Source organism: Jaculus jaculus, chromosome 23 (genome assembly GCF_020740685.1).
Source record: "Jaculus jaculus isolate mJacJac1 chromosome 23, mJacJac1.mat.Y.cur, whole genome shotgun sequence".
NCBI lineage: Eukaryota > Metazoa > Chordata > Mammalia > Rodentia > Dipodidae > Jaculus > Jaculus jaculus.
The window spans coordinates 6231373-6370682 of record NC_059124.1 but is presented as its reverse complement, the minus strand read 5'-3'; the positions used below and the strand labels follow the sequence as shown (position 1 = coordinate 6370682).

At 50.8% G+C, this 139310-nt stretch overlaps 1 protein-coding gene across 3 annotated transcripts; it reads right to left on the bottom strand.

The window, feature by feature from the left end:
* Positions 1-24922: 24922 nt before the first annotated feature.
* On the bottom strand, positions 24923-134278 carry Prmt8 (protein arginine methyltransferase 8). Of its 3 annotated transcripts, none has more exons than XM_045139699.1 (10): positions 134197-134278; positions 88960-89145; positions 78201-78356; positions 73259-73322; positions 56006-56148; positions 55384-55471; positions 44355-44470; positions 36206-36356; positions 26592-26713; positions 24923-25857 (listed from the first exon to the last, which is right to left on the bottom strand). In XM_045139699.1, exons 2-10 carry the CDS (start codon positions 89011-89013, stop codon positions 25774-25776), a joined length of 978 nt encoding a protein of 325 aa, XP_044995634.1. In that variant the 5' UTR covers positions 89014-89145; positions 134197-134278; the 3' UTR covers positions 24923-25773. The 3 variants fall into 3 exon arrangements, with proteins under 3 accessions (XP_044995634.1, XP_044995632.1, XP_044995633.1); XM_045139697.1 differs by lacking the exon at positions 134197-134278 and adding an exon at positions 132959-133065; XM_045139698.1 differs by lacking the exons at positions 24923-25857; positions 26592-26713; positions 134197-134278 and adding exons at positions 35732-35936; positions 132959-133065.
* Positions 134279-139310: the final 5032 nt, after the last annotated feature.

Below are 139310 nucleotides of genomic sequence, written 5' to 3'. Positions count from 1 at the left end.
CAGGACCTGCCATACCTGTGAATTCTGTCTGTCCGTGCTCCAGCAGTGTGGCTCTCTACGGATGAGCTAAGGTGCACTGCACCCAATTGGTGGCTGCTTTACCCAGAGGGGCAGAGCTGAATGTTGAGGTCCATAATGGGTCCTTTCTCCTCTCATAGTTCTTCATGAATTTGAGAGCAGTGTTCAGACATATTCACAATTGTGATCCCTTGTGGGCGGCTCAATACTTTATCACTATAAGGTGGTTTCCTTTGTCTTTAGCAATAGTTTTTGTCTCGAAGCCTGGTCTGTCTGACAGGCTTGTCGCCATTCAATGTTGCTGTTTGTAGCTCTCCTTATACTTCCAACGTACGTGTGTGTGCCTCTGACTCTCAAGTAAGTCTCTTGTCTGCACACACAGTTGATTTATTTCTTTTAAATCTAGCCTTGGGCTGGAGAGGTGGCTTAGTGATTAAGACACTTGCTTGGAATGCCTAAGGACCCAGATTCGATTCCCCAGTACCCACATTAGCCAGATGCACAAGGGGGCGCACGAGTCTGGAGTTCGTTTGCAGTGGCTCGAGGCCCTGGCATGCCCACTCTCTCTCTTTCTCTAAAAATAAATAAAACTAACAAAATACCATAAAATCTAGTCTTCCAGTAATCTCTGTTTTTCTTGTTGTTGTTTTTGTTTGTTTGTTTGTTTGTTTTTGTTTTGTTTCTTGAGGCAGGGTCTCACTCTAGCCCAGTCTGACCTGGAATTCACTCTGTAGTCTCAGGGTGGCCTCAAACTCATAGCAATCCTCCTACCTCTGCCTCCCGAGTGCTGGGATTAAAGGCGTGCGCAGCCATGCCCAGCGTCTCTGTTTTTTAACTGGAAAGTTTAATTTGTTTGTGTTTAACATAACTGATAAAAGAAGACATATCTCCTTTTCTGCTGTTTTTTTTTTTTAAATTATATTTTCTATTTGTAAAATCCATTTTCTTGGTAGCTACCCTGGGCCATTACGATTAGTATCTCAATTTAGAACAATCTATTGGACCTAAGAACAACTTACTTTTGATGATCTGTAAACCGTTGCTTCTGCGATGCTCCATTTGTCCCTTCTTTCTGTTGTCATAGATTGTCACAAATCACATTGGGATACATTTATTGGGAGGGCGTATGCACACGTGTGCAGGTCCATGTGTATAGACGCACTCCGTGTGTCCTTCCTCAGGTGCCGTTCACGAGTTCTTACGTTCACCAAGCAGGCTGGACTGACCAGCCAGCAAGGCACAGAGATCCATCTGTCTCCGCTTTCCCCAAACACGGGGGTTACAGACGTGCACCCTACACCCAGCTTGTTGACTTCTGCGTGCGCTCAGGCTTCCAGGACGAGCGCTTTACTCGGCTAGCTCCCTAGCCACTCCTGCAGCACTTGCTTTCTTGTTGCTGGGACAAAACACATGATCTGCAGCTTATGGGCTGATGTCCAGCTTACGGTTCCAAGAGGGAGTTTCACCATAGTGGGGAGAGTGTGGCAGGAACAGACAGCCAGGCATGTCGTGTCACATCTTCACCTCAGCAGGGAGGAGGTGGAAACTCCTAGTTGAGAATGACAGGCTCCAACACCCCAAGGACCACCCACAGGGACAGTCGGCCTCCAGCCAGGCTCACCACCTAAAGGCTCCTCCCAGACACTGGGGGTTAGGTATCCAAATCCATGAGTCTGTGGGAGACATCCTACATTTAAAGCACAACAGCTTTATACATTTTCAACCCATAACGCAGGTTTATAATTACTGCAGTATGAATTCATCCTTCAAATAATTTATCCTTTAAAATAAGTCGTAAGGGGCTGGGCATGGTGGTGCGTGCCTTTCATCCCAGCACTCAGGAGGCACAGATAGGAGGATTGCCATGAGTTCAAGGCCACCCTGAGACTGCATAGTGAATTCTAGGTCAGCTTGGGCTAGAGCGAGACCCTACCTTGAAACCCACCCCCCCAAAAAAAAATAAGTCATAAGCATAAAAGACATTTATAGCATCTTTCCTATTTAACTATATCATTACTTTTACAAGTGCTGTTTATTTCTTAATGTCGATTTATGTTATTTTCTTGTGCCTTCTCATGTTAGCCTGAAAAACTCCTTTATCTTTCTTATAAGGGCAGATCTAGTAGAAAGAAAATTCCTTTGTTTCTACTTATTTGGAAATGTCTTAATTTATCCTTATTTTTGAAGGGTAGTTTTGCTAAATGTGTAACTTTTAGTTTACTTTCTTTTTTATGTTTTTAAATTTATTTTATTTATTTGCAAGAGAGGGGAGGGGGGGGAGGGAAAGAGAGAGAGACAGGAAGAGGCAGAAAGAGAAACAGAGAGAGAGAGAAAATGGGCATCCCAGAGCCTTCAGCCACTGCAAAAGAATCTGACACATACACCACCTTGTACATCTGGCGTTCCTGAGTACTGGGGAATCAAACCTGGATTGTCTGGCTTCTCAGGCAAATGCCTTAATCACTAAACCATCTCTTCAGTTCTTAGTTCACTTTCTTTTATCCAGCATTTTGACTACATGGCTTCTGAAGTAAACGTAGCCAGTTGTCTTATTGAGGATCTCTCTCTCTCTCTCTCTCTCTCTGCTTCTCTCTCAAGTAAATAAATAAAAATAAAGATAGTAATAAATTCCTTAAGCTATTAAAAATAGCTTGAAGATCCCAATCTGCCTGTGCACAGATCAGGCTGTGCTTGCTGGCTGCTCTGCCTTCCTCACATACACACAGTTGCCTGGGAATCCGGTTTATTTCTCAGCCCTACCTCTGAGCTCCTCCCCAGAGGCTGGACTCTCCTTGGAACTGAAGAAAGAAAGAGGGCATTTTATATTTTTTAATTTAAATAAGTAATTTATGTTTTGGTTTTTCCAGGTAGGCTCTCGCTTCAGCCCAGGCTGACCTGGAATTCACTGTGTAGTCTCAGGCTGGCCTCAAACTCATGGTGGTCCTCCTGCCTCTGCCTCCCCAGTGCTGGGATTAAAGGCGTGTGCCATGATGCCTGGCCAAGAGGACCTTTAGATCTGAGAAGTCCTGTCTTCCACTTGTACACTGCAAGCCCTCCTCGAGGTGAACCCCCCCACCTAGGAGACGGTCAACCTCAGGCAGGGTTCCCAGCACTCCCCCAAACCCAGACACCGGAAGGGATAGGTGTGGAAAGACTGCAAATCAGAGCTCAAGCTTCAAAATGCAAAGGCAATATTTTAATGGAACGGGGATGTGTCTCAGCAGTTAAAGTGTTTGCTGCCGAAGCACAAGGGTCTGAACTTGGATCTCCAGCATACATGTAAATGCGATGCATGGTGCTTCCTACACGTGAGCCCAGAGCTGGGGGACTCGAGACGGGATCCCCGGAGGTGACTGGCCAGCTGGTCTAGCTGAGTGAACCAGTTCCAGGTTCCGTGAGAGAGCCTGTCTCAAAAATAAAGGCGCAGAGCCATCGAGGAGACACCCAGCGGTGACCTCTGCCCTCCACACACACATACACGCATGAGCACACACGTGCACACCAACACACATGGGTATATCCACACACACCACACGCACACACAAATGAAGGTGACAACAACAACAATAATAATAATCAGTAATGGATGATGACGCAAGTGAATTGTAAGGTTAACCTACGACCTAAGTGGCTATTTCTGCTAGTTAGATTCAAAGCTTCATCCTATTTTGTTTTAGATTGGAAACGTCACTGTGTGAAGGTATTTCACATTGGTCATACTCTCACTGGGCCACACTTCTATTTCTTCCACTCTGACCCTTCTCGGTGGTGTTATTGGCATTTGCTGTGGGGTCATGAATGCGCCTGTCAGTCTCTGTGCGGGGGACAATGTCTCAGAGTACACCTTCTCACGTTCTTTCTACACCACCACCCCAGGACAATGTTCTCTGAGCCTTGGGAGGGGGCCGTGTTACAAGCTTCCTCTAGTGTTGAGCTCTCAGCAGCCTCTGATTTTAATGAGTTTCGGTTCTCCTCAGTGTTTTCCACTGTCTCTCTCAGGAGGAGGTTGTCAGGCTAGCAGTGACAGCAGCACTCATATTTAATCCCCCACTCCCTCTGTAATGTCTCCTGAGCCCCGGCACATGCGACAGAGATGGCTCGTATTTTCTTGTCATACCGACAGCTCTTGAGTCACCCCAGTATTTGGTGCCATCTGCAAAAAGCAGACCCTCACCAAGAGGGAGAGCAGCATGGATCAAAGGGGATAAGCACAGACGTGTAGGAAACTTTTTGACAGGCATCACTTCTCCTTTTAGCCCAACAGCGGAAGCTTCCCTCTAGGGTCTATGACCTCCCAAGCCATCGGCTTCTGATTTGGTTCTCCGTATCAGGCATAAATTTCCTCACACTATGTCGGGCGTGGTGGCGCTCATGCCTTTAATCCCAGCACTCGGGAGGCAGAGGTAGGAGGATTGCCGTGAGTTCGAGGCCACCCTGAGACTCCATAGTGAATTCCAGGTCAGCCTGGGCCAGAGTGAGACCCTACCTCGAGAAACCAAAAAAACAATTTCCAACTTCCGGTTAAGATGGCGGCGTAGGTACCACGCCAAAGCAGCCTAGGGGGGAAAAAGACTAAAAAAACTCAGCAAAATACACACTTTTACTAAAAAGTGAGGTGTATAGGAAATTGAAGTGGCAGCAGAGAAGTAGAAGAGTTCCAGAGCATCCAGAGCCCGCACAGGTGGGAAAAGCGGCTCCGGCAGCTCGGCCAACCGCCGCGGCCGTGGCGCAGCAGAAAGCCGCCAGACTCGGCTCGAGCCACAGGAAAAGCCAGGTGCGGGATCTTCCCCTCACACCACGCTCTCCGCAACTCGGGAAACGTGAGGGGAGAGCGGCAGCGAGCAGCGGAGGAGCAGACCGCGAGGTAGAAGAACACGTGGAGCAGCGAGAGAACCAGAGCAGCCGCGGCTCCCTCCCCTCCCCCACCGCCTGAGCCCAGCTCCGGCGAACAGAGCAGCGGCCCGGGACCCGGCCACGCCAACTTGGGCTGACAGCGGGACCCAAGCAGGAGCAGAGTTCGGCAGCAACTTCAGCGGCTCCAGCACCGGTACCAGCGGCCCCAGCAGCAGCAGACCCAGGAGCGGCAGCAGCGGCAGACTCGGCAGCAGCAGCTTCAGGGCAAGCAGCGGCAGTGGACACAGCAGCAGCAGCTTCAGCAGCAGTGGTGGCTCCAGCAGTGGCAGCTACAGCAGCAGCAGAGGCAGCAGCAGTGGCTCAGTTTGCCCCGCAGGAAAAGCAAGTGCTCAGCTCCAGAAATCAGAACAGCAGCCCGACGACCCAGGCAGCACCTTGACTGAGACCAAAATCATCCAAGGTAACTGGGATTGCACCAGGGAAGGGTCTCACTTGGTCGCAAGCTGACTTGCATCCTTCAACAGACCAGAAATCTTAACCTCTTTGTTGATAGAGGATCTGGTCGTTATAATAACTACTCTTGCATACATACTCGGGGCTGTTTTTGATTGAATGTGTACAGTGTTTAGTTAAATTTTAGAATCTACCAATATTTTATTCCACTCAGCCTGCTTGAATACTCCTATAGCAGGGAAACTCAACCCCTAAGAACATCTTTGTAGATACTCTGAGAGTCTTAAGAGCCACACCTAACACCTTAAGGTCCTACCCTGAAAATATATTACATCAAATCAATTGATACAGCTAAGAATACACAGCTAGCTAGAAAATCCAAGCATTAACTTAATCCAAGATGCAAAAATATATACATTATAACACAAGAAACACTAAAAAGCAAGACGATATAAATCTACCTAAAAGTATTAATACATCAGAAATGTCCTCCAGTGAGAAAGAGTTAGAGGAAATGCCTGAGAAAGAGTTCAAAAGAATAATTATAAATATGTTCAAAGAGGTCAAAGAACACATGAAAACAATCAAAGAAGAAATCAAAGAGGAAATCAAAGAGGAAATCAAAGGAATCAAAGAAGAGGCAGGACACCAATTTAATGAACTAAAGAAGGCAATACAAGACATAAATAGGGAAATAGAAATAATAAAGAAAAACCAGTCAGAATTACTAGCAATGAAGAACACAGTTAATGAAATACAAAACTCTGTAGAAAATCTCACCAGTAGGATGGATGAGGGAGAGGACAGAATATCTAAGCTAGAAGACCAGGTGGCAGACCTAATGCAGTCCAACAAAGAGAAAGACAAACTTATAGAAAAGTATGAGTGGGAATTTCAAGATATTCGGGACACTATGAAAAGACCCAATATAAGAATTCAGGGCACAGTAGAAGGAGAAGAACTCCACTCCAGAGGCATAGTAGGCGTCTTCAACAAAATCATAGAGGAAAATTTCCCCCAAATTGGGAAAGAGGTGCCAATGCAGATACAGGAAGCCTTTAGAACCCCAGCCAAAAAAACAATTTCCTCCCACTGAGCAGGTCCCGTGTCTGGTCAGATAGCAGTTGATTTCCCCCGTAACCTGTGTGCCACAGTTATACTGACACATCATTGCAGTCAGGGCCACGTCGCTGGTAGAAATCACCCAACCAAGAGTGGACTCTCTTGGGTATATGCCCAGGAGCAGTTTAGATGGGTGAAATGGTAGATCTATTTTTAGATTCATGAGGAACCTCCACTATGATTTTCATAGTGTCTGTACAAGTTTGCCCTCCTACCAACACCCTCTCCAGCGTTTGTAGTCATTTGATTTTTTTTTTATGTTTAATTTAATTTATTTATTGAGAGAGAGAGGGGGGATGGGTGTACCAAGGCCAACAGCCACTGCAAACAAACTCCAAATGTGTGTACCACCTTGTGCATCTGGCTTACATGGGTACTGGGGAATCGAACCTGGGTCCTTAGGCTTCACAGGCAAGCACCTTATCCTCTAAGCCATCTGCCTAGCCCATTTGATTGTTTAATAATCGCCATTCGGACCAGAGTGAGATGGAATCTCAAAGTAGTTTTAATTTGTATTTCCCTGGTGGCTAGGGATATTGGACATCTTTTTAGTTGTTTATGGGTTACTTGTATCTATTATTTTGAGAATTCTCTGTTCAGTTCCTTGTCCCATTTTTTTTAAGTGGGTTGACTGATTTTGGGGTTTTTTTTTTTTTTGTTGTTGTTGTTTTTTTGAGGTAGGATCTCGCTCTAGCCCAGGCTGACCTGGAATTCACTATGCAGTCTCAGGGTGGCCTCAAACTCACAACAATCCTCCTACCTCTGCCTCCCAAGTGCTGGGGTTAAAGGTGTGTGCCATCATGCCTGGTTTGACTGATTTTTTTCCTTGCTTATTTTTTTGAGTCCTTTGTATATTCTGAATATTAAACCTCTTTCAGCTATACAACCGGTGCAGGTTTAGCTCCATTCTATAAGTCCTCTATTGACTCTGTTGATGGTTGGCTTAGCTATACGGTAGCTTTTTAGTTTCCTGAGATCCCAATGGTCTAGTGTTTGTCTAATTCCCTGAGTTACTAGAATCCTATTCAGAAAGTCTTTCCCTATACCTATATCTTGGAGTGTTCTCCCTGCTTCTTCTTCTAATTGTTTTAGAGTTTCAGGTCATATATATATACATACATACATACATACATACATACATACATATATATATAAATTTCTTCTTGTTGTTTATTTTTTGAGGCAGGGTTTCACTCTAGTCCAAGCTGACATGGAATTCACTCTGTATTCTCAGGGTGGCCTCCAACTCATGATGATCCTCCTCCCTCTGCCTCCCCACTGCTGGAATTAAAGGCATGCACCACCACACCCAGCTCCAGGTCTTATCTTGAGGTCCTTGATCCATTTGGAATGAATTTTTGTGCAGGGTGATAAAGAGGGCCTAGGGTCAGTTTTCCACATGTAGTTACCCACTTTGTTTGGCACCAGTTGTTAAAAATGCTGACTCCCCCCCCCCCAGTGTGTGTTTTTGGTTTCTTTTGTGCTTATTAGAACTTACACCTGGATCATCTCCTCGACTCCACTGATCCATGTGTCTGTTCTTATGCTGGTACCATGCTGTTTTATCACTATGGCAAAGCCCCATTTTATCATTTTGGTCTAGTTTTGGCCCTGGAAGTCTTTCATCTAGGAGTCAGAAAGAGGCCGCACCAACTCCAGGCACTCTGTTGATGAATCCCATCCTCCTCACAGAGGGGAGGCTAGCAAGATACCAGTGCTGTGTGCATCTCTAATCCCCCCCCTTCCTACCATTGCTGGTGTTTCTATTAGTAGACATATTAATTACGAGCAGTAGAAATACCAAATACCTTTTACACAATTCAGTGGGGCCAATTTAATCAAAGTGCCCTACTTAGAAGAACATTGCTGGGGAAGATGGAAGTTGGAAACCCACAGGGAGCTTGGCAGAGGACCTGGAATCGATGAGAAGTCTGAGGAGGGCAGGCGATGCGGGGCCATTTCTCATCATCGTGGCTGAGCCACGTCCAAGAACTGCCCCTTGCTCTGGGCTGGGACGTCCCTAGGCTTTGGTTCAGATTCAGAAAATGTACGTGCAGGCAGTTGTCACGGCACCAGGTGACTCCTGTCCCCACAAATGAGGACTCGGAGGACTAGTGAGGCCTGCCCCATCATAATGAATCATTACAAGGCCCCTCTGACCTATAACAGTAAGTGCCACCCCTAAAAACACTGCTCTTTTCAGCAAACATGCCCGAAGGACACAGACAGAAGTAATGGGATTATTGTGATTTTTTTTTGTTTGTTTGTTTGTTTTGTTTTTCAAGGTAGGGTCTCACTCTAGCTCAGGCTGACCTGGAGTTCACTATGTAGCCTCAGGGTGGCCTCGGACTCACAGTGGTCCTCCTACCTCTGCCTCCCAAGTGCTGGGATTAAAGGCGTGCACCATCATGCCCGGCTAATTTTTTAAATATACTTTATTTTTATTTGTTAATTTGAGACAGGGAAAGAGAAAGAGAAAATGGGCATGCCAGGGCCTCTAGCCACCGCAAATCAACCCCAGATACATGTACCACCTTGTTCATCTGGCTTACATGGGCACTGGAGAATCGAACCTGGGTCCTTAGGCTTCACAGGCAAGTTGCCTTAACTGCTAGACCATCTCTCCAGCTACGTTGTTTTTTTTTTTTTTTTTTTTTTTTTTTTTAACATGAAAACAAGCATTGAGACACGTGGATGTGGAACTCAGAATGAATTTGGGGAAAATAACTATGGAAGTGGGGTTCGCACTGTGTCAAGATATACGTGGCCTCACATACACGGGCTCGCTCAGCCCCTCTGGGATGATTCCAGTTAAATGGCTGACCACTGTGCAGAATGGTTATTTATACACACTGCCCACCGGGGTTCCTGTGGACACCCCGTGGAATGAAAGACACGGTCCTGAGCTGCTGAGAACAGCAGCATTCATCTCTGTATCTTCACGTTTGGTCCATAGGAGGCTAGAAAACCATCTCTTCAGAACAAGCCCCGTGCTAGGGTTCCGCTGCACTGGAGGCTGTGGTCCCGGAGGCCACACAACTGCGCGCTGAGCTGGAGGCGGCTTCGTGGTCTTTGCCTATGTCCTTCAGATAAGGCGCCGGCTCTTAAGCTAGCATGCTGGGGAGCGTTCCAGCTGCTACGATTCAGTGGCTTTTAAATTTTTTTTTTCATTTTTATTTATTTGAGAGCGACAGGCAGAGAGAGAGAGAGAGAGAGAGAGAGAAAATGGGCATGCCAGGGCCTCCAGCCACTGCAAATGAACCCCAGACGCGTGCACCCCCTTGTGCATCTGGCTAACGTGGGTCCTGGGGAACCGAGCCTCGAACCGGGGTCCTTAGGCTTCACAGGCAAGCACTTAACCGCTCAGCCATCTCTCCAGCCCTCAATGGCTTTTTAGACAGTGTGGTGCCCATCAGAGGGCTCTATTGTGTCTCTCTGCAGCCTCCCCGACTGCTGCTGCTGGTGACGGCTCATTACCCCAGACAGCCCACTGCTCAGCGCACGCGGGCTCAGTGCCTCTTGCGTAAGCGAAGGCTCATTGCCTGTTCACCGGTCCTGGTCCTCCGCACCCCGCTGTGCCTCCCCTGCAAACGTTCTCTAGCTCCCAGAGACCTGCCCAGAGCACGGACCTGCACACAAGTTCCATGGCCCCGAGAAACGCTCGGATGCTGTTCAGATGCTCTGAGCCCACGTACACGTCTGTGGCAGGGCTGGCCGCCTCGCAGGACAGCTGGGAAGGTCAAACGGGGCGAAAAAGCTTCAGTCAACAGAGAGGCTTCAAGCAGCCCTAGTTGTGACATCATCATCTGCCTCCCATGCAAGAGACCAAACGAAGCAGAGAGGGAGAGATAAAAGAAGCCGCTCACTTCTGGGTAACAGGGGAAAAGCTTGGGGGTCACAGGTCAAAGCATCTCTCATTACTCCTTGAAAGAATGAGTGGCGGGAGTGTTCCTCCTACCTACAGCCTTGCGTCCAAGCACACTGCTTTTTCTTTCTGCTGTTCTTTGAAGCTGCAAGGGGCCCCACATCACAGATCACAGGGTCTCCCCAGCAAGCCCCTGCTCTCCCTTGGATTCCGTGGGGTACAGAATAAACAATAGTGGAGGGTGACGGGGGTGATGAATTTGCTGGCCAGTGAAGCCTTCATTCAAATCATGCATTCCTAAACGATCCACTTTTCCCTATGTGCTTTATAAACCACTTTCACATTGGGATGATGAGAAAGTTCTAGCAATGAATGATGATCATGGGTATGTGACATTGTGAATATATTTTCCCCTTCCTTTGGCCTCCTTCAACTGAATCCCTTTTTCTTTCCAACTAATCTGTCTTTTTTTTAATGTATTTTTTTTTGCTCCCCTCCCCAATCATCCATTACAAAACTGTTGATAGGTGCTATGTTGCAAATATACTAGGTGCCATTGAATAGTACAGTTTAAATTATTTAAGTGGTAAATGTTATGTTTGGCATTTTAAAAATCACAATTTAAAGAAAAAGAAAAACATTTCTGCAAATGCATGTCTATGAATAACGGAAAGGTTCTCTCCCATCCAGAGCAAGTGAGAGCCGGGTGTGCTTCTGTGGGTCTTGGGTCACATAAAGAGATGAGGGAGCACAGAGGGAAACATGCTGAGCACAGGTCCTTGGAGCTCCAAGGTACTTCAAGGGGAGAAATCTCTAGAAACCCATAAGTAACATTCCATACACATACCATGACAATGCTCAGTCTGCCGTGCCTCTGGGCCTACCCGAACAGCTGGACCTCCTGCCCATCCCTTCACCCTGCAAAGGGAGAGACTCAGATCGCCTGGCACCCATGCCACCCACGTAAGGCTTCTTGGTATGCATTTGCCTCTACCATCTGTAGACAAACACCCTTGTTCCTGGGACCTCAGTGCTCTGTATGCCAACAGGAAATCTGAAAAGGCCTTCAAATAGAAAGCATGTGGTCGAGTGACAAGATCAACAAACAAGATGAGTTTGTCGCTCTCGAAGTTGCATTGCACCTGGCACTCACGGCCGTGGGCGCCCAGCCTGTTTGGCTTGGCTCACGGTCACTAACGGTAAGGAAACGATAGAGTGGATGAGGAAGCCTGCTGCTCTGTTCCCGGAAAACAGTGACTTTATCACTCGGCTGCCAACGAGCAGGATCAGATCCAGAGACAACTGAGCAATGCTTCCGTGGAAAGTCAACCGCCGGGTGCACTGTCCCGCAGTGGGGCCAGGGCTGGTGCTCTGGTCCTGGGAAAGACGGAGCTCAAAGCCCATTCTGAGGCCTGGGGAGGGAAGACGACGTTCACTCCCCTGACTCCCCTCCCTAGGTCCTCTGTCCCCTCCCTCTCTCTGTGTCCCATCTTGGAGAGGGGAGCTCCTGCCCTGAGAGTTGTCCAGAGGGTTCCCTGCTCCCTAGCTTCCCTGGCATGGGTAGAGGTGAGGGGTCCTGTCCAGGACCCTGACAGCTTTTCTACTGGGGTAAGTAAAACTACCAGCTTCAGGGCTGGGGAGATGGCTTAATGGTTAAGGGACTTGCCTGTGAGGCTTAAGGACCCAGGATCGATTCTCCAGGACCCATGTGAGCCAGATGCACAAGGTGGCACATGTGTCTGGAGTTCGTTTGCAGTGGCTGGAGGCCCTGGCATGCCCATTTCCTCTCTCTCCCTCTCTCTTTCCCTCTCTTCCTCTCACTTTCTCTCTGTCTCAAAAATAAATAAATAAATAAATATAAATAAATACAATTACCAGTTTCACACTACAGGTCTATTTAAGTCAGCCTTTTACATCTGATGGATTTAAGAATGTTCCAAAAGCCAGCAACTTCCATCCTAGAAACACAAGGGAGAAGATGCCCCCTCCCCTCCCTTGTCCCCACCCAAAGCAGTTTCCATTCATGACATTTCCCCTCCTTTCTCCATTCTATGTCCCCTCCTTTCTCTCTGACACAGGAAGTCAGCAGCCTGAGCCTGGCTGGTCTCTGCAGTTTTCTGGGAGCCCAGAAAGTCCCAGCGTGCCTCACAATCACTCTGCATGGGGTCCACACACAGCTTTAGACTGACCTTGCCTCACGGGCTCCCTCAGCGCTGACCCGGACTGGAGGAGGGACCTGCCCATGTGCAAGGTCAGCGAGAAGCTGCCAGCTGTAGCCACTGCCCTTGACTTACGGAGTCTCCATTTGGCGCTCTTGAGAAGGGGATGCACCACCTCCAGAGACACCGCCATGGAGATGCTTTTGTCCCACAGTGCCTTGTCATGCACCTTCCAAATCAGGGAAGTCCCCAGTCTGCCCCCTTATTGCAAAGGACTGTATTCACTGAGAACGCTTCTGAGGCCTTGGCCCACTTCCATTGCCCTAACCCAGTTTTTCTCCCGCAATGTTCTAGACAGGAACATTCCCTCCAGTTTGTTTTTTTTAAGCATATACTTTTCCAAAAAATATTTAAATCATTTTTATTTATTTGAGAGCAAGGGAGAGAGAGAGAGAGAGAATGAATGGGCACTCCAGGGCCTCCAGCCACTGCAAACGAACTCCAGACGCGTGCGCCCCCTTGTGCATGTGGCTAACGTGGGTCCTGGGGAATCGAGCCTCGAACCGGGGTCCTTAGGCTTCACAGGCAAGCGCTTAACCGCTAAGTCATCTCTCCAGCCCTCCCTCCAGTTTTTTAAAGTATTTTTTATTTGTATTTGTTTAGGAGAGAGAGAGAAAGAGGGAGAGAGAGAATGGGCACCCCAGGGCCACCAGCCACTGCAAACAAACTCCAGATGCATGCACCACCTTGTGAATCTGGCTTATGTGAGTCCTGGGGGAATGGAACCTGGGTCCTTGGGCTTTGCACCCAAGCACCTTAACTGCTAATCCATCTCTCCAGCTTCCTCCAGTTTTGAGGATCACATGTGAGAGCTGATGGATGGCTCCTCAACATGTCCTCTGTCTGTGACAGCCACCACTTACCCAGATAATGCTCTGTCTTTGAGGTCCGGGACCTTAGCCTCACATGAACGTATCACTATTGCCCCCGACCCCTCAGCCTGCACTGTGACCCCTGCTGGCCCAGCCAAGGCCATGACCCTTAGCTTTGCTTCTCTGCATTGGGTACATCTGCAAAACTTTACTTTTACAGGTTGACTTTTTTTTGGTCACCTTTAATTGTTTTAATTATTTTGTTATTTTTTGAGATGATACCAGTCCTTGCCACCACCACCTCCCGCCAATAAACCCAATAAACTGTATATATATATATATATATATATATATATATATATATATATATATATGTTTTCCAAGGTAGGGTTTCACTCTAGCTCAGGCTGACCTGGAATCCACTATGTCATCTCAGGGTGGCCTTGGACTCTCAGCTGATCCTCCTACCTCTGCCTCCCTATTGCTAGGATTAAAGGCATGCGCCACTATGGCCCAGCTACTAGAATTTGAATTAAAAGTTGAAGTTGGAAGAAACCTGATATCTCATCCCAGCCTCTCAGAGGCTGAGACAAGAGGATCCAATGTTCACTGCCAGAGGGCTAGACTCTGTCTCAAAAACAAATAAAATGGCTAGAATTGAGTGTGGCGGCACTGGCCTCTAATTCCAGTGACTAAAGGAGGCTGAGCCAGAAAGATGGAACGTTTGAGGGCTGGCAAGGTCACAGAGTGAGTTCAAGGCTAGCCCAACAGCATAGTCTCAAAATGAAACCAATAAAGAGGCTTGGCAGTGTAGCTCAGTGGTAGAACACTTGCCTAACAGGCCCGAGACCCTGGGTCCAATCACCAATATGGCCTAAACATAAATAAATATAAGATTAAAGAGCTTTGGTTTTTATCAGTTCTTTTAAAAAATGTATTTGTGTATTTCCTTGAAAGAGAGAAAGAGCAACAATGGATGTGCAGGGCCTCCAGCCACTGCAAAGGAGCTGCAGACACATGCGCCACCTTGTGCACCTGGCTTTACATGGGTTATGGGGAATCGAACTCTGGTTCTTAGGCTTTGCAGGTAAGTGCCTTAATTGCTGAGCCATCTCTTCAGCCTTTTTTTTTTTTTTTGGTTTTTCTAGGTAGGGTCTCACTCTAGCCCAGGCTGACCTGGAATTCACTATGGAGTCTCAGGGTGGCCTCGAACTCACAGTGATCCTCCTATCTCTGCCTCCCAAGGGCTGGGATTAAAGGCGTGCGCCACCACGCCCGGCTCTTCAGCCTTTTTCTAATTGTTCAATCTTACTGTTAGTAGTAACAATAGAAGAATAGAGTTTTAAAAAAAAAGAGCGAGAGCGAGCAAGCGAGAGAGAGAGAGGGAGAAAGAGGGAGAGAGAGGGAGAGAAACATCTCCAAAGTCTGTATGCATTTCCTTACTTTGGATCTACTCTTTGGTGGCACTGTATTGACTCAGGCCATCTTGGTCTAATTTTAAGTTTATTTTTATTTACTTATTTTTATTTTTGAGAGAGAGACAGAGAGAGGGTGAAAGAGGCAGAGAAAGAGAGAATGGGCACACCAGGGCCCTTCAGCCACCGTGAACGGAACTCCAGACGCACGCATGCGCCCCCGCTGCTTACATGTGTGGCACTACACGCCCGCGTCCCCTTTGCGCCTGTCTGGCTCTACGCGGGACCGGGAGATTCGAACAAGGGTCCTTAGCCTTTGCAGGCGAGCGCCTTGACCGCTAAGCCATCTCTCCAGCCCTTCTTGGTCTGTTTTTTGTTTGTTTGTTTGTTTTAAGAGCATGGCAGTGATGTCCACATGCAATGTAGCGGGGAAACGTAAGGCCTGACATCAGGTTCTGAGAACCCCTATCGCGTTCCCTCAGGGACGGAGCCTGACTTTCCACATGCGGGAGTGAGGGCTAGGGGCTTGCCCAGCACCACTGACCACTGTGTACACACACACACACACACACACACACACACACACACACACATTGGTGCAGTGACACGAACCTGCTACTCTGCCTCACCCGATGAAGTGGGGTATAAGGAAGGTCTACAGGCGACAGATTCCTCCAATGAAGGTCCACGCTCAAATCCAGCTGTTGTGTGTGCGCGGGGTGCAGGAATGGCAGCTCTGAGGAGTTTATAACCCGCCTCGGAGCTCTGTGTAAACTGAGGCTGGGGCTCCAGTGAGGCCCTTTCCCAGAGCAAGTGAGTGACAGTGAGAAATCTCTTCCCTAGCCCCAGGGACCTGAGGTCCACACCAAGGACACTGCATTTCGCCATTCACTATCAGCTTGCATGTGCCAGGCCTTCCCTCATCCTAGGCACCTCCCCAGACATTTGCCCTCACGAGGCCCCGGAAAGCCCCATCTTCAGAGACCCACCTTAACAGAAACTCATGCCACACACCAGAGCATCCAGTCAGACAGGCAGAAGCAAATTAACTCACCCCCAACCATCCCCCGCCAGAAGAAGAGTCGCCTACCCCGATGCTGGCCAGCCAGCATCCTTAATTCCATTTCCTCTTGGTTATTAAAATGATTTTCCAACAGATAGCCCATCTCCATGGAATCCAGACTAATAAAGTACAAAGTCTGGAGAAGCCTTGCCTCTCCGCTCATTCTCATCCTCCCAGTTCCTGTCTTGATTCCTGCAATGGCTCCCAGCTGCTTTCTTTTAATCCTTCTCTCTCTCTCTCTGTCTCTCTCTTACTCTCCCCCAACCCCCACATATGTATGCATGTGCCCATAAGTTCCAGTGACCATTGTACCCGTACCTCCACTGGAAACCTAGGATCTAGCATCTTCTTGGAAAGTCAGATTTCATAATCGGAGTAAAGGGCCTGGAGGTTATCCCACGTTAAATGTTCACTTCATAAATGAGAAAACTGAGACACGGAGATGGAGGGACACAAACAAAATAAACAAACAAGTAAAAACAAAACAAAACAAAACAACAACAACAAAAAAAAAAAACAAATGAGACACAGAGCTGTCACCCTCAACCGTGAGTTACGGTTAATGGACTCAGGGTTCCACAGATCCTAGGCCTGCTCTGAATTCCCACAGCATGCTAATCTAGGCATCTTCAAGGTCACCTTCAGAATTATTTCCAAGCAACAGAGGGTCATGTGCCTTCTGTCTTTGGTCATAGAAAGCCAGCCTTCTAACCCCTGTGGGGAGAGGGTCTACCCAGGAACTGGGAGAACTGGCAGAGGCCAGAGCATCTGTATGTTATCACCTGGGCATCTGGGGTTCTAAGAGAATAGGCCAAGCTACCTTCTGTGAGGCAGCTGCTGCTACGAGGCCAGGGAGTCACTGTGCTGTCTCATTTGATGCTTGTGACAACCCAGGAGAAAAGTGTCATTATTGTTCCCATTTGACAAGGGGAAAGCATTCGCAGAGGGGCGAACACGGTAAGTCAAATGGCTCACTGCAGGTCTCGCAGCCGTCGGCTGGAGGAGCCAGGCTTCTGCCTCAGGGCCGTTTATTTCCAAGGCTGGCTGGAGTTCAAGTTCGAAACTGAGCTGTGCTTTGGCTTTGAGTAAGAAGCTCTACCCAACCGAGCTAACACCAAGCCACGGCCGGAAAGCGATTTGCCAGCATGTCAGGAACCCATTATGACCCGCGGAGCCTCTGAAAGGACGCTTCGAGAAAGACGTCCTGCGAGTTGAAAGGGAGCCGGCCGCCCCGCAGCTTGAAGACTGAACAATGCCAACACGCAGATCCGGGCTTGCCCGGGCCCCACCCGCCACCCGCCTTCGCCCTCCAGACTGTCGCATCCTCCGAGCCGAGAAGACGCCGTCCCCGTGGGGAGAGCAGCGCGACATGATGCTAGATAGATAGATGCTACGAGCGATCGCAGAAATGGGCAAGTTGGAGGTGGTGGCTCGTCTCTCTAGACAAGGCGATCCTAAAATGAATCCATCTGCATGCAAGCCGCTTTCAACCAAGCAGGCCCACAGAAGCTTCATTTGTCACCCCTCGCTCGATGTTCCCGGGTGCCAGCTGTTCCTCGGCACTTGATTTCTGTATTCATTTTGTCGAGCAGGCAACGGGTTAAGTCTATTACCAATTTCCAGGGGAAACGACTGCCAAATTGAGCTCATTAGATGGAGCGCATGTGTGGCATGCAAATCTGGTGCTGTCAGTGTTCCTGATTAAAGTCCTCCAGTGCCTCCCTGTTGTCTGAGGAGAAAGTGTCCTTGACATTGGTTTGTAAGCCCTTGACCGTGGACTGCAGGGAAGCTATGTTGATCTCACACTCAGCCTACAGCCTGGCTCTCTCTCTTTCTCTCTCTCTCTCTCTCTCTGCCTTTGCACTTCATCTTTCAAAATTAATTTTTTAAATTTATTTATTTGCAAGAGAGAAAGAGAGAGAGAGAGAGAGAGAGAGAGAATGGGCACACCAGGGCCTCTAGCCACTGCAAACCAACTCTAGACACGTGCACCACCAAGTGCCCTCTGGCTTACATGGGTTCTGGGCAATCGAAACTGGGTCCTTAGACTTTGCACACAAGCGTCTTAAACCACTAAGCCATCTCTCCAGCCCCTCTTGTTTCATATCTTTTGCTCCGGACACAGGAAATCCCGTTGTTGACCCATTGCTGTAGCCCCTGCGGGGTAGAGAGTCTTCCTCAGAAATCTCTCCCCCACCCCCCACCGCCAATTAATACTTATGAACTGGAAAGAGAAACCCCACTTGGCCTTCCTGGATCCAACTGGGACCAGAACTCGAGCCATTGTGCCGAAAATTGCCTGCATTTTGTGGTGGCACGTGATTCCCTGGATATCTGGTTTTGTGAGCGGTACTGCTGTGCTTTGTACCTGGAGTGTCCCCTGGCTTCCAAAGGCCCAGGCCCATATGTTGAAGACTTGGTGGTCAGCCAATGGTGGGCACCATTGGGAGAGGATGGACCCATTACAGGGAGATAGGTCACTAGGTATGTGGCCTCTCCATGTCTGGCTTGTTGCTTCCTGGCTCCCAGTAAGTGAACAGTAACCTGACAGTCTGTGCCCAGAGGCGAGAGACCAGAGACTGAAACTACGAGCCGAAACAATAACCTCTTCCCTGTTTCAGTTGATCACCATCTCTGGCATTCGGTCACAGGGACAGAAAACCGAGCAACGTAGTTCTGTCTCCCTATCGGGGGGCCTCCTTGCTCGTCCTTCCCCGGAGAGGCAGTCCTGCTGTGGCTTCATCTGGATCTGGAGAAGGAGGCTTGCTGCCCTGCTCCCCTGGCACCTTCTGACTCTCAATGCCATTGCGGCCACCCTTCCGCTGTGTTGACAGCCATTGACGTCAGCTGAGAGTTGGCCAATCATTTCCAAGTGAAAGCGGTGGCCGAAAGGGCTGGAGAGATGGCTTAGCGGTTGAGCGCTCGCCTGTGAAGCCTAAGGACCCCGGTTTGAGGCTCGATTCCCCAGGACCCACGTCAGCCAGATGCACAAAGGGGTGCATGCGTCTGGAGTTCGTTTGCAGTGGCTGGAGGCCCTGGTGCGCCCATTCTCTCTCTCTCTCTCTCTCTCTCTCTCTCTCTGCCTTCCTCTCTCTGTCTGTCGCTCTCAAATAAATAAATAAATAAGTGAACGAAGGGCTGGAGAGATAGCTCTGCGGCTTTAGGTGCTTGCCCGTGAAGCCTAAGGACCCATGTTCCACTCTCCAGATCCCACGCAAGCCAGACGAAAGGGGCGGCCCAAGAGCTCAAGGTCGCACGTGGGCACAAGGTGGCACACATGACTGCTGTTCGATGGCAGTGGCTGGAGGCCCTGGCGTGCCAATTCTCTCTCTCTCTTTCACATAAAAATGAATAAATAAAATCGGATTTTTTTTTTTTTTTTTTTTGGTTTTCCAAGGTAGGATCTCACTCTAGCACAGGCTGACCCAGTTTTTGAAAATATATATATATATATATATATATATATATATATATATATATATATATATATATATATATTTTAAGTGGCCAAACCAGCCAGGCATGGTGGTGCACACCTTTAATCCCAGCACTTGGGAGGCAGAGGTAGGAGGATCACTGTGAGTTCAAGGCCACCCTGAGACTACAGAGTGAATTCCAGGTCAGTCTGAGCTAGAGTGAGACCCTACCTCATAAAAACAAACAAACACAAAATGTGGCCAAACGAAAGCCCCCCGAGTTCACGTGGCCACTGTTCTACCAGCATGCACCCCTTAGCCTGGCCTCTGCCCTGTTTGTACTGCTGGTTTCTAGGACGTGCCTCTGAGCTGCTAACTCCAGCCATCAAGGCAGAGCGGGCACTTGGAATACTCAAACTCCATGCATTATTAACTGAAACTAAATGTGACTGGAGCGGTAAGTCCCCTGGGAAGAGCAGCCTGACATGAATTCCAGAACTAAATGAGCACCTTGGCCTCCCCGGCTGCCCTCTGGGTGGCATTGCCCAGGCACTCAGCAGAACACCAGGGCTTCCTCCCCAGCTCACAGAAAGTTCTAATGAGCTGGAAGTGGGCACGGAGCCTGGCAGAAGGGGAGCTCCGACCAGAGCGCCCAGGACAGACTCGTAACTGGAGATCTCTCTATTCTTCGGCCGTCAGCCAGAGTCTGGAAGATGGACTTTAAGGCTTCCGCGAGCCTGTAAAGAGGAAATGAGTCAGGCCCCTTCTGCCCAGGGCTCTGGAATATTCCACATATGTGTCACCCCACCGCTACCCCCAAACTCTGGGCCAAGACGGCAGCTGTAGGCTGGGCCACCATTGCCCTCAATGCCCGCTGCCTTCCCAGATGTGCTGAGCCCAAGCCTCTGGCACCCAGAACCTTCTCAGCAGCAGACCTTCACCCCCCCCCCCATTGTTCGTTAGACCAGTGAGGATACTTAGAATTTCCTTGCCTTGGCAGTTTTCGGGCATGTTCCACGTCAATTTCATTTCATTCTGATCTCTCTCCTTTGGGGAGGCTGAACACACAGTCTCAGCCGTGTGTGGTGACTTGCCAAAGCCATTTTTGCCAGTTAGCAACTGCGCTGAGACTTCATTAAGCCCTTTGGGTCCAGAACTCATGACCGGTGGCAGAGTTGCCCGGCAACTTAATGGCTGCCTTTGGCAATGAGGCCGGCAGGGGCACCGGCCTAGGAAAGCAGCCTGCGGGGAAAGTTCTCTGCCCTGTTTGCTCTAGCTGCGCTGGGGGTTAATGGGACTGTCTTCTTGACGCATGCTGTAAGAAATGTCCTGAAAACATGCAAAAGGATCATGGCTCTCCTTAAGGACTATCAGTGTGATCAGATGGGCCCTGTTACGGACTCCATAGAGGAGCCAGGCGCATTCCCTTTCTGTTTCTGGGGCCTCGTGACTGAGATGAGGTAAGGAGGCATGCCTCCCCCTACCCTGGCACACACAAAGAGCTGCCATAGGGGAGGGCAAAGCGCCCAGGGATGAGCACAGTGAGAGAGTCTCATCAATGTAGAGACGGAGTCAGCTCGCTCAGCAATTTGCCAGGACCGCCATGTTTAGCCCCTGCGGCCTATTAAATATCCGATAAATGTTTCATGGCTGCCTTCTGAGCAGCGAGGACGCTGTCTGAGCCTCTGCTGGCTGCTTCCGTTGGGATGGACACCTTGGAGGCTCCAGGCCTAGAATAGGCCACAGCCTCTGAGGTTAGGCAAGAATTGAGGGAGTCCTACCCCAGTTCTCTTTGGAAATCAGAGTTCTCTTGAAAGTTAAGAAAACACAATAGCCCTAGGGTGTCCCCCTACCATGTATGTTGGGGGGGGGGACAGGTATCGAGGCAGCTGATACTCAGGATCCCAGACAAGGAGGTAGTATGGATCAAGGAGAACGTTCCTTCAGGAAGACAGTACCAGAAAACAGCCTGGGAATGCTCAGTGGTGCAGGGAGGGGGGTTTTTAAGAGTAAGTCAGCGCTCTTAGACTCTGGGACTTGGAAGCGTGTCAGCTTGAGATAGGACATCAAGGCAGGGCAGATGCCCAGTGATCCAAAGTAGACACCAGGCCAAGGACAGTCACCAGGCCAGGGGAACGTGGCTCGGCATGGTAACCCAGCCCACTCCCGTTGCTATGACCGAAAAGAGAAGGTAGCGTCCACAGCTATGGACACTGGCAAGTCCAAGAACGGGAGCTGCTGAGGCCCTCCACGAAGCTTTGCTTCTTGATGGAAAGCGTGACAGACAGGGGTGTGAGGAAGCCATGACACGTGAGAAAAGCAACGTGCTTTCTTTCCAGCTGAACGAGGGCAGGAGCTCGCGCACTGGAGAAAGGTGTCATCCACCACCGAATGTTCCCTTCCAGTGGGCCCCACCTCCCAACACTGTTACGCCAGGGACAAAACATCCAAAACCAGTCTTTTTGGGGGTCAAACCATCTTTAATCTATGGTGAACAGGCTGAGGTTTCCGATAACACTCCGGGTCACTGCTGAGGCCTGCAGGCAGGCTGGGTCATGGTGAGGTTTCAGGTGCAGAATGGGAGGAGAGGGGATTGTTGAGATGGGGAACCTGGGAGGCCTGGGAAAGGCCTCATTCTTGTCCATCGAGTTTCTAGGGTAGACAGACTCCCTGTGATGACTTTCCTGAAATGGAAAGAAAAAGCAAGCAAACGAGAGATGGCTGAGTGGTGAAGGCACTTGCCTGCAAAGCCTCAGGACTGATGTTTGACTCTCCAGGTCCCACATGAGCCAGACGCACAGTGACACAGCGCACAAGGTCACACACACGCACAAGGTGGTGTACACGTCTGGAGTTCGACTGCAATGGCTGTAGACCCTGGCATGCCAACTCTTTCTCTCTCTCTTGCATAAAAAGGCAGTCCATTGGGCTTGCCTCAAAAGAAGAAAGGAAGGAAGGAAGGAAGGAAGGAAGAGAGAGAGAGTGAGAGAGAGAGAGAGAGAGAGAGAGAGAGATGGGGCTGGAGAGATTGCTTAGTGGTTAAGGCATTTGCCTGCAAAGCCTAAGGACTCATGTTTGACTCTCCAGGTCCCACATAAGCCAGACGCACAGTGACACAAGCGCGCAAGGTCACACACACACACACACACACACACACACACACACACACGCACAACAGGGTGCGCACATCTGGAGTTTGATCGCAATGGCTGTAGGCCCTGGCATGCCAACTCTTTCCCTCTCTCTCTTTCTCGCATAAAAAAGGCAGACCATTGGGCTTGCCTCAAAAGAAAAGAAAGAAAGAAGGAAGGAAGGAAAGAGAGGAAGAAAGAAAGAGATGGCATCTCCCAGAGTGCAGGCAGAAGCGACTGGAACCCAGGATCTACAGACACCCAGAGACACGGTGCGTGGAGTCGAGCCCGTGCTGGGATCTGCTGCTACCTCGCTGGCCCCTACGCAACCCACCCTGTTCAGCCAGATCCCATCCTCGGAGCTTTTGGTTGACAAACGCCTCCCTGAAAGCGGGCTTCAGTGCACGCACGCTGGCCCTGCGCTCCACCACGCCCCAGCAGCAGCGCGGGAGGGGCATCGGGTGTACGTAGTTGGGTAGCAGTGACAAAGTTCTCCTCTATGAAGGAGAGAAGAGTCACAGAGGAGGAAGCCGCTGGCGGGTTCTACGCGGTTCCAACCATAACCAAAGCAAAGGAGCGGGGTGGGGAAGAAGCCATCTTCACTCCGGGACCACATTTCATACGCTGCCATTCAGAACGCGTTCGAAGCCGACATTGATGTCTTCCCACGGAATTGAAGAGAAATGACAACTCCCACTGCAGCTGCCCCGCAGCGGGATGGAGCGGCAGCTGCCAGACTGCTCCTTCGTGCCCTTCAGGCTCCCCTCAGCAGTCCAGGGACAGAGAGGGGTGTTGGTAGGGAAGGGCCCAGGGCAGTTCCAGCAGGCTGAAGAACTGGACCAAGGCTCACCCTCTTCTTGGCTGGCTGGAGAGGGGGGCAGTGGTGTCATGGGTGCCTGAAGGCTCCATCCTCTCGTTCCCAGAAGATGGCCGTCCTGTTGACTCTCACGGGCTCCTGGCAATGTGGGACACTGACCTGTAGCCTGGCATCGTCCCTGAAGTGGAACACACCCCTGTCTGGATGGAGCTCGGGTCCTTGGCAAGGGGCAGAACAGCTGAAGCCTCTCTGATTTGCAGCTACAATCGAAACTCACTAATGGCTCCCGCTCCAAAGTGCTCCGAGGAAGCCCCTTTGAAACGCGACCCCATTCTCTAACGCAGGTGCTTTTATGCCCTGTTTCTCTGCTTCTCTCCGCTGACACACGCAGGCCTAAGAAATTATGTAATTCTCACCAGAATTCTCTCTAAGTACAATGCAAGTCTCACTGCCTAGACCAGAAGTGCAGAAGAATGAGCACGGGCCGGGGGAGGGCACAAGGAAGTACATTTGAGTCCCTTGTCCCGCTCTGGGCCAACCCCACTGCTCGTCCCCCAGTGTCAGTCTGCCTCCACTATGAAGTGACTTGTGATCAAATCTGTGTCTCTCCCCGGGGCCTTTGGGGGAAAACCAACAGGGTGCATAAATATCGGAGGGTTCTCAGAACATCAGATGCGTTGACAGCGGACTCAGTTGCAGTTATCCAAGGGTGCCCTATGGAGTTCTTGCAGGCTTGTGTCTGTCTGGGACAGACAGCTTCCTTGGGGTAGATTTTTAAGAAAGTTAAGAAAATGCTAGCATCTCCCGAAAGAGCACCCAGAAAGACGTGGGGTTCTGGAAAGTACCATGACTGCTTGACAGGGAGTCAAGCTGTGCTGGGAACTGCTGCCGCCCCTGTCTCTAGCCACGTGAACTCTACTGTGTTTCAGGCAGCTACGCCCTGAAAAATCTATAGATACCACACCCATGCGCAACCAAGGCTAAGTACCGGGGTCTCATCATTCCACCCACCTCTCTAAATGGACCTGATATGTGGGACATTTCTCTCATGGGAGATGACATAGATGAAACTGGCTTTCCAGAAGCCAGAGAACAAACTGGAGGCTGGAGAGATAATTTAGTGGTTGAGGCTCTTGCCTGCGAAGCCTAAGAACGCATGTTCGAATCTCCAAGTCCCATGTAAGCCAGACGCACAGTGATGCAAGTGCGCAGTATTTTACATGGGCACAAGGGGGCGCACACGTCTGGGCACGCGTCTGGAGTTCTACTGCAGTGGCTGAAGGCCCTGGCAAGCCCATTCTCTCTCTCTCTCTCTCAGATAAAGAAGAAGAAGAAGAAGCTAGAAACCAATCAAATCCAAACACTATCAATCCTGGCAGAGTACACCGTACTCCAAACCTAGAGAGATTCTATTCACCCACTGGGGCCAGTGCTGGAAGTTTCTTTGCAAGTCTTGAGACTTGAACTTCTAGGTTACGTGCAACCTTCCATTCTGGGGCACTCTTGGCCAGCTCCTGCCCCCAGCCCCAGTTCTAGGCCCTTCCTACCTTAGGGAAGGAACTAGGAAGCCTGCAGGACAGATACCCTTCAGCTGGCTCCGACTTCCCTGTGGCTTCTTCCGTGGCAAGCCAACGCTGGGAACACAAGCAAGGGATTGCACCCTTCCTTTTCCTATTCCATCGTGACCTCCTCACACACCCCCCCCCAACTCCAGGGTGCAGGAACACAGGCAGCCAATCGCTTTCTTCTCACATGTGTTTATTGAGTGAGTGCCGCAGAGCCCAGGCACCACGCTCAGGATTCAGAGCCGCAGTCTAGTCAGAAGGAGACCGGAGCTAGTACAGACAGTGTTTCCTAGCTGAGTCACATCTGTGAAGGAATCAGGAAGGGGAGAACTAATCACAAAACAAACTCCTATTCAAAAGCAACAGAAACTCTTCTGAGAGTAGGTATATAGTCTATACACACACGCCCATACACACATACACACACACACACACACACACACACACACACACACACACACACCCCTCAGAATGAACACCCGAGTGGACCCACGTAATTGTATATGCATGCATATACAGGTGTTCGTGGGTAAATACACTAATATATTGCTGCACACCCACACCCACACAAGCACGCCACACACCACCACACACACAGGAAATCTGGCTTATACTATCAAAGACACTACGTCTCCAGGTTCTAGTGGAAGCAAACTGTCCTAGATGCCTGCAGCATGCAAAACTTGGAAGGTCCAGAGAGTCACAGTTGAGGAGGACAAGGGGGGTACAGGGGTACGGTTCCATCCTCGGAGCCCCAGCTGCAGCGCGAGATGGCTCTTTTTTTTGGTGGCAATAAACCCTTCAATGAAGGGCTTCTGGGGCGGAGTGGAAGAGCTAGAGGCTGTCTGTCATGGTGGGGTCCATGGGGGCCCTGGCAAGTTCACCAGTCTTCAAGGCAGAGGAGAAAGCTCTGGTTTTCCCAGTGTGGAGTCCCGTTAACAGCATTCCCTCGGGCGGCGTGGCAGAGTGGGGTGAGAGTCCCCTTTCTCTCTCGCTCTCTGAAACTCCCCGCACGCGCGCGCGCTAACGCATTTTGTAGTCATTAGATAGAGATGTTTCACACAGTTGTCCCTTAAAATCCAAGTCTACTGTGAAATCGAGGTCTCGCTGTGAGGAAAAAGCAAAGCAGGCGTGTGGGTAAGGCGGTCTCAGCCCCTTTCCCAGGCTCAGGCCTCCTCCCGGAGCCACAAGAATGGGTAGCCACCGTGTTCTCAAGCTAAGGGGTCCTCATTCTGTTGCCCCATTGCCCGCTGATTTCTAACTTAGTCCTTCTTGTTTTCATGTAACTAAATAGTCCCTGCGATATCATCCTGGAGGCTAACCCGGACGTGGTCTGAATGCTCCGTGGTCGAACGCTCACAGGTTCTGCAGACTTTAGGGACACCACACCCAGGGCTTGTTCAGAAAGAACCAGGCCAGCTAGGGAATACAACTCGGATTTTCTAGCCCAGCTCACCCCAAATAAGGTAGAACCCATTTATACAACAGCATCCATTCCCCAAGGCCCTCCCAGAGGAGAAGCCGGGAGCAGGCCTATAGACTGAGTCTATAGGGACACACAGAACCCTCCAGAATCCTTAGAATCTATAGGGACCCACAGAACCACAGAATCCTCACTGGAGTTTGAAGGGTCAATGATGGTGTTCTCCTCTGCCCCTGTTAAACTCCATCACCTGTGCATAGAGTAACTCTCTGCTTCCCCAGAAACTTCTCCAGTTGAGTACAGATCATTAAAGTTGGGAAGTAGGTGTTGGAGCTCCCCAGGAGCCAGCCTCCCCCTTCGGTGCCCCACGCCCCCCTTCTCCGTGACCCTAAGCATGACAGAGGGTCCTCACACTCACCACATTTTTGGCATTTGGCTTCATGGATATGGTCCCATAGATCTCCTCCCCCCTCCGGACAGTGAGGTAGTCTTCCAAATAGAAGACGGTCTGCTTCCAGTGGGTGTAGGGGGCATCAGGGGCTGCGGGGGGAAGGAGGCACGAGCAGAGGAAACAGTCAGAGGTGAGGCCCGAGGAAGGGCTGAGGCCTGGAGCTGGGTGGGCATCCCAGGTGGCACGCAGTGAACCCCTCCTTCCACCCACGCACATACCACCATTCTCTTACTGCGCCCGGCACTCAGTCCAAGTCCTAGCAGAGAGCTTCCCATTCAACCCAGCGCCCTTCCTTGAAGCAAGTCCCCAGCTCAGTGGGATTCGCGATTTCAGCTATGGGGGTAGGATTGTGTTACATCCATGTGGAGCTCATGTTACATACATGTGGGTACATGTGGCAGGTGGGGGAAGGATACTGACAAACCCTCCCACCAGCTACCCTCAACAGCTCACATTGCTTCTGTATTTTTTTTATTATTTAATTTTTTTAAAAATGAGAGACAGGAAGAGAATTGGCATGCCAGGGCCTCTAGCCACTGCAAGCAAACTCCAGATGCGTGTGCCACCCTGTGTGAACATGTGTGCGTCACCTTGTGCGTCTGGCTTGCGTGGGACCTGGAGAGCCCAACCTGGGTCCTCAGGCTTCGCAGGCAAGCGCCTTCGCCGCTAAGCCATCTCTCCAGCCCATCCTGTTTTAATTGGTTCAATAGAGTAAAGACCCTCTGCACGTGGAGAAAGGCAGACGTGTAGAACGGGCCGTCCACGCTCCATCATTTACAGATGTATGGCATCGTTTATGCAAACTCTATACAGGCCGGGCGTGGTGGCGCACGCCTTTAATCCCAGCACTCGGGAGGCAGAGGTAGGAGGATCGCTGAGAGTTCGAGGCCACCCTGAGACTACAGAGTTAATTCCAGGTCAGCCTGGACCAGAGTGAGACCCTACCTCGAAAAACCAAAAAAAAAAAAAAAAAAAAAAAAAAAAAAAAAAAAAAAAACTCTATACAGCTCAGCTTTCTGGGTCACTGACATCCCGTGTTCTTCTTCTTCCGTCCTTCCCCTGCCTGGGACTTCCTCCTGGAACTGTACCCAGCACCCTAGCCCAGCCCTGCTGGGGGGTGGGGAGGGAGGGCATGAAGCTGTGCCTTTCCAAAGGGAACCAAAAACAAATGATTCTTACTCCTCACTCTTCCGGTGTAATCCAAAACCACCAGGACATTCACTGCCACACTCCTTACCACTCCGGAACATTATCTAAGTGCCAGGCGCCTTCCGGAATATACTCCTCTGGAGCACGGCTGTGTCTCTCTTTTCGCTGCCTCCTGCACCCCCACACTGTAAGGCCAGCCTTCCTGGGCCACTCAGACCTGGACTCAGCCCTCTGGTAACATCCCGAGTTCATACCATCATGGTGCCTGGCGTGCTTCAAAATCAATTCATTGACCCCACTCTATAACGTCTGTGGCTCCAAGAGGGCAGGGCCAGGACAGCCTGGCTTACCATCGCTCAGCACCGTCTCCTTGCAACACTCAGGTCAGAAGCACTGAGTGAACAAGAGAAAAGCAACAGCCCCGACGTCCAGGCACCTCATCATGACTTGTGCACCCCAAAGGTGCTTGGGATGCCGCAGTGGGCTCGTGGAAGACGTGCCCTGTAGCGAGCTCCTCCTGGCTCAGGCCCTTCCCCTTCCTCCAGCACACGTTCCTCCTTGCTAAAATGACGATGACCTGTGGGAAGGACACCAGAGGCTTTCCAGAAAGTCAAAAGCTATTACGCCAAAAAGACTTCCATGTGCCTTTGGGAGCGGACGAAAGGCTAGCTGCTGGGAATGGCTAGGTGCCAGATCTGCCATTGGCCTGCCTCATGGTCATAGAAACGGAGTCACCTGAGGTGCCCGTGGGAAAGGGCACGTCAGCTGCCGTGCACCAAGTCAAACGAGGAGTCCCTGAAGATCTTTCAGAACCCCATGATCTATTTCAATGGCTGCAAGGGGCTTTTATTTATTTATTTATTTTTCCCCTTCTGTGATCTTTGCAGTGAGCTGGCTTGATCAGATGTCAGCGGTCGGATCACCGAGACCAGGACAGCCTTCGATGTGCATGTTTGGAATTAAGGTCACAGGAGAAAGCAGAGCCTGAGCACAGGACCAGGATGGACAGCCTGTGCTTCACAGATCCTGGATCCTCAGACACACCCCTCACCTCCCCCACCCCCAACACACACCCAGCCTCCAAGGCATGCTGCCGTCTGCAAGCCCAGACCACCTGCTCCCAGCACGCTTCCTGCCAATTACTTCTAAATAAATTGTCAGGAGACAGCTTCTGGCTGTGTGAGGAGCGTGTCAGAGCAAGAGTGACGGCATTCTCGCCCCCATTACCACCTACACCCACTTAGACAGGTGTCTCATCCATTCCTAAACACCTCGAGACAAGGGGATTGACACAGCCCCCCACCCCCACCCCGCGACCTAATCAGATGCCTTCAAGGACCCAGGCATCAAGCATCGGTGACTCAGACTAGCCAGCCAGTAAGGACAAGAGCCTGCTTCTTCTAAAGGATTTCCCACCCCACCCCCCAAAAAAGTGCCATCTCTAGATGTGAAGGAAATCATTTCTTTTTTCCTTGACATCAACACCTAAAGGGTAAGAACTTCTCCCAAAACATCTCATTTCCGCAGTGGATCCAGCAGCCATGATCTGATTGTCTCAACATATTGTTTCAATCCAAGTTTTCCACTGACACGTCCAGTAAAGTAAAAAAACAAAAAACAAAAAACAAAACATTAAAAGCTTTGTGAAGTAAAAGCCAGTGAGGTTTATCTGAGGTGCAATTATTGCTAATTGAAATGCATCAGAATTTGGGAACTTGGCTCTGCTCCAAGAAGCTGGAGTTCATCAGTTTTGGGGGGGGGAGGTGGTGGTGGGAAAAGGGAATAAATTTGTCAGGAAACAAAGCCTGCCCCCATGGTTGAAATGGGTGTCTTCTCCTGCCTTCTCTTGGGTAAATATGCTGAGAAATACAGTTAGTCAACAACAGGGCCAGGTTCCGGTCTCTTCTCTGCACAGTCTTCCACTGTGACCCGGAGGCTCCTAGGCTATCATGTGACTATCACGGGACTATTTAACCTCTGGGGTCTTGTGAGGGCGAGGTGAGATGCTATAAGTGACCACACATAATTCACATCTGTTCCCCTGGCACAGTTATTGCTAGTTCTCCCTTTTGTTCGCCAAACAAAACATCCTTAATTAAAAGACAAACGAGGACTGGAGAGATGGCTTGAAGGTTAAGGCGCTTGTCTGCAAAGGCTAAGAACACATGCTTGAATCTCCAGGTCCCACATAGCCGGACACAGAGTGCTAACAGTGTGCAATGTCACACATGCACACAAGGGGGCGCACGTGTCTGGCGTTCATTCACAGCTGCTGAAAGGCCCTGGTGCCCCATTCTTTCTCTTCCCCCCCCCCACTCTCTCTCTCTCTCTCCCTCTCTCTCTCTCTCTCTCCTTCTTTCTTTCTTCTCTGTCTCTCAAAAATAAAATTAAAAAAAGAAAATACAGCCAGGCGTGGTGGCGCACGCCTTTAATCCTGGCACTTGGGAGCCAGAGGTCACCCTGAGACTACAGAGTGAATTCCAAGTCAGCCTTGGGCTAGAGCGAGACCACAAAAAAAAACCCAAAAAATGAAAAAGGAAAAAAATTGAGACAAATGAGAGGAGCATCCCAACTATAACACATCAGACCCATGTTAGGGGCTACTGAGCCGCGACAGCTGGTACTCGACATTAGATAAATTGGTGAGTGATTTCATCCATCCACAAACGGGATGCCACACCTACACAAGGGTGCTGCCTCGCCCCGGTGGTCTGGAGCATCCTGGGAAACATCCTGGGGTCAGCACACGGGAGTGGGTGACGTCGGAACTCCCATGAGCGAGCCAGCTTTTCCTTCCTCTTCTGCCACAACCACCAGGCTGGTACCGCTGCGTTTCAGCTTTCCCTGGTTACACAGATGCCCTTCTTCTTGGAATATTCCAGAGCCACGCGTCTGGCTTCCGGAGTTCTAGACTATGGGCAGCTCCCACCCTCTATTTTGGAGTATGGGCATGCATTTCATGAGCTTGCTTGGGGTGCCTGTAAAATGAGAGGTGTGATCGAAATTCAAGAAACGGCAACCAACCGGGATGAATGCAGTTTGTCACCCCACCGTTGCGCCCTCCCCCTATAGATCCTACAGCCTGAGAAGGGAATAGTGTACACAGTGATCCAAGCACAAAGGTTACAACTATGGTCTTGGGGAGGGGCTAGAAACAGGGTGCTCTATAGACAAATAACGGGAGCCTACACACAAGCTCCCCCCTACCCCAGTGCTTTGGAGGGGGAGGAGAATCTGGCCTTCCTGTTTCACTGACCACTGGCTGAGTGATCTGTGGTTCTTTGTAGGATCGAATGACTTTTTTCCTGGCTGCAAACTTGGAATGATATGCCCTAGCTAGCAAGCTCTGCGGAGAATTAAGACTATACTAAAAAGTCCCTTTTGCTTGGGAGAATGACAGGGTGGCAAATCTGGAAAGAGGCCGTCAGAGCTTGAAAAACAGCTCAAGGTCATTGCCGCTGAAAGCACCCTCCTGGCTGATTCCTGGCGAAACCAGGACTTGGAAGCCAGGCCTGCTCCTCCCAGGACCACGGCCTTTTGAACTTACCAAGCAGCTTGCCTGCATTGCTCAGTAACCTCAGAGCCTCCAGATAGGTCCCACCTACCCCCCGCTCGTGCCTCCTCCGAGAATGTGCCCAAGGGGTTGGGGACAGCTGTGCCGCTGGCTGGCAGAGCCTGGAACCCAATGCCTCTTTGTGACAGCTTCTGCCTGGAGCTGCAAAGCTGCCAGAGTCATTAGCAGGCATCGTTTCCCAGCTGCACAATATGCGATTTGCTTCGGAGTGGGTCCCCGCAGCTGCGGCTGCCTGGGGCTCAGTGGGAGAGGCCACAATGGGCGGGCCCCACTTCCACTGAGTTCCGCAGCCACCAAGCAGTGCCTGGTCTAGGCACGTGCATAACTGCACTAACACTTTTTTTTTTTTAATTTTTTTTTTGTTTATTTTTATTTGAGAGCGACAGTGAGAGAGAGAGAGAGAATGGGCGCGCCAGGGCCTCCAGCCACTGCAAACGAACTCCAGATGCGTGCGCCCCCTTGTGCATCTGGCTAACGTGGGACCTGGGGAACCAAGCCTTGAACCGGGGTCCTTAGGCTTCACAGGCAAGCGCTTAACCACTAAGCCATCTCTCCAGCCCTGCGCTAACACTTTTTAAAAACATAGCAAGGGAATAGAGAATGCAAGATTTAGGAGAACATCCACCCAGAAGCCCTAGGTGGGGTGGTGGGGTTGCTAGACATGGAAGAGGTGAATTCTGAGCCACTGAGAGGTGAGGTGACTTCACAGGGGTTCACTCTGTGAATAGGAATGATTTTATTCACATGTATTAATTACAAGTGTAATCTTATATCATTTCTTTATCATGCATTTATAGTTGAGTTGCTATGTATAATTTAATTAATGATTATTACTAAACAACTCACGTATTTACATTCTAGTCAAAATAATAGTAAATATATTTCTAGTTACTCTTTGCATCCTACTGATCTGCATTCTAATTAATAATTCATTTCCATCATATTTACTGAAGTGTTCGGCTCTTAAGTCCTTATTATATTAATAAATAAATAATCCATAAAATGAATGATAGTGTATTTTGAACCAAGAACTAATATTAATTGTATTATGTGCATTTGAGAACTTAAAAAAAGAGCTAGATAAATGATTTAGCGGTTAGGGCACTTGTCTGCAAAGCTCAAGGACCCAGGTTCTATTCCCCAGGACCCAAGTAAGCCAGATACACAAGGTGACGCACATGCCTGGAGTTCGTTTGCAGTGGCTGGAGACCCTGGTGTGCCCATTCTCTCTCTCTCTCTCTTTTCCTCTCTCTGCCTCTTTCTCTCTCTCAAATAAATAAAAATTAAAAAAATTAAAAGTTACTCTGCCTATGTGGTTTGTTGGCGTGCAGATAATCCATATGCAACCTACAACCAGCTGTGATCCGGCAGAGAAGTCTTTCACATGCTAGAAACCAATCCCATGTCGACCTCTCAAGGGCCAAGAGACCGACTGGGCACATGCTTTCCTCTCCTGCAGGGGAATGTCGCTGGCCAGTGAGGTCAGCGTCAGCCAGGGGGGTCACATCTTCGTGGGCGTAGAGGACACACCTTGGTGACAAGATGGGCTGGCCCTTCCAGAAGCCAAGTCCGTCTTGCCTCTGCCGCATGCTCAACGGTCTTGCTCAAGGTGGTCTTACTCAAGGGCGGCAATTCTCCGGCTCGGGCACCACAGCTAAGACCCAGAAGACTGGACTGACTCTTGGGGTTTCCAAGTCGGTGGGCCTAAGAACTTGCAATGCTAACAAACTCTCAGGGGTTGCTGATGTTGCCAGTGCAGGGACCCCACTTTGAGAAACGCTGTGCCAAGATACCAGAAGCAGGGGGCCTCGTCGGACCCTCAAGCTCCCTTGTGGAGCTTCACCCTAGGGGGTTCTGTGCAAAGAGGAGGAAGCATGGCACTTCAGTGGCACCCAGGTGGGGCAGCGAGCTCCCACGTGGGTTTCCTGAGGGCTCTCAGCTTGTGTGGGCTAATGGCAGGATCACAGCCGACAGAGAAGGGGATGGAGCAGGGAGGTTCCATGCTTCCTCTGTAAAAGCAAGTCCATACCATCTTTCAGGCAGCTTGGTCTACGGTCATCTGACCCAGAATGTCCCCAGTCTTGACTGAATCTCGGCTTGAGTTTAACCAAGCCTCATCCATGTGGGGCCCTCTGGAAACTCATCCCAACCCCTAGGGCCAGGGAACCATCTCTAGGCAGCGGTCCAGCAGGGTGGCCTCTCGGCGTCAGGAATTATGAGAAGGTCATCATCGCAAGAGGAGTAAGCCTTGCTGGGATCCACAGGGCCAGAGCCCAGGCTTTTCCCAGAATGCCCCGTCCACTGAATTTCTCATCGTTCACAAGCGGCCAGGCTCTGGATGACCACGGTCTGGAGACGGGACTCTGTACCTGGCTTCCAATCCCACCCCTGGGCCTCCAGCAGCTCCTTCCCTCCACTGCTAGGCTGAGCCTCATGCATCTTCCCAGGTCACAGAGGTTTCATCACCCCTTCCTGGTTGCTCCTGCCCACTGACAAGAAAAACTGCGCTCATCTATTACCCTCCCAAGAGGGCAGACCCTGATCATAGCATGGACCAGGAAGGTCTCTGTTTTTGTTTTTGATTTTTTTATTTTATTTTTTTTTTAACCAGGATAGGAAGCACTATGCCTCTCCTGGCTGATAGAGGTCAGAAGACCCTGGTCTTGGTGATCAGGGAATACTGGCTCCAGAAAAAAATTTTAAAAAAACTCTTCTAGAATTGCATAAGTGTTGGCACCATCACCTGCTGGCACCAACGTCACCTGTTTCCGGGTCCTGAGTGACCTGTGCTGAGGAGCTGAGCTGCAGCCTGGGCGAGTCGACAGAACCGGGGGGGGGGGGGGGCTCCAAGTGATTTCTTTTGCGTAGGAGCCCAGAGGCCGCAGCCTGCAGAACTTGTATTAGAACAGCTCTGTGTGCCAGGTTCAGGCAGTGGGTGCAGATAGTGGCTTAAACAAAACAAAGCTGGCAGCTTGAAACTATCGATGAATATTCGACCTTCCTAACAACAGGAGAGCAGACACCACAAACTCTGTTCCCAGCATTCTGGGATGACCACAGTTGTCCTTGTTCCCAAAACACGGAGTCAGCAAAATCACAAAGTGTTCTGCAAACAGGAAGTTTTCACCAGGATGGGCTAAAAGGCCCCTACAGGTAATATTAGACAGGTCTTAGGCCGGAGAGACAGCTTAGCAGCTAAAGTGCTTGCCTGAGAAACCTAAGCACCCATGTTTGACTCTCCAGATCCCACGTAAGCCAGATGCACCAAGGTGAGGCAAGCGCAAGGTCGCACATGCCCACCAGGTGGCGCAAGGGTGTGGAGTTCTATTGCAGTGGTTGAGGACCTGCTGCACCAATGATCTCTCCCTCTCTGTCTCTCTCTGCCAGTTTTTTTTTTGTCTCTCTCTAAAATAAAAAATAAAAATTAGATAGTTCTTCCATTCTCTGTCCACAGGTAAAATGGGGTCATAGTCATCATATCTTCAAGTTCTGGTAGAACTAACTCTTCCCCTGACACATACGGATCACACACACTGGCAATTTCCAGAAGCCCACAAACGGCTCCAAGCCTGTGTCCCTTGGCCATGGCAGCCCAAGCGCACGAACCCCAGGAGGAAAGGAAAGAGCTTCCCGGAAGTGACTTTTCTCCCCCACCTGCATGTCACGCCCCTGGTTAACAACTGGGAAGATTACACAGAGACTGAAGAGGTTCCCTGAGGCCAGGGCTCTGTGGGGGGGAGAGCCCCCCCCCCCAAATGTGCCCTTTGTGGTGCGGCAGCAATGGGACAGGGCTTGGGCAGGCTCAGCAAGGAGAGGTGTGAGGAGCCCCCAGTGGGTAAGTGGACCAGGCCTGGCCACGGATCCTCCTCTTGCCAGGCTAAGTATAGGCAAGGGGGCACCTCTGGCCCCTCTCGAGGCCCGGTGGGAGCCTGAGTGAAGTGGCTGGAATGTGCTCCCCACAGCTCAAGCTTTAGCCACTCAGTCCCCAGCGCAACAACGCTGACAGGTGGCGCATGAGAGACGGGAGGGCGATGGTGCCCTTTGCGGACAGGCGAGTCCATTCCTAGAGGGGATGGCTCTGCGGGCTTGCGTGGAAGGAGACTGTGACCCAGGCAGGCTTTCCTTCACGCTTACTGGGTCACCTTGTGAGACCCTCTGCTGTGTTAGGACGTCACGCCAGGGCCCTCATCAGAGGCCGGCGCCATGGTCCCGGGACTTCCCAGCCTCTGGAATCGTGAGTCAAACGGATCTTTATTCTTTATAAACTACCCAGCTTCACACGTCTTGTTATCGCAACGGTAAATGGACTGAGGCAGCAGAGATCTCTGGACAGGAGTGAAAGTGCATCTTGGGAAGCTCTCAGCTCTCTGTTCCAGGGACTCTAGTAGCATAAAGCCTACCTCGCGGGCATAATGGTCTCTCGGGACCACTGTCCACTCCCCCTTTGGGAGTGCTGTCCTTCACAATGGCCCCTTTAGTCATTTTACACCGTCACCTTTGAGAGGGTCTTGTGTTTTTCTGTTGTTCCGCCTGTTGTCTGCATGACGCTCTGCATGTCATTTGAATTCTTTCAAGGGAGATCAGAAGCACTAGGGAGCCAGGGGGGCGGGGGACAGGTCAGGGAAAGACTCTGGCTACACCCACCCTGGCTCTCAGCTCTGGGAACCCCAACGCCGTCATGTGTACCTTCCTCCTAGACAGCCACAATGTTGTGTGGGGACACGCGACCCGGGGAAAGCTTGTGAGGTCCAGCCAGAGAGCCCTGACTGATGGTCAGTGTTTTCCCTCCACTTGGGGTTAGCCTTGGGGCCGCGTGGAGGGGGGGGGGAGAGGTCTAGGAAGCCAGAGAAGAGCTCACCTGTGGAAAACCCCATTTTCTTGTGGCACTTGGTAAATTCAATATTAAAATAGGTGACGAGGGCGTGGACATAGTCATTGCGCTGTATCTGCAAGCAGAACGCAGATGTGAAGGACAGCTCTTCCGTCTTCACCGTATAAATGTCCACTTCCTGTAGCCCGGGGGAGAAAAAAGAAGCCGGAACGTTACACCCCTGGGGGGGCGGGGGCCCTGGAACCTACACAGGAGCCTCACCCCTAGGGAAAGTATGCTCAGCCATTACTTTGGGGGTGACTGCCAGGTCTTCCCACTCCCCTGTAAGTGATCCCAGCTGTGAGAAAACTAGGATGCCCCTTAAGTGCCCCCGGCATCGTGATTCCTCATGGGGGCAAGTGCAAGGTGGACTAGCTCCCCTTTACTCTAAACAGGGTGGTCTAGGAAATGAAGCAAATGGGACTTAACCAAAACCCTAGGGGAACAGAATCATGTAAGCCTTTCAGCTAGGGGAGGGAAGGGGGAAGACTGGGACCGAGAAAGATGGTGGAGACCTGGCATGGGTAAACTGAGGCAGGGCAGCTGTGAGTGGCGTGCCAAGCAACTGCTACCTCCATCCGGGTCATCCTCAAAGTGTGGCCCGCTGTGGTTAGTAATCAGCATCGCCCGGCAATGAGCTCTGAGGAGGGCAGACACAGGTCCCCAGAGCCACCCAGCCCAAAAGCAATCCTTGTCTTCCGAAGGCCCTCTGGGGGCCCCATGGACCAGAGGATGCGGTTGCCCCCCCTTTCTTTCACAGGAACTTCCATTACCTTGGTGGGGAGGGAGGGATGAGCTCGTATAGCTAAAGGGAGGGCTGCCAAGCATTTATAACAAGGCTGGGCAGGTTGAAAAAAATAAGTAAATAAAGGAGGGAGGGGGCAACGCAAAGCGAAAACTTTTAGCTTTGGCTGGGGAACATGGATCACAAAGAACCAATACTTCTCCCACATTCAGCTGGAAAGTGACTGAAAATCGATGTTGCATGAGGGCAAATGTAATGGAAAGACGGTTTGCCGCGTGCTGTTCTTTTGCACGGGGAGGATGCTGACTGACCGTCCCAGACACAAGTCAGTGAGACTCAGGAAAGAACTTCTGCATGGTGGGGGTGTGGAGCAAGAACCATTATCTTAGGGTTGGAGGGATGGCTTAGCGGTTAAGGCGCTTGCCTGCGAAGTCAAAGGACCCAGGTTCAAGCCCCCAGGAACCACGTAAGCCAGATGCACAAGGGGCACGTGTGACTGGAGTTTGTTTACAGTGGCTAAAGGCCCTGGCTCACCTACTCTCTCTCTCTATCTTCCTCTTTCTCTCTCTGTCTATTAAATAAGTATAAACAGAATCATTATCCTGTAAACTCTATATGAGCCAAATGCCTGTCTACCTAGAGGTTCCAAGGGTGCTCAGAGACCGGAGGCAAGATCAGCAAAGAGACAAACTGATTCCGCATACATGGCTTTTCTTTCTCTTTACTGCCAGGACGCATCAAGGGAAAGAGACCGATGTAACAGAAAGGAAACAGTCACAGGAGCCAATCAGATCACAGTCCCACTGGGATCTGCGTGAGCCCCCATGACACCCACCAGGGAAGGCCATGCACTCTGGGGATTGGTCAGGAGAAGGGTGGCTTACATGGAGCCCCTGGTGAGGTACCTTTCAGCGGGATCTATCCCATGTTTTGGAACCCAAAGGTGGAGTATGAGAACCAACCGGAGAATGGTCCCAGGTCAAAGAGCACACGGTAGATAGAATAAAGCCGAGGCAGCGTTCCTGTTAAGAGGCCACCTCTCTGGACGCCAGGTCCTCTGCCTGCGAGGCAGCGCATGCTCCATCAAGAGCTTTTGGGAGCAAGGGGAGTCTATGTGGCTCCCACGCACAGGACAAGCCAAGAGCCTGGTTCAATTTCACAAGCCTTTATTCTACTATGTGAACTGCCCGTGGCTTCACATTTCTTTCTCCCAAGCCGTGATTTCCAGCCCCCCTGTCATCCTGTAGTTTCTAAACAGAGGACAATGCAAACCACCCTTCTACTGAGGACCCCCCAGCATGCAGGGCTCTCCAGGAACCCACGGCTGCTGGCCGCCCACCCCATCACGCCACCTCAGGGACTCCTCCCTCAGGAGCTGGCGGTGGGTTGGGCCGCTGCCCCAGGCTGGGAACTGCTTTAGGTACAATATCTATACCTACGACCTCTCAGCACGCATGGTCCCTCCCTGAAACACACTGTCCATGTCCTGTGGCTTCAGAACTCCAGAGTTAGCCTCGTGGTCCTGTATTTCCATTAATGGCATAAGCAACCAGGAGCTTTTCTTCCTTTGGGGGTCTCTCTGAGGTCCCTGCACCCTTTTTCCATCTTTTTTAAAAAAAATTATTTAATTAATTAATTTATTTGACAGAGAGAGAGAGAGAGAGAATGGGCACACCCAGGCCTCTAGCCACTGCAAATGAACTCCAGACGCATGCGCCCCCTTGTGCATCTGGCTAACGTGGGTCCTGGGGAATCGAACCTGGGTCCTTTGGCTTTGCAGGCAAATGTCTTAACCGCTAAGCCATCTCTCCAGGACTCCCCCCCACCTTTTTCTTTCCATTTTGATCCTTCTGCCACCAGGCAGCCAGGCTTCTGGCTCTTATTCAAGGGTCCCTTCATCACCTCTATCCTCAAACCCTGCGATTAGACTGGAGCCCTTTGGAGGAAGGAGCAGAATTTAATTGTCTCTGGTGTATGATGGAGTGTCTGACACACACCAAAGGGTGGTGGGCTCACCCACCCACTAGGCACAGAGTTCCTTCCAGGCTCTCCTCCTTCATAGCCTCTCACCCCCTGCTCTCTGTAAGGCCACAGTCTCTCTATGTCAGCTCTTTCTTCTACATCCTTCAGTGCCTCCAGCATTTTATTAGCCTGGGCACTTTTTCCTATCACCGTTTCCCTTTCAGAACACATGCCCACGTATGTACACAGCTGTACATTACCGAGGGAAAATCTAAACGAGTCCTCAGGCTCCACGTGCCTTCAGTGGACTTCAAGTCGTTAATTTAGGAGGTCACACCGCTGAGCAATGCTACGGGGCTTCCCACCAGCTTTGCTGTAAGTGACATGGACTGAGGTCACCCTGCTGTGGACACTGGCATTGCACTATCCACTCAGGTATCAGCAGCCTCATCTCCTTTCTCCGGAGGAAGTGGCTTTTCTCTCTCTCTCCCTCATGCTATCTTCCCGCATAAATGGCTTGTATCGCTCTATATTGCAAGGGCAAATAAAGGGAAAGATGGGCTGGAGAGATGGCTTAGCGGTTAAGCGCTCGCCTGTGAAGCCTAAGGACTCTGGTTCGAGGCTCGGTTCCCCAGGTCCCACGTTAGCCAGATGCACAAGGGGGCGCACGCGTCTGGAGTTTGTTTGCAGAGGCTGGAAGCCCTGGCGCGCCCATTCTCTCTCTCTCTCCCTCTATCTAGCTTTCTCTCTGTCTCTGTCGCTCTCAAATAAATAAATAAAATATTTAAAAAAAAAGGGAAAGATACCTAGGGAAGCACTACCTTCCAGATCATAATAATTAATTGAAAATTTTAACTTAATTTTTTTTTGGAGATAGTCTTATGTACCCCAGGCTGGCCTTGAACTCAATATGTAGCTGAGGCTAGCCTTGTACTCCTGATCCCTTGGCCTCTTCCTCACAAGTGTTGGGACTTTACAGGCATGCCCCCCCCACGCCCCAATAACTTGACAAGGCTTTCTAATCAGCATCCCTTCTTTTAATTTATGGAACCCAGGACACCTGGTAACCACAATTAATAGCAGCTCGTGCATCAGATAAGACCCCCTAAGATTTGTATCACTGAACCTCCCCCACCTTATGTGCCTCCCTACGCAGCTCCCTGTACCAGTCCTCAGTCCAGAGGCAATACAGTTTTGGGTGGTGATGGCCTCTGCTTGATTTGGAGGCTATCTGAACGAACCTGTGCTGGCTTAGCTAATCAATTGTTTGCCTTGCCCTGACTACCTGTCCTTAAGACATTAACCTTTTCGATTGGTGAACGAGGAACTTGGATTTACAGTTACACACACACACACACACACACCATGCTGTCTAGCAGGAATCCCAATTCAGACAGTCTTTTTTTCTCCCCTCAGATCATCCACTAACCAAATGTGAGCTGTCATGTCTTGTGTTATTTGGCAGTGTTCCGTGAGCCCTGGAGACATCTGTGTCTTAATATGGGTCTCCGAGGGACCAAAAGACTGCAAAGCAGAGGGCAGTGGAGATGTGCCTTGATATGACAATAGTGGAGGCTGTGTGGGGGGTCCTTTGGAGCAGGACCCCAGCCATCTGATGTGATGAGTCCTAAGTGGGCTTAAGTGATTCAAAGGCTCTACAGCCCAGGCCGACACCCCACATCCAGCCTCAGTTATCACAGCGCCTCACAGCCCAAGCTCCCTCGCCACTGGAAGGGTTCTTTTTTCTTTTTTTTTTTCTAGACTGCACCTTCGAGACCGCAGGGAGACCCACTGCCTTAGCCTCAGGTGACCCCAGTTAGCAGAGGACTCTGCTGCAGCAAACTTGTCAGGAGAGGCCCTGGCCTCTGCTACCCTACTTCCAATAATTTCACAAATAGATGTCTTCAGGCACAAGTCTGGTCAAAACAGAGCCTTAATTATAATAAAGTGTCACATTCGGCAATGTTAATAGCGATGGAAATAGCAATTAAATGTGTGAAGAATGGCAAGTGTTTTACCAAAACACTGAGGGGGGAAGGGAGGGACCGAGGAAGAGAGAGAGAGAGAGAGAATGCGAATATGTGCTTTAGCTGCAAGGGCAAACGCAGGCTACCTCAATTTCATTCAGAGGAAGAAAAGTTGGTGGAAGGCTATGATCATCGCAGACGTGGAATTCTGGGGCCACCATCGGGGGACACTCATAAGCACGGTGCCCACAGTGTGGTGGGGGCTATGTCGAACACAGAGAGCCTCTCAGGGGTTTGATCTTAGCAGCCGTTTGGGATCAGGTGACGTCTACATCTCCTGCCATGTTAACTTGTATTTTTTTTTTTTTTTAACTTTCTGCTGGGGGTGGAACCCTGGGCCTCACTTGTGCTAGGCAAGGACCTTACCACTGATCTACATTCCTACGCCGCACTTGCTTTTTATTTTTTGTTTTCCTTTTTGAGACAGGGACTCACTAAGTTGCCCGAGCTGACTTTGAACTCTTGGTCTCCAGTGTCTAGAACACCAAATACTGGGGATTCCAGGCCAGAGGCACCAGACCCAGCTCCTCTTCCGCAGTGTGGAAGGACATGCCGCTCCCTCGAGGGGCTCTTCCCTGGGCCTTGCTTGGGATCCGTGGGGGAGAAGGCATCAGGGGTATGGGTCGGTGGAAAGACATGGAAGGAAACATTTCCTCACAATTAATTCTACAGGCGCCGGGGAGGGGCTGAGACAGGGAGAGCTACGAACCAAGTGCCCCAGAGAGGCCAGGGCTCAGACTGGAAGGTAAACATCCTAGGCAGAATGCTGCAAAACTGGGGGTGGGGGGCGGGCTGGGGAGCGCCTGGCAAGAAATGGTATGGTGTACCTCAGGGATAGTCAGGACCAAGGGCCACAGTGCCTCGTGTTCCCAGGGAAGAAGGAGGACACTTCCACACATGCTCAAACAGCAGTTGGCACCAGTCTGGGAATCTTGCCCTCACCCTTGGTGGTCATGGACCGAGCCCCTTGCTATTGCCACACAGGCCACAATCCAATTCTAGAATTCGAGGCTTCCAGAAAACCAGGAAGACATCGAGCCGCAGAGTAGCCAGGGACGCTTCAGCAAGAGTCAACTGGGCTAACGTGGACTTAGGTTAAAAGCCCATGTTTAACAAAATTAAACAAATGAGCTGATACCATAGAAATAGAAACAGATCCTTGGAGATAGCCTAAAAGATATAACCCTCAAAAGGAATAAAGGGGGGAGCACTTGAAAAATAGGGCTCTGGTGAGGGTAGGATGAAGCCTAAGGTTAAAAGAAAAAAAAAGGGGCTGGAGAGATGGCTTCGTGGTTAGGCACTTGCATGTGAAGCCTAAGGACCCCAGTTCAAGGCTCGACTCCCCAGGACCCACGTTAGCCAGATGCACAAGGGGGCGCACGCGTCTGGAGTTCGTTTGGGTGGCTGGAGGCCCTGGCGCGCCCCTTCTCTCTCTCTCTCTCTCTCTCTCTCTCTGTCACTCTCAAATAAATAAATAAAAATGAACAAAAAAAGAAATTTATTAAAAGAAAAAAAAAATTTTTTTCTGCCTCTGTTCTGTACAACTCCCAGTTCCAGAGACTGGTTGCTACCCACACTGAGTTGTTGATCGGAGACACCTATGCAGTGTCTCCCTAAATCAAGACAGCTTTCTGTCAAAGCACTTGGTGACCTGCCTGAGGCGAAAGCTAAGACCCCGTTGCTGAAGACACCATATGCTGCCGACACAGAGCACGGAGAGACCTGGCTGAAATCCTGAAGAAAGCCAGTCCCCAGACAGTTAGCTTGTCTCATGCTGGAAATCGCTCCCTGAGCTACTGGGGAAAACTGCCAACAGTGGTCTGAGCACCCAGAGGTCTAAGCTACTCAGAGGCAAATACCCTGACAGGATTTCCATGCCAGTGCAATAGTGGCACACAGCCTTGGTGGGTAACCAAAAGCTTTCTGATTGGCTAAGAGATCTGCTCAGTGTAAGGAAGCCCATATCTGGAAATGGGAACCAGATCAGAATCCTACGGAGACAAAGATTATGTTCTCCAGTGTCAAACTCTCACTAGTCTTTGGCTAAAAGCAGGAGTTACATGCATCAAATTCTCCCTAAATTAATAATGCTTATCCCACTTAAACTATGCTGACTTCACTCTCCACTGGAGAATCTGTTCTTTTTCAGAAGGTAGTGGAGATCCGAGGGGATAAACCACCCCTTGCACTTCAGCCAAGACACAGGAAGTGGGGAGACAGGCAAGAGCGCTGCTTCCATGGTGAGCCTGATAATCAACACCGGGGTGAAGGAGACAGACCCTGAGGACACTCAACACCTACCAAAGCCGAGATCCAGAGGCTCCTAAGAGCTTGTCACTGAAGGAGACTTAAAACCGTGGCTCATGGAATTTTGTGGAAGAGGGGGCAGAAAGACTATAAGAGCCACAGGTTGAGACATTATGCCCAGAGGCATTGCCCCTCCCCTCCCCCCAAAATAGCTGACTACTCCCGTAATGCATAAACCACAAGTCCGTGGGGAATACCTGCAAACCCACTTAGAGGGTTCCCCAACGGAATGGGGCCAGAGACGAGGGAAAAGAGGGTACCAACCCATGATGTAGCCATATGAAACATGTTGTTAATAAACATAAAAAACCCATGTTTATATTAAAAAGTTAACTTGCACCATATGAAGTAGATGTCCTTCAATGTAGTTTTTAAAAATTAGATGTCTGCTTTGTATGATTCAACATAGACCAACACGTGGATGTGCTGATACACGGGAGGCAGACTGAACGGATCCATCCATCCGGTCTGTGAACCTTGGCTGCCCCTGAGAGGAGCTGGGACAGAAAGGGAGGAAGATAAATGATGTTTTCCCTCCACCTCATCGCTATGTTGGGATATTTAGTAACAGTGCATTACGGATTGGGGTGGTGAGGGCGCTGGCCAAGTACACTGAAGAAAGCCTTGGCAGATAAAATGGTCAGGGCACAGACAAGGTGGCTGAGTCAGGTGGGTGATCGCTCTGTCTGCCTGGTTCCGGGCATGCTTGGACGTAAGAGCACCCTCGGGTGCATGGCAGACACCTGGCCCCGAGTGGTCATGCTGCTCCAAGTCTACACACGCCCTCTGCCCCATGGCTATTGGGCCCTGTCATGTCCCTCCCCGCTCTCCCACCCACGCCACCAGGGGCCCAGCGGCCGTGCCACCCTGGAGCGCCCTCAGCAGCTCTGCTCAGTGGCAGTGCCAGCTTCTGACTTGTCACCACGGAGTCCCCCGGGAGCTGCGGCCAAAAAGGCCTTGCCTCAGTAGGCCGGGGCCTTCCGTCGGTAGCTGAGATTGCCACCTGTGCCCCAGGGCCGGGCCCAGCCTGACTTTCCAGGGTGGCACGGTTGGGAATCCCAGCATGCCCAGGCCCAACCACGGCGAGTCTCCAGACCTTTATTAAACAGGCATTGGTCACCACTTGCTTTGGGTCCACGATGTCCACCAGGGGCTCCTTCATGGCGACATCCCGGATACAGGTCATGTCAAAGCCATAGACATTCTCCCACCCTGAGAGAAGAAGACAGCAAGACATGAAGTCAGGCGGCGGCTCCTCCGTCATCGACAGCAAAGCCTCCCCGAGAAAATGGGGAGGCAGCTTCTGCTCTTCTGCGCTGAAACAGGGTGGGCCTCGCTCCATAAGGGGAGCCACAGTGCGCTGTGACCCGTTCACATCCTTTCATTCAAACCTTCAGGAAAGGCAGGCCCTTCTCTATGGTTCAGTCAAGCAGAGCTCAGAGAGGCTGAGAGACTTCTCCAAGATCACACAGCTAGGATGCAAGGCAGAAGCCAGTGAATACGGTTCTGTGTGGTGTCTGTTTCTCTCTCTCTCTCTCTCTTTCTCTCTCTTTTGTTTTCTTGGTTTTTCAAGGTAGGGTCTCACTCTAGTTCAGGCTGACCTGGAATTCACTCTGTAGTCTCAGGGTGGCCTCAAACTCACAGTAATCCTCCTACCTCTGCCTCCCAAGTGCTGGGATTAAAGGCGTGCGCCACCACGCCTGGCTTGTTTTTCTATCTCTTATCCAGGCCATCTTCTTTCCAATTTCCAGACCTTTGCTCAAGCTGGTCTCTCCTAGCGGCCTGTCTCTCTCCCTTATGCCAACCTCATCCTCTGAATCTTTAATGTTGTTGAGAGAAGCGCAAGCTCTTAGACTGGAATGGCCTCCAGGTTGAATCCCAGCACGGAGGCTCGCTGCGCAGTCTCGGGCAGACTCCCCAACCTCAGCTCGCTCAACTGGTGGATCCGGTCACCCCTCGCCCTCTCCCACACGCTGTTCTACCACAAAGCACTCACTGGGGGTCTGTCCCGTAAGAAATCACACTATGTGGGTGCTCGTGATGCTGGCCCATGGGACGTCTTTGGACTACTCATGAGATGCCTTGGGGAGGGTAGAGATTTACTGTGCAGAAGCTGGTGAGTTAATTGAGTCTGATAACCTAAGACCACTCCTCAGTGATGGGACCAGTAAGCTATCACTGGTTGGTCACATTCAATTCGTGCCGCTAGCCACCCCTTGAGGGTGTGTGTCTCTGTGATACAGAGGAGATAACTGGCTGGGAGTTGGCATCTGGCTAACACACAATCCTTGCCCATATGCCACACATCAGGAACACCAGGGAGCTGGGGATGGAGCCAAGCTGACACTCTTGCCCTCCAACTGCAGCAGCCCTCATAACAACTTGGCATGCAGCATGGTGACTCCCAGAGAGGAGAGGCTGGGCAAGGGGGCAACTGGATCACATTTACCTGTTTATCTGGAGTGGTTTCAAAATGCCTTGACGGATGCATTAAATTTTCTTTTAGTGTCCCACTGACAAACGGGAAGCTTTGGGGACTTGGTGTCTCCGTGTGTGTGTGTGTGTGTGTGTGTGTGTGTGTGTGTGTGTGTGTTGAGGAGAGTGGGTGTGGAGCCTGTGGATGTGAGTGGCCAGTAAAAGAACTGCAGTTTCTCTAAGGTACACAGAGATCTTGGGGGCAGAGGAGAACAGGCAGGGAAAGTCATGGTTTCCCAGAGGGTGAGCGCCTGTGAGATTCCAGCTTGTGAATAAGACGCCAGTCAGATCCCATTCAGTCGAGGGAGGCTGGTGTTAAGCAATCAGTTGAAACCCACATTGTGGGGGCTGAGAATGTGGCTCGGTTTGGTAGACTGCTTGCCTCACATGCATGAGGTCTTGGGTTGCAGCTCCAGTGCTGAATAAAACTTGGTGCAGGGCCGGAGAGATGGCTTAGCGGTTAAGCGCTTGCCTGTGAAGCCTAAGGACCCCGGTTCGAGGCTCGATTCCCCAGGACCCACGTTAGCCAGATGCACAAGGGGGTGCAAGCATCTGGAGTTCGTTTGCAGTGGCTGGAGACCCTGGCACGCCCATTCTCTCTGCCTCTTTCTCTCTCTCTGCCTGTCACTCTCAAATAAGTAAGTAAGAATAAACAAAAACAAAACAAAACAAAACAAAAAAACAACTTGGTGTCATGGCGTATGCCTGTAACTGTTCAGCACTTGGGAGGTGACGCAGGGGCAGGAGGATCAGAAGCTTACAGTCAGAGTTTCAGACCAGCCTGAGCTACATGAGATCTTATCTCAAAAAAGAGAGATAGGGCTGGAGAGATGGCTTAGCAATTAAGGTGTTGGCCTAAAGAGCCTAAGGACCTGGGTTCAATTCCCCAGACCCATGTAAGCCACAGACCCAAGGTGGCACATGAGTCTGGAGTTCATTTGCAGGGGCTGGAGGCCCTGGCATGCCCATCCTCTCTCTCTCTCTCTCTCTCCCTCTTAAATAAATGAACAAATTAAAAATTTTAAAAGATAAAGAGGGCTAAAGAGATTGCTTAGCGGTTAAGGCCTAAGGACCCTATGCTGAACTCTCCTGATCCCCTGAAAGCCAGACGCACAAAGGTGAGGCAAGCACAAGGTCACACATGCCCACTAGGTGGCACAAACACCTGGCATTCAATTACAGTGACTGAGGCCCTAGGGAGCTATTATCTCTCTCTCTCTCTCTTTTGCTGCCTCTAAAAAATTTTTTATATTAGGGCTGGAGAGATGGCTTAGTTAAGCGCTTGCTTGTGAATCCTAAGGACCCCGGTTCGAGGCTCAGTTCCCCAGGACCCACATTAGCCAGATGCACAAGGGGGCGCACGCGTCTGGAGTTCGTTTGCAGTGGTTGGAGGCCCTGGAGCGCCCATTCTCTCTCGCTATCTGCCTCTTTCTCTCTCTGTCTGTTGCTCTCAAATAAATACATAAAAATTAACAAAAAAAAAAACTTTAAAAATTTTAAATTAAAAAAAGATGAAGAAGAAAGGAAGACAGAGAGGAAGGGAGGGAGTAAAGGAGGGATGAAGAGAGGGAGGAAGGAAAGAGGGAAGAAGGAAGGAAGGAAGGAAGGAAGAAATTCACCTTGTGGGAAGATGTCTGCTCGAATATACAACAGGGCAGACTTTTAAAGACCCCCTTGTGGAATCTATTCATTCTGACCCTGGCTGAAACATCATTACTAAGTGTAGGTGATTTTTTTTTAGCACTCTGCTTGCAGAACACTCTGGGATTCTGCTGACACTACATTTTGAGGAGGAGGACACCTGTGTCCGATCCCTGAATGCTGGGAGCAGTGATTGCGCTGTCTCTTCTCCAGCCGATAGCAAGCTCTGCTGTTCATCTACAGCCTCAAGTGAGCAGAGTTTCCACCAGCTTCTGAGATAAGGAAGTCTCCTCTTGTTTTGTTTTTGTATAAGCCGTTATCTGTCGAAGCTCTGTATGAACACTGTACACTGAGCTGTTCTAATAAAAATCTTGCAAGTGGGCTGGTGAGATGGCTCAGCGGTTAAGCGCTTGCCTGTGAAGCCTAAGGACCCTGGTTCGAGGCTCAATTCCCCAGGACCCACATTAGCCAGATGCACAAGGGGGTGCACGCATCTGGAGTTCGTTTGCAGTGGCTGGAGGCCCTGCCACATCCATTCTCTCTCTCTCTCTCTCTCTCTCTCTCTCTCTATCTGCCTTTCTCTTTGTGTCTGTTGCTCTCAAATTAATAAATAAAAAATGAACAAAAAATTTTTAAAAAATCTTGCAAGGGTTGATTTGGGGTCTCATAAGTTGGTACAGCTTGGAGTCTCCTGCTGACATGCCCCACTCTTAGCTTCAGTTCCTGGGTACCAGTCACTCAGTTCAGCTGGCACCAGCAGGTGATGCCAGCAGCTAAGACACATTGTCTTAACCCCCAACCCCATCACCTTAAGTGACCTGTAGCCAGGGCACTGGCTTTCCTTGGGCCCCAACCTTGGTGTAAAATTCCATCCAAGTGTTGAGCTAAAACCAAGAGGTGACGTGTGTAATGGCTGATGAACCGGGCTTTGGAACTCCAGCCTGAGCCTCGGGCATTGGTCTGCTGTGTAACCTTAGCCAAGAAAGAACCCTAGCCAAGCTTCAGATTCTTCCCCAAGATGGGCATGACAGGGAAAATGAAAGCTACCCCAGGGGGGTTGTTATGAATACAGGTGTCGCTGGATGTCCTGTGGTTAGAGTTCTGGCTTTGCCGCCATCCAAGCTGTGGGACTGTGCACAGCTCAATGCCCTTCTCCAGCCTTATTTTCAAAGGAGGAGTTCAGGCCTGGAGAGATGGCTTAATGGTGAAGGCGCTTGCCTGCGAAGCCTGAAGACCCAGGTTCGATTCTCCAGCTTCCATGTGAACCAGATGCACAAGGTGGCGCGTGCCTCTGGAGTTCATTTGCAGTGGCTGGAAGCTCTGGCACGCCCATTCTCTCTCTCTCTCTCTCTCCTTCTCTAATAAATAAATAAGAATAATAAATACATCTTTCTAAAAAGGGAAGATTTTGATTTGGCGGTTATACCTTCTAGAATCATCTGGAACACTTTTTAAAATGCTGACTCCTGGACCCTAGCCAGACCTCCTGGATCTCCAGATCCCGAGACCAGGGAAAGCTGGGATTTACCAAGTATGGTTGTTCCAACCAGAGTTTGGAAACCTACAGGATATTTGCTCTCTAAAGTCCTTCCAGGTCCTGAAACCATGAACTTCAAAGTCTCGTGGCCATCCTGGAACTTCCTTTAGCTACGATTCACTCTGGGACCAACCCTTCTGTGATCTTGGCCTGTAGTGCCTAGCACAAGGAAGGCCTTCAGATAATGCTCCCCAAGTCGAGTGCATCCCCAGACCCTGAATGTCGGACTGCTCTGCAATGCCTGGGGTTTGAAGTTACTTTTACAAGCCTAGTGAAAGGCTCATGTTCCCAGACAGGCTATTCAGAGGCAGAACACCCAGGATCTTTGACGACTTCTCTTGTTTCTGCTCACCCTTCATTGCTCATCAGCCCTTCTGAGCAAAAGTGGAGCAGAGGACTGGAGAGATGGCTTAGCTGCTAAGGCGCTTGCCTGCAAAGCCTGAAGACCCAGGCTCGATTCCCCAGGACCCACATAAGCCACATGAACAAGGTGGCACACGCATCTGGAGTTTGTCTGTAGCGGCTGGAGGCTCCGGAGAGCCCATTTCTCTCTCTCTCTCTCTGTCCCTCGAATAAATAAAAATTTAAGAAATAGTTAAAGGGCTGGAGAGATGGCTTAGCTGTTAAGTTCTTGCCTATGAAGCCTAAGGACCCCAGTTAGAGGACTTATTACCCAGGACCCATGTTGGCCAGATTCACAAGGAAGCCCATGCATCTGGAGTTCGTTTGCAGTGGCTGGAGGCTCTGGAGCTCCCATTCTCTCTCTCTCTCTCTCTCTCTCTCTCTCTCTCTCTCTCTCTCTCTTTCTCTCTCTCTATCTGCCTCTTTCTCTCTCTGTGTGTCACTCTCAAATAAATAAATAATAAAAAATTTAAAAAAATAATTAAAAAGTGGAGCAGAGATGGAAGAGGATGAACAAAGCACATTAGTTTTTGATCACAAGTCTGTATTGACCATTGAGTGAGCGGCTAACAGCTAACAGGAAATATTGTTGCTAACTCTCTAGGGATGTAAAAGTAACATCAAAGGGGCCTGTGAATCATTTGATGGTGGGCTGTATTAGCTCTGAAAGGGACCGTCCTGGGTTACAATGAACATCATGAAAGCATTATCAAAGCCCAGAACTTCCGACCATACGGACTGAAGCCGCCATTGTAAACCACCTGGCAGAGGGCGGAGGACAAGGCTCTTTGGTCTGTCTCTTGATCCACAATGTTCAGCATCAGTGAAAAATTATAAGACACACACACACACATACACAGGCACAAATATGATTCATTCTCCATAGGAAAAATTGTCATAGAACTAGAGTCAGCAATAGCTCAGATGTTGGGATTGTTTATACAAAAGAGACTTTAAAGCAACTTTAACAAATACATGGAAGAATCCAGTGGGAAAGGGGAGGCATATGCTTGAATGGATGGAAAACTTCATCAGTGAGATAGAAATGATTTCTTTAAAAGCCAATGGGAAATGTGACCAAAAAGAGTATATCTGAGCCACACACTCAGGGAGAGAATCTTACTGTGTTTATTAACCCAACAGATACACTGAGGAAATAATCAACTTAAATCAGGTCAATAAAATGATCCAACAAAACTGCAAGGGGGGGGGGTGAATAAGCATCCATGTGTCATTGAAATTCCCGAAGGAGAAAGAGATTATAGAGGGAAAACACACACGTGTATGACTGATGCCTAAAAAGTTCCCAAAGCTGATGAAATGATCAACCCACAAATCCAAACATTGAATGTAGCATATTCAGTTCAATCAGGGCAAACACAGAGGAGTCCACACCCAGACCTCCCTGTAAAACTTCTGAGAGCAAGAAAGGGAGAGAAGTCTCAAAAACAATCAAAGACATAGAAATGCAACATCCTGGAAAGCAAATCTGCATACTTATTGTAAAGAGCTGGGGTTTCGTCTCCTTCTTATCCAGCCTCAGGGATCTGAGTTTCTCTGCCAAGTGTGGGATTCTGGCTCAGAATGCCACCAGAGAAGATCAGAGCGCCTCAGGGCATCACTTACAGCAGAACCTCTATGTGGAAGGAAAGGCGTTTACGGTATCTTGGTGTATTTTAGGCGAAGGACAAAAATGCACAAAGTCTTGGCATAAAACAAAGTGGTTGAAGGCTTAGCAGTTAAGACACATGTCTGCAAAGCCTAAGGACTCTGGTTTGATCCTCCGGGTCCCACGTTAGCCAGATGCACATGGGGAGCGCACGGGTCTGGAGTTCATTTGCAGTGGCTAGAGGTCCTGGTGCGCCCACTCTCTCTCCCTTTCTCTGTCTCAAATAAATAATTTTTTTCTTTTTTAAAAAGCAGTAGATCCAAGAGCAGCACTCTGGTTCCCAGGTTTAGAGACAGAGGAGAAACCCCAAAACAGCTCCCAGTCCTCCAAGAAGGACCGCTTCCCTCCCACAGGGTCCATCCTCCACCCTCTAGCTGTAGGGGAGCGGTGTCTTCACCAGGTCTCCCATCCCCAAGGAAGCTGGCTGCCAACTCTGGCCCTTAGCAAGCTAGAGATTCAGGAACTGGAAGGACTCGTGTGTTAGGTAAGAGAAAAAATTGTCCAGAACACTCGCCGAATTTGAGGCTCCATTAAACTCCTCTGCTGTGGGAATTTGTTTTAATCAAATATTTATTTACTTATTCATTTATTTATGAGAGAGAAAGGAAGAGACAGAATGGATGCACCAGGGCCTCTAGCCACTGCAAATGAACTCCAGACGCGTGCGCACCATCACGTGCATCTGGCTTTTACGTGGGTTCTGGGGTGTTGAGCCTGGGTCCTTAGGCTTCACAGGCAAGTGCCTTAACCACTAAGCCATCTCTCCAGCTGGGGGATTTGTTTATTTATTTCTATTTTTGAACTGATGGTTCCTCTCTCAGAATTGAACACTTCTCCTCACCTGCCTTTGCTGGTTGACTTTTTAAACTTTTAAGCCTTTTTTCATCCAAACAAAGCAAAGCATGCATTGCACTGAGAGCCCAGCACAGGCCAGTCTCTGGGCTCTCTTTCTGCCAGCTTCTCCCCTCGTTTGCCCTGTGTGGTTCCTCCAGCTCATTCTTGCATCCCTGAGATGGCTGAGAAAAGGAGGGAAGGGGAGAAAGGAGAGGGGAGGGAAAGAGGAAGAAAGGAACTCTTTCTCTAGTGCTTTACTTTCTAAGGGCAGGCATGCCTTTCTGTCCTGCACCGGGGGAGCATGTTTCCCTCTTCGCTGGTTCTGAAATTTGTTTATACTTGTTCCTTTAGCAACCAGCAACCTCTGTGCTTCCCTTCTGAATCGGAACTCAGAGTAACCCAAAACTTGTTAATAGAAGCTTGAGATTTGAAATTTCTAAATGTTTCCATCACTTGAGAAGGTATCTTACGAGACATTTGAATACATTAATTAACATGATTTTATTATGTGTGTTCGTTCGTTCGTTTGTTCTCAAGGTAGGGCCTCACTCTAGCCCAGGCTGACCTTGAACTCACTGCAATCCTCCTACGTTTCTGCCTCCTTTTTTTTTTTTTTTTTTAAAAAAAAAAAAAAAGAGACATCAGGGCAAACATTCTGTAAGAGAAATAGTAGGGGCTGAATTTTAGGAGATTTTTTTGTCCCCCTTCCCAGAAGCTATTGGACAAAACAAGGGAGTCACAAAGAAGAAATCATGTGCTTTCCAGTTCTCAGCTGGCCCTACGTAGAGTAACTGCCTTTCCTCTGCTAGCCCCTGGCTGGCCCCATACAATGTCCCTGTCCCAAGGGCTCCTAACACGTTCCAGGGGAAGAGAGGATGGGGCTAAGTGTGCTTGTTATGGAAACCGGGAAAAGGTTTCTTTAGTTTTAAAATTATTTGGGGTGGGGGTATTTTGAATATTTTTTTTAATTTTATTTATTTTTATTTGAGAGTGACAGACACAGAGAGAAAGACAGATAGAGGGAGAGAGAGAGAATGGGCGCGTCAGGGCCTCCAGCCTCTGCAAACGAACTCCAGACGCGTGCGCCCCCTTGTGCATCTGGCTAACGTGGGGCCTGGGGAACCGAGCCTCGAACCGGGGTCCTTAGGCTTCACAGGCAAGCGCTTAACCGCTAAGGCCATCTCTCCAGCCCGGGTGGGGGTATTTTGAAATACAATTTGTTTTGGGTGATTCTCATCCCTCCTCTTCTTCCCTGCAGTTGCTTGCCCCCTCATACACCCCCCTGTATTTTGATACTACAACTGAAAACTCGCATATCAGAAAGTCTCTTAAAGAGCCATCAAGAAATTTCAAGTGGTCTGAAGAACTGTCTTGGGAGCTCAAGAAATAATTTAAGTAGACATGAGTAGACAGCTTGCCTGAAGCTCTCTTCCTAAGCCATTCCATGCAATTACTCCTCTTGAGCCCAAAAAGCAGCTCCGAGGGGATTCCCGTCCTGTTCACACACATGCTTGGCCAATGTTCACCACCCAGCGGCCTCTGCAGGCTTCCGTGGGAAGATGTGCGCCCCAGATTCCACACCACCAGAGGCCAGTGGGCATGGCAGAGGCACAGGCCGAATAAGCTGCCAATCACACCCTCAGTGCCGAGACCTAAACCTAGTTCTACGGAGCACCAAACTGTTATGCCCTTTAGCATGCTGTCTGACTTCGTCCTAGTGACAAGTCACTGGGCTTGGTGGCACCCTCTTCTCACCGAAGCTCAGGGTGTCAAGTAACCCATTCAAGGTCTCTCAGCCAACAAGTGGCCAAAGCCCAAATGTAAATCTAAAGGGCTGGCAGGCATCATTCACCGGAAGTCTCTCTTGGCTGCGTTTGGAGACTCGCCTCCTGCCCTCTTGAGGTCAACTGTTGGATACAGCACAGTATATATCCATCAGGGTCCCAGAGCTGAACCCCCAACAACTGCCCCCATTTCCACCTTCCGAACTCGGCTCTGACCATCGCGCTTTGACCTTCCATTTTCCAGAAGAGTGTGAAGACACACTCACAGGTTCCTTCCCTGGCGAGCATGGTCCAGCGAGGTCTTACCACGGGCACTAGTGATTATACAGCCACCGCTGGGATCAAACAGATGATGTCCTGGTGAAAACTGTCTTCTCACCTTGTAGGCGGGAGCGGGCCATTGCTCATTCAATCTGTGGACATGCCAGAGCCATGTGGCAGGACAGGAGTGATCAGACAGGCTGGGCAGGAGCCCCGGATGTACTAGCTGTTGGGTGGCTTGGAGTTCCTGCCCTTGCTTTTGGTTTACACGTTTGTGGCTTGTGTGAGGGGCTCTGATTAGCTTGGCTGTGTCTTGCCTTACAAAGCCTCGCTGGACACTAGCCCATGTCACTGAGAAGTCTAACCTTTCAAATGAACTACAACAATGCAGCTCTTTGGAACCAGGTAAAATACTGGAGAGGTTTTGCTTGCTTGCTTGTTTTGTTTCAAGACAGGTTGTGCAGGCTGGCCTGTAATTCGCTAGGTTGTCCAGGAGTGCCTTGAACCTGAGGCAATTCCCCTCTGCCTCCAAGATGGTTATATTATAGGCATAAACCTCCATGTCTGTCTCTCTCTCTCTTTTTTCATTTATTTGGTAGAGAAAGAGGGAGAGAGAGTGAGAGAATGGAACCGCCAGGGCCTCCAGCCACTGCAAACGAACTCCAGATGTGTGCGCCCCCTTGTGCATCTGGCTAACGTGGGGAATCGAACCTGGGTCCTTTGGCTTATGCAGGCAAACAATGCCTTAACGGCTAAGCCATCCCTCCAATCCCTATTTTCTCTTTTTCGAGACAAGGTCTTGCTATGTAGCTTAGGTTGACCCCAAGCATATGATCCTCTGAGCCTTAGGATTGCAGGCCTGAGGGACAACAATAGGCTATTTTGCTTATGAGAACCACACCATGGTAATTGATAAGGCATGATGAATACACATTTGTATATAAATCCCCAGCTCACTCTCACTCGCTTACTCCAGCGCTCTCTCTCTCTCTCTCTCTCTCTGTCTCATCATCTGATTGGTTCAAAGTCTCTGTTCCTCCCCACTTCCATTCCATCTACCCTCTGAAGGAACCTCAGAGAAGAATCCATATTTCACCAGCTATGAGGAGGAATCAAGATGATGCTGACATATCTAAGTGACAGGCAGGCAGGAATCCAAAGGACTTCAGTAAAACAACATCCCATGCCTGACCCCATGGTGGACTTGGGGACAGCAGAGCCTTGGCAGGCTCCTGGCCCATTGTGCACCGTCCTCTGACAAACTCAGCTCACACTGACGCTTCTGCTGCATCTTACTCACGTCACGGCACACCCCAAGACAATAGCATTTACGAGCCACATGGCCTCTCTCTCTCTCTCTCTTTCTTTCTGCAGACTAGCGAGAAATACTTGAGAGAAGAATGGAGAGAAGCTCATAGGTGAACAGTCCCAGGACCCTGACTGCCCACGTTAGGCCCCCTTGAAGTACCTCCCGTTCCGATGACTTGGTGCAAGTTCAACAAAGAACCCAAAGTCAACTTACAGTGGATTTTGAAGTCCTTGTACTGTCGGTCCTCAATGGCAACCACGTACAGAGCTGCCCGGTCTGGAAACATAAGCCCTCCAGGTTTCTGTTGGTGAATGGTGGGGAAATGGGTCTCGTAATCTATTCACCTGACAAAGACATCACATTTTCAACTGCACATAGAGTCACCAGCCAAGCACCCCCTTGCCAGCATTTCTCAGTCAATGGCTTGTCACCTCGGCCAGGGCCGAACAGCTCTGCTTGATGTTTAGAATCGAGGGGCCCAGATGGAGTCATAAGGACAGATTGGAGGAGGAACTGACGACCAGGTCGTTGTTGTTTTGTGGTTTTGGAGAAGCCACCCGTGAGCAATTATCCCTGACTCTCTGACCGCCTCGACAAGAGCTAATGGGTCTCCGTTAGGGCCAAGGTTCCACGTTCTCCAGAAGCGCATTCTGACTTCTGGACGTGTTACACTGGGCGTGATTCCTCGAGCCCCAGAGGCATCCGCGCCTTGCCGAGCGGGCCCCGGGGTGGGGTGCCCTTCTAGCTCAGTCCTCTCTACAGTCCTCCCAGGCTGTAGGCCACAGCAAGGCAGCTAGGAGACCACCCCTATGGGGACAGCACGCGGGCCACTTACCAACCACTTGTCCCTAGCAAAGATCACCGTGTTGAGCATCGACTCGTAGAAGAGACAGTAGCCCATCCACTCGCTGATGATGATGTCTACCTTCTCCACAGGCAGCTCCACCTCTTCCACTTTCCCCTTAAATATGGTGATGACTGGAAGATAAGAACCCAAGACTGTGCTGTGCAGGGACCCGCCGGGACCCCCGAGCCCCTCTGCTCTGATAGTACCTCCAGGGTGTGACTCGCCTCACCCTTCACTGAGCTCCCCTACTGGCTCATTGAAAATGCGAAGATCACAGAGGGTTACTCGAATGTTCCACTCACTGCAGGGAGCGAGTGCTTCCCATGCGCCTGACCCTGGGTTACATCTCTGACATGCAAGCAACACAGTGCCTTCCCGGCAGCCCGACAGATATTTATTTGAGAGCGACAGAAAAAGAGAGAGAGAGAGAGAGAGAGAGAGAGAGAGAATGAGCACGCCAGGGCCTCCAGCCACTGCAAATGAACTCCAGACACGTGCGCCCCCTTGTATCTGGCTAATATGGGTCCTGGGGAATCGAGCCTCGAGCTGGGGTCCTTAGTCTTCACAGGAAAGCGCTTAAGTGCTAAGCCATCTCTGTACAGCTAAGGAAACCAGGGCCTCATGGTGAAATGGGAGCATGGGGGACGGAGCTCACGTCGGACAGGATAGGACTGGAACGGATATCGCTGGGTCATACAACCCTGTCCGATCCCCCTAGTGAGAAAGCACGGGAAATGGACTCTCTGCAGAGTTTGGTTGTGTCCAGTGAGACAACACGTTTGAGGAGTTGGTCCAGTAGCTTGGGGGTCAACAGAAAGTAGGCATCTTCTGACATCTTCCTTATTTTGCCCAATGGAGGGAGAAGGGAGGGAGACAAGACCCTTATGCTAAGTCCCCTCTTCTAACCAATCACTTCCAGGACCTTTGATCCCACTCAGCAGGGAAATTTTCTTACTTGAGTCTTTGACCAGCGGATCTGGTCATCCCTGTACTTTTGCCTTTTCCTTTGGGCACACATCACCACAAAGATAATAGCAAAAGCAATCTAAGATTCTTCAGTGACATTGGCATTCAGTGCTGGTTGCCCGGTCCCTTCTGAGAGGCTGCATACATTCACACTGTCTCCTTTTGTGACATTCCCTGGACAGTCACACAATGCCTTTTTATAAATTTTTTCCTTGAACAGTGGTCTGAACATCAGAGTTAAAAATCTAATAAACCCGGCCTGTATTGAATCTGAGTGCCATGAAAATTAATCTGGACTGCAGGTGCCTGTGTGTTAGATGGTACGTTGGTCAGGGGCGTTGTTAAGTGTCTTTCCGGTCAAGCGTGGCTCACTCTCCACCCTCTGCTAACCAAAGCTTCAGCAGATACTGCTGCTATCTACTGTCCTCCCCATTCTCTGCCCCCACCCCCTGCCCCGGAGGCCAGGGCTCATGTTCCTTGTCTGGTGACCACCCATGATCCCAGCACAAAGGAGTACGAGCAGGTAAGTTGAGGGCAGGAGAGGGGAAGGAGGTGGGCATGGAAGCCATGGTTCCCTGGGGAAGGAACTCAAGTCAGAGCAGTGCCCATGCATGGCACACGATGGGGACTCACCAGGAGACGAAGTCAAGGGCTTGGGAAAATGTTCACGTGGTGCCAGATGGGTGTCTCACTTTGAGAAAGAGCTGGCAGACACCCCTGCCTGACCTAGGTAACCCTCAGCTTGCAAAGCCCGGCTGGTCTCATCTCTGTCAACATGTTCGCTCCGCCCAATGGCCTCCCTTCGCTTTCTCTCTCTCTCTCTGCACATCTTCCGAAGGCTCTTCCCTCGTGCCGGCGCATGCTTGCTATCTCCTCCTGTGTTATCCGTGGCCTCTGTGTGGCCCAGGAAATATTGCTTCCTGTCCCTAGGGGTCCCGTAAACTCCGGGTGCTTCATAGAAGGATCCACCTATGATGACCTGCGGACAGGCATCCTTAGAAACCGAGGAAAACAGACCGACATGCACTAATAGCTAAGTCTAACGGACAAGTGTGTGTGGTCCCTATGTTTTATGCTATTATTATTTAGGAGTCACTGAATTCTGATCATTGGCTGTGACGGGTAGAAAGGGAGGTAGACAGATGAGAGACATACATGTGCAGGTACGCATGTATGTAATACACTCACACACGTCACCAAGAAAAATAAAATCCGTTTCTGAATGCAAAAAAAGGCAGCAGGAATTGGCTAACCATATACAATGATTACAGTCTAGACTGTGCTTTCATAACATCAGCCTTCTTCTACCTGGATTCAAGTGCAAACGTGTCTTGAAGCAGATCTAGGCACCACTTGGCTTGGTGAGCAGCTGGGCCCTGTGTGAAAGGAGAAAGACCGAGTCCAGTTGTACACCCGACTTCAGGCCCTTCTCATGCCTCGTCCGTGGGCTTTGGGGCAGTTCTCCGCCTGTGCGCCTTTACCCCAGGTTCCTGGAGGCAGAAGCTTATGTCCTGGGTTTTAGCTGGTGAACCTTGGTCAACTAATATCTCTCCTTAGGGACCTCAATCTCCTCATTAAGAAAGCAAGGAGGGGCTGGAGAGATGGCTTAGGGGTTGGGGTGCCTGCCTGTGGAGCCTAAGGACCCATGCTCAACTCTTCAGATGCCAGGCAAATCAGATGCACAAGGTGGCAGATGTGTCTGGAGTTTGATTACAGTGGCTAGAGACCCTGGTGCTCCAATTCTCTCTGTCTCTTTCTCTCTCATAAAAGGCCAGTCTATTGGGCTTGCCTCAAGAGAGGGGGGTGAAGGAAGAAAGAAAATCAGGGAGGGCTGGAAACATGGCTTAGTGGTTAAGGCATTAGCCCATGAAGCATAATGACTCAGGTTCAATTCCCTAGGACCCATATAAAGCCAGATTCACAAGGTGGCACATGCATCTGGAGTATATTTGCAGTGGCTAGAGGCCCTGGTGTGTCCATTCTCTCTCTCTCTCCCTTTCTCTCTCTGTCTTTTGCTCTGCCTCTCTCTCTCAAGTAAATAAAAATAAAAACAAGTATTTAAAAAGAAAACCACGAGGGCTGGAGAGATGGCTTAGCACTTAAGCGCTTTCCTGTGAAGACTAAGGACCCCAGCTTGAGGCTCGATTCCCCAGGACCCATATTAGCCAGATACAAGGGGGTGCACGTGTCTGGAGTTCATTTGCAGTGGCTGGAGGCCCTGGCGTGCTCATTCTCTCTCTCTCTCTCTCTCTCTCTCTCTCTCTCTCTCTTTCTGTCGCTCTCAAATAAATAAATAAACATGAACAAAAAAATGAAAAGGAAAAAGAAAAGCAGGAGTCAGGCGTGGTAGTACACGCCTTTAATCACAGCACTCGGGAGGCAGAGGTAGGAGGACCACCATGAGTTCAAGGCCACCCTGAGACTCCATAGTGAATTCCAGGTCAGCCTGGGCTAGAGTGAGACCCTACCTTGAGAAACAAAAACAAACAAGCAAACAAAAACGGAGAGATTGAACAGTATACTATGTGTCGTGCTAAAATGCTGTAGTTCTTTGAATGGGTACTAAGCATTCACTGCGGAGAAAGCCTTCTGCGAAGGTTACTGGAAGGATAACTGGCCTCACTAAGAAGTGGTACATAGGTACCAACCATTTTTTGAAAGCTGTTTTTTTTTTTTAAATTGGTATGTTTTTAATTGTATTGTGTTAGAATGGTTGTTTTTTATTTATTTTTTTGAGAGAGCAAAAGAGGCAGAGAGAAGGGAGAGAGAGAGAATGGGCACACCAGGGCCTCTAGCCACTGCAAACGAACTGCAGATGCACACGCCTCCTTGTGCATCTTGGCTAACTTGGGTCCTGGAGAATCGAACCGGGATCCTTTGGCTTTGCAGGTAAACGCCCTAACCGCTAAGCCATCTCTCCAGCTCGAAGGCTGGCTTTTACAGAGGGCACATTGTGTCTGTGGGTCTGTGACAGCTCATCTTCATTGTTAGCTTGGCTGCCTCTTGCACTACCGTGGAGACACACCTCTCGGTGTACCTATGAGGGTATTCCCAGAAAGGCTTAATCGAGGAGTCAGGATCCGAACCTGAGTGTGAGCAGTGTCGTTGCGTGGGCTGGAGCTCCCCCACCGAACAAAACCGGGGGAAGCCGGAGGGGCACACACATGCGTCTCTCTGAGCTCTGACTGTCTTCCTGGCACGCTCCCAAACACCAAGGCAAAATAAACCCTCCCTTCCTTCCTTATGTTGCTTGTCAGGCATTTTGTCACGGCAACAAGGAAAGTAGCTAATGCAGGACCCAAGTATAACTCGTCAGGAACATTCCTCCCGAGGCCTCCAGCCACCACCAGGAACCGCCCTCAATGCACAAATTCCCAAGCTGCAGGAGCCACCCTTCCAAGGCTGGGCACATGTGGGTTCCTTAGCTACCATTGGCATCTTGGTGCATGAGGCTGGTTAAATGTGTGGGTGTATTCTTGATTTCACTTCTCCTCACACCGGGGTTTTCGTTTTGTTTTGAGGGGCCCAAGTTGCTGCTTTGTAAGTCCTGAGTGAGTATACCAGGCAATTATGGGGTGCCTTATCCCAGTAAAGACCCCCTGTCACCAACACTGTAGCACCCCAAGGTCCTTCTCTGGAGCTAGGTTCCCATTCTATAAGGACGATGGAAAATTTTGTGTTCAACTAGGACCCCGGCTCCTAAATTTTAGGATTAATCGTAGCTAATTGTACCACAGGGAGCATGAGCACTAAATTGGAAAGCTGTGCCCTGTGGCTTCAGTTGGCAAGTTAGAAAATCAGATTTTTTTTTTTTCACTCTAGTCCAGGCAGAGCCGGAAGTCACTATGGAGTCTCAGGGTGGCATCGACCTCACGGCGATCCTCCTACCTCTGCCTCCCGAGTGCTGGGATTAAAGGTGTGCATCACTGAACCTGGCAAAAACCAGAATTTTATTGTTGTTGCTTTTAATGAGGGTTTTTTTGTTTTGGTTTTTGGTTTTTCGAGGTAGGGTTTCACTCTAGTTCAGGCTGACCTGGAAGTCACTATGTCGTCTCAGGGTGGCCTTGAACTCATGGCGATCCTCCTACCTCTGCCTTCTGAGTGCTGGGATTAAAGGCATGCACCACCATGCCAGGTGAAAACTAGAATTTTATTGTTGTTGCTTTTAATGGGATTTTTTTTTGCAATATTACAGATATATAAACATTCTGATTAGAAGTCACATATATAGGATATGTATACGTGTGTGTGTGTGTGTGTGTGTGTGTGTGTGTGTGTGCAAACCAAGCCAACCCAGTCTTATTGGAAACTTTGGTGAAACTATTATAATCAGATGATTCCATATGGTCTGAAGTAGATGATGAAGGACTCAGGAACCAGATGGACGCCATAACAGGCTTCAGAGTCCTCAGTAGGCCTAAGTTTCTGTTTCCCAGCAAGGTCTAAGTTTTTATTTTTCCAGTAAGGATGGGCTTAACAGTTACTGGAAACCGATTATGCCATACATTCCTGAAGTCATAAAGTTCAATTCCCCTAGTTCCAGCCCACCAACCTTGCCATAAGGGTAGATTTAACAGTTAATCCGATTATGCCGTACATTCCTGAAGTCATGAGACATTCCCGTAGTCATAGATGAGCTCAATTCCCCTAGCCCCAGCCCGCCAAAATCCTAAGCCAATCAGAAGAGTGCACTGTTTAAATCAACCAATCACGTACCCATCCCCCCTTTTTTTTTAAATTTGTTTTTCGTTTATTTTGTTTATTTTGAGAGCAACAGAGAGAGAAAGAGGCAGATAGAGAGAGAAAGAATGGGCGTGCCAGGGCCTCCAGCCACTGCAAAGGAACTCTAGACGCGTGCACCCCCTTGTGCATCTGGCTAACATGGGTCCTGGAGAATCGAGCCTTGAACCGGGGTCCCTAGGCTTCATAGGCAAGTGCTTAACCACTAAGCCATCTCTCCAGTCCCCCATCCCCTTCTTCTATGTTCAAATCCCTATAAATACCCTGCCCTCCAGCTACTCGGGGCTCTTGCACAGATCCACCGCGTTGGTGAAGTCAAGAGACCGAGCTTAAGCCCAAAATAAAGCTCCTTGCCCTTGCGTACGCGTTTGGTTCTCCTTGGTGGCCACTGGGGATGCTGAGAACTGGGCATAACAGACGATCTCTCATTTTAGCTAGCTACTTACTTTATTTTTATTTACTCTTTTTTGTTTTTGAGACAGGGTCTATACTGTAGCCCACGCTGGCCTCAAGTTCACGGTGATCTTTCTGCTTCAACGTCCCAAGGACTGGGATTACAGGTGTGGGCGCTGTGCTGTCTCTCAGTTTTAGAGTCCTGGCTTCAGAAAGCTGATGGAAAGAGAGTAGGAAGGTCTTGTGTGTCAGGACGGAAGGGACACCGTGAGAAGCGTAACCGGTCATGTCGCCCCAGACCCCTGGTACTTCACTGATGCCCCTGCGCAGTGACCCCCACCCGCACTGCCCCCTCCTTAGGAGGGCACGACCTGCCTCCAGCCAGTGACCCCTCTACCTGTCTTCTTCTTTTTAAATTTAAATTTTATTTTAGTTATTTAAGAGGGAGATAGAAAGGAGGAAAAGAGAGAATGCGCACACCAGGGCCTCTTAAAGCCACTGTAAACGAACTCCAGACACGTGCGCCACCTTGTGCATCTGGCTTGTAGGGATCCTGGGGAATCGAACCTGGGTCCTTTGGCTTCGCGGGCAAACGCCTTCACCACTAAGCCATCTCCCCAGTCCCCAGCTGTCTTCTTTACTATTTCCAGCATCTTCAGAGCACCTGACCCCTCACAGACACTCCAGATTCCTTCCGACCTGAACGGATGAGTGAACAGTCCTGTCAGGGGGGGAAGCACCGCTGGTTTAGAGACAAAAAGACTGCAAACTTGTCCCAGTTACGTGAGTAAGAAACACTAGCATTTGAAAAGCAGCTTGAACTTGTCTTAACCCCGCAGCCCTCCCAGAGATCACAGGGATGGTTTCCATTCTTCCAGTTGCCCAGAGAACTGAAATTCAGGAGAGTCAAGTTGTGGAGCCAAAACCCCAAGCCCTCTGTGGTACCCTTGCAAGGCACATAGCCTTCCTGGGGACCCTGACATCCGTGCGGCGAATGGGTACAACCAAAGGACTTATTACCACTGGGAGTGATTGTGGGTTCAAGTAAGTGCTTGGGAGATGAAAAGAAAAGAGGTTAGGGAAGGGAAGCTCTCCCCCATCCTTCTGAAGGCTGGTCAGGGGGAGGAGGGACAGGATCCCATTGAGAAGTCCCAGGCAACTGGGCATAGAGGCTTGCGTTCTGTCGCCGTTCCCTAAACAACGGGGCTTAACAACTATTTAGAGAGCGTTTCCATGGCATTAGATGTTACAAGGAATGAAGGAACACTGAAAGCTCCATGGGAAGATGCGCATAGGTAAGGTGCAAATGCCATTTCGTAAAAGGAACTTGACCACGCTCAGCCTTTGGTTTCCTCGCAGCGTCCTGGGGCCCATCTCGAGGCACGCACTCCCTGCCCCCCACCCCCACATGACTGGCTTCTCCTCCTCCTCATCGTCCAAGCCCCACTCTACAGAAGAAATGTCTCCTGACTACCCAACACTAAGCTCACCATTGCTTAACAACCAGCTCCAGGGAGGAAAGATGGGAGAGAAGAAACTAGAAAGGAGTGAGGGAGGGAGCTGAGCGCAGACTGCAGAATCTGCCACCGCTGACCATGGTGGAAAGACTTCCTCCTCAGCGGATTGCTGGCATTGGATTGGTGTCACTCCGAGCAGGGCGGAAGAGACGAGAAAAGCAACATACTTCTGTGACGCCCTGTGCTCAAGCAGAACCCCCCTTTATTGCCTCAGCTGCTTGATCACACTTCCTTCTCAGCATCTCCACAACTTAAATCATACAGCGATCAGCCTGCTGCCTTCACGGCCGTGGCCCCTGCGAGTCTGGAAGCTTCATGACAGCAAAGATTTTTGGCGTGTTAGTCACTCCACTCGCTTCCTGCTGCGTGAGGCGATGACTCTTGGGGGACTGAACCAACAAACCCACTTCTGGGATCCTTAATGAGCCGTTTCACCGGCAGCTAGGAAGAGAAGAGGCAATCGCCAGGAGCCACCACCGGAGCAGCTTCATAAAAACGAGGATGCATGATTAATTTCATCTCTTCTTCTGACAGAATTATTTGTCACTTTTATAAATGACATGGTAATAATAACAATGGCGAACATGTGTTGGCTGCTTAGCGCTTGCTGGGTACTGTTGGTTTATATGTGCTGGTCTCCTAACAACAGACTCCAAGAATGGGAGCTTGATTCATAAACTCTGATGATTTCTCAGGTGGAAAGACTTCCACAATGCCTCTTTTCTTTTTTGAATGAATACTTAGCAGTCGGCTGGCAGCGTCCCGTGGACGTTGTGTGTGGCAAAACAACTCCTTGTATAGCAGTCACCATGTGGTCCCCTCAGGTAAGGCAGTGAGGGCTGAGCCACCATGGTTTCCAGTCTCACCAGTGAGGGAGACCCACGAAGTTGCAGATCCGAGAGCATCATCCGAGCTGCCGGTGGGAGGTGTGCGCCAACGAAGTTGGGTTCCCGAGAGGCTCTTGCAGCGTCCTGTCTGGGAGCTCCAGCAGGGTGGCGGACCCACCTCAGCTCCGTGGCGCCCAAACGGAAATGGTGGCAAAACCTTACTGCCAGTTCGTAACTGGCCGCCAGACTTCGCTGCAAGGAGCCAATGATGTAGCGCACAGCTGGCCTCTGGAAGCTTCCACAGTCACCATGGGGCCTCGATCAGGTGTGCAGACAGGATGCCTCGGGGAGCCAGCGGTGCATGAGAGAGTCTTGGTAGTTGATATTAAAGACCAAGTCAAACAATATGGACTTAATATGAGTAAAAAAAAAAAAATATATATATATATATATATATATATATATATATATATATATATATATATACATACACATGGCTCGCAGTTTGGCTTCAGAGCATTCACCGGGCAGGCAGGTAGGTTAGGTGTGGAGGCGGTGTCTGTATATAACAAGACCATAGGGGCAGCTTAGCTCAGCTAGGAACGGTGACGTGGTGTTTGCTAAGACCGGTGCAGCTAGAAGTGTGTGTCAGGTCCCTCGGCCCAGGGGAGCGCCTGTTTCTCAGCGCGACACTCTTAGGGTGAGAGAGACGCTGCGGCTCACTGCGACAAGAAAGCTCAGCTGAGGTCCTCCCAGATACACGGGGAGGGGTTAGGCTGAGTAGCCTGGAGAGGCAGGAGTGGGATGCTCCTCACTCTGTATGGCCCCAGAAGAAATGGTTCACCTGAGGTGGGGGGGGGCAGGCTGGAGAGATGGCTTAGTGGTTAAGGCGCTTGCCTACCAAGCCAAAGGACCTAGGTTTGATTCCCCAAGACCCACACAAGCAAGAGGCACAAGGGCACATGTGTCTAGAGTTCGTTTGCAGTAGCTCAAGGCATGCCCATTCTCTCTCTGTCTGTCTCTCTTCTCTCTATCTCTCTGCTTGCAAACCGAGAGGCCCCCAACACCTCATCACTGAAGCAGACCAAAAATGAATCCAACATGGCTCAGGGAAATTTTGAGGAAGAGGGGACGGAAAGAATGTCAGGGCCACTCATTGGGTCATGATACACAAAGACACTTCTACCCAAAACTGTGGGCTAACTCCACAATGCATGACCCTCATATACCTCAACAAGGAGGGGCCGGGGGAGGGGGTAGAACATGGATGAGCCTAACAATGGTACCAACTTGACTGTATTCACTGAGTACAAAACCAATTAATAAAAACAATTAAAAATAAAAAGGAGCCGGATGTGGTGGCACACGCCTTTAATCCCAGCACTTGGGAGGCAGAGGTAGGAGGATCACTGTGAGTTCAAGGCCACCCTGAGAGACGACATAGTGAATTCCAGGTCAGCCTGGGCTAGAGTGAGACCCTACCTTGAAAAACAAAACAAAAAAAATATATATATATATATATTTTAAGGGGACGCACACATAAGTAGAAGATAAAAGAGAGGCATACCTCTTTTCTGTAGTTTTTCTGAAAGTAAATGGGTTCTAAGTTTTTGCTTCCAGAATGATTAAAAAAAAAATCCTGTCAATCTGTTCTCTGATGTCATCTTCCACACAGGATCCAGCACCTGAGCCACCCGTTGCTTTCCCATCACAGGAGAAAGAATGGTTGTTAATGTTTAATAAGCCAAAAGAGTGACTGCGTGTGTGTGTGTGTGTGTGTGTGTGTGTGTGTGTGTGCCACGTGCAGAGCAAGCCACGTGCAGGCAGCGTGTCCGCACAGGTGGGTCCCCGGAGGTGCGTGTCTCCACGTGACTCACCCAGCCCGGGCGCAGCTCGCGGAGGTGGAGTGGGGGCCTCGCCCTGGTGCTGGGTGGCAGGTATTTTGTGCGCGTGTTGTTATTTATGTCCCGACGCCTACACTCCCCGGGCTCACACAATTGGTGGCGGCAACACTTCCAGCGCATCTCCATGGAAGCGCTCTTGCAGTCGAGCCCCGTCCTCTGTCGAGGACACATGCCAAGGCTGAGCCAGCTGGCGCGGGGAACAAAGCCCACGATGGTGTCACCAGCCCGCCCTCTTGTTGCGCCTTCCAGGAAGGAAGAAACAAAGACGCTGACTGGCTGAAGGTCCCTGGGCCTGGGGCTCCCCTCCCCCTGGGTTCGGTGCAGGTGGTGGGGTGCGGCCGTCCCGAGGCACAGGGGTGAGCTGCGCTCTTGGTGGCGGTGGCTTAGCCATCAGAGATCTTTGCCTCTCAGGAGCACCAAACCAAGTCTGAGCCGTAAGAAGCCAGAGGACGACATGGTTGATGTGGGGCTGAGCCCACTAAAGGGGTGTGGATGTTGTAAGGGTTTAGCACGGGAAGGGGAAACCTGAGTCCAAAGACAGTGACCCAGCCCGGAACATGTTACCCCAAATAGAGCGAGAGGGGCGTTCCTGGAAGGACCATCCCCGGGTGGAACAGTGGTGCCCCGCAGCGGAGTGGAAGTGGGGGGCTCTATAAGGAGAAAGGGAAGGAGGGAGGACCATTTGGAGGGCTGCCCAGCGCAAGTGACAGAGTGACCTCCCGGCATCTGCATGGTGAGGATGTGGGGTCTGGCAGATCGGTCACATGCGGGAGGATTGATCCACTAAGTCAATAACAAGCGTCTGGCTTTTCAATGTCACAGGAAGGCACTAAAATGTGGCAAAGGAGAGAATGAGAGCCAACTCCATGGGTTTGGGGTTGAAGAGGAGTCACGTGGGCTCGGCTTGGACAGTGTACACAGACGGAGACAAGCAGAGTCAAGGACATGTGTTGTGCACGTGTACACACACACACACACACACACACACACACACACACACACATTTCTAAACTCGCTGCACTGACACAACTTGGGAGCATTGACACCCTAAAACCAATGAGCCAGAACCCCATGGCAAATCAATGGGCATCTTACAAAATGCCCATGCAGGACTGTCAGCCTTGCCTGGTAGGAGGGAGCTGGTCACAACAGTAAGGGCACCTAGCCACCTTCTTCATTGCTAGATGTGATTGCCCATTCAAGAGAGCTGAGCTGGGGCTGGAGAGATGGCTTAGAGGTGAAGGCATTTGCCTGCAAAGCCAAAGGACCTCAGTTCAAGTCCCCAGGACCCACATTAGCCAGATGCACAAGGGGCGCACGCGTCCGGAGTTTGTTTGCAGTGGCTGGAGGCCCTGGTGCGCCCATTCCCTCTCTCTCTCTCTCTTTCTCTTTCTCTCTGCCTCTTTCCCTCTCTCACTCTTTCAATTAAATAAATAAATAAATATTTTTTTTTTTTAAAGAGAGCTGAGCTGGGGGAAATGGCTGAGTCACAGATGGAGGTAGGCAGAGCACAAAATTAGCCTGAAATAAACAGCTGGAGCCAGAATGCTCGTGAAAGGAGAGAGAGAGAGAGAGGTGCGTCACAAGGACACAGGTGCTGGCTTGAAGGTACTACCAGGGATAATGTGAGTGCCAAATTAAGATCACAGGAACCACCCATTAAATGCAACAGGAGTCCATGGGGAGGTAAGTTAACAACTAATATATAAAAAGATAGGGACTGGAGAGATGGCTTAGCAGTTAGGGCACTTGCCTATGAAACCTAAGGATCCAGGTTCAATTCCCCAATACCCACATAAGCCAGATGCACAAGGTGGAGCATGCACTAGGAATTGGTTTGCAGCAGCTAGAAGCCCTGGTGTACCCATTCTTTCTTTCTTTTTTTTTTTTTTGTCTCTCTCTCTCTCCTCCTCTCTATCTGCCTCTCTCCGTCTCTCTCAAATAAGTAAATAATTTAAAAAAATAAAAAGATGGCTGGGTGTGGTGGCACACACCTTTAATCCCAGCACTTGGGAGGCAGAAGTAGGGGGATCGTTATGAGTTCGAGGCCACCCTGAGACTACATAGTGAATTTCAGATCACCCTGAGCTAGAGCAAGACCTTACCTCAAAAAGAAAAGACAAAGATGGATGGATACAAGAGAAATAGAGTATATAGATTATAAATAGATGATAGATAGATAGATAGACAGACAGACAGACACATGGGTGATAGATGATTGATAATCTGATGGAAAGTTAAATATCTACATGGTTTCAAAGTGCATCTCCCAGAAGATCTTACAAACTGCAAAGATGAGCTTTGCCCAGGAGACCTGGCAGACAGCACCTCCACCAAGGTTCAAGACAAATGATGCCAGGAACGGGACTGGCCCAAATCATGCACACCAGAAACAGAGAATCTTGTCTTAGACTTCTGCCCAAGAAACACAGCATGAATCCCATGGTCAGGAAGCATCACTCAGTCTGTAGCCAGTGGGTCTCCTACAAGAGGCACGTGCTAGATAGCCAAGCTGGTCCAGCTGGGAGGGTGCTGGTCACCACACTTAATGCAGCAGGCCCTTTGGAACAGACCCCCTTTGTCTTATAAATGATGTTACGGCAACCATTGGAAAAAATCTTACTGTAAGCAGTGATCATGTGTTCGTGCTAGACTCTGCCTGAGGGCTTCACCACAAAAGTCCTTGCACGGTGACCATATGCCTTCAATATTCAGGGATTTCATACTCAGAACCATGTCAACAACTCACTCACAAATGGTCCAGGAAAGAAAACTGCTGTGTTTGTACCTTGTTTCAAATGTTAAAAGAAAGAAGAGAAAGGAAAGGGAAGAGGGCTGGAGAGATGGCTTAGCAGTTAAGGCACTTGCCTGCAAAGCCTGAGGACCCAGGTTTAACTCCCCAGATCCTGCATAAGCCAGACGCACGAGGTGATGTGCGAGCAATGACGTGCGTGCCCACAAGGTGGCGCACGTGTCTGGAGTTTGATTGCAGTGGCTGCAGGCCCTGGGCACCAATATTCTCTCTCTCGCTCTTGCTCTCTCTCTTTTAAAAAACGAATAAAAGAAAGAAAGGAAAGAGAAAGAAGGAAAGAGGAGGGGATGAATGGCAAGAGTGTGAAGCAAGGGAGAATTGGAAGGCCCTGGAGATGGGAACCAGGAGAGAGAACAAGGAGACTCTGTGACCCACTATCCCAGCGATGACAGACCGACCAGTCTCCCCCAAGAGTGAAGGGTGTACTCGTCACTGCCCCCTGCAGGCCACCCCACACTCTGCAAGGATGACCACTGCAATGCTACAAGGCACCTGCCTGTTCTTTGCAAGCCAGAGTGGGAAGTGCCAAGGAGGCTGGGGTCCTTGCTTGGGATGACGGCGCCACTGTTACAGCCTGGAGGTGAACTGTGGCCCCCACAGGCTCAAAAATGTCCGAATGCTTGGCCCCCGCTGCTGGCAGCCTTTCGAGAAGTTCTAGAACCTCTAGGAGGTAGGGCTTGGGGGGGTGCTGACAAAGGGGGCAGGGACAGGGTTTTGAGGGTGACGGGCCAGCTCTGATACATCACTCCTGCAGCGTTGTCTGAGGTCACCCTCCCTCCTTGCCTCGCTCCCCTCTCCTGTCCGCCCTCCCGTGTGCTCATTGCCCACGTAGAGCTCACCTCCTCCGTGTCCTTGCTGGCTCCTCCTCTCTGCCCTACAGTGAGCGATGGGTTACCCATCTTCATCTTGTTCCTCTTGGGGAAAACACATTTTCCCCCAAGTGACCACATCCATTAGCTTTGAGTAACACTTCTGTGTTGCTGAACCCCCAAGTGGAAGTCTCTGGCTCTGACACCCAGAAACCTAGACACATAGAGCCAAGTCTTCCTCAACATGCCCACCTCCGTACCCAAAGGGCATTTCAAGGGCCACTCCGGCCACACTGCGTCTCCAGCCACTCACTTTCCAGCCATTTGCTCCCTGCAGTCTGCTGAGATCCACGTCCGACTCACTGCAGTAGGTCCTCTGACCTCTGTTTCCCAGGAGATGACACAGAGTTCATTTCTCCCTATCTCCATGGCCACCTCCCATGCCACTCACTCTCTGCAGGGTGCCCCTACAGTAATTGTTTTTCCTGCAGGCCATCTCTATTCACGCACCACTGGACAGAGTCCTTTCTTGCTTGATTCCTCTGAAAGATCTCCTGGCCTGACGACTTATTTGTCTTGTTTAATGACCTGCTGTGGGCTGGAGAAATGGCTTAGCGGTGAAGGCACTTGCCTGTGAAACCTAAGGACCCATGTTTGATTCCCCAGTAACTGCGTAAGCCAGTTACTGGTGGCGCGTGTGTCTGGAGTTGGTTTGTGATAGCTAGAGGTCCTGGCGCGCCCAGTCTCTATCTCTATCTGCCTCTTTCTTGCTCTCTCTCTCTCTCTTGCAAATAAATAAATATAAAAGCACAAATACCTGCTGTTATCAGCCCCTGTCTCCTGCTCTCATCTGCTCACTCTCCACACCAAAACCACAGGCCTTTTTTTTTTTTTTTTTTGGTTCCCCGGGCATGCCCAGTTCAATATTGCCCATAGCCCTTGCACCCACAGCTGCTGTCTGGAATGCTTATCTTCTGAACTTGGTGCAGTTCTTAGGCCGGATCTTACTTCCTGAGTGCGGCAATTTGGGGAGGTGGACTCCAGCAAAAGGCATTGGGTGACGGGAATAGAGGCCCCTGTGGACGGGTCAGTGCTGGTGGCTCGGTCTGTGAGCACAGGCTGTGGGCTTCCTCGCTTATACCCACACTCTCTTGCTCTTCCATCTGCACCACGAGCTGGAATCCTCCCCAGATGCAATTGCCCTATGACTTGGCCTTGCTAGCTCGAAGTCAGACAACCCATTTTCCTGGGTAACTGTTCTGCAGTCCTAAGCATTCCGCCGCACCCAGAGAAAACGGATACTTGGTCAGCCTGGCTCCTTCACGTTCCTCGAACTTGAGCTTAAATGTGTCCCCCATCAAAGGGCATTTTACCTGCCGTGACCAGCAGGTCTCTTGCTGCCCTATCGTCCAGGCGATCGCAAGACCACTGTCACCCTCTGCCTTGCTCTGACTGGTCAACCGCTGCTTAGTTATCTGTCATTCCACCCGCACTGGACATAGACATCGTGAGGTCAGGGGCTGCGTTCGCCTTAGCCCCTGCTCTGGTCCCCAGAGCCAGGCTCCTGGCGGCACATTGTGAAATGGCTTATGTTCCTGGCTTTCAGGGAGTCTGCGGCACGTGGACCACGTGCAGTGGACAGGACAGGACAGCTGAGAGGGCTGAGACCACACAGAACTAGGTCTGTAACTGTGTGTGGCAGGAGGTCACTTCAGCGTGCTCAGTCTGCCAGGTCAGACCCACGGGGACATCCTCCAGATGGCATTCTACTGGGGAGCCGAAGAGTCCTGAGGGCAGGGGGGAGGGGCATCCAGGAGCATGGCCAGGGGTACAGCCCATGGAGTGGTTGGTCTTACAGTACTGACGCCTCGACAGCCTGTGCATTATCAGAGCCCACATGCAAGACCTCGGCATCCACACCCCACAGTCTCCTGTCCCTTCTCTCTCCCAAGCTTGCCAGGCGACCCTGACTTACTTCTCCTAGGAACAGCCTTTCCTTCCCACACTCCCCTTCCACCACTTGGAGCTCTGCGTGGGCACCCTGCCTTTTGGACTTAATGCTGCCCAGACTGCCCAGCTGCCTCAGTCCCACTGGCCCCTGCCAGGCTGCCCCTGCGCCAACTCTCTGTAACACAGGCCTCTGCTCTACTGGCCGTTCCGTGCAGAACTCCACTGGTATCTGGGCACGTCCCCAGAGGGCTGAGGGCCGTGCCACCCAACACTGAGCGGGGTCCGGCAACTGCAGCCAGCCTGCTGATGGAGAAATGCTACAAGGAAGGGATCCTTGTGGGTTTGAACACTTGTAAGATGGGCTCCTGGGCTGGGGAGATGGCTTAGCAGTTGAGCTCTTGCCTGTGAAACCTAAGGACCCTGGCTCGAGGCTCGACTCCCCACCCAGGACCCACGTAAGCCAGAAACACAAGGGGGCGCATACATCTGGAGTTCCTTTGCAGTGGCTGGAGGCCCTGGCATGCCCATTCTCTCTCTCTCTCTCTCTCTCTCTCTCTCGCTCTCGCTCTCGCTCTCGCTCTCGCTCTTGCTCTCTCTTTGTCTCTGCCTTTTTTTTTTTCTCTGTCTGGCTGTCATTCTCAAATGAATAGATAAAAAAATTTTAAACAACAGCAACAAAAAAGATGGGCCCCAGAGAGAAGGAGCTGAGAATACTGGCATCCATGGGAAAGGAAAGGGATGCACTTATCTTTGTGATCAGGCTTAGAGCAGCTCAGGCCTGTGGCCTCAGGGCTCCATCCTGGTGAGATGGTCTCAGAGAAAGAAGGCTGCGTGTGGCGCGGTGATCACGAAGGTGATGGTGGTGGTTCTGGTGACAGTAGTGCCAGTGGCTGTGGTGATAGAGGTGGGGATGGCAGTGATGATGATGATGATGGTGTGGGGGGGGTTATGGTGGAGCCTGAAACAAGGTCCCGCCACGCGCAGACCATCAGCAACAGGACCTGTGGCCGGGAGCGTGGCTGGTGTGATTAGGAGAGGAAGGCCTTGGGGTTATGAAGCGGGGAGAGGAGGAAACTGAACTCACCGGGTTGCCCACAACCGGACCAGAGGGAGGACATGGCAACTGAGGTTGCAGCCACAGACAGGGCTGGCTAAAATCTAGGATGGGACAAATGTCGCCTGACTGGCCTGGGGAAGGGAACGTCACACCCGAGACCACACAGTTTCTTCTCTCCCCTCCAGCGTCGGTCTGCGCCACCCAAACGGGAAAACATAGCCCCTTCGCCCCCAGTGCATAGGAACATACTCGGAGGCGTGCCTTACTGTTGTCCAGGTGGTTGGCCTTAATGATCTTCTCTGAGTAGTCAGAAATACTGGAACATTCGATCTAGAAAGGGCACAGAACACAGGGGCAGGGTGTGAACAAATTATGGATGTTTGCTATAACTTTGGACCTTTGATGTCCTCCAAAGACCTGTATGGTATTCTTGGAGGGGGGTGGATGTGGAACTCAGGAGGTGGAGCCCAAGAGGAGGACATTAGGTTATTGAGGGAAGTGCCTCTGAAGGGGACATCGGGACTGTAGCCCCTCCCCTTCATCCTTTCTCTGCTTCCTAGCCTCCACGGGGAAAGAGGCGTTGTTCCACCATGTACCCCCACCATGCTGTGCTCCCCCACCGCAGGCCTGAAGCGACGCCATAGGTGGAAACCTCTGAAACTGTGAGCCGAAATCTGTTCTGCTTTTCAATCTGCTGGCCTCAGACGTTTTGTCATAGTAACAGAAATCCAACACACCATCCGGAATCAGCTGAATAAATGGAGCTGAGTTCCAGGGACGTGCATGAGGCTTCTGAAGCTGACATTGAATACAGGCTCGGCAGCCAGGCGGCTGGGCCTCTGCCACGATCCGGCTGTGTCCCCTGGGCCTCTCGCAATAGGCTGCAGGTCCTGTCAGGTGACTGTGTGACGAGGAGCCTCGTCCAGTCATGGTAAACGCAACAAGACCACCTTCCTAGGGACCCTGACAGCTAGGCTCGCCCCCCAGAACGTCCTTTTCCTTCCTGACCTGTCCTTCCTTTCTCTTCCATGTCCTCTTGACTTCCCTTTTCTATGTCCTACTTTATTTTCTTTTTTACCTTGTCTCTTTCTTTTTATAAGAAGTATTTTATTTTTATTTATTTATTTGACAGAGAGAAAGAAAGAAGACAGTTGAGAGAGAAAGAGAGAGAAGAGACACACCATTGCAAACTAACTCCAGACACATGTACCATCTTGTGCATCTGGCTTACTTGGGTCCTGGGGAATTGAATCTGGGTCCTTTGGCTTTGCAAGCAAGTGCCTTAGCCACTAAGCCATCTCTCCAGACCCTTTCCTTCCTTCCTTCCTTCCTTCCTTCCTTCCTTCCTTCCTTCCTTCCTTCCTTCCTTCCTTCCTTCCTTTTTTCCTTTCCTTCTTTCCTTCTTTCTTTCTTTTCCCCTTTCTTTCTTTCCTTCTCTCTCTCTCTCTCTCTCTCTTTCTTTTTTTCTTTCTTTCTAGGCTGACCTAGAATTCACTATGTAGTCCCAGGCTAGCCTCAAACAGCGATTTTCCTACCTTGGCCTCCCATGGGCTGGCATCAAAGACATGCACCACCACTTGTTTTTGTTTTTCCTCCTTGCTTTAATTCCTCTGCTGTTTCTCTAGCTTTTCTCTGAGCCTCTACAGTTTTTCTCTCTCCCCATTTCCCCTCATGCCTGCCTCCTTCTCTGCCTATGCTCCACTGTCTACCCCTGATCATAGTTCACCTGTGTTCTCCCTTAGCCCCATTGGACAAGGCAGTGGTAGCAGGGGAGCAACGAAACGAAGCCACCAGGAAAGAAGCCAGCTAAATGTGTGAGACAGAACCACGTATGGCCAGCACACTGACCAGTCACCATGGCTGGAAGGTGCCAAGCGGGAGATCTGCCAGCACCATGGCTGGAACTCCTGGGGACTCGGGAGCCAAGGACAATGTGTGCGCTTCCCCGCTCAGCCCCCATCCAGCCTTGCACTGACCTGGCTCTGGGCCCTGCGAGGATGACCAGATGCCCTAAGGTCATCTGAGGCCAGTGCTCTGAGGGCTCCACCCTGCTGAGGAAGTCTGGGAGAAGGAAGCCTGAAAGTGGAGCAGGGTCACCGCGGTGATGGTGACGACGGTGGTGATGGTTATAGTGATGGAGATGATGATGGTGGTGATGATAATGGTGACGATGGTGGTGATGGTTATAGTGATGGTGATGATGATGGTGGTGATGATAATGGTGATGATGGTGGTGATGGTTATAGTGATGGAGATGATGATGATGGTGATGATAATGGTGACGATGGTGGTGATGGTTATAGTGATGGTGATGATGATGGTGGAAATGATAATGGTGACGATGGTGGTGATGGTTATAGTGATGGTGATGATGATGATGGTGGTGATGATAATGGTGACGATGGTGGTGATGGTTATAGTGATGGTGATGATGATGATGATGGTGGTGATGATAATGGTGACGATGGTGGTGATGGTTATAGTGATGGTGATGATGATGATGGTGGTGATGATAATGGTGACGATGGTGGTGATGTTTATAGTGATGGTGATGATGATGATGATGGTGATGATAATGGTGACGATGGTGGTGATGGTTATAGTGTTGGTGATGATGATGATGGTGGTGATGGTTATAGTGATGGTGATGATGGTGGTGATGGTTATAGTGATGGTGATGATGATGATGGTGGTGATGATAATGGTGACGATGGTGGTGATGGTTATAGTGATGGAGATGATGGTGGTGGTGATGATAATGGTGACGATGGTGGTGATGGTTATAGTGATGGTGATGATGATGATGGTGGTGATGATAATGGTGACGATGGTGGTGATGGTTATAGTGATGGAGATGATGATGGTGGTGATGATAATGGTGATGATGGTGGTGATGGTTATAGTGATGGTGATGATGATGATGGTGGTGATGATAATGGTGATGATGGTGGTGATGGTTATAGTGATGGAGATGATGGTGGTGATGATAATGGTGACGATGGTGGTGATGGTTATAGTGATGGTGATGATGATGATGGTGGTGATGATAATGGTGACGATGGTGGTGATGGTTATAGTGATGGTGATGATGATGATGGTGGTGATGATAATGGTGACGATGGTGGTGATGGTTATAGTGATGGTGATGATGATGATGGTGGTGATGATAATGGTGACGATGGTGGTGATGGTTATAGTGATGGTGATCATGATAATGGTGATGATGGTGGTGATGATTATAGTGATGGTGATGATGGTGATGACAATAGTGATAGCATGATGGTGGGGATAGTGATGGTGATAAAAACAGCGGAGATGGGGCTGGAGGGATGGCTAAGCAGTTAAGGCGTTTGCCTGCAAAGCCAAAGGACCCAGGTTTGATTCCTCAGGACCCACGTTAGCCAGATGCACAAGGGGAAGTATGCGTCTGGAGTTCATCTGCAGTAACTGGAGGCCCTGGCACACTTATGCTTGCTCTCTCTCTCTCTCTCTCTCTCTCCCTCCCTCCCTCCTTCTCTGTCAAAAAAATAAAATTATTTAATTAATTAAAAAAGAAAGTGATGATGGCTGGCCATGGTGGTGCAACCTTTAATCCTAGCACTTGGGAGGCAGAGCTGGGAGGAGCTCCGTGAGTTCTAGGCCAGCCTCAGATTACACAGTGAATTCCAAGTCAGCCTGGGCTAGAGGGAGAACCTACCTCGAAAACCCAAGAACAATTCTAAAATACAAAAACAGTGATCATTGTGGTGGTAATGACAGCAGTGAAAATGGAAATGATGGTGGCAATAATGACAACGATAATGGTGATGTTAGTGGTGATGATGATGGCGGTTGTGGTGGTTTGATTCGGGTGTCCCCATGAACTTAGGTGTTCTGAATGCTAGGTTCCCAGCTGATGGAGATTTGGGAATTAATGCCTACTGGAGGCAGTGTATTGTTGGGGGCGGGCTTATGGGTGTTATAGCCAGTGTCCTCTTGCCAGTGCTTGGCACACTCCCCTGCTGATTTTGTCCACCTGATGTTTTCCAGGGGGCGATGTCCACCCTCTGCTCATGCCATCATTTTTTTCCTGCCATTGTGGAGCTTCCCCTCGAGACTGTAAATCAAAATAACCCCCTGTTGTTCCCCCAGAGCTGCTCTTGGTTGGGTGATGGCTGTCAGCAATGTGAAGCTGACTGCAACAGAGGTGATGCTAATAGTAACGTTGGTTGTGGTAATAACAGGCCTTGTTCGTACACATGCCTCTGTCAAGTAGTTACAGCAAGGCAGCCCTGAAGCATCATGAGGACAGTCTAGGCCTTCCAGAAGACTCTGCAGACACAGGGCACGGCCTGGAGGGGGACTGCTCTCCCTGCTGGAGCCTTTGCTAGTGGGTCTCTAGGGCATAGACAGCTAAAGGGATTTGGAAGCGCTAGTCTGCCCTGGAGCCTTGGGCCTCTCAGGGAAAGCTACAGGCTAAAGAGAGATGGTGACTTGCTTGCTGAGGGGATCCCTGCCAGGGGCCTGGCTCGCACTCACACTGCATTCAGTGTGTCTAGTTTGCCTTTCATTTTGGCCAAGATGAACTCCCACTTTCCCACCCTGGACGCGCGGCTTTCTTCGGCACCCGCATCGTTGCCCTCCAACGACGACCCCGGCAGCTTGCCTTTGCTCAGGCGGAGCAGCTGCGCTGTGAGAGCCCGGGACCTGGAAGACTTCCAGGCCAGCCAGCCTCCCCTCCTCCCTGGAGATCTGAAGCCTAGAAAGCAACAGGCTCTAGATCTTTCCACCGGCCTGTCAAAGCAAAGGACAGGAGACTGCGCAGTCCTCCCGAGTCCCGTCTGTACCGTGACAACAGAGCTTTGGCCGGGGTCCGGCCATGTCCCTGGCACTTGCCGCTGTGTCTGACCTTCATAATCATCCTTGGGGCCCGGCACTGCCCAGTGCCCATTCTATACATGAGACAACCCGGAAACACACTATCCAAGGTCACACATCTCGTAAGTGGAACGGCAGAGATTTTTTTTTTTTTTTCCTCTGCTCCTAAAACAAGAGAGATGGGTCCAGTCTGGGGGTGTGGTTCACGGCACCGTGCTTGTCTAGCGTGTTCAAGGCCCCAGAGTCCATTCCCAGCACCTCAGAAACGGGAAGAAAAGGAGATGGGCAAGGGTCAGTGTGTGGGGGGCCGCTCTGCGGAGGGCAACGCGAGGGGCGGTGCGGCATGCTCACCCCAAACACTTTCTTGGCCCCCGCCTTGGCAGCAAACATGGAGAGGATCCCCGTGCCACTCCCAACATCTAGCACCACCTTGTCCTTGAACACGTGTTTGTTGTGGTACATGGAGTTCCGGTAAGTGAGCGTCCGCACCTCGTCCTTCAGCATTTCCTGTAGCAGAAGGAAAGGGAAAAGGTGTGACCGGTGCACTCAGTGCTCCTGGAAGCACGTGCGGGAGATGGGCGTCTGGAACATCCCGACGATGCCTTCCAGAGCCACAGTGGCACCAGTGGGCAGGGCTATCCAGGGTACTGCCCCACCACTGGGCGGGAGGTCATCTGCTTCCTTCCAAAGTAGGGCCTTTCGCTTTACAACTGCTTAGAGACAGAGCTGGGTTTATCCGAACACAAAAATTCATGTCCACGCCTAGAAATTTAGCAAACAACAAGAAGAAAGATTAGGGCTGGAGAGATGGCTCAGCGGGAAGGCACTTGCCTACAAAGCCCAAGGACCTAGATTTGATTCCCCAGGACCCACATAAGCCACATGCACAAGATGGTGCATGCATCTAGAGTTTGTTTGCAGTGTCCAGAGGCCATGATGCACCCATTCTCCTCTCTCTCTCTCTCTTTTTCCCTCTTTCTCTTTCTCAAGTAAATAAATAATTTTTTTTAAAAAAAGAAAGATTAGTACAATGCAATACAGCAGATTTAAGTTAGATAGGGAACTGTCATTAACCAGATAATGTTGTAGGTGGTATGGGCGAGAGAGGATTGGGGATCGAACCAGCCTGCTAGGCAAGCGCTTAACCACTGAGCTACACACAAGCCCTTCTTTACTTTGAATGAGAATAGAATAGAAAAAGCACGCTCCTCTGCTCAGAGTGAAGGGCGGGCTGGCTTTGTAACCAGAAAGGAGACAAATCAACCTATGAAAATTGTCTCCAGCCCAACGGAAACATGAATTCTCTGTGTGTGGTAATGAGACAGGGATCCCTGGCCCATCCAAGTATGAGCAAAGACTCACTCATCATAGGTGGTATTGTGTTGGGTTGTTTTAATTTAAAAAAAAAAAATTAAGTTTATTGAAGCATGATTAAAAAAAATCTTCACAGATTTTAAATGCAGTTCCAGAACATACTCTGAGCAATATGCCATGTGCCGGAATACGCTCTGAGCATTACGCTGTTAGGTGAGTTTATGGCTGTGTCAACGTGGCACAAACCAAGAGGCTATGGAGTCGCTAGACAATACGGTCTTGCAAGCTCCCTCTCATCCACGTGGCCTGTCCCTGACCGGAACACCGTTGTTTGGTGCATGGCTTGTGTATGTGGTCCAATGTGATGGCTTTGATAATCGCACCTTGTGTATCTACTGCGAAAACCAGGAGGTGTGATGTTTGCTTTGCTCACAAAAGCACATCATGGCCCTTCGCAATCAACCCCTGCCTCCTGCCCAGCCACCAGTCTCCTGATTTCTGTCACCGAAGTGTCTTCCTGCCTGCCCTGCACCTCCTTGTGAATTGAATCGTATCATCTGTACATGTTTCTGTCATACTCAACATGAAGTCTTGAGATTCCTTCCAGCTACTGCCTGTCTACAGGATTTAAAAAAAAATATTTTTATTTATTTGTTTGAGAGAGAGAGAGCAACAGACAGAGAGAGAGAGAGTAAATATAGATGTACCAGGGCCTCCTGCCCCTTCAAACGAGCTCCAGATGCATGTGCCACTTTGTGTATCTGGCTTCACATGGGTCCTGGGGAATCAAACCCAGGTTGTCAGGCTTTGCAATCAGGTGCTGTGGGGGTCTGATTCAGGTGTCCCCCATAAACTTGGGTGTCCTGAATGCTAGGCTCCTAGCTGATGGAGATTTGGGAATTAACGCCTCCTGGAGGGAGTGTATTGTTGGGGGTGGGCTCATGGGTGTTATAGCCAGTTTCCCCTTGCCAGTGCTTGGCACACTCTCCTGTTGCTGTTGTCCACCTTATGCTGGCCAGGGGGTGATGTCCACTCTCTGCTTATGCCATCGTTTTCCCCTGCCATCATGGAGCTTCCCCTCGAGCCTGTTAGCCAAAATAAACCTCTTTTTCCCACAAGCTGCTCTTGGTTGGGTGATTTCTACCAGCAATGTGAACCAGACTGCGACAGGGGCCTTTAACCACTAAGCCATCGCTTCAACCTCCAGGGTTCATTCTCTGCTGTGGTTCTTGTTGATGAGCAATGTTCCATACGTGCAGACATGTCACAATGTATGTATCCATTCCCTTGTTGACAGATATTTGAAGTAATTCCCAACTTTTTGTGTGTATGTGTATCTATGTTTTGTTTCCCCGGTTGTGCCTAGAACTGAACTTTCTGGGTTTTCAGAGAGATGTGTATTAAACATCACAAGAAACTGCCAAGTACTGTGCCAGCCTTGGTGGCACAGGCCTATATTCTCAGCTGCTTGGGATGCTGAGACAGAAGGCTCATAGGTTCAAGGCCTTCTTGTGCAACTCAATGAGACCCTGTTTCTAAATAAAAAAGTGAACCGCGGCTGTAGCTCAGTGGTCCAGCGTTTATTTAGCATGCACCAAGCACTGCATTCAATCTCCAACACTGCAAAAAAAAGGAGGAGGAGGAGGAGGAAGAGGAGGAGAAGAAGAAGGAGGAGGAGGAAGAGGAGGAGAAGAAGAAGGAGGAGGAGGAAGAGGGAGGAGGAGGAGAAGAAGAAGGAGGAGGGGATGAAGAAGGAGGAGGAAGAACAGGAGGAGGAGGAAGAGGGAGGAGGAGGAGAAGAAGAAGGAGGAGGAGATGAAGGAGGAGGAGGAGATGAAGAAGGAGGAGGAAGAACAGGAGGAGGAGGAAGAGGGAGGAGGAGAAGAAGAAGGAGGAGGAGATGAAGAAGGAGGAGGCGGAAGAGGGAGGAGGAGGAGAAGAAGAAGGAGGAGGAGATGAAGAAGGAGGAGGAGATGAAGAAGGAGGAGGAAGAACAGGAGGAGGAGGAAGAGGGAGGAGGAGGAGAAGAAGAAGGAGGAGGGGATGAAGAAGGAGGAGGAAGAACAGGAGGAGGAGGAAGAGGGAGGAGGAGGAGAAGAAGGAGGAGGAGATGAAGGAGGAGGAGGAGATGAAGAAGGAGGAGGAAGAACAGGAGGAGGAGGAAGAGGGAGGAGGAGAAGAAGAAGGAGGAGGAGATGAAGAAGGAGGAGGAGGAAGAGGGAGGAGGAGGAGAAGAAGAAGGAGGAGGAGATGAAGAAGGAGGAGGAGGAAGAGGGAGGAGGAGAAGAAGAAGAAGGAGGAGGAGATGAAGAAGGAGGAGGAGGAAGAGGGAGGAGGAGAAGAAGAAGGAGGAGGAGATGAAGAAGGAGGAGGAGGAAGAGGGAGGAGGAGAAGAAGAAGGAGGAGGAGATGAAGAAGGAGGAGGAGGAAGAGGGAGGAGGAGAAGAAGGAGGAGGAGATGAAGAAGGAGGAGGAAGAACAGGAGGAGGAGGAAGAGGGAGGAGGAGGAGAAGAAGAAGGAGGAGGAGATGAAGAAGGAAGAAGAGGAGGAAGAGGGAGGAGGAGAAGGAGGAGGAGGAGAAGAAGGAGGAGCAAGAGGGAGGAGGAGAAGGAGGAGGAGAAATTGCCACATCGTTGTGCCCTGCGATGCCCCCGTCGGCCAGCTCTTGAGATTTCAGACGTTCAGTAGCCCAGAGCTTCCTGTCGGTCTTTGTAAGTGGGGTCATGTTCAGGGACAGAACTGATGCGGTGCAGAGCCCCTTTCAGCGTGCTCACGGCGTCACGGGCCGCTTAGGTTGTCTGTCATCGCTTTGCCTTGAGCTTGTCATCTTGCCATTACTAAACTGCGTGAGTTGACATATTCTAGAAACAAGTCCTTGCGCCGGGTACACATTTTGGTCTGTGTACGTGTGTATGTTAGTGTGCATAGTGTGTGTGTGTGTGTGTGTGTGTGTGTGTGTGTGTGTGTGTATGTAGAGTGTGTGTATATAGTGTGCATACAATGTATGTGTGTATAGTGTGTGCATGTGTATTGAAGTCAGGTTTGCAGAAATCACCTGACCAAGAGCAGCTTTTGAAAAAAAAAAAACAGGTTTTATTTTGGCTTTTACAGACTCGAGGGGAAGCTCCACAATGGCAGGAGAAAACGATGGCATGAGCAGAGGGTGGACATCACCCCCCTGGCCAGCATAAGGTGGACAACAGCAACAGGAGAGCGCGCCAAACACTGGCATGGAGAAGCTGGCTATCACACCCATAAGCCCGCCCCCAACAATACACTGCCTCCAGGAGGCGTTAATTCCCAAATCTCCATCAGCTGGGAACCTAGCATTCAGAACACCTGAGTTTATGGGAGACACCTGACTCAAACGACCACAGTAGGTATAGTGTGGATGTGTGTACAGTATATGGTGTGTAAATTGTGTACAATGTGTGTGTATGTATAGTGTGTGTGTATATGTGTGGATAGCGTGTATGTGTGTAGTGTATATATGTCTAGGGTGTGATGCATGTTCCTCTACATGGGAGTTGGAGGATTGTGTGAGCCGGCCAAAGGCTGATGTCAGGAGTCTTCCTCAGTAGATCTCCACTTAACTTTTTGAGACAGTGCCTCTTGCTGAACCCAGAACTCATCTATCCGGGTTGTTCAGAAAGCTCTGGAGATGTTCCTGCCTCCACTTCCCCAGGGCCAGGACTACAGGCAAGCATGATCGGCATTCCTCCTATGGGTGCTGGTGATCTAAAATCAGATTCTGGGCTGGAGAGATGGCTTATCGGTTGAGGCATTTGCCTGTGAAGCCTAAGGACCCAGGTTCGATTCTCCAGGTCCCCCATAAGCCATATGCACAAGGTGGCACATGCATCTGGAGTTTGTTTGCAGCGGCTGGAGGCCCTGGCACACCCATTCTCACTCACTTTCTATCTCTGTCTTCCTTTCTCTGTCTCTAATTAATAAATAAATAAAAATTTACATGTCTTTAAAATCAGATTCTTCCCCATGTGCAGCAAGCACTTTTCACCCTGAGAAATCTCCCCAACCCAGATATACAAATATTGAATGTTTTCTCCCAATTCCAGGTTCACCTTTCCATTTCCTTAATATTTTTTTATTTTGATGAAGACCCCCATTTTTCACTCTTTTCCCTGTATGATTTGTACTTTTCATGCCCTATTAAATCTACCCCAAGGTCATAAAGATGGTCTCCTGTGTTTTCTTCTAGAAATTTTATACTTGTGGCTTTTACCTTTATTTAGGTCTTTGATTCATGTCAAGTTAATTTTTGTGTATGGTATAAATTAAGGATATGGGTTCATTTTTTTTCCTCACACATATTAGTTCAAGTACCATGGGCTGAATAGTCTCTAATTATTCCTACTGAATAGACTTTTCTATCTTGGTCAAAATCAATGGGCTGTAGATGGCTTCTCTAAACCATTTCGTCAATATTCCAGTCCCATGTGGACTTCCTACTGTAGCTGTGTATTAACTTTGAAAGAAAACAATGGAAGTCTTCCAAATGAGTTCTGACTCTACAAGATGATTTTGGTTTTTTTTTTTTCCCCTAGGTCCTTTATAGCTTCATACAAATTTTGGGGCCAGCTTATCTATCTATCCATACAGAGTAACCCCCTGGCACTGATTAAGTCACACTGAATCTGTAGATAAATTTGTGGGGAACTGATGCCTTAGCTAAACTCAGTTTTATAAGCCAAGAAGAGTACAATATAACACCCCATTTATTTATGCCTTCATTAATTTTCCATGGGACGTCTTGTAGATTTCAGTAGCGAGGTCCCATTTTGTTCATCAAATTAATCCTTAACTACTTTATGATGGGTATAAGGCTTTTTTTTTTTTTTTTTTTGAGGTAGGGTCTCACTGTAGCTCAGGCTGACCTGGAATTCACTATGGAGTCTCAGGGTGGCCTCGAACTCTTGGCGATCCTCCTACCTCTGCCTCCCGAGTGCTGGGATTGAAGGCGTACCCCGTCATGCCCGGCGGTATAAGGCTTTTTGAAAGCGATCCCTTCCCAGTGGAGTAGAGAATATTCACTTTGTACGTTGCCACCTTGTTTGTGTATTAATTCTGGCATGGTGGTGTTTTATTCGTAGATTCCGTTACTTTTCTATGTAGAAAATCTTACCACTCCCAAATAAAGATGATTTATTTCTTGCTTGCTTTCCTGTGCTGTGAAGACACCCCCAAAATGCTGAACAGAGCTAGACAGCCCAGAGGTCGGCCTCTGTTCCCACGTCTCCATGAAGCGTAATCGTGGCTGCAGGCTTTCCACACACGTCACTGCATTAGACCGAACAAGTTCCCCCTTTTATCATGAACCCTTATTTAATTTTTGTCTCATACTTTTTCTACACTTACTGAACTAGTTTGAGACTTCTCTCCTTTATTCTTCTAGTGTGCGGGACTCCATGAATTGGGTTTGTTATTATTGGTTTTACTGTTTGCTTGCTTCTTTGAGGCAGGCTGTCAGTGCTGGTCTCGAACTTACAGCAATCTTCCCACTCCAGCCTCCCAAGTGCTGGGATCCCAAGAGCATGCTGCCCCACCAGGCCTCACAGGCCGCTTTTGAATGTTTAACGATCCATCGTTTTACTATGCTATTTTTTAACTTGTTTATTTATTGATTTATTTATTTGAGAGCGACAGGCAGAGAGAGAATGGGCACACCAGCGCCTCCAGCCTCTGCAAACGAACCCCAGACACATGCACCATCTTGTGCATCTGGCTAACGTGGGTCCTGGGGAACTGAGCCTCGAACCGAGTCCTTAGGCTTCACAGGCAAGCGCTTAACCGCTAAGCCATCTCTCCATCCCTATAGTACTATTTTAAAATACTGTTGGGTCAGGCGTGGTGACACACGCCTTTAATCCCAGCACTTGGCGGGGGGGCAGAAGTTAGAGGATCACCATTGAGTTTGAGGCCACCCCGAGACTACAGTGTGAGTTCCAGGTCAGCCTGGGCTACAGCGAGACCCTACCTTGAAAACACAACAGCAACCAGAAAATACGGTTGGGTTTTATTGGCTGACATTTGGGAGCGGGCATCTGTATTGGCTGAGGACGGTTGGTCTGTGGTGTCCCCTCGCCCTCTCCAGAAAGAAGTCATGCCAGGCTCACCTCACCAGGAGGTGTTCTTTCTCCTCTTGTTTCCTGTAAAAGTTTGCATGATTTTCCTCTTGAAATGTTTGATAGTATTCACTAGTCCCGGAGTTCTTTTTGTGGGAAAGTTTTAGATTGTGATTAAATATTTTAATTGGTAAGGGGCTATTTTATCTTTCTGTGTACCTTATGTTAGTTTGACAGGGTATTTCTCAATGAAAGCTTGTGTTTCATCTAAGATGTCAAATACTTTCTCTTTTTGTTTGTTTTTCAAGGTAGGTTCTCACTCTAGCGCAGGCTGACCTGGAATTTACAGTGTAGTCTCAGGGTGGCCTCAAACTCACAGTGGTCCTCCTGCCTCTGCCTCCCAAGTGCTGGGATTAAAGGCATGCGCCACCACACCCGGCAAATATTTTATTATTTATTTATCAAAGAGAGAGAGAATGGGCACACCAGGGCCTCTAGCCATGGCAAACGAACTCCAGACACATGTGCCACCATGTGCATCTGGCTTACATGGGTTCTGGGGTATTGAACCTGGGTCCTTAGGCTTCACAGGCAAGTGCCTTAAGTGCTAAACCATAAGATGTCAAATTTCAGAGACATTATAGACATAGCATCCAGTTCAATATCTACACACTCTGTAACTATTTTCTTGCCTCTACTTATGATGTTATAAGTTACTTATAAATTTTTAGGAGTTTTGGGTGGTAGGGATGGCTTAGCGGTTAAGGCGTTTGCCTGCAAAGTCAAAGGACCCAGGTTCAATTCCCCAGGACCCACATTAGCCAGATACACAGGAGATGCACACATCTAGAATTCCTCTGCCGTGGCTGGAGGGCCCATTCTCTCTCTCCCTCTTTCTCTGCTTTCTCTGTCAGATAAATAAATAAATAAAAATAAACTATTAAAGAAAAAATTTTAAGAGTTTTCCTTTTGTCTTGAGTCAATTGGCATGCACTGGTTGCTTCTTTGTTCTCCGTGGTCTGTCCAGGCAGACGTGATTTAGTCTTTTTGAAAACTAACTTTTGTGCCGGGTGGCTCTTCCTTTACTCTGGATTTTGAGACAGGGCCTCACTCAGGGTCACAAGCTGACACTGAACTCACTCTGTAGCCCAGGCTGCCCTTGAAACTTTGGATCCTCCTGCCAAAGGCTCCCCAGAAGCCATGGCTCCAGGCCCGGCTGTAGCTCATGTTCACCAAAAAAGCAGACACTCGGACGTTTGCTGAGCTGCCTTCCCTGTGTCCAGGGCTTTCATTTGGATCTTGAACGCCCCCAAGGTCCGTGCGTCGTAGGCTTGGTCTCCAGCCTGTGGTGCTATGGAGGGGATGGGGGGTGCCGTAGAAGGAAGAGAGCTCAATGGGCTCCTGTAGTCTACCAGGGAAGCAGAGCCTGGCACCAGATGGCAAGCAAGTGACCCTATACACAGCCGGGTCAACAGAGCTTGGCAGAGTTGGGTGTGTCACCTTGGCCTGCCATCCTGGCATTGGGGGGACCGAGGTAGGAGAACTGCCGTGAGTTCGAGGCCAGCCTGGATGGCACAGCAAATCCACATCTCAAAACCCGGACACGAGAGGAAAGAAAAGACGCACCCCGTGGAAGAGGAGGTTTGTCAGATCGGACCATATGGATCAGCTGGGACGCCATACCCTGAAAGAAGTTTTGTGATCAAGGGGCAGAAGGGGAGCTCTGAAGGCCCGAGGGGGCCCGGCAACTCTGAGGAAGGCTTCCTACTGGCACGGAAGACAGTTGGGATGGCTGGTTTCTAAGGTGGGCACGGAACAGACAGGCCAAAGGAGCACTTTGGGTCCTGGACTCTTTTCTCAGCACCCTCCCTGAAAAGGAGAGACCCAGACCCCAAGGACTGTTACAATTTGCCCATTGACATGCTCTGTAATAGTAACCCCATTACTGTCAATATTCACAGAGCCTGCACGGACTTGGCAAAGGTCTGCCCAACGAGGCACGAGGCAGAGCATGGCGCAGGGAACACCCACCTGTTCCAAAGAGGTGTTTGCTCCCTTCTAGGCCAGGACCTCCCCTCCCGCCACCACAGAGTGAGGCACTGGTCCCTAACCTTTCCCGCAGGCTCAGACTCATGGGTGATGTTGAAGACAGAGCCCACGGAAACTTGAGCCTAGGCTAGAGAGGTGGCTTAGAGGTTAAGGCACTTGCCTGCAAAGCCAAAAGGACCCAGGTTCGATTCCCCAGGACTCACGTAAGCCAGATGCACAAGGAGGAGCATGCAAGTGGAATGTGTTAAAGAGGAGAAGAAAGGAAGGAAGGAAGGAAGGAAGGAAGGAAGGAAGGAAGGAAGGAAGGAAGGAAGGAAGAAAGAAAGAAAAACTTAAGCCTAGAAATGAGGCCTCTTCATACCGCTGCCTCTATAAAAGCAAGTGAATTGACGAGAGAGAGAGAGAGAGAGAGAGAGAGAGAGGGAGAGAGAGAAGGGAGAGAGGGGGAGGGAGGGACATTTTTTTAAAGGGTGTATACCATGGTGGTTAGGAAAGCCAGGGTCTGGGGCCCAAAGGCAAAGGTTTAAGATCTGGCTGTGTTCACTAGGTCACAGCTCGGGTAAGAGCTGAAGTGACGTTTAAAGCTCTAGATCGTCTGTGAGACGGGGACAAAACGCAGCAGGGACCTCCCAGGGCTGAGCTGCAGAATAACCGAGCCAGTGAGGGGCGCTTGGGACACAACCCAGCGTGCAGTAAGCATCGCGATACACACGCTGACTGGGGCGTCCCGCACCCTTGGGCGCCTGGATGGAAGCGGAGCCTGCCGCGGCCTCTGTGGGAAAGGACGGGCCAGGAGAGTCGCTGGAGGACGCATCTGCAGGGCAGGCGAGTCCCTGCTGCTTTCCCACCATTTTCTTCCTGGTGCACAGAGACGGTGGAAAAGCTGCGCTCACAGGGCTTTCATGGGGACTGGGTGACATGATACACACTGTGTGCTTGCGGCCACGTGCCTCGAGCTTGCTGCTCCGAGGCTGGCCTGGGGGAAGGCGACGGGTGGTGATCGTGATGGGTTTGGGAGTGTGTTGGGGGTCTCCACTCTGTACCCCCACCCTCCACCGCAGCCACAAAGCTTAGGAGGCTGCAGTAAGGCTGCCCTGCTGTGGGGTGGGGTGGAGAAGTATGGTAAGGCCATCAGATCTTGGCTGGCTCACAGGCCACTTCTGTCTACCCAGCCCCGCCCCCAAGACTCCTTGGCCTGAAGAATGGGTGTGGTGAGCCCAGGAGGCATGGGCAGTCTCAGGACTCACGCTACCTGCCCTGAAGCTCCTTGTCAGCACCATTACATCCAGACCACACAGGATGGCTGGAACTTGCATCTTGGGGACGTGACAGATCCAGAGCTGGAAGGTCCAAGAAGCTCAAAAGGACAGGATCTCACTCTGGTAATCCAGGCTGGCCTGGAACTCACTATGCAGCCCAGGCTGGCCTTGAACTTGTGTCTTCCTAACTTACCTCAGGATTGTGGGCAGAGCACAGACACTCACATCCACCTGCTGCGGGCCTGGCCGTGACTGTCACTGCTGCCCCTCCCCGGGGGTGGAGGGGTGCCCTCAGGATGGAGAGGGTGTCAGGGACCTGGGCGCACTGGAAGAGTGGGCTTTGGGACGTTGCAGAGTGGAGAAAGGGGGGGGCGAGGAAATGCCCCCCGCCCGGGCTGCGTTACCTCGTGGATCCCAAAGTGAGCGTAGGAGTCAAAGTAGTAGTCTTGTGACGTCATCTCCTCGGGGCTGAGCAGCTTGGACAACTTGCCCCGGCCTGGGCAGCTGGGCTGCGTGGACACATGGTGGACGCACTGCACGGGCTTGGGTGGGACGACAGGCTGAGGGGGCTGAGGGGGGGCAGTGCTCGCCTGGGGAGACAGAAGGGGGCTCATGTTTGTGCTGCCCTCTGACACTGCCCACCCCGCCCTCCTGCACCTGCCCAGCCCTCTTCCAGTCAACCACAGCAGCCAAGGCTCTCACGCTAGCCCAGGCTGACCTGGAATTCACTACGGAGTCTCAGGGTGGCCTCGAACTCACGGCCATCCTCCTACCTCTGCCTCCCGAGTGCCGGGATGAAAGGCGTGCGCCACCACCACACCCGGCTAGCTGTAGCACTTTTTTGTTTTGTTTTGTTTTTCCAAGGTAGGGTCTCACTCTAGCCCAGGCTGATGTGGAATTCACTATGGAGTCTCGGGGTGGCCTCGAACTCACGGCCATCCTCCTACCTCTGCTTCCCGAGTGCTGGGATTAAAGGCGTGCGCCACCACCACGCCCAGCTAGCTGGGGCACTTTTCTGAAGGCCTCAGAAAGCCTTCCTTCTAGCTTCTTGGCTATCAGGTTGGTGGCCACGATCTGCAAAGCCGTGTCAGGCTACTGTTGCACGTGACTGGGAACGACTCCAGTTCCAGCTTTCACAAGCTGGATGGCCTCGGTTTGGATCAGATCTGTTCGACGGGGCGGGGGGGAGGGGGGGTAGAGAGACAGCTTCCTTTAGGGGTGGCCAGGAAATGCTCAACCAACCAAGGAAATGACTCCAAGCACAGGGCAGAGAGGCAAAGGGTCAGACTCAAGGGCAGGCAAGATTCGTGAAGGCCGGGTATGGGGCTCTCACAGCTTGGGTGTGACATGGCACTCGAGGGTTTGGGTACTGCAGGCTCGGTGCCCAGTGTGGTCACATGGTAGGCAGAGGAATTTTTAAGAGGTGGGGGGGCCTCTGGAACGGGGGAGATAACTCAGTCAGCAAAGTGTCTGCCGCACAAGCATGGGGACCTCAGTTCGGATCCCCAGAGATCACTGAAACATGCCAGGTGTGACGGTTCATGCCTTCATCGTAGCCCTGGGGAGGTGGAGACAAGAGTTTCCCTGGAGCTTGCTGGCTAGCCAGCCTAGGTAGATTGGTGAGCTCCGGGTTTAGTGAAAGACCTTGGATGGCTTAGTGGTTAAGGCGTTTGACTGTAAAGCCAAAGGACCCAGGTTTGATCCCTCAGGACCCATGTAAGCCAGATGCACAAGGTGTGGCACATGTGTCTGGAGTTTGTTTGCAGTGGCTGGAGGCCCTGGCGTGCCCATTCCCTTCCTCTTCCTCTCTCTCTCTCTCTCTCCCTCTTTCTCTCAAATCAATCAATAAATAAAATATTTAAAAAAATAAGAAAGCCATTAAGGAAGACATCCAGTGTTGACTAGACTGTAGTCTCCACGCGTGCCCACACACATGACATACACATGTGCGAAACAATAAATGAAAAAGAGGCAGTGCCCAGTGAGAGGTGACTTGGTCCCTAAAGATGTGTCTCACAAGACATTAACCTAATGTTGTCACGGATTTTGGACACTGATTCCTGCCTCACCTGGGGTCTCTCCCTCTCACATAGGTTTCCACCACCATCTACCCCAAGGCCCTCGTCAGAGCAGAGCAGAGTTGGTACCATGCTCTTGACCCCTCCAGAGCTGTGAGCTGAAGAAACCTCTTTTTTTGACAGTTATCCAGCCTTGAGTATTTTATTATAGTAACGAAAAACTAATTAACACATTAGCTATACAAGGCTGGGTGAAGTTATCAGCCTCTCCGTGCCTTAGTTCCCCATCTCTAAAATGAAAATAAAAGATTCTCTGTCCCAGATTTGTCCTAAAACTTAGACAAGTTTCTGTTTCACAAAGTGATAGCAAAGGGTTAGAGGAACGGAGTAAGGGTTTATTAAACCAAAATGAATTTCACCAGCAGCCGCAGAAAGACCAAAAACACCAGTTTCTCTCTGCCCAACAAGTCACACAAACTGGTTTTCTACCCAAAATGTGGGTCTCTTACATTGTTCTATGTCATATTGGTTGTCTTCTCTCACGGTATCTGACTCACAGTTTAGCCTGAATGCCCACGCTAGCTCCTGTCTTGAGCCCCACACTGGCACCTTTCTAGGTGCCACCAATTATTAATCTTCCGAATCTCCCATCCTGACATCCACCTCAGCTCCAGCCGGCTGCCGCCGCCCATGCCTCCTCCCACAGACTGATGGGAAGCCAGTGCATTTTCCAGTTTACAGCATCTGGTGGGAGCAAAGTCGTGTCAGAAGGCCTCCTGTCCTTGGAGTCTGCACAGCCAGATGTGGAGAACACAGATGGGGTTTCAGAGGCTTCGAAACAAAGCACAAGCCGGGCGTGGTGGCGCACGCCTTTAATCCCAGCACTCGGGAGGCAGAGGTAGGAGGCTCGCCGTGAGTGAGTTCGAGGCCACCCTGAGACTCCGTAGTGAGTTCTAGGTCAGCCTGGGCTAGAGTTAGACCCTACCTTGAAAAACCAAGAAAACAACAACAACAACAAAAGCACAAATGGAAGGAAGAAGGAAGGAAGGAAGGAAGGAAGGAAGGAAGGAAGGAAGGAAGGAAGGAAGGAAGGAAGGGAAGAAGGAAGGGAGGAAGGTAATAATGGAGGAAGGGAATGAGAGAAGGAGGGAGGGAGGGAGGGAGGGAGGAATGGAGGGAGGAAATGAAGACAGTGACTGCTCCTCTGCACTTGGAATCAATGCTCCAAGATTCTGTTTGGACTCTAGTAAACCTGAAAATCGATATTGCGAACAGACACATGGTGACTGAGACGTCCAACTCTAGGGCTGCAGCACCTGGCCTTGAAATTCAGCTCTGCTACTTATTGGCTGTGTCGCCTTGTGAAGTCATTTGTCGCCGTCTATGTCTCTGCTTCCCTCTCTGTAAAATCCAGGTCCTGGTTAAGAACCTCCCTGTAAGAAGCCAACACCTTGAACCAGCTTGTCAATGTAAGGACTTTGAAGGGAGCCTGGGAGGTGGCTCTGCTGGTAAAATATTTGCCTTGCAAGCGTGAGTACCTGAGTTCCATCCCCAGAACTCACTGAAAAAGGCCAAGGCAGGGCTGGAGAGATGGCTTCGCGGTTAAGCGCTTGCCTGTGAAGCCTAAGGACCCCGGTTCGAGGCTCGATTCCCCAGGACCCACGTGAGCCAGATGCACAAGGGGGCGCACGCGTCTGGAGTTCGTTCTCAGTTGCTGGAGGCCCTGGCGCGCCTATTCTCTCTCTCTCTCTCTCTGCCTCTTTCCCTGTCTGTTGCTGTCAAATAAATAAATAAAAATAAAATAAATATTCTAAACAATGGCCAGGGAGAGGGACTCTGGAGTTGATGGTACGCTAAGCCCCAGGCAGTGAATACGGTAGGCGTGACCAAGGCCCAGATGGCACAGAGTACTCGAAAGACCCATGATCCATCAGTGTGACATAAAGGAAAGCCAAGCTGCCTAGAGCAAGACAAGTCATCTTTGACACATGTGTAAGGCCCCAGGACCCACCACAGAGGAGGTGGCAGATTAACTCAGTGCCCTACTCGCTGCCGGTCCGAGAACCTCCTCCAGGGAAATGGTGGCAGACCCTGAAGAGACTAGAAACTCATCAAGGCAGAAAACCAGTGGCTGCTGAAAGCTCAACAGTAAAGGGGGCTTATAACACTCTCTCTCCAAGGCTCAGGGGACATTTCAGCAGAGGGAGCAGAGAGGTGGAAAGGAATATCCAGAAACATTGTCCCAACACAGACTGACTGGCGTGTTCATGGCCCCAGAGTGAATACCAGCAACTCCACTGAGGAGGGCCCTCAGGCACACGTGGGTTGGGAAGAGGGACATAGGGTATAACCCAAGGGGGAATATGACCGATATGCAATGTGTTCATTCAGTAAAGTTCATAATAAAAAAAAATCACGTGAGGGGGCTGGAGAGATGGCTTAGCGGTTCAACTCTTGCCTGTGAAGACTAAGGACCCCGGTTCAAGGCTCAATTCCCCAGGACCCACATAAGCCAGATGTACAAGGTGGCACATACATCTGGAGTTCATTTGTGGTGGCTGGGGGCCCTGGAACGCCCATTCTCTCCCTCCCTTCCTCTCTCTCTCTATTTCTGCCTCTTTCTCTCTCTGTCTGTCACTCTCAAATAAATAAATAATTTTTTTTAATTTAAAAAAATCGCATAAGGACTTGGAATCACAGCCTTAAGAAAGCACAGACGGCTCCTTGGGACTTGATAGCCACTCAGTCTAGCCTATTTGATGTGTTCCAAGCCAATAAGAGACCCTGTCTCCAAAAATAAAATAAAATAAAACAAAAAAAGATGGATGGCGCCTGAAGTGCCCGAGGTTGTCCTCCGGTCTCCACACAAATGTGCACACGCACTTACAAAAACACACCAGCACACGCTCACACGGGTGCACACACGCGCACAAGGAAACTTCAGAGCTCAGCAGGGCATATAGTAAGTGCGTTGTCACTATGGCCCTGATCACACGAACCGTGTCCCCGCCCTGGGTCTCCATTTTCCTCCACAAGCTGGGTTAGTTCAGACTCGCAGTCACGGGGGTGCAGGCGGACCCTGACAGAGCAGGTGGAGGCACACAGGTGACCCCATCCTCTCCCCGGGCTGGGGGCACAGCCCCGAGACCGTCCTGCCCAGCTGGGGCTGAGCCCGCTGGGGGACTGTGGTGTCCCCTTCTCTCGGGTGCGTCCGTGAGAAACGGCAGACTTTTGGGTTTGGCAATGCCAATTCAAGGGCCGGTGGAGGAGAGGCCAGAGGCTGGGCTGGCTGACAAAGTGGGGGCGATCAGCCTCATCAGAATGCAGGAGGTGTGCTGAACCCTCCACTTGGGATGTTGGTCACGCTTTCTGGGAAGCTAAAAATAGAGTGTGTCAATTGCACGCTCTTGCACAGGCTGCAGTCGCCTCCAGAGCTCTGCGCGCAGCTCGCCCAGGTATTGACTCTGTTTAAATGTATTAAGGAGGGAAAAACTCCAGCTGCCCCTGTGTGTGGCCAAGGTCACGGGGCCACAGCACCCTTTGGCTGCCATTCAACTCAGAGTCCAAAGTCTCTTTCTCCCTGGCGGCGGGGGGGGGGGGGATATGGTCCTGGGTCTCTTGCCCCAACAGCCAATTTCTCACATCACACACACATTGTATGGGGCAAAGGGATATATATGAATTGGCTAGGACATGGAGGGGACAATAAAGTCAAGAGCCACAGGTCGTGAAGACAGACTTGGCTGTGGATGGTGCCTGGTCCCAAAGCTGGTCAAATCAGCCCAGCTCATCCTCCTGCAAAGGGGCCTTCTTGCGACTCTGTCCTTGAATTGATGGCGGTGCATCTTTCCAAGGAGGCTGGGGGTGGGTAGAAAATGGCAGTGGCCTTGGATTCCTGGACCTTTGGCTGCTTTGGGGACTGCTTTGCATTCCACAGAGAGCTGCTGAATGCCTCCTTCCTCTGGGCACTGTGTGGAAGAGAATGAGTTCTCAGGGAGCCGTGTCCTCCAAGGACTCTGCTTCCTAGACTCTAAGGCCCTTGGTGAGTCCACTAGAAAGCAGATTCTACCAAAGGCATTCATTGGCTGTTGAGCAGACCCAAGGGTTGAGGTTAATGCAGTCAAGGAGCCCTAGGGTAGCCTTCCACGGGGTAGCTGGGAGCCAGGTGGATGGATCGTGGTGGGTGCCGGAGGTGGGAGGGGATTCTCTGAGGCAGGGCTGGCTTGAGCAGAGAGCTCAAAGGACAGGAAGCCAGTGGACTGACTGGATTGGGAGCGGCATGCTGAGGTAGTAGGGAAGTTCAGCTGAAAGGATGCTGTGGACACGCCAAGAGGGCAGAATTAAACACAGAGCACTGTGGCAAGTGTGAGCCGGTGTCTGGAGTCCGCCTTGGGAACACGGATGTGAGAGAGAAGTCCAGGAGGGCTGAGAGGGAAGAAAGGAGCCCACGGACAAAGTGAGGAGGCTGTTTTCAAAGTCCAGTCGAGAAATAATGAGAATCTTAACTCCTGGGGTGCTTGAGTGTGTGTGGGGGGCTAGGGGGGAGAGTTGCCAGCAAAGAGCAGAAATAGAATCCATAGGAGTTGGCAACTGGTGGAATGCGGAGGAAGAGAGAGAAGTTGGAATCAGAGCTGACTTCCACATCTCAAGCCCGGGTGAGCAGGGAAATAGTGGTGACATTAACAGAAATCAGCAAGTCAGCAGGAAGAGCGGGTTGGGGCGGGGGAAATAATGAAATTCAGTTTGGATCTAAGGAGTTTGAAATGCCATTGACTCATGTAAGAAAAGATGTCTAGCAAGCACATATTAAGGCGATTCCAGTCAATAAATCTCAGCGCCAAAATGGAAAGGCAAGTGACAAACTAAGAAGTATACCCTCCAACTGGAGAGGTGGCTTAGCAGTTACGGCGATTGCTTGCAAAACCAAAGGACCCTGGTTCAATTCCCCAGGACCCACGTAAGCCAGATACACAAAGGGGCACATGCATCTGGAATTCATTGCAGCGGTTGGAGGCCCTGGTATGCCCATTCTCTCTTTTCTCTCTCTTGTTCTCTCTCTCTCAAATAGATAAAATAAAATAAAATAGCTAGGTGTGATGTGCATGCCTTTAATCCCAGCACTTAGGAGGCAGAGGTAGGAGGATCGCAGTGAGTGTGAGGCCACCCTGAGACTCCATAGCGAGTTCCAGGTCCCCCTGGGCTAGAGTGAGACCCTACCTTGAAAAACTAAAAAAGATAATAATAATAAAATAAAATAAAAACTTTAAAATAAAATATTAAAAACAGGTACACCCTCACACACGTGTACCTGTGGCATTTGATGCTCTTACAAACCTATAAGAGAGAGATGAGCACCCCCCCATGGGGGCAAGGAATTTTCTACCCTATTCACATGAAAATAGATATCAATGGCTAATTAGCATACGGCACAAATGGTTAACGCTAGAGAGGAGATAAATTCAAAACAGAACAGAGATGTATGCCCTCCCCAGTTTAAGTATCGTCAGATGCAAGTTTACAGGGGCGGGGGGGGGGCATCGGTATTTTTGTCCGCATGTGACTGTAAATTAGCAAGTAACTAAGTCACGAATTTGGGGGAAAGCAGTTGGTTAAAATTCATTAAGAGTGTTAAAGAGCACAGATCCTCTAACTCATAATTGCATTCTTTAAATTTAGCATCAGGAGAATTGTAGGCTATCATAAGTATGTGGCTGTATGAATTTTGGACAGTGCAATCCGTAATGGGAAAAAAAAAAAAAAAAAGAAACGATTAATTAAGAGTCAAGTTAGATAAACTGACGAAGCCAATGCTTTGCATCCCCCAGCAGAATAATACGCAGCCTTGAAAAACAAGTGTTGCAAGGGGCTGGAAGGATGGCTTGGTTGATAAGGTGCCTGCCTATGAAACCTGAGGACCCCGGTTCAATTCCCCAGGATCCACATAAGCCTAATACGCAAGGTGGTGCATGCTTATGGAGTTCGTTTGCAGTTGCTGGAGGCCCTGGCACACCCATTCTCTCCCTCCCTCTCTCTCTCTCTCTCTCTCTCTCTCTCTCTCTCTCTCTCTCCCTCCCTCCCTCCCTCCCTCAAATAAATAAATAAAATATTTTTTTTAAAACAACATGAGTGGTGCAGTATCTGAGAACACAAACCCATGAGCCCAACTCACTGAGGATCGAGGAGGAGAATAGACTGTATGGCTGTCTTGACACTTAAAGCCCGTCTATGCCCATGCAGGAAGGGACGAGAGCCAGCAGTGATTATTGGAGGGTGTCAGAGCGTGAATTCTTAATTCTTTCCTGTGCCACTTTTGCAAATAGCATTCTCTCTCTCTCTCTCTCTCTCTCTCTCTCTCTCTCCATATGTGTGTGTGTGTGTGTGTGTGTGTGTGTGTGTGTGGAGAGAGAGAGAGAGAGAGAGAGAGATGCAATTGTAGACCTCTGTAGAGTAATTGGGTAATTGGGCTGATACTCTGACTTGACTCTGTAGATAGTGAGGAACTCTAACTTGCACCCATCACAGGGACAGTGATGGTGACTCTGCAGAGGTACACACGAGAGAGACCCCAAGGAAGAGAATGGGCCTGGCAGACACCAGAGCAACTAGGGGAAAGAAGGAAGAACAAGAAGACAGTGAATGGGGCTGGAGAGGTGGCTTAGCGGTTAAGGCATTTGCCTGCGAAGCCAAAGGACACAGGTTCGATCTCCCAGGACCCACATTAGCCAGATGCATGAGGGGGTGCATGCGTCTGGAGTTCATCTTCAGTGGCTGGAGGCCCTGGCGCACCCCTTCTCTTTGTCTCTCTCTCTCTCTCTCTCTTCTGCCTATTTTCTTCCTCTCTCAAATAAATAAAGAAAAATTATATTTTTTTAAAAAGAAGAAAAGTAACTGGGAAGATATGTTCTCCATGTGGCTGCTCCTCCTCTGGGGACATGTGACCCAAGCATTGACCCAGGGTCCATAGATGTGCTCCAAAACAAAGACACCCTTTCCTTCCATCTGGCCAGGGTCCCAGAGCATTGTCTACCCAGGGGGGACAGTGAATTCAGCAGACAGAACCATCACCTTCCAAGCTCAAGAAGGCTCAATGCAGTTGACCCCAATTTGGATTCCTTTTTAAATATATTAGAGAACGAAGCTCCTGGCTAGCCCAGGCGTCAAGCAGGGCCAAGAGCCCGAGGCCACCAACAGCCCCTACCTCTGAATCAACTGTGAGTCCAAGGTCCTCTGTCCTATGAGGCTCCCTGAGTCTCTTTCCCCAACAGCCAAGTAGTGTCTGCTATATGTCGCCATTATACTCAAGAGGCAGAGAGATGAACGAGTCAGAGGAGGCACTGAATTCAATAGCCTGCCAGGGGGACAAAGAGGCATCTGTGGGCTAAGCCCTGGTCCCAAAGACCACCAGCCCTGCTGCAGAGATCTGCACTCTGCCTGTGGACTGAGAGGCGTCCCTTTTCCGGGAAGCTGTGGGTGGCTGGCATGGGGTTTTCAACCGCAGGGGAGGATGTTTTACATTCACAGCTGCCTGATTGAACTGACTGCAGAGGGCTGCGCAGCTCCTGTGGAACAAATAAGAGACGTAAAAGAGCCCCAGGTGTCCCCCCATATGGGCAAATGGAGCTCGTGGGAGAAAACGTACGAGGGGAGCTAAGGTTACCACTGCCAGTGTGTCCTCCTTAGGTAGCTGGAGGTTTGAAGCCACCCCTCACTCAGTGCCTCTGGTTCCCAAGGAGGGTCCTCTGACTTTACAGATGACCATCAGCCCCTGTGGCCAGTGGCCCTCCCGTCTTCCTGGAACCAAGCGGCCATCGCTGTGCCCGCTGCCGGCTCCTGGTCCCCAGAGGCCCTCTCAGGAGTGTTCCTTTGTAGCTGAGCCATCTTTCAATGAAGAGCTTCCAGGGTTTCCCCATGGCCCTCAGCAATTCCTCTCAACCCAGCCCCGAAGTCCTGGTGCATTGAGAAACTGTCAGTGCATCTGAGAAACTGTCTGTGCACCGTGGCCACTACCTGACTCTGCCCCAGGGGGCCCTGGCACCCCTAAGCTTACAAAGAGGTGGTTCCTGCCTCCTCTGAGGGGTCAGGCTCAGGACACCAAGCTTTGCCACAGGTCTCCCACGCAGCCCGTGGTGCCAGTGTGCTGAGAATCATGTCCGCTGCCAGGTTTGCCAATTACCACCTGGTCTTCTACTTCCCACATATGCCCTCTCCTGGTCAGCCCTTCCTGAACATCTTCAGCCCTTTTGTGCCTCATCTGCCATTCATGTGGATGAACAGACCCGGCCCACAAAACGCCGAGATAAGAGGCACAGGGGACCAAAACCAAGACCCCAAGAAAGACAGTTTCTACAGGAGGGGCCATCTGCTCCTCCAAGAACTGGGAGGATTGCCCCAGATGGGGCAGGGGTGGTGGCATTTTAAATGGAGGGGCAAATGGGTTTGGGTGGCGTGCCCAACGCTGACTGTGGGCCCATTCTGCTAAGCACTTCACAAACATTGCCTTGGCGAAACTCGCGGAGGTACAGAAATGCACAGGCGAGAAAAAACGAAGCTCGCAAACATTTGAGTTGTTGGCCACGTCCCAGAGCTAGCAAGTCACAGAGCCAGGCAGTAAACCAGCATCTGGGCCATGCCAAAGCCCGGGCTCTCAGCCCTGACACTTCTGGGAGCTTGGATCAGCCCGCTGATGCCTAGCAGAGCTTCCAATGGGAGCCAGGAGGGGAACCCAGTGCTGGGGGGGGGGGGCGTGGGGGCAGAAAGAGGGTGCAGGATGGTAAGAAGGCAGAGGAACAGGCTTTAGAGAAGACATTTGTCCAAGGTGGCTGGCTTTAAAGGAAGCCCACAAGCGAGCTCCAAGCTGCAGATGGTGAAACTGAGGCCCGAGAAAGGACAGGAATCTAAGGCCACCTAGCACTGGGACGTGCCAGAAGCGGCCAAGACAAGGGGCCGGAGGCTTTACGGAAAGGTGCGGAGGGGGTTGAGAACGTTGAGCGAGGACAGGTGAGCTGCGGGGACAGAAAGAAGCCAGGGCTGCCTGCACCAGGGAGCCTAAGCGATCCCAAGCCCTTTGGGTTATAAAGAGCTCCTGCCGCCCCAGCCCGAGCTTGGAAACACCTTTCCCTGAAGCCACAGGCCTCCGCACGTCAACGGAGCTGCTGACCTGCGCTGTCCATCCACAGCAGCAGCCTGTGTGGTCTGGAGGCAGCAGCAGGGGAAGGAAGAGAACCGAGAGACGGGACTCCAAAGGACAGGTAGCTGGGTGCCCGGGCCTCCCGCTGTCTTCTCTGCCAGCTTCCTTTACTCCCCCGGCCACCGACTTGCCCATGCTCCCAACCTGACCCTAACGGCAGCATCACACTTGTGTCCTTTCATCACCTCATATTCACTCCCGAGACTGAGGTCTAAAGTGTGGCCATGCTGTTGATGAGTGCACACACACACACACACACACACACACACGGGTCTTTAGAACCTTCTGTCACCTTTTTCTGTTGTTGTTTCGTTTGTTTCATTTTGTTTTTCGAGGTAGGGTCTCACTGTAGCCCAGGCTGACCTGGAATTCACTATGTAGTCTCAGGGTGGCCTCGAACTCACGGCGATCCTCCTACCTCTGCCTCCCGCGTGCTGGGATTAAAGGCGTGCGCCACCACGCCTGGCTCTGTCACCTTTAGACAGAGAGAAAAGTCCCACACAGAGGGAGGATGCTCTGAGGTGGGTTCTGCAGGACTCTGGGACTGCTGAAAGATCCCAGCAGAAACAGACAGCTTTCCGATCCGCATTTGGCCCGAGGTGGCCCCAAGTTCGCTGACGCCTGTGCCGTAGGATGGACCCCCGGCAAGGATTCTCAAAGCCTGTTCACCCAGAAGGAAGCAGCGTGCTTGAGCAAGCAGCCCTTGCTCACCCAAAGACCCAGAACCCCAAGAGTCTGGGGCAGGGACCCGAGCAAGGTGCGGTCTTCCCGCACTTGGTCTCTGGGGCTTTCAACAGAGCGCACACGGGCAGCTCCTCCAGGGCCACCCGCTGCCCACTGCCTGGCCGGGAAGGTTGGAACATTGAGTGACCTGACACAGATTACAGCTGCTCACAACCTGCTGTGCGACGCTGGAGTCAAACGTCTCCTAGGCCGCTCTTCCCAGGAGCCTCTGCTCCCTGGTTGGGTCACACGACTCATCATCCCGAGTACCATCCTCTGCCTGGCTCCTTGGATGGCACCGTGCTGTCAGGGCTGGGAACGGGACTTGGGATGGTTAAGTTTGTGCCAACTTGACCTGTTTAGGAATCCACAGACATTCCTCGTAAGTGGGTCTCTGAGGTTGCTTCCAGGGAGGATTCACTAAAGGAGGAAGTCCTTCCTCCAGAGTGAGCCCTTCCCCCAGAATGGGTGGCCGCTTTAGCAAAAGGAGCTCTGGGAAGAAAAGTATTTTCCTCCCCTCCCACCTGGCTGCTTGCTGCTTTCCAGTGTGACCGAAGACCGGCGTGGACTGCAGAGCAGCGTCTGTCTGTCCAGGACACCTCCAGGCCTTCAGTGCCAGACTGGGACAGCTGAGGCCTCCAGCCTTGTGCACTGAGCACGTACCAGGTTCCTTGACTCTCAGGCCTATAATCTGCTACTGCTGGACTGTCGTAAGCTGACCCAATAAATTCCCTTTGAATACAATTCATGCTATCCGTTCTGTTCCTCTAGAGAACCCTGGCTAATACCGGACCCCTGGCTGAGTCAGGGCTCAAAAGACCTAGGGCAGTGGTATGGTTTGGGCCTTCTAACATCACCCTTAGTTGGAAGGCTTTTAGGACAAATTCCCAGTCCTCACTAGATACCAGTGGCTCAGCATCTAGGGTGGGATCCAGCAGTCCTAGCTAGGGAAGACCCGCCCGAGGGTGCTGATGAACTGTCTACTTTCAGAACCACCGACACCCAAGGATGCTTCCCCACCCCCATGCCACAGAACAGCTGCTCTCAGGAGAAGCGTTCCACAGTCAAGTACATTTGGGCAGATGAGCTAAGGAGATTTCTACCTTGTGATACTTTAAAGCCCTTCATTTACTGAAATGAATTTATGAAATGAATCTGACAAAAGAGAACAGGGTGTCTTTTGGCAGTGACTTTGCAGCTGGGAAACTCGTTTTCCAAAGAGACTGTTTAGCGTGTCCGTGGACTAATGTCCCGGGGTGGATGGGGGACAACATCGACTGTGATTTAAAACACTTCCTGCGTGGCGGTGCTATGGGCCAACACCGCCAGGTCCTACCCGGCTGGAGGCACGGAATCGGGATCCCTGAATAGAGTGAGCCCCGCAATCTGTGAGCTCACCAGGCTCCCGGGAGATGTCCACTTGAGCTGCCCCTGACATGACAGGGGGCCCTTCCAAGCCCCGGAGCTCCTGCCCGGCCCTCACGTGCCGGCTTGGTACCGTCGGAACCAGTGCTGACGAAGGATCCGTGGAGGCTGAAGGTTCCAGGAATTTGGATCCCACAGCTGACAACGAGGGGATAGAGACCAGAGCCACCTCGGGCTGTTCTCCCTGACCAAGCCCTGCACTAACACAGCCAAAGCACAGCTCAGCTGGAAGGCAGAGCCAGGTGGCTTGTGGGGTGCTGAGCTCTGATGCATCTCCTAGCCCCTGGCTGTCTCTTTGTGGCACAACAGCGATGCCTGCCTCAAATCAAACTGGCATTGCTCCCACACAGCCCTGCCTCTGGCTCCTGGATCAGTAACCGCTGGGGAAGCACTGCTTGGATTCATTGGACCTGACCTATTTTCTTTTTTTTTTTTAAAATAAACTGGGGCTGTTTTCCATTATTAGTCACTTTGCTTCCAAGCCTCCACATATTAAATTCTCTTCCTATGTCCTCAGATATTTGGGCTGTAAGCGGTGTCAGGTTAATTGGATGCCTGGCTCCTTCCTCTTCATCTTCAATGGGCTTATAAAAGCCGGCTTCCCTCCTCCTCCTCCTCCTCCTCCTCCCCTCTCTGGGGCAGCAGGACCCACTGGGAAGGAGGCTGCTGAGCACCAACACTCTTCCTGCTGTTAGGACAGATACACTCTTTGCCCGGCTGGAGTTAGGCTCCAGCCCTGAGTACCATCTGGGATGGGCGCCCAACTCTGGTGCTCTGCGCTCAGGACAGGGGTCACTGCTATTCTCACCTCCTAGTTGTCTGGGCGCGGCACTGGTGAGATGCGCGCTCGGTCTCTCCTCACCTGTTCATACCTCCCTCTGAAGCCAGTTCCCTCTCCTGCCCTCACTGTCCTCTGCTGTCAAGTGACAATAATTATTACATCTTCTACCTCTTACACGGGGCCAAGGGATGATGAAAAATGCCCAGTGTACAGATATTAAGGGGAAAAAAAGTCTCAAGTGTGACCGAGGAGCACCAGGTGGTTTGGCCACCTGATTCACTCCGTGATGATATCTTTGGATGGTTTTTGGGCCCTGCACTGGCACTGGGCACAGTGGTTTTGGCAATCCTTCGAGCTCTGAGCTGAGAACATTTGGCCCCGCCTCTTTGTCTTCCATACTGTCCATTCTCTTGGCATTTGCTCTGCTGCTCCTCTCCCCGCCACACACACGATCCTCTCAGCTCCCGGAGTTCTAGAACTGTCTCCTCAGCAAAGGGCCATCATCAGAAGTCAGACCTTTCCCCTACCCCTCACTATCCCAAAAGCCCCATGGCGCCCACTAGTCTGAAGCTACTGGTCAAGATGTTTTGTTTTGTGGGTAAACTGTCTTCTGTACATTGTGTCCCAACTGTAGGCATTACTTTGACAACAAGAAGTAAATCCTGGGCCGGGCATGGTCACGCCTTTAATCCCAGCACTCGGGAAGCAGAGGTAGGGGGATCTCCATGAGTTTGAGGCCATCCTGAGGCTACAAACTGAATTCCAGGTCAGCCTGGGCTAGAGTGAGACCCTACCTTGAAAATTAAAAAAAAAAAAAAGGAAGAAGAAGAAGTAAATCCTGGGCTAGAGAGGTGGCTTAGCACTTAAGGCACTTGCTGGCAAAGCCAAAGACCCCAGGTTCAATTCCCCAGGACCCCCATAAGCCAGATGCTAGCCTGTGACTAGAGGCCCTGGTGTGCCCATTCTCCCACTCACTCTCTCTCTCTCTCTGTCTCTCTCTCTCTCTCCCTCTCTGCCTTCTCTCCCTCTTTCTCTTTCACACACAAATAAATAAAAATAATTTTTTTAAAAGGAAGCAAATCCGGGCTGGAGAGATGGCTTAGCGGTTAAGGCATTTGCCTGCAAAGCCAAAGGACCCAGGTTCTATTCCCCAGGACCCACGTTAGCCAGATGCACAGGGGGTGCACGCATCGGGAGTTCATTTGCAGTGGGTAGAAGCCCTGGTGCACCCATTCTCTCTCTCTCTCTCTGTCTCTTTCTCACTCTCTCAAATAAATAAATAAATATAAAAAAGAGGTAAATTCTTGTTTTTTTCTTGTCTGTACTCAACACAAAGCCCATCCTCAATAAAGACATGTTGATTGCACTCTAACCAAGCTAGTATTGCACTTAATAAAGATATTATGAGGAGCTGGAGAGATGGCTTAGCAGTTAAGCACTTGCCTGTGAAGCCTAAGGACCCTGGTTCAAGGCTCAGTTCCCCAGGATCCACCTTAGCCAGATGCACAAGGGGTGCACGTGTCTGGAGTTCATCTGCAGTGGCTGGAAGCCCTGGTACACCCATTCTCTCCTCTCTCTCTCTCTCTCTCTTTCTCTCCCTGCCTCTTTCTCTCTCTGTCTGTTGCTCTCAAATAAATAAATAAATAAAAATGAACAAAAAAAATATTTAAAAAGAGATTATGAGAGGAGAGTGGAGGGGTCTCCCTTTCAGCCAGTCAACATGCCCTTGAGAAAGAAGAGGTGGCTGGGACAAAGACAAAACTTTCTTTTACATCACTGTCAGAACCCCAATAATATGCTCAAAACCCTAGGAAGGCTTCTGCAACACCTCCAGAAGGCCTTAACACAAAAGCTTCATCTCCTGGGATTGCCAGGAGGAGAAAACGCCTTCCAAATACAGATTGCTTTTGCTAAGACTAGTCGCTCAGCTCCATAGACGACAAGTGCTTTCAAGAAGAGACACAAGGGCTGGAGAGATGGCTTAGCGGTTAAGCGCTTGCCTGTGAAGCTTAAGGACCCCGGTTCGAGGCTCGATTCCCCAGGACCCATGTTAGCCAGATGCACAAGGGGGCGCACGTGTCTGGAGTTCGTTTGCAGTGGCTGGAGGCCCTGGTGTACCCATTCTCTCTCTCTATCTGCCTCTTTCTCTGTCTGTCTGTCGCTCTCAAATAAATGAATAAAACTTAAAAATATTTTTTTTAAAAAAAAAGAAGAAGATACTCAAGTGTGTTTGTGAGGCATTTCCACACCGGTCTTCTCATGCCGGAGGAGCGCAGGGTCTCCCTGCGCTACAGACACCACGGCTCAGAGAAGTCGCTTTTACTGGTTCAGTCTACACAGCGTAGCTGGTGAGGAGACAGGAGCTGGTCACTCTCAACTCTCAGGCCTCATCCCTTAGCCATCTGGCTGGGGGCTTTGTTTCCTGTTTGTTTTGTTTTATTTTGCTTGCCTGCGTGTGTGCGCGTTCATGTGTGGGGGCACACGTACGTGCATGTGTGCTTGTGTGTGCATGCATGTGGAAGCCAGAGGGTAACCACCTTGGGTACCATCCTTAGGCACCATCTACCTCTTGTTGTTTGTATGTCTTTGTTTTTCGAGGTAGGGTCTCACCCTAGCTCAGGCTGACCTGGAATTCACTATGAAGTCTCAGGGTGGCCTCGAACTCATGGTGATCCTCCTATCTCTGCCTCCCGAGTGCTGGGACTAAAGGCGTGCGCCACCACACCCGGCTCCATCTACCTCTTTTTGAAACAGAGTCTGTCATTGATCTGGAACGCACCAGTTAAGCTAGACCCGCTGGTCAGTGAACATTAGGGATCACCTGGCTCTGCCTCTCGGATGCTGGGATTACAGGCATGTGCCACCGATGCCTGGCATCTTCATTTGAGCACTTGAGATCAAAGGCAGGTTCTCAGGTTTGTGACACAAAGGCTTTACCTCCGTGCTGTGTGCCAGCCAGTATTTTTTTTTCAAAAAGAACTATACAGTCATGTTACAACACAGGAAGAAAATCTTGGGTTACTAGCAAGATTATAAACGACACCAAACTTAAATCTACACTGCCACCTCATTTATATAGATTCCTACAGACATTTCCACTTAGTTCTAGCATACCCATTTACCCCAAATAAATATATTTCCACCAGGATTCTTAGCAGAAGTGGCCGACTTCTTTAACCGGAGATTCTGATGCAAATGCTTGCTGACAATATTGGCATTGCACCAGGTAAAATCCAATGCACATTCCAGGAGTTGCTTTTTTTTTTTTTTTTTTTTCTGTAAATACTCACAAGCGATTGCAACAAGGAGTGAAAATACCAGACAAAATATAAGAAGCAGCAATTCTCGAGATAGTCGAGATGAGGCTGTGGGGAAAGGTGATCCCTGAGAAAGGCTTCGAGCGCAGCACTTGAAAGCAGCATGAGACAGAGCCCAGGGATCCCCGTGCGTGGAGATGAAGGGGTGGATCGGGATCCCCGTGCATGGAGATGAAGGGGTGGATCGGGATCCCCGTGCGTGGAGATGAAGGGGTGGATCGGGATCCCCGTGCGTGGAGATGAAGGGGTGGATCTGACATCTGAGGACAGGGAGCTGTGAAGGCGCAGAGCAGAGCTGCAGGCCGACAGGGGGCTGGGGGGTGCGCCTCAATACTCAGCCGTGGCCAGCCCAGCGTGACTGTGAACAAACCACAGCAGAGCAGAAGGTCCCGCTAAGGACAAAACAGCTGGTCTGCAACGGTCACAGAGCCGCGGTGGACCGCGTCTCTCCAAGCCAGGGCGGGAAATCTCAGAGTTCATGAACGTGTGAGGGAAGCATCTGTTGCTGATCATTTCCTTCTCGATAGCGGAAAATTAGAGGTGGGCTAAAATGAAGCTGAAAAGCCAGACCCGAGCAAAATTAAACCAGCCAAGTACTTAAACTTTATTCCAGAACCTATCTTAGAAATACAAAACATCTAAAATTTTAAAAAATCTATTATTATCTAGCACCTAACAAAGAAAATGACAAGAATTGCAAAAAGATAGAAAACCCCTGCAAATGATCATGTGTGTGTATATATATATATATATAGATATATACACACACACACACACACACACACACATATATGTGTATATATGCATGTGTGTGTGTATGTATTGAGAAGAAAAAAACAATCATTTATATGTGATGTATTGTTACTGTACCTGAAGGTAGATTATAGCAAGTTTAAAACATATGCTGCAAACCTTTAAATGACTACTTCATAAAATTGGCTAGAGAGATGGCTTAGCAGTTAAGGCACTTGCCTACAAAAGCCAAAGGACCCAGGTTCGATTCCCCAAGACCCACGTAAGCCAGATGCACCAGGTGGCGCATGCATGTGAAGTTCGTTTGCAGTGGCTTGGAGGCCCTGGCACACCCATTCTCTCTCTCAGCCTCTCTCTCACTCTGCCTCTTTCTCCCTCTCACTGTCTCTCAAACAAATAAATAAATAAAAATTAAAAATAAATAAAAGTAGGTAGATGATAAATGGGTGAATAGATAGATGATAAAGAGAGAGGTGATAGAGATGTGTTCCTAAAAACAAAAGGCAAAAACCAGAATAGGGGTAGCAAGATGAAAGGTTTAAATGAAGCTCCGTCAATAATTATACTAAATTTAATATAATTCACCTCAATTCAAAGGTAGACATAATCATAATTTAAAAATCAACCATATGCCTCCCCACTGTGGCATGCTGTGATGCCATTGTGCTGGTTTGATTGTGAAGCAACCCCCACGGTGCTTGTGATTAAGCCTCATGCTCAAATCCAAGCTGGTGGCAGTTTGAGAGACAGAGCCTTAACCAGGCCCGTTTGCAAAGCGCTAGTGAGTTTACTCATGACGCTACTTCCAAACTGCCATGGCAAGATGTGATGGCCGCCGTGGCTCTGCCACGCCGTGATGAGACTTCTCCAACTGTCAGCTGCCGTGAACCCTTTCCTCCCATCAGCTGCTTTGTGGTCGGGTGTTTTGTCCCAGAAACAAGAAGGTGACTACAGCAGCCACGCTGATACCATTCGAAGGAAAGCTGAGTAGCTATGTTAATAACAGATAGGCCAACTTAATCCATAGATCAAATAATAGTCACCAGTAAGGTCATTTCACCCCGATGGCTTCATCAGGAGGACATAACAGGTCCAAACATGTGTCTGCCTAAAAGAAGGTGCACAAAAGATATGAAACCCAAACTGACACTGTGTTTGGGAAAATGCAAATCAAAATATTCCTCTGGTATCTGTCTTAGCTCAGTGGTAGAGAACTTATCTAGTGTAAGCAAGACCCTGGCTTCCATTCACAGTACTGGGAAAAATCTGCAAGGGAACACCACCCCATAGGGAAAGAAAGAACACTAGGGAGGACATGAGAAGACTGAAAAAAAAAATTACAAATACAACTACTGTACAATGCAGTCAGTTCATCTCTAAATATATAATTGGGAGCAGGTTCTCAGAGATATTTGTATAATCATGTTGATACTAATATAGCATTATTCATGCATGATAGCTCAAGCATGCAAACAAACCAAGTGTCCATTGGTGCCTGGACAGATTATCCCATGCACATACAATGAAATATTACTTGGCCTTTGAAAGGAAGGGGGGCAGCTTAGCAATGCAGAGCTTGCCTCACATGAGCAAAGCTCTACCCAAAACATAACACAAAGCCAATCAAGAATGAAAGCAGAGTTGGAGGAATGGCTTAGCAGTTAAGGTGTTTGCCTATAAAGCCAAAGGACCCAAGTTTGATTCCCCAGGACCCACGTTAGCCAGATGCACAAGGTGGCACATGCATCTAGAGTTCATTTGCAGGGCAGGAGGCCCTGGTGTGCCCATTCTCTCTCTCTTTTCCTCCTTCCCTCTTTCTCTATCTCAAATAAATAAATAAAAATATTTTAATGTATATATTAAAAAAAAAAAAAAGAATGAAGCCAGGCATGGTGGCATTTAATCCCAGGGCTCGGGAGGCAGAGGTAAGAGGATCAGTGTGAGTTTGAGGCCACCCTGAGACTACAGTGTGGATCCCATGCCAGCCTGGGCTAGAGCAAGACTCTACCTCAAAATAACAATAAATAAATAAATAAAAGGATAGAATCATGCTATATCACTGAAGAATCCTGAGGATATTCTGGTAACCCTAGTTGAGCCAGTCACAAGAGTCAGGCACTGTATTATTCCACCTGAGTACTTCAAGTAATCAAGATTTTTTTTATAAAGACAGGAAGTAGAGCAGCGGCCATCGTGAGCAAAACCAAATGGGAATTACGGTTGCAGGGGTGTAACGTGTCCCTCTCTGTTTAGTGCGAATTTGTTTTGAGACAGGCTCTCTCTAAGGGAGCCCAGTCTGACCTAGAACTCTCTAAGTAGCATAGGCTGCCTTTGAACTCATGATCTGCAGCCCCTGCCCAGCTGGGATCATACCACACACGGCTTCCCAGAAGGACTTGTTAGTCAGAGGGTCCCAGGGCTTCTTATTAGCTGTCATGGGGGCGTCCCCTCTGTGTGTCACCCCCTCACCAGAGCCCAGTGGTGGCCTGTCTCTCAGCTCACTGCGGGCAGTCCTCTGAGGACGGCGTATGCTCCGTCTCTGTGGAAAGAAGGGCCTGCGGCTTTGATGTGCTCTGAAATGAGCAGTAAGGAGGGTAGGGAAGTGAGGCATTCATCTTTGAGGCCTCTCTTCTTTCCTGTACTTGAAGGTCTAAGGTTATCTCTCTCTTCTCGTTTTGGGTCTTTGAGGCATGGTTTCATGTAGCCCAGGATGACCTCCAGGTGGTCAAGGCTGACCTTAAAATCCTGATCCTCCTGCCTCTGCCTTCTACTAAGCCCAGCTCGTGTTTTTCTTGCGCTTTCTCGTGTTTTTCCCTAAAAGTGCTCTTCTGCTCCTTCCTCTCCCCTTTCTTGTACTCTCCCCAGCACCCCTAGGTCCAGCTCAACCCCCGAGCCCTCCTCCTCCTAAAGGGTTTGTTCCTCCCCAAACCAAGGCTGCTAGGAGCGTTAGCTCACACTTTGAACCCCATCACCCGGGAAGCCGAGGCAGGGGGATTGCCATCAGCTTGAGTCATCCTAGGTTACATCGTAAGAGTTTCAGGCTAGAACATTGTCTCAAAACACACGTGCAGGGGCTGGAGAGATGGATTAGAGGCTAAGGCGCTTGCCTGCGAAGCCTTAGGACCCACGTTCTACTCCCCAGATCCCACATAAGCCAGACCCACAAAGGTGAGGCAAGTGCAAAGGTTGCACATGCCCACTAGGTGGCACAAGCGTCTGGCGTTTGATTGCACTGGTTGTTGGCGCTGCCACACCAATTCTCTCTCTCTCTCTTGCTCTCTCTCATTTAAAAAAAAAAGGCCAGACTGGGGCCGGAGGGATGGCTTAGCAGTTAAGGTGTTTGCCTGCAAAGCCAAAGGATTCTGGTTCAATTCCCCAGGACCCATGTAAGCACAAGGGGGCACATGTGTCTGGAGTTCACTTGCAGTGGCTGGAGGCCCTGGTGCACCCATTCTCTCTCTCTCTGTATCTGCCTCTTTCCTTCTCTCATTCTCTCAAATAAATCAATAAATAAAAATAATTTTTTTAAAAGCCCAGTCTATTGGGCTTGCCTCAAAAAAGCCACACACACACACACACACACACACGTACTCACATGCATGCACTTATGTGAGCACACACACACACACACACACACACACACACACACACACAGGTCTTATCTTCTACTTGATCACATTCTCATCTTGCCACACTTGACATGGGACTTAGCAGCAGACGTTCCGTCTGTTGAAGGAAGAGCTGAGTGACCGCAGTGCACAGGCTGAACGAGTGGAGAAACTGCCCTGCAGAAGAGACTGAGGCTCGGGGGGTGTGGGTGGCTTCCCTTCCTCCCTGACGTCAGGAAATGACTGAACTTGCCTTTTCCTGCTGCGCAAGCTGGGTGTAGGCAGGACCGTGGAGCGACCGGGGACTTCTCCAAACCCCATCTCCCCTGCCACCTCCCAGCGTCACGCCAGATGGCTGGAGCCCAGACATCTACGCTGCTCAAGCTGAGTGTGAACAAGAGGTTAGCGATTAGCAACCCTGACTGACTGTTGCCACTGCAACCAATCCAGCAGCCACCCGTCACTGGCCAGAACCTGCCCTAAGTGCGTTGACAAGATCGTTTCTTTGGAAGGGAGGGTAAGGGAAATTAGGCCCAGAGAAAGTAAGTGATCGGTTCAAGGTCATAGAGCTGGAGATCATATTGACTGAGATTCGTGACAGCCAATGGTGCTCCATAGGCGAGATTCTGAGGCATAAGTGGCCAATGGTAACAGCCCCTGCCGAGAGTATCTTCCAGCCGAGGTCCCTCTTAGCTCCGTGATAGAATGTCCTAGCTCACCATTTTCATAACTGAACAACACCGACAACAAAAAAAAATTGATCCTGCTCATAAATCACCCATGCCACCAGACCCTAGCTCCAAGGACCCTGAGAAAGCCATTCTTTAGCTAGACTCGGAAAGACAGTGAAGGAGAGAGCTTTCACTCAGGGAGTTCTAGAAAGTCCCAGACGTGGACCAGGAGCTCACTGCTCGTCTCCGCTTTCCCACTGACTCACTGCATGTCCCTGCGTGAACTTCCGTTCTCTCTGGCCTTGGCACAGACGGAGAAGGGACTGAGTCACGTACTGTTGAGCCCAAGGAGCAAACAAGCGCGGCCGTGCCTGCGTGACGACCCGAGTTCAGATCCCTCAAGCCCACGTGAGAACCAGAGGCAGGAGTGAGCTGTGGCTGCAGGGAGGTGGAAGGCAGAGTCCGGAGAATTCTAGAAGCTTGCAGGTCAGCTCCATGGCATATGTAGTAATGAACAACTAGCAAGTCTGCCTCAAAGGAGATGGGAGGCCATGACTGACAGACAACCAGAGTTGTCCTCTGACCTCCACACACATCCCATGGCACGCATGCACACTCACACATGAACACACACATACACATGTGCACATACATACATGCATGCACACACATATACACATATATGCACATGCACATACATACACACATACACACACACACTTTTTTTTTTTTTTGGTTTTTCGAGGTAGGGTCTCACTCTAGCCCAGGCTGACCTGGAATTCACTATGGAGTCTCAGGGTGGCCTTGAACTCATGGTGATCCTCCTACCTCTACCTCCTGAGTGCTGGGATTAGAGGCGTGCGCCACCATGCCCGGCTGCATGCACACGTTTTTAAGGCAGCATATCCAAGGAAACTAGCAGGTGATGTGACTGTGTGTGATGAGCCAGTGTAAGTGACGTCACTTGCCTGCGGGAAGCAGCGTGATTGGCAGGTGCAGAACGGGCCGCCAACGCAGTGACCAGTGACCTGTCTATGTCTTCCCCCGTGAGTGTGTGCTGTGTGTGGCGTATGCACACGCATGCGTCCGCGCGGTGTCCCTGAGATCACTTACGGCGAGGTGTGCTCCCCGGCGGTGGTCATAGGGGAACGTCGGGTGGCCCCTCCGTGGCTCCCCCACCTATCTCACTTGATCCAGCGCCTCTTATGTTCCTGGAGCTGGCCAGGTTTTCATGAGCCTACAGCACTGAGGACATGTCCCACTGCCCTGAGGGTCGAACTCAGCCTCCTCACACCCTCATTTGCTGCATAAGAAGTGCTCTTAAACACCGAGCCGTCTCTCCAGCCCCTGGGGGGTGGTCTGAAGCAGATGTCCCCCATAAACTCATGCGTTTTGAATGCCTGGTTCCCAGCTGTTGGCAGTTTGGTGCGTGGAGCCTCGCTGGAGGAGGTGTATTTGTTGGGGGTAAGCTTAGGGATGCTGTAGCCAGCTACCCCTTGCCAGAGTTTGGCTTACTCTCCTGCGGCTGTTTGCCACCTGTTGTGGCAGGGGTGATGCCAGCCTCTGCTCATGCCACGCCTGTCCTCATGACCTCTCTCCTTGCGACTGTGAGCCAAAATCAAAGCTCTCCTCCCTCTCTGGGCACTTTGTCCCAACGATGAGAAGATGACCACAACACCCTGTGACCTGATTTTTAGACGAAATGAAACCTGTTGGGGCAGGTTTGGCTCAGGCCTTCCAGTATTTACCGCCACTGTGATTATAACTAAGAAGCAGGACAGTGAAAAATGGAGCTGGGGGTCGGGGAGGAGGATGAATGCACAGCTTTGAGAAACACCCACACAGACACCCTGGGCTCCTGGCCGAACCTAAGCACCAAGACACTGCCAAGGTCAAGAATAATACTTGGTCCAGGAAGGTGGCCTGCTTCCCCAAGCAGGCTGGAGTATGGAGTCAACCCTGGCTCAGTGGCCACAGAGCCAGTGGAGGCCCTGAAAGGGAAGGGCGGGTGCAGGTGTGTGCAAAATGCCCACGTTGTATGCTGGTCCTCAAGCAAGTGGCTGTCTGCAGAGCAGATGGCCGGTCCTGCCTCCAGAGATTTGCACCCCTTAAATGTGTTCTAGGAGAGAACCTGCCCGTCTAGTAGCCCTGGGGGATGGTGCTGTGACTGTAGCAGGGGTGGCCACCTTGGCAGCCAGGACCAGCAGGTTCTGGAGTACGACTGCCTTTGTTGAAAATAGCAACCTGGGACTGGAGAGATGGCTTAGCGGTTAAGCGCTTGCCTGTGAAGCCTAAGGACCCCGGTTCGAGGCTCGGTTCCCCAGGTCCCACGTTAGCCAGATGCACAAGGGGGCGCACGCGTCTGGAGTTCGTTTGCAGAGGCTGGAAGCCCTGGCGCGCCCATTCTCTCTCTCTCCCTCTATCTGTCTTTCTCTCTGTGTCTGTCGCTCTCAAATAAATAAATAAATAATTAAAAAAAAAAAAAAGAAAATAGCAACCTGACCTTGGAAATTTACCTGACCTTCTCAAGGTCTCAGTCTCCTCCTCACCTATGAAGTGAGATTATGATGAATATCCATCCACAGGATTATTTATTTTAATTTTATTTATTTGAGAGAGAGAGAGAGAGGCAGAAAGAGAGAGAATGGGCATACCAGGGCATTCAGCAGCTGCAAACAAATTCCAGAAGTATGTGCCACCTAGTGCATCTGGCTTACATGGGTCCTGGGGAATCAAACCTGGGTCCTTTGGCTTTGCAGGCAAGTGCCTTAACTGCTAAGCCATCTCTCCAGGCTTACTCACAGGATTATTTAATAATAATAATATTTAATAATAATTAATGATTATTTAATAATCCTGTGACCTAAGGACCCATTTTCGACTCTCTGGATCCCCCGTAAGCGAGATGCCCAAAGGTGAGGCAAGTGCAAGGTCGCACATGCCCAGTAGGTGGCGCAAGCATCTGGAGGCCCTTGTGCGTCAATTCTCTCTCTCTCTCCCTCTCTCTCTCTCTCTGTCTCTCTCTAAAATTAAAAGAAAAGACTTTTGCTGGGCGTGGTGGTGCACACCTTTAATCCCAGCACTTGGGAGGCAGATGTAGGAGGATCACCATTGAGTTTGAGGCCACCCTCAGACTCCATGGTGAATTCCAGGCCAGCCTGGGCCAGAGTGAGACCCTACCTCAAAAACCAAAAGGAATTTTAAGATTTGAATCAAATATGCCACATCACGAGCTTTTGAAGGTGCCGGAAGCAATGCTCAACGGCTTTGCTCATTTCTGTGTGTGGACGTGGTCGGCCGCTACGACAATGCTCTACCCAGAGACAGCAACAGAGGAGGCCTGTAGCTGTAGGTGGGGCTGGGGGAAAGTTTCCAGAACAGAGAGGTACCATGGAGAGGGCCATGGGAATCAGCCAGTCCGCAGGGACCACGCGGGAACAGAAGGACAAAGGAGTTTGCTGCACCCCTCTCCCTACGCGCCGCTGTCTCCACAGGAGGACCTCAGCCAGCCAGGGCACTTGGAGGAAGTCCTGGCTGTCAGCCGTGCCCAGCGCAGCGGAGAGGGATGGCGAGTGGGCAAGAGGAACTGACAAGATGCCGGCACGCTTGCAAAAGAGCTTCCACGTGACATGAGAGTCACAACGCCGCCTTGAGCCAGGGTGACTCCAGCCCAGCTCATTCAGGAGACCTTCTGTAAAACAGGGCGTGGAAGCAGAAAGACTCTGTGAGCTAGGGGGGAGCAAGCTGGCCCCGAACGTCACCCTGAAGCCTGCCATCGCTGCCACACGCCAGCCATCAGGATGTCCTACTTAAGGGAGTGCAAACACTTCACCGAAATTACAAAGACAGCTTCCTCAAGAAGCCTGTTCTCTGAGTCCAGTCTCTACCTTAGCCTCTGTCCCTCAACTTCCCCCAGAGAGGCAGGGCCACCAGGAACCTCGGATGCCCAGAATCACAACTTCGCAGTGCTCTGGAGCATTAAAAACGGTCTCAGGAAAGACCTGCTATACACTACACAGGTCATAGAGCCTGGAATCTATTTCAAGTCTCATGGAGCCCATAAACTTTATCTTAAAATTATTTAACATTCACTAATGTCCAATGAGAAGAAGAGTGGTGATCCTCGATGGTCCCTTCCAGAGCCAACCAGCTGCAGAGCAACCACCCTATGCCCTCCTCTGATCGGGCAGTCTCCCCAACTGCTGACTTTCTCACCCGCCCATCCGCCAGCATCTTCTGACCCGTTCTGTGGTCCACACACGGCGCCACAGCTTGACCTGCAAAGAGCAAGAACAGAAGCTGCCAAGCCAGTCACAGTGGCCCTGGCAAAGGACCAGGGTCTGACCTAAGGAAGAATGAGTAGAGCGAGAGGGAACAAAGTGACGGTGACTAGAATGAGCAGGATCTTGTCTAATTTCACATTTCTGGTGAAGGGGAAGAGTAAAGGTCGGAACAGGCACACAAATAGAGACGCGGCATTGGGCGAGAAAAAAGAAATGGGGAAGGCATGGGTTTCTAGGTTTCCGCTGCTGCTGCCGTAGCAAAATACCCGAGCTGACCAGCTCCTGGAGAAGTGACGGTGTGTTTCGGCTCACGGGCTCAGAGGCTCCAGGTCATGGTCCCACAGCTTTGGGCAACCTATCGTGGTAAGGAATACCTCATGGAAGAAGCCATCGACTTCAGGGGTAGCTCAGGAACAAAAAGAGAGAGAGAAAAAAGGGAAGACCAACCCAGAGTCCCATCATTGGCTTCAAGGGCGTACCCTTGGGTGATCTAACTTTCCTGAAGGCTCCACGTCCTAAAGATTCCACCACCTGCCAAGAGAGTCACAGGCCGGTGACAGAGCCTTTTTAACATAGGACACCACGGGGGGACATTTGAGATCTGAACCATAACAGAGGCCCAGAGAGCATCCAGACCGCTGTAACCATCAATGGTGTCTGAGACCCTAACTGGGTCATGCTGAGAAGGGACAGAGAAGCCACAGCAGAGTCATGGGGCTCTTCAAGGCTGGTGACCAGAAATGTCAAAAGAGGGGCTGGAGAGATGGCTAAGCAGTTAAGGTGCTTGCCTGCAAAGGCAGACATTCCCGGTTCCACTCTCCAGGACCCACGTAAGCCAGATGCACAAGGGGGCGCATGCGTCTGGGGTTCCTTTGCAGTGGCTAGAGGCCCTGGCAGGCTTGCTCACTCCTTCTCCCTCTCTCTCTCTTTCTCTCTCTTCTTTCATCATACCCAATAAATAAATAAAAATATATTTTTTAAAAAATGTCAAAAGAGCCGGGCAGGCTTGGTGGCACACACCTTTAATCTCAGCACTCAGGAGGCAGAGGTAGGAGGATCGCCATGAGCTCGAGGCCACCCTGAGACTACATAGTGAATTCCAGGTCATCCTGGGCCAGAGTGAGACTCTACCTCAAAAAAAAAAAAAACAGAAAGAAAGAAAGAAAGGAGGGAGAGAGGGAGGGAGGGAGGGAAGAAGGAAAGAAAGAGGGAAGGAGGGAGGGAGGGAGGAAGGAGGAAGGGAAGGAAGGAAGAAAAGATAAAATAAAAAGCAATGTGAAAAGAGGCTAATTGGAAGGACAGCCCTGGGCTTGCCACCCACCCCCAAGGCTGCGGTATGGAGTGGAGCCCAGCTGTTCAGAGCAACATGGCAGCGGCCACAGAAACACATCCTGGCTCGGGCCTACGTCCCGGGAGGTAATCCGTCACCTGATGCTCCATGTATAATGGTCCAGCTCTACACACTGGCTCAGCTCAAACAGCTCTGAAACGCAAATATTCCCTCCCCTCCCCACTTCCCTGGCTTGTATTCGGGGCAGTCTAGACCCTCGATGCCCAGGTATCTGCCAGGTACCAAGAGCATCAACTGCCTGGTCCAGCAGGTACCGAGGGAGCAGGTGCGTGAGATCAGACTTCCTGCGAGCAGCTCTCGGACCACAAAGTCTCTCCTTGGGCTCTACTGTCTGCGAGGAGGAAAGAGCTGTGGCTTCGAGAAGCATGAAAGCCTGCTTCTGGGAGTATGAGGGAGAAAGAACAGAGCCAGCAGGTAGAGAGAGTGACGAGAAAGGCAGAGCTTCCGAAGAAAGGTTGGTTTTCCCCTAGACAGAAAACCACCTGCAGGCTGCCCACCCTGCACCCTTAAGGTCACGGGGTGGGGGGGAAGAGCTCAGCCTCCATGCCAAGCAGAAACCCAGATTGACAGCACCTCATCCCCCAAATCTCCCTCCCCATGGGCCATTTGGCCCTAGCAAGGAGAGCCTATCTCCGCTTCTAGACCGTGGGTGTCACTGCGTATACACAGGCCTGTCCCATGGGTGGAAGCTCATCCTGATCCCACTGACGACTCAGCATGGGGAGCAGAGAGATCTCCCCACCTCCGAGAGGTACCTGAAAGGTCGAGGAGTTGAGAACTAGCTTAAGATTCTCACAGCATCTCCTGCCTTTTCATCTCACAGCATCTCCTGCCTTTTCAGGAATATCCTGATGTCTGTTGTCTCTACTAATGTTTTTTTTCGAGGTAGGGTCTCACTCTGGCCCAGGCTGACCTGGAATTCACTATGGAGTCTCAGGGTGGCCTTGAACTCACAGCGATCCTCCTACCTCTGCCTCCCGAGTGCTGGGATTAAAGGCGCACGCCACCACACCCGGCTCTACTAATTTTTTTTTGGGGGGGGGAGGTGTGTGTGTGTGTACTTGTGTGTAGGGTGTGCATGTGTGTGCATGTATTTGTGGGCACATGTGGGGGAGGGTGCTCCTGCGCATATGTGTGCAGGCATGTAGAGGTGAGAGGTCAATGTCCAGTGTCCTCCTCAGTTGCTCTCTGCCTTATTTTTTAAAAGATTTTATTTATTTATTATTTATTAGCATGCGGGGGGGGAGGGAGAGAAAGGATATGGGTGCACCAGGGCCTCGAGCCACTGCAAACGGACTCCAGACACATGTGCCACCTTGTGCATCTGGCTTACTTGGGTCCTGGGAAACTGAACCTGGGTTGTTATGCTTTGCAGGCAAACACCTTAACTGCTGAACCATCTCTGTACTCACTTTTTAAGACAGGGACCCTCTCTCTCTCCCACTCCCTCTCTCTCTCTCTGTCTCTCTCTCTCTCTCTCTCTGTCTCTCTCTCTCTCTCTCTCTCTGTCTCTCTGTCTCTCTCTCTCTCTCTCTCTCTCTCTCTCTCTCTCGGTCTCATACACACATACACACACACACACACACACACACACGTTCTCAGTCTCACTTTCTCTCAACCTAGGGCTCACCAGTTTGGCTATTCTAATTGGCCAGTGAGCTTCAGGGATCCTCCTATCCCTCCACCTCCCCAGCACTGGAATTGCAGGCATGCACCCACCACACCTGGCTTTTACATGGGTCCTGGGGACCCAAACTAAGGTCCTCATGTTTGTACTGCAAGCATGTTGTTTTTGGTTTTGTTTTTATCCACTGAGCCTCTTCCCAGCCCTGTCACTAGGTTTCTGAAAGGGCCACACCCGAGAGGGAGGTGGATGTGAATCACCGTCTCATCCCTTCTCACGTGGGCAGCTGGCTGTGGTCATAGGTCTTCTGGCCTCCCACGACAGAATCCAGATCAATAATTCTGCCTCCTGGTTCTTTCTTTGGCTATAGTCTTTGGTACCAGCCGAGGACCAGGAGTGAATAACTAAGGAAAGTGGAGACAATTCATCCTTGAGGTTCTGTCAGGTTCCCACTGTGTTCACTGAATCCTGTGGCACACTCTAGGGGTGGGGGATGGACCCGGAGTGCTCTAAGAGATAGGATCCCTGAGACTGAAGTAAGCTGACAAAAGAAAGAGTCTGCCTGGAGGGATGGCTTAGCGGTGAAGGTGCTTGCCTCCAAAGCCCAAGGACCCAGGTTCGATTCCCCAGAACCCATGTAATCCAGACGCATATGCTGGCACATGCATCTGGAGTTCCTTTGCAGCAGTTAGAGACCCTGGCACGCTCATTCTTTCTCTCTCCTTCTCTCTAATAAATAAATACAAATAAAATATTTACAAAAGAAAATGGCAGGGTATAGGCTTTTCCAAGCCCCCAGAAAAAGCCATCAGAGGGGCTACATGGGGCGTCTTGTTGATCTTCACTACCAGCTGCCCATGCAATTTACGTCTCCTCTCATGTAGGAATAGGGGTCATCTTATTTATAACTGTGCAGATAACAAAAAAGTGAAGAGCAGGACTGGAGAGATAGCTTAGCAGTTAAGGCACCTTCCTGCGAAGCCTAACGACCCAGGTTCGATTCCCCAGGACCCACAAAGACAAATGCAGAAGGTGGTGCATGCATCATTTGCAGTGGCTGGAAGCTCTGGCATGCTCAATCTCTCAATCAATTTCAATCTCTCTCTCTCTGTTTCTCTCTCTCTCCTGTTTCTCTTTCAAATAAATAAATAGTTTTTTTAAAAAAGAATGAGGGAAGCTGGGCATGGTAGCACAGACCTTTAATCCCAGCACTCAGGAGGCAGAGGTAGGAGAATAGCCATGAGTTCAAGGCCATCCTGAGAATATATAGTGAATTCCAGGTCAGCCTGGGCCAGAGCAAAACCCTGCCTTATTAAAAAAAAAAAAAAATCAAAAACAGAGCGACGGGCAGTGCTCAGTCAAGGTCAGGTGTAAGTGAAAGAAGCCAGGGCTGTAGGGGCAGAAGGGCGATGGTTTCAACATAAAATGTCCCCACAGACTCATGTGTTCGAATACTTGACCCCCAGCTGGTGGTACTGTTTTGGGATATTGTAAAACTCGGGGGACTTAGACCTCAGCTGGTCAAGATGTGTCACTGGAGGCGCATCTTAAAGGGCATATCAATCTCTGACTGTGGCTTGTCTCTGGTTCCTGGCCCAGCCATGATGTGAGGAGCTCTCCCGCCACCATGAAGTCACTCCACCATGCCTTCCCCACCATGCCTGCATGTTCTGAAACTCTGAGTCCATTTAAATAGAACTTTTCCCCCTTAAGTTGTCTGTGTCAGGTATTTTTGTCACCAACCTGGAAAGTGACTAACACGAGTTACGCCCATTCTGTATATAGAAGGGGCCTGGAGCACTTGCAATTAGAAGCCAGAGCCTCCGGGCTGTGCGCAGCTCTTGTCTGCAGACGTCTGCCCCTGAGTCTCCTTTCCCTGCAGCCAGAGGTGGCAGATCAGGTCAAGGGGATAAAACATCCTGGCTGATCCAAACCCTCAGCTCTGCCTCCAGAGTTTTCCGGACGTCTCTAGAGTCACCTCCACTGCTTCTTGCTATGGGCAAAGTGCAGGAGGTTCTCCATCACCCCCAGAGCTCATATTGTGCCCTCCTTACCACAGTGGGCCTGGCGCACAGAGGGTACACTTGGTAGAAAGAAGAGGAAACGGATGCCTTTCGTGGAGAAAGAAGAGAGGAGAGTCTAGGTTTGTGGTTTTGGTAACTGATTGCTCAGCAAGATGAGGAGAGGGGGAATGGGCTGGGGGGAGGGAAGAGGGGATGACCAGAGAGGGACCCCTGAAGAGCCTAGGGTTCTAAGGAAACATCTAAGTATTGATGTCCTGCAGGACATCAGACATGTAGGCCGAACTGAGGCAGAGAGCTGGGCTGCAGCTCTAAGACCAAGAATCAACCAACTAAGTATGTATCTGTGCTAGCCAGCATCACAGCACTGTAACAAAACACTGGAGGCAGGCTCCTTATGAGGAAAAGAGGCTTCCGTGGCTTGGTTTCAAGCTTCAGGGTTTAAGATTGGGCTGGCCCCATTGGCTTGGCCTCTGGTGAATGTGGAAAGATGGTAGCCTACTGTGGCGGCAGTCCACATTGAAGCGAACCATTTCATCTCAAATCAGGAAACAGAGAGAGACTGTTGTCATGCAATCTGCACTGAGGACAAAACTCAGTGGGCCAGGGTCTCTTTTACTGGTGTAGAGTCACCGCGTTTAGGGATGGGTTTCATGAAGATCGTTTCTCTCAAGTAAGTATACCATGTACTTTAACCATATCTCCCCCCACACAGTCCCGCCTTCTAAAGGCACACCTCCAGCTCATGGCCCTTTAGAGGAACACAAGCCCCCAGGCCACAGCAGAAGGTGTGGGTTAGGTCACAGCGAGCGAGAGAGAGAGAGAGACAGAGAGAGAGAGAGAGAGAGAGAGAGAGAGAGAGAGAGAGAGAGAGAGAGTCCAGTAAAAGAAGGCAGTCACATGCTAGTTACATAATGAATGGTCCGAAGTCAGGTGCACGAAGCCTTCCTGATCCTGAAACTTGGGCTTTGTCTCCATGGAGTGTGCCTCAACTATTCTCATGGCCAGCCTCACTGCAACACGTGGCCTGCACGCCCCCATGCTGGTACACCGGGTCTATCCCAGAAGCTCCAGGCCTGCCATTGAATCTCTACCTCAGGCGCTCCACGCCGTAGACTGCAAACTACATATGGTGTGGATGTAAGTATATGAGCATGTCTTTCTGCCTGCTGAGCCTACTCCCTCGATGTGTGAGCATCCCCACTCCCGCCCAGCCTCCTTGCATGCCTGTAGCCTCCCTGGAGTCACCACCCATTTACACTGACAATCCCATAGCATTTGAAGTGACCGCTGGGCACGGAACTACAGATTTTCTGCGACTGGCCAAACAAACTAGGCAAATAAAGTTCAGACAGGAAGGAAAAGGAGAAAACATCTGCTAAGCTCCTTTGTCCTGACTCATTATTAAATCAAATCCTCATGGCTGTCTTACAAAATTGGGCTTTATACTGCCACAGGGATGAATAAAATGAGATCAAGTTCAGGTCTGACTCTCCTCTACACCATACTGGGCCCTCAGCTTTAATGTGGGGCGAGGGGAGTAGAAAGACGAAGAGAAATGAAGTGAGGGTGTTGGTATTATAAGCTTTATGCATTTATTAAATAGTCCAAGTACATACCTGGACCTGGACATAAGCTGAACCGAGGTATATTAATATTAACAGGGCACATTCCTTATTTAGGATCCCCACACCAATTCTGATGGGCTAGAATAACTCATGGAATTTTCTTATTGAGCCTCTTCAGAGAATTGCTGTCATAACTGCTTGTCAGAGAGAGATGGAGTCCTTGACTTTAACACATCTGTGGGAATTACAGGCTTTTATTTTCTGGGAGGCCCAGTCTTGAAAGGGCACCACTTTACCTCTGTTGGCAGGAAATTATCTTTTCACAGTACAGAGACAAGAGGAGCCCTAATTGATGAATTTGCTAACAGCCACTCCTTTTCTAGTACCATTAGCCCAATTTGGTCCTACTTAGCTAGACCAACTCCTGAGTCAGGCCACACACAGTCTCAAAGGGATTATGGCTAAGAGGAGCCAGTTTAGCTTGTTAATTAAACATCCAATTTGTTCTGAGAGACTGGGCATCTCTCTCTCTTGTCCCTCTCCTTCCCCGGTGCCTCAGTTTCTCTGAGTAGAACAACCAAATAACAAACACAGAACTGAGTATGGCTTAGGGGTGCAGCAGGTCATCCTGGAGGTCTCAGAGAATCCTGACCCTCCTATAACAAGGATCTTCTCGTGGGGGGCTGGTGCCCACACCCCATGCAGCTGCCCATGAAATGCCTGAATCGGAAGACCTTACCTCAACCGCTCAGCTCCTGCTTCTGCCAACACTAACTCCACAATGTCACCAGCAAAGGAGCTCCACTTATCCACTCCCACTGTGGGATGCCACCAGATAAGGCCAAGTGACTAACAAGAGCTCATCTGCGCTGAGCATTCACCGTGTGCCAAACATGACGGCCTGCGCTTGGCATGCACTACCTCGTTTAACGCTCGCAGTGGTCCTGGGGGCTGATGTGCCGTGACTCGCCGTGGATGACCGGCAGCCTGTGAGAGTAAGAAGCAGCAGAGAGCTGAGGCCTGAAGCCCGCAGCAGGGCCCCGAGCCTGTTTTAACCTCCATGCAAGGCCAAGGGATCAGCACCTTCTGGCTTTAACTGTAGGAGCGTCTCACTGACCGCCACAGCACTTGAGAGGCTCACAATTGTTCCACTAAAATAACCCTCCCAGTACCTCCAGAATAAATCCCCCAGAAGCATGGGGAGGATCATACCAACAGGTACCTATACAGGTCCATAGGTACCTATTAATCATGGGCTCTGTTTCATGCCTGGAAGTTCATCTGGCCCTTCTAGAATCTCCAGGTGACCCAAAGCTAGTGTGAAGACAGGATGGAAGTTGGGAGTGTGGGTTAAAGAGGCTGGAGGGGCCCAAGCCAACAGCCGAGCACATTCCAACCCTCAGAGTCCAGCCCAGCTTCCGACCAGCTGGCCAGGATAATTAACCACCGCAAGTTGCAATTTCCTAGCCTGCAAAGGACAATTAATAAGAATTGTTTGGGGTTGTTATTGCATAAGTTAAATAAAGCAATGGCAGCAGAGCATTTACAGCACCCAGTGGAAATAAAAACTACGCGCATTAACCATGCGTCTTGTGATCTCTATTAGAACCGGTCACAGAGCGAACGGTGGTGAAGACGCCTTTAATCCCAGCACTCGGGAGGCAGAGGTGGGAGGATCACCGAGAGTTCAAGGCCACCCTGAGACTACATAGTGAATTCCAGGTCAGCCTGAGCCAGAGTGAGACCCTACCTTGAAAACACCAATAAATAAATAAATAAATAAATAAATAAATAAATAAATAAATAAATAAATAAATAAATAAATAAAATAAAATAAATTCAATAGAGAGAAGGAAGGAGGGAGATGAAAGAACTCACTTTGACTAAACAACCATGCAGGTTCTGTGTTCAGACAAACTATGCTCTGGGCACTGTGGTAGATGCTACAGTAAAGTGAATTGTTTCTCCTCACCTTCCAAAAGCAATGTCTGAGATTCCTGAGCCCAGGTATTCATGCAAGTGATCGCGTTTGGAAATGAGACCTTTGCAGATGTCATGATATTAAAATGAAGTCCCATTGGGTTTGGGAGAGGAGACCCTTAATCCAATGTAGCTGGTGTCCTTTTAAGAAGAGAAGAGAGGGGTAGATAGATGGCTTAGCGGATTCAAGCGCTTGCCTGCAAAGCCAAGGAACCCTGGCCTGATTCACCAGGACCCACGTGCACGGGCGCGTGCACAAGGTGGTGCATGTGTCTGGAGTTCATTTGCAATGGCTGGAGGCTCTGGCGAGCCTCTTCCCTCCCTGTGTCTCCCTTTCTCTCCCTCCCTCTGCCTCTTATTTTTTAAGGTAGGGTCTCACTCTGGCTCAGGATGACCTGGAATTCACTATGTAGTCTCAGGGTGGCTTTGAACTCACAACGATCCTACTGCTTCTGCCTCCTGAGTGCTGGGATTAAAGGCGCGCCACCACGCCCAGCTTCCCTCTGCCTCTTAAAAAAGAAAAACAAGGAGACAAAAAAGAGGAGTGCCGTGTGAAGATGGAGACAGAGCTAGGAATGATACGCATGCAAGCCAAGGGGTGCACAGCGAATCCCCAGGGAAGGGGAGCACGGCAGAGAAAAGGCGTTCTGTCAGAACCTCCTGACTACGCCAGCGCTGCCCACAGCTGGACTTCAGACTGCTGCTGGCTTCGGGGAAAACACAAACTTCTCCCACTCGCTTTGTGGTGCTTTGTTACAATGACCCTAGGAAACCAATATGGCTGATAAAAACTAGAAAGATAATGCAAGAAGTCACCCACTCGTAGTGACTTCATCTCCATCAAACAGCTGGCTGAGAGTCCCGGCATAATGTCAACGGCCTTGGTTCTAACTTCCAAAGTGGTGTTCTTTATGAGATCAGGGGGTTGTGGGTTGTTTGGGGGGTCTTGGGCAAGGAGCACTAATTTTCTGTGCTTTGCCCTCTTTAATGCCCATGACGGGAAAGATGCGGTCCTCACAGAGCATCTAAGGGCCACAGAGCTCTTGTTGTGTGTAAGTCCAAGGGCTGTGTAGAGACACAGAGGCAACAGATAGTATGGATTCAGATGTTGTGTGGTCAGCTGGCATTATGAAAATGTACAGAGCATGCTACTTGGGTGTTTACGAAGTGCCACTTTAAAAAGAGATCAACGGAGACTGCAGATATGGCTTTGCAGTTAAGGCTGCAAAGCCAAAGGACCCAGGTTCTATTCCCCAGGACCCACGTGAGCCAGATGCGCAAGGTGAGGCATGCCTCTGGAGTTCGTTTACAGCAACTGAAGGCTCTGGTGTGCAATTCTCTCCCCCTCCCTCAAATGAATAAAAACCATTTTTTCAAAAGAGAGAGATCAAAGCCGGGCATGGTGGCTCATGCCTTTAATCCTAGGTCTCAAAAGGCAGAGGTAGGAAGATCGCTGTGAGTTCGAGGCCACCCTGAGACTACATAATGAATTCCAGGTCAGCCTGGGCCAGAGTGAGACCCTACCTCGAAAAGCCAAAAAAAAAAAAAAAAAAAAAAAAGAGCAGTTCTATCTTTACTTATACCATTTGGAAAGCTGTGATGCTTAAAGGAATTCTAATAACAAGTGAAGCATTACACGACATACGACATTTGATGTGTGAAGTGGACGATGGTCTAGCTAATACCAGGATGGAGCATCTTACATGGTCCGCTGTTCCTGCAAGAAGGCTAATCCCAAACTAGCAGAGAAGGAGACTGCAATCATGTGTAACATGAAACAGGATAGAGGCCAGAGAGCGTAGTAACCCTACATGAAAACACAGCCACCAAGCATTCAGCTCCTTTTACATATTTTATTTTTATTTATTTATTTGAGAGAGAGAAAGATGCAGGCAGAAAGAAAGAGAGAGAATAGGTGCCCCAGGGCCTCCAGCCACTGCAAACAAACTCCACACACATGCACTACCTTGTGTAGCTGGCTTATGTGGATCCTGGGGAACCGAACCTGCGTCCTTTGGCTTTGCAGGCAAACACCTTCATGGCTAAGCCATCTCTCCAGCCCTGTTTATTTTATTTTAAAAGGAGGTGAGGGCTGGAGAGATGGCTTAGCCGTTAAGGCGCTTGCCTGTGAAGTATAAGGATTCATGTTCTACTCTCCAGGTCCCACATAAGCCAGACACACGGTGACACGAGTGTGCAAGGTTGCACATGCACACAAGGGGGTGCGTGTGTGGGGCGCTCAACTGCAGTGGCTGGAGGCCCTGGCATGAAAAGTCTCTCTCCCTCTCTCTCTCACACACAAAAATAAATTAAAATAACATAAACAAAAGTAATTGGAATTTCAGTAGGAGAGGTTGAGCTCAGACTCCTGACTACTGACATGTCCCTGAATTTTTGCCTGTTTTTTGTTTTTTTTTTTAATGAACCCTTTTGAAAGAGACCCCCGGTGAACAGCTAGGTACCTGGGAGGCAAAAGCAAGGACAGTGACCTTTGGCAGGTCCACTCCTTGCCTGTGTTCACTTCATCCACCCTCTGACAGGACCAGCTCGCACGGACACAACCTTTGCACGGCTCGCACACACAGGAGCTGCTTGCGGTTAGTTATCTTGGCTCTTCCCACACCGTCACGCAGCTGCCTTCCCTAGCTGGCACAGCGCAGCCCAAGGTGTAAGTAGCGTTTTCGCAGATTTCTGTGTATTCCATGTGGGCATGTGAGAATCACTTCCCATCCCAGTCAGCAAAGAGGAAGGAGTGAAGCTCGCTCCCAAATTGGAGAGAGGAGTGCTGTGTTCCACCCTCACTGACAGCCAAAAGCCAATTTAGGGCTCTCTATAAAGCCAAATTTGCCAGAAACCAAAAAAGAAGAAGGAGGAGGAGGAAGAGAAGAAGAAGAAGAAAAGGAGGAGGAGGAGGGGGAAGAAGAAGGAGAAGGAGGAGGAGAAGCAGAAGGAGAAGGAAAAGAAGAAATAGAAGAAGTAGGAGGAGGAGAAGAAAAGGCAGGAAGGGAGGGAGGGAGGGAAAAGAAAAGAAGAGAAGAGAAAAGAAAAAAGAAATGTGGGCATCTTCTTAACTCTCCTGAGCTTACTTCATGGCTAAAATCCGTGTTTGCTGAGGGAGGGGAAAATGAGTCAGGGCTATAGCTTAGGGCCATGACATCATGAGAAGCCAGGAACTGGGTGAATCCATCCAGTTTGAACTTTTCTTGGCAAGATTCCCAAACAACCAGCAAGATAAATGTCAAACACTGAGAGCTCACAACAAACAAGCCAATCTCTTAACCCCATTGGAGAGCAGCCCATTTCATCATCTCTGTGATTTTATGAGGCCGGTGGTTCCACCTAGCAACGCATCTAGAGGGTCCGGAGCTGGAGTTAAAACGGGGCTGGAAAGATGGCTCAGCAAGTAAGCGTGCTTCCTACATAAGCATGAGGGCCTGAGGGGGCCTGAAACTGCCCAAGTTCAAATCTCCAGACCCCACATAAAACAGCCAGCCATGGCCACACACACCCATAAGCCCTGTCCTCCAGAGGTGAGACAAGGAAATTGACTGGCCCATGAAAAACAGAAGGTTGGGCTGGGGAGATGGCTTAGCAGTTAAGGCGTTTGCCTGGGAAGCCAAAGGACCCAGGTTTGATTCCCCAGGACCCACGTGAGCCAGATGCACAAGGGGGCGCACGCATCTGGAGTTTGTTTGCAGTGGCTGGAGGCTCTAGCGAGCCCATTCTCTCTCTCTCTCTCTCTCTCTCTCTCTCTCTCTCTCTCTCTCTCTCTCTGTCTGGCAAATAAATAAATATTTTTAAAAAAGAAGAAAGGAAGTTTTGCTGTCCACAAGAGACTGCAGCTCAAAACGAGGAGCGGCAGAAGAGTGATAAGGTAGGACACACGGCATTCTGCTCCAGCCACTGCAAGGACAGCGAGCAAAAAGTGACGCAAGCAAGCACGTGAGACTCTGCCAGGGCTCACACACCCGCATGTTCCCACACACACCACGCTGCACAGTGTGGCAGGCAGCTTCAGGTTCGCTGAGATGAACTTCCAAACGGGGCACAGTTATGGAGGAAGGGATATTTATTGAAGCTTACAGATCCAGGGGAAGTTCCATAATGGCAGAAGGAGTTTGTCCCCTTCTTAAAGGACCAGGTAGAGAGAGACAGAGAGAGGGGCTACAAGCCAAATCCCTAAAACCCATGCCACAAAACAAGCACAGGTCAGAAACTCCAGGCACTCTGCGTATCTTTAGATTGGAATGGCAAATCAATCCACCACCACACCTTAGGGCTGGACCGCCCAGTGACACCTCCTCCAGCCAGGTGGCTGGAAATCCAAGAAGTTTTAATAAACTCTTGAATCTATTGGGGGAGGGGCATTTATTCAAACTACAACACACACACAGAGAGAGAGAGAAAGAGAGAGAGAGAGAGAGAGAGAGAGAGAGAGCAAAAAAAACCTAACTGAATAAACAAACAGCATGGCTCCATGGCTTAAGAGATGACTTAGTTCCTATGCTCTTAAGAAAGTGACATGGAGTGCCAGGGGTGGTGGCGCACGCCTTTAATCCCAGCACTAGGGAGGCAGAGGTAGGAGGATGGCCGTGAGTTCGAGGCCACCCTGAGACTCCATAGTGAATTCCAGGTCAGCCTGAGCTACAGTGAAACCCTACCTCAAAAAAAAAAAAAAAAAAAAAAAAAGAGAAAAAGAAAAAAAGAAAAGAAAGGAAAAGAAAAGAAAAAAAAAGGCAGTGACCTGGAGGTAGACCATACTTGGAGAAGTGGGGCCACCTCCTGCACCTCTTGCTCCTCTTTCTCAATTCCTTAGTGTAATGAGGCCATGCACTTCAGCTGGAAGTGAAGTCTGAAACTACTGGAACTTAGCCCAAACCACGAAGACAAGGGCCAGGGTGGAAGTCAGCTCCGTGACCCCCATGACTCGGGCAGCGCTCTCGGTTCCTAAGCCTTACTGCCATCCTGTCAAATCTTCTCCAGTCCACAGTGATGGGCCAGCAAGCCAACAGACCATCCAAAGAAGGGGCTCCGGGAAAGAGGACAGGGAGGGGAGTCCAAAAAAAAAAAAAAAAAGGTAATGGGATAAGATTATGGTCAAAATACATTATATATGTTTGCATAGAAATTATCAATTTAACAAACAGTCCTCAAAATGACTGTTACCAAAACCGTTTTTCCACCCCTAGGACTCTCTTTTGAGGTGATGGATCCCCAAACAGGGAGTCACAGCCATTCAAAATGCATCAGGCTTTCTCCAAAACTCAGGAGATCAAGTCAGAGAAGGATCCTTTGTGCCCACTGGCTTGCAAGTTGGTCTGTGATTAGTAATACGTCTATCTTCTATTCAGATGAGCTCTCCATAGCAAGAGTCAGTCACTACTGAATATTGAACAGGTCCGCGGATGATTGAGGCGTGCCTTGCTCTGAGTAGGTGCTGCACCTGGATGCGCACAGCCCCTTTCCGCTGTGAGTGTTAAGGGACCACATTAACGGCGTGGGGGATGGGAGCCCTGATTCTCAGACAGCAGAGGCTCAAGGAGTTTGCTCCTAATCACATGCATCAATTTGACTGTGTGTCCGACGCAGTGCCGAGAACAGAGCATACCAAAACAGCGCCTGATTATCCAGCGGCAGAGGGAGCAAAATGATAGGCCCCGGGTCTTGCAAGCGGGGGAAAGTGAGAGGCAGACAGTATGTATGCACAGGAAAGAGCCACCGGCCATTCTCCCTGGGCGAGGAGGAAGGCTACCCAGACCAAGCGGCATTTCATCTGGGACCTGAAGATGGAGGAAGATAACCAAGGGGGAAAACCACCACAGGCAGGGAATCTTGAAGAGCAGGCACGAAAGCTTCCAGGCATGGGGTAGGGCCTTGCCCCGGTGACAAGGGAGCTGGGTTTATCTGACGTTGTGAAGGCGCTGCCTGGCCATGGGCCGATTAGCGCCTCCAGAAACCAGCCAAGCAGCGGTGGCCAGGCCAGACTGAAGAGGGAGCATGGACGTAGGACCCTGCGGAGCACAGAGGTGAGCGGCCTGCCTCTGACACAGGCAGAAACAAGTGGGACTGGAGGCTCCAAGGACATTTCAGAAGATCCCAAGAGATGACTTTCCAATGAGTCTGGAGAGCGGGGAAGAAGAGTTGAGACAAGGAGCTGAGGAATGGACCGCACCCCAGAAAGGGATGTCAGGGGCCCCCAACTCTCTCTCTCTCTCTCTCTCTCACACACACACACACCTTTCTTCCTCCCTCTCCAAGGCCTGCCTGATGAATGCACTCTCTCTCCTTGTCTTTTCTTCGTAAAAGATCTCCCAGCCTCTCAGACGGCCTCCACACCCCCTTGCATCTCTTCTCCTTTCCAAAGCACTGCTCTCCTCCCACTTCCCCCCCCCTCCACTCCCATCCACACATGGCATCTGGTTAGAAATAGCAAGCGCAGGGCAGAGAGCAGCGAGTGAATCAGAAGTGGGGGGGCACCTGTTTTCCAAGGCTGACTTTCCTATCAGCCTCCCCCCCCCAACAGTGTCTGACCAGAGGCTCCGTGGCCTCACATACCACAAGGATAAGAAACGAATGCTGCACCTTTGGGTGCCTCGCAGAACTACCGTGGGGAATGAACCGAAGGGCTTGCAAAGAACACCAGCGAGAGGCAGGAAAGGGCGCAGCAGGATCCTTCAGCGTAATTGCCCACCAGATTGCCAGTTCCTTGATGGTAGGAGCCAGGTGGCTGGCTGGTCTGGGGAACCTACTTTTTCCTGGGTACAGTGAGTGGTTGGAAGAGACTGCACAGGGACCCTGGCCACCCCCTGTCTTCACACTTACCCAGAGGAGCTCTTGCCACCCCCATCCGTGCAGGCAAGGCACCCCCACAACACCCCGCTTTGGGAAGCACTGCTCTGCCCCTGGCTTATTCCAAAAACAGCCCGTTCCTGGAGGAGAACCAAGCACTAGTCATGCCGCCTGGATGGCTCTGCTGGGCACGATTAACCAGCTCTGCTTTCCAACCCTTTCGCAAGCAAGTTCTTGAAGGTCCTCCACGCCTTCCTCGCTCCCCTCCAAGGGAGCCCTAACTGGGCTCGGTTCCTACCCCTGTGCCGCCTTAGTGCCCGTGCGTGTCGTGGTGGGATTTTTTATTATTTTTTTCTCTCTCTCTCCTTTTTCTTTGCTCGCTGCGGTTTTCATTGATGCCTTGGAGCAGAGCTGGCATGTGCCGCTGCCGAGGAGGGGAGCAGAGCGGCGGGGGAAGCGAGTAAAAATAGCCTGGCGCGCTCGCGCGTCTCTCTGCCTCCCCGGGCGCCTTTTAACCCTTGCGCAGGTTGCAGACGCCGCCACGACACTGCGGAACGTGCCGGGACCCGCGTGCGCGCGCGAAAAGTTTTTTTTTTTTTTTTTTTTGGTTGTTGTTTTCAAGACGAGCCAGAGGTGAGGTGGGGTGCTGATGCCAAGGGGAAGTGCTCCAGCCACCCGGCTGCAGGGACCCGGCTACAAGGTTGGCTGGCCCCGATGCTTTAAGGGAGGGCGGCCTTGACCGCTGGGCTATTTTTAGAAACCTCTCCCGCGGGTGGGCGACGCAAGGGCGCAGGGGGCGGTGCCCGGCTCTGCTGCCCCGCTGCGCGCCCCTGGCCACACGCGGCTCCCGCCGTCTGCTCTCGCTCGGGTCGGGCGGCGTGTGCACGGGGAGCCGGCTGTGCCCTAAGTCAAGGAGACGACATTGGCTACCGAATGCCACCCGCCTCTCCCCCCCTCCGTACCCCTTTCCCCCCGCGCGCAGCTTTCCAGCCCCGGCGCGGACCGGTTCCGACAGCGACAGTCACCAATGCCCGATGCCCGACACAGGAATTAAAAAAAAAAGCTTTGCAGTCTACCTGTGGGGAGGGAGCTGGCTGCAGAGTTGTGACCTCCAGGAAGAGAAGGTCGGGAGGGCGGGGGTCTCGGCACCTCTTCTGCGTTCCCTCAAACCCGAGGGACAATCCCCGCGCCACACCCCCCTTCCCCGCCCCACGCTGCATCTGGGGTAACCGTTTGTGACATATACAGCCGCCCCACCAGACAACCCCGGCTATTAATAGAGCCCGGAGTTGGCTCTTTCGGGGGTGATCACACACGCCCCGCTCGGCCCCGCCCCGCCCCGGAGCACCGCGTCTCCGCGAAGGTAAGGGGGCTGCCCACGCCGATGCCCTCCGCGCCCACAGGTGCCCAGCGCCCGCGGGCACCCTCGCCCCCCCCCCCACATCCGCGGCGATGGCAGCGGGGTCGCAGCACCCAACCGAACAGGTCTCTGTGCAACTCCAGAGTGGAGAGATGGAGGCTATGTGTGTGTGTGTGGGGGGGGGGTCTGCCACAGGGTCCACGTGCAGAGCTCCAGCGACCTCCGCCGGCGCGGGCGCACGGGGGGGGGGGGCAGCGCCAGCGCAGGCTCGGCTGCGGCACGCCGGGCGCTGTCCCGGGTGCTGACCCGGGCCACGGCCCGCGCATCCCGGTGGCTTGGCGTTCACCCCCCCCCCAACACACACACACGGGCGCATCTAACCCTCCCCGCAGTCGGCCGGGTGTGAGCCGCCGCCGGAGGGTCTCTTGGGGATGCCCGAGGGGGCGCTCTCGGCGGGTGCTGCAAGGGTGAAGCCCGCCGGCCGGGGACGTGGGGGGGGGGGTCGTGGTGAAGCAGCGATGGGGAGACGGTCAAGGCACTGCAGGGAACCGAACGGACCCCGGGACCACCCACCGGGGCTCTGCACCAAGAGGGCAGCCCGGATCCTCACTCAGGGGCCGGGGCGCGCGGCGGCCCTGGGGTTGGGGATCTGGGAGCGGGGCGGGCGGGGGGTGGGGGGTGTACAGGGAAGGGAGCAGCGGGGTGACAGGGTGAGAGCGACTCTCGCATTTGGCAAGCGGGAGGGGAGCGGAGACATGCACTCCCCCATCTCACCACGTCCACACACACACACACACACACACGCACGCACGCTCGCTCGCTCGCTCGCTCGCTCGCTCGCCCGCACCGGCTCCGGGACGGACGGAAGGACGGACGGACGGACGGAGGGGGCCGGGGAAAGTTCGGGGCGGCGCGCGGGGCGCGGGCGCGGGGCCGCGGCTTACCTCCGCGCTCTCGGCCGCGCTCTCCGCCATCTTCCTCCGGAGGAGCAGGCAGCGGGAGGAGTGTTTCATGCCCATAAGAGCCGGCGAGGGTTGGGGGGATGCGAGGCTCGGAGGAGGACGCGGGCGGGGGGGCGGGGGGCGGCTGGCGTGGCGGTAAAAGCCACAGCCCGGGGAAGCCGCGGGGCGGTGGGGTGTAGGGGGGGTTGCGGGAAGAAGCAAATCCCCAGCCGGCCCCTGCGCCCGCAGCCACGGTCAAGCCCGCTGGAGTCGCCCCTGCGGTCTCCTCCACTTTGCCCGGCCGTCCTCGCCGCTCATCGGCCGGCCTCGGATTCCTTCGCGCGGTCGGGTCGCGAGTTCGAGCCCCTCTCCCCCGCGAGGCGGGCTGCGCGGCGCGGCGCTGGGCTGGGCGCGCGGCGGCGGCGGCGGCGGCGGCGGCGGCGGTGGCTCCCGAGTCCCCCGCGGGCCCCGGGCGGCCGCCAACTCTGTCAACTTCTGCCGATCGCCGGCCCCGAGCCACGCGCGTCCTGCGCTTCTCTCCGGGGGGCCGAGCGGCTGCGTGGGGGCGGGGTGGGCGGGAGCGGGCGGTGGCCCGGTGCCACGGAGAGGGGGCACCACCACCACCACCACCACCCCTCCCCCGGCGCCCCCCGGCGCGCGATGGCAGGGCCTGGCGGGGTCTCGTGCGGCCTCCGCTCCGGCGCCTGGAGCACCCGGCACACGGGCGCGCTGGGCGCACCGAGAACGCCTGGCACGCCGGGCACACCGAGGCTCCGCGCACGCCTCTTCTGCTTCTCAGCGCCGGTGCGCGGCGAGGGCGAGACCCGGCCGCCGTCACCTCTCCCGCCCCTCCTGGATCCTTCCTAGGCGGCGACTCACGGTTTGGGGAACGAAGGGTTGGGGGGGTGGGGGGGCGCGCCGGGATGAGGAGTGGTCCTTAACTCCTTCAACTCGAGGGTAAGCGGGCTGGCATTGCCTGGCCTCAGCTCCACTCGGTCCCCAGCCGGCCAAGGCCAAAGGAACTTCGGGCCCAGCTCGGGCGGGCGCGGCTGGCTGCGGGGAAAGTCGGGTGGACAGCCTGTCGCCTAACTCCCCCAACTCCAGTCTTTCCTCCGCCATCCCCCCCAATCTCCCCAACCAACACCCCCCCCCCCGGGCGCCCACACGTTTCTCCTTCCCCTCCTCCATCATCGCCAGATTCTGAAGTCCCTTTTATGGCAGAGAGGGAAGATGTCACATACCCATTAGGATTCTCTGGATCCTTTTTTAAGGGAGTTTGGGCGTCAGCGGGGGGTGTGAATCTTTATACAATGCATTCCCGTCTTCAGTGTGAGAGCTTCTTTTTCATTACCAGCCATCTGTCAGGCGGTGGGAGATAGAGCGGAGCAGTGGGGGAAGGGGGACCCCCCACTCTTCTCAACCCTTGTAACAGGACCCCCAGGCTGACTCCTCAAAAACACACCTGGCACCCTAGAGCTTTCTACCCACATGCCAAGGGCAGGGACCTCAAAGGTGTGCTTTGAGCATTCTGCTCGTTTCATCCCTGTCCTCTTTTGGGGAGATCTATTTTGAATGTCCCATTTACTTTCATCGTCAACTCTGCTAGCCAGGAACTGTCAGGGGGACTGTCCTCAACTAACCTCAGTCCATTGAGGAAAAGGGCCAGAGCCGTACTGGGCACCAGAGAGACTCGTCCATCAGACCCGATCCACGGGCGAACAAGTGAGGGAGGGGATAGCCGAGAGGAATTAAAGACGGTGGCAGGAAGCTGTCCGTTTGTCTGCCTGTCCTGGAAGAAAGTGGGTGATCTTCTCACTCATGGAGTGAGGGGTGATCTGAGTCCCTGACGACACCTGGGCCATTCCTGAGTCTTGCTACTGCAGAGAAAGTGGCCGGGAATCTCCAGGGTGACTTTTACACCCTGGCACCCCCTTTTCTGTAACATCGTCTCTGGCATAAGAGACCGGGACCACCTGACCCCTACCAGAGGAGTCTGAGCGCCTGCACAGAGAAAGCAGAATCCTCCTCCACACGCTGGCCCAGTCCTCTGGGTCTTTGAAGAGGAGGACCCTGAGATCACAGAGAGGGGGACATCAGTTCTGGGCCCCTCCGGAGACGGAGACAGCTCTGAATCGCGTTTGTTCCCCAGCCCTCCCCTGCTTCCCAGCACGGCCTCACCCCACACTCCCTGCGCTCAAACATCCCTTCCGTGACTAAGCCGGGGAGGAGGGGGAGAGCTGAAACAGGCTCCCACCGAAATCGGCTGCGTGATGGTGTTGCTATGAGAACCTCAGTGGGGGGATGTTTCCTGCGTTGTCTGTTGGAACCTTGCACTGCTCGTGGCTTCTTCCCAGGCACAGTCATGTTTCCCCCTGAAATGAGGAGCGGAGAGGCTGGCGTGGAGGAGCTGGGTTTTCGTGGCAAGAGTTTTCTATTCCAATCCGTCCAACCCAGTGTCAGCCTGCGGGTGTTGGAGGAGATGCCCTAGGCCCCCATGGTGGTTCCCCAGTGGCCAGAGGAGAGCCTGAGTGGCCCACATCCGCTGGCTGCTCTGGCTGATTGAGCTTCTTCTTGGAGCGGGGACCAATGCACATTCAAAAGTTTGGGGTGACCTGCTGCAGCGAGAGTCACATGAACACCCAATCCAAGGGTGGGGAGTTGCATGAGAAGCGCCTGGCGCATAGTAGGTGCTTTCTAGTACTGTTTGCTTACCATCTCCACCATTCCCGTGAATTCAGTCTTTCTCTGCTTTCTTTTTTTTTTTTTTTTTGCATGACTGTATCAACACACTTGAATTATTTTGTGCGTGTGTGTATGCGCACGTGCAGGTGGGCACAAGTACATGTCCCAGGGGCTCTTGCCACTGCAAACGAATGTCAGAAATGTGCAACTATTTTTTTTTTTCCTTTTGGCATCTGCCTTGATGTGAGCCTTGGGGGACTGGACTCCAGCTTCATGTCAGTGTCCAGGGGTTCAGCCCAGGCCAGCGGGCTTTACAAGCTAGTGGCTTTAACCACTGAGTCACCCTGCCATCACCGGCACATTCTTTCACCAAGTTACTTAGTTCAGCCATCGTGCATGGTACTTACTGGTCATCTCCTGCACTCCCTGCTAAGTAATGGGCATTGAACTTGACAAGTACCCCACTCAGCCACCTTGAGTTCCTGGAGCACTTGTGTGGGGTTTCCAGAGTGTTCAGCAACGGGTGTGGTGCTTACCCGGATGTGAGCTTAATAGACACCATGATGAGGAAGTCCTAAGGAACTTCTCGCTCGTGTCACTTCCCGTGGACTAGACCTTCAACAGTAGAACCTACTCAGAAGTACATGCAAAGTGCTTGGCAGCATGTCAGGGGACAGAGGGAGCACCATGGCTACAAAACCACTCCTGGACTTCTCTGGGAGCACGCGTTCAGCTTTAGAGAGAGCGTTTCACAGACTTCAGGCTTCCATGTTGTTCTTTCAAGACTGTTCTTAATCCCTCCAGCACCCCCCCCCATAAACAACAGAGAATTGCCCTTCGAGTAAAGGTAAGATGGAAATCTAAAGTGTTGGATTCTATACTCATGTCCCCAGAAGTTAATCGGACCCAGGGGGTTCTCAGCCTTGGCTGCAAGTGAAGCCGCGTGGGGAACCTTGGACACCCTAGGGTGCTGCTGGCAGGTACTGGGTCTGGATGTCATCATTTTTAAAAGATATAATTCTTCTGTAATTGAAAAAAATCTTAGTTTTTATTTGACAGGGAGAAAGGCAGAGAGACACACAGAGGGAGAATGGATGTACTAGGGCCTATAGCCACTGAAAACCAATTCCAGACACTTGGGCCACCTTGTGCCCCTGGCTTACATGGGTATTGGGGAATTGAACCTGGGTCCTCAGGCTTTACAGGCAAGTGCCTTAATCCCTAAGCCATCTCTCCAGCTCTAAAGATGTAATGTTTTTATTTTATGTTTTAGAGAGAGACACAGAGAGAGGGGATAGAAAATTGGTGCCCCAGGGCCTCAGCCACTGAAATTGAATGCCAGATGCTTATGCCACCTAGTGGGCATGTGCGACCTTGCGCTTGCCTCACCTTTGTGTGTCTGGCTAAGGTGGGATCTGGAGAGTCAAACATGGGTCCTTAGGCTCCGCAGGCTAGCACCTCAACCGCTAAGCCGTATGTCCAGCCCTAAAGATATAATTCTAATAGCCATGTTGGGGACAAATGAATACAGGTATTTGGAGATAAAAAGAACTGTACAGGTGCTGAGGAGATGGCTCAGTGAGTAAAGTGCTTCGCACCCAAGCATGAGGACCTGCATTTGGATCCCGAGAACCCTCATGAAGCTGGGTGCAATAGTGTGCATCCATAATCCCACCCCTCCTGTGGTACTTGGAGGCCAAGACAGGCATCCCCAGAAGCTCGTGGGCCAGCAAGTCTGGCAAAACCAGCTGCAAACAATTAGACCCTATGTCAAACCAGGTTGTTCTCTGACCTCACTCTTGCACACTCAAACTCACACACAAGGTTAAAAATAAACTGTAGAAGATCCCTAAGCTAGAGAAAGGACCCTTCAAAATGACAAGGACCACAGAATATAGAAAGGTCTGGACTGGAGAGATAGCTTAGCAGTTAAGCGCTTGCCTGTGAAGCCTGAGGACCCTGGTTCGAGGCTCGATTCCCCAAGACCCATGTTAGCCAGATGCACAAGGGGGCGCACGCGTCTGGAGTTCGTTTGCAGAGGCTGGAAGCCCTGGCCCGCCCATTCTCTCTCTCTCTCTCCCCCTCTTCCTCTCTCTGTCTGCTGCTCTCAAATAAATAAAAAATAAAACAAAAAAAATATTTAAAAGAAAGGTCTGCCTCTAACACAGAGATTTTTCTTTTTCATTGCTGGGGAGCAAACCCTATCATCGGGTAGCCAGCACTCTGCCACTGAGCCGTATCCAGCCCTTGATTTTTGAGACAGGATTGCACTTTGCGACCCAGGCTGTCCTAGAACTAGGAGTCCTCCTGCCTCTGCCTCCCGAGGGCTAGAATCGCAGGTGTGTGACCCAGGCACACAAGGGAGAGCAGAGCCTGCAGGCCTTCCTCCTGCCTGTCCCACGTGTAACCACACAGGGCCTGGACCCTGAGTCCACTGAGAGTCCAAAGCACAGCTGTGTCTCAGCTCAGTTCCTGGCACCAAACCATTCCTTGGCTGGCTCCTCCCCCCCACCCAGTGACCCAGAGCAGGTTCACAGAGCTTCCCCACACAGACCACACTGCTTGAGAAGACTCAGGTACCGGCCCTGGCTTGCTCTGGAGTATAAGACCCAAGTGTGGTCTCTTCCCATACCCCACGTGGCCCTGGCACACGTGGCCCTGTGGACACTGCACACTGCGGTGAGTCCATGCCTTCTCAGGAATTAGGCCACAGCCCCTATCCATCACCACCCGTGGCAGCTAACCCAGCAGTGTTCTGCGTGCAGTCTGGGCCAGATGGAGCCCAGCCAAAGGCGCAGCAGACAGCTACCTAGCCAGGCTCGCAGGCACCCCCACACCTGGGCAGCCCTGCATGGGAGCCTCTGTTTCTTTCTTGCCCCAGGCCCACTGCTTCTTAAAACTACATTCCGAAGAATGACTGCAAGAGTGTCACCAGGGCCTGCAAAGCAATTGGAGGTGGGTTTTGTGTTTTTTTTCCATTAAAACCAGAATGTTTTCTTGCTCTGATGTGTCTGATTAAATCAAATCAGTTTGATCTCTCAAATAAATAAAAAAGAACAAAAATCTTTTTTAAAGAAAAACATAAGCCATATATATAAGTGTATAGATGCTGTTGTGTAGCAATGAAATCATTTGAAATTTGCTGCCTTCATTTACCCTTCATAAGCCTCCTCCTGCGTTATTCATGAATATCCACAGTATTCAAACCTGCAAGTCTCTCATTGTATGGATCAGTCACACTTTTTTAAAACCAACCTCCTACCGATAAGTCTTCAAGTTGTTCCCACTTTCCTGTCTTTCTGAGAAACTTAATAAATGTTCTTTTATACATAGCTTGTGAATAGGAGCTTTTATTTCCACACAATTTCCCCCAAAGCGGTGTTAATATAATCAAATCTAGACCAAATCGAGATCTAGGACTATAGCTGAGTACTTGGTAGGCATGACCCATGCTTTCTTTCCTTCACCCACAGTGAGGTAAAGAGCAAGGACACCCAGAGCATTTGAATCCGGGAACAGGCTCCTGTCTCCTATCCCTGGTGAACCCTCCAGGCACTGGAAGGCTTCTGCTGTACAGACACCTTCCAAGAAAAACACCCGAGACAATGCTTCCCACTGGATGCCTTTCCAGAGACCAATTTGCTCACAAGTGCTAGACAATAGGGCATGAATT

Coding starts and splice junctions, on each gene's coding strand:
- Prmt8 (XM_045139697.1), bottom strand. CDS start 133,033: ATGGGCATGAAACACTCCTCCCGCTGCCTGCTCCTCCGGAGGAAGATG. Junction 26,714..36,205: donor GAAAATGGGGTTTTCCACAG/GTGAGCTCTTCT, acceptor TTCCCCCCGCAG/CCCCTGATGCCCCCTACACC. Junction 25,858..26,591: donor AGCCAAATGCCAAAAATGTG/GTGAGTGTGAGG, acceptor TTTTCCTCACAG/CGAGACCTCGATTTCACAGT.